At 44.3% G+C, this 144,179-nt stretch overlaps 1 protein-coding gene and 1 pseudogene across 1 annotated transcript; one reads left to right on the forward strand and one right to left on the reverse strand.

Moving 5' to 3' along the window:
• The first annotated feature begins 9,646 nt into the window (after positions 1–9,646).
• LOC147442381 (mediator of RNA polymerase II transcription subunit) lies at positions 9,647–115,581 on the forward strand. Its single transcript, XM_086528577.1, has 7 exons — positions 9,647–10,139; positions 86,551–86,722; positions 86,797–87,241; positions 87,319–87,378; positions 87,463–87,540; positions 115,062–115,105; positions 115,186–115,581. Exons 1-7 carry the CDS (start codon positions 9,746–9,748, stop codon positions 115,367–115,369), a joined length of 1,377 nt encoding a protein of 458 aa, XP_086384703.1. The 5' UTR covers positions 9,647–9,745; the 3' UTR covers positions 115,370–115,581.
• Positions 115,582–129,114: 13,533 nt separating this feature from the next.
• Positions 129,115–129,907, reverse strand: LOC147442382 (uncharacterized; annotated as a pseudogene).
• Positions 129,908–144,179: the final 14,272 nt, after the last annotated feature.

Raw genomic sequence — 144,179 nt, forward strand, 5'->3', positions numbered from 1 at the left:
CCATACACTCACTCAAGGCAAGCTCGGTACAAAGAAAGCAAAAGGGACACTTGTCAAGTTCCTCCTCATGTTGCCCTCATGGTGTGCCTAGAGCCTATTGGTTGGCCACCCAAGGGGTCCAATGATAATTTGTTACCATATACATGTGGAAGTGATGTGTGTGAACACACTAGGACTGTCGGGGCATTTTTTCCCTCTTTAGGAGGATTTTCCCCCCGAGCATTGTATATACATCCATCACTCTAGGGCTATCTATCTTTCCATTGCACATTAAGTAACACACTCTCTATTGTGTGCCTTGAGCTTCCTTCGTCTCCTCCAAGCTGTGTGCGTTTCTCTGCAACCCTAATTCCAACAATTGGTATCAGAGCAGGTTACCTCCTCCCGGGCTTAGTCGCCAGCTGCTCCAGCACATGCCTGCTCACTTTCTCCGATTACAGTGAGGTTTGGCAAGCGTTTGCAGGTCGACAAATATTTTGGGAAATCTCATAGAGCTAAGTCTGCTCAGATTTCTGATTCGGGCTCATTTCGGCCTCCGTTTCCACTACAGGCAGGTCTGCACAGGCAATTTTGTCATTTTGTGCAGAATTTCGGTCAGTGCCAATTTCTACATAACAGGTGCCTTACAATCTTCCACGGTTTGTGCTATATAGCACGTGTTGTTCCCGCTCCGTTTCTTGTATTTTCGGGCAGTTTTCACATCAGGTGCAGCATTTACCATGGCTGACAACAACACAGATGTGTTCAAGATGTTTGCTGCTGAGGACAGGTTGGATGGGGACAAATACCCTATGTGGGCTTATATGGTGCAACATGTTATTGTGTCAAAGGGCGTCTAGAACATTGTGTAGGGCATTGATGTACGACCTGGTTCTGAGGATGTAGGCGATGCTGAGGATGTTGCAGGTCTTGCTGCAAGGATTGCTGCTATTAGAGTTGTTTTTCCTACGGCAGAACAAGCTCGTTGGGATGTAAAGGATGCGCAGGCTCATGCATTGATTGCCTTGTCTGTGAAGCACACCATTGTTCCTCACATTCATTCAGCAAAATCTGCAAAACAAGCTTGGGATATTCTAGCAGGTCTTTATGCAAGTCGCAATGAGGCTAAAATTGCTTTGCTGCATAAAGAGCTAGAGTCGAAGATTATGCATGAGGAAGATGATATGGACACTTTCCTTGCTAGTGTCAAGGATATCAATGAGCAGCTTATTTCTGCAGGTGAAGTAATTTCAGACAGTTTCCTTGTGCATACTGTTCTTGATGCCTTACCAGATTCTTACCAGACTTTTGCTAGTACTTGGAGACTTATGACCCAAGGAAATCCGGAAGTTGTCAAGTTTGATGCATTATGCACATTGATGTTGCAAGAGTCACTTTCCAGAAAAAACAGGACTAGATAGCGTGTAGTTGAACAGGCTTCTATTGCTTCTCAAAGAAAGGGTGGTAAAAGCAATGCAGCCACTTCTTATGGTTCTGTTGCGAGTGGCAAAACTTCTGTTCCCAATGCTTCTGCTGACAGCACTTCGTCCGGCAATTCTAGTGATAAGGGCAAAAAGAAGATGCGTTGCCATTATTGTAAAGCTAATGATCACTTGATCAAGTCATGTCCTAAGTTGAAGGCCAAAGAGGCTAAGAAGAAAGAGGGTGGTTCCACAGCAAATGCTGGTTCCACTACAAATGCAGCCATTGTTGAGTCTTCTGTGAAAGGAGACAATGTTGCTGATGTTGATGCAGAATGTGCTTTTAGCGTAGAGTGCACTTACAATCCTGATGTCCATGATGCATGCTTGTCAGTTACTGCAGATTCACATGTGTGGTATTTCGATAGTGGTGCTACAAAGCACATTACCTCACATCGTGAATTGTTTACCTCTCTCGAGTCTGTCCCTCATGGGAATTCAGTCACTTGTGCCAACAATGCCGCTTATCCGGTTCAGGGAGTTGGAAAGATTGTGGCAGTTCCTTCACACTTGTTGATTCACTTTATGTACCTGGGATCAAGAAGAATCTTTTGTCTGTATCCGCACTTGCTAGACTTGGACTTGTAGTCAAATTTGTGGATGACAGATGTACAGTTCATGATCTCAGTTTTGGTGGTGAAATTGTTGCATCTGGCCTTTTGTGCCGTGAGCTGTATAAGATCATTTTGTATGACAAGTGTGGACAAAATTTTGCAAATGTTGTTGCAGATTCAAGGGCTATTTCAGATGCAAAACTTTGGCATGCACGTTTTGGTCATCTGAATTTTGCCAATTTGCTGTGTTTGCAAAAATCTGATATGGTTGCTTCTTTGCCGCCTCTTGAAGCACCTGTCAAACATATTGTGAAGGTTGTATTTTGGGTAAGATGTAGCGTTCTAAGTTTCCAAAGGATGGTTCAGTTCGGGCCACATGCAGGTTGCAGCTTGTGCATAGTGATGTTTGTGGGCCCATGCAAACTCCGTCCTTGGGCAATTACCTTTACTTCGTGACTTTTATTGATGATTACTCCAAGCATGCATGGGTATTTCCGCTTAAAGCGAAGTCCGAAGTTTTTATGTGCTTCAAACAATTTCTGGCTATGGCTGAAAATGTCTCGAACTGTACTATGGGCACCCGTTCCGATCGAGGGGGGGAGTATATGTCTCATGAATTTAATGCATTTCTGGCTAGTCGTGGAATAAAACACCAATGTACAATGCCTTATACACCTCAGCAAAATGGTGTTGCTGAGAGGAAAAACAGGTCACTGACGGAAAGGGCACGATGTATGGTCAAAATTCAAGCTTTGTCGCATTCTTTTTGGCTTGAGGCCATCATCTGTGCCATTTATGTACTTAACAGGTGTCCTACGAAAGCTTTGCAGTCTATTACTCCATTTGAAGCATGGCATGATAGAAAGCCTTCTATTGAGCACATACGTTTTTTTGGCTGTTTGGTTCTTTATGTCGATGATTTGTTGATCACTGGACCAAATGAGAGACATATTGCTGAATTTAAGGCTGATTTGAATGCTACTTTCAAGATGAAAGATTTGGGGGCTGTTGCATCATTACTTGGGTATACAGTTTAAGCAGTGTGATGGTGGCATTGCCTTGTGTCAGAAAAGTTAAATAGAGACATTGCTATGTAAGTTTGGACTTGAGGATTGCAAACCTATCGCCACTCCCATGGAAACAGGTTTGAAGTTGAGTCTACATGATGCTGGCGATCCTGCTGATGTCACTCTTTACCAAACTGCTGTTGGCTGCCTCATTTATGTATGCAACACGAGGCCGGATATTCAGTTTGCAGTCTCACAGGTCAGCAGATTTATGCATAGCCCAGGGTCTAAGCACTGGTAGGCTGTCAAGAGGATTTTCCGCTACCTTAGTGGCACTTTACATCTTGGCTTGTTTTATCCCAAGGGGGGATCATTGTCGCCAGACTTACATGCTTTTTCTTGGGCTGGTTGTTTTGACACGCGAGTGTCCACAAGTGGTTTTTGTTTCATGCTTGCCAATTCATGTATATCATGGTTGAGCAAGAAGCAACCTACTATGGCCACTTCGAGTTGTGAGGCTGAGTACAGGGCAGTCTTCATAGCTACGGTTGAGTGTGTATGGCTCAGATGCCTTATGGCTGATTTGGGTGTTGGACAAGACACTACCAACACCATCTACACTGATAGTCAGAGCGCATTGGCAGTTGCAAGGAACCCAGTTTTTCATGCTCGCACAAAACACATTGAGGTGCATTACCACTATGTCAGGGAGAGGCTCTCAACAGGAGAGATCAGCTTGGCTTATGTGCCAACACAGGACAACCTTGCAGATCTTTTCACAAAGGCATTGTCTCGTGAGAAAGCTTGAAGCTTTCCGCAAAGCTTTGGGCTTACTCCCCTTTGTGGACTGATCATGTCCTCAGGGCATGGCACTTTCCTTTACTCATGTGCCAGCTCTCGTTCACCGCATCACTCCAGGGGGGAATTTGTTACCATATACATGTGGTAGTGATGTGTGTGAACACACTAGGACCGCCGGGGCATTTTTTCCCTCTTTAGGAGGTTTTTCCCCCGGAGCATTGTATATACGCCCATCACTCTAGGGCTATCTATCTTTCCATTGCACACTAAGTAACACACTCTCTATTGTGTGCCTTGAGCTTCCTTCGTCTTCTCCAAGCTGTGTGTGTTTCTCTGCAACCCTAATTCCAACATAATTTAGAAGATTAATTGATTGTTTTTACATTTATCAAGTCCTCTCTCTCAAAGGGGAAAGGGGGACAATTGTCCCAAGGCTACCCTTGTTACTTGATTTACCTCCTGTTTGTGATTGGCTAGGCCTGGAGGGGTCCAATGAGCTTCAAGCATGAGCTACAAGGGGGGGTCGACCAAGGAAGCTAGGGGCATGCTTGGGCGCACACGCACACACACATTGTGTGAAATGCAAAGTGCAAGAGCTCCCTCTCCTTCTCCAAGCAAGTAGAGAGGTTGAGAGCCTACACCAACACTCTTGGTTATGGAATGCAAATCCAACTAAGAGCCATGCTTCAATGCTTAAGCTTGCCATCTTCTCTATCTTCATTACTATGCTATTATGTATGCTATCAAGAAGAGTGATGATAAGTGAGGAACTAGTTCTTTCTCCTATGAAATGGTTCTTCATCCTCTTCCCTACCCTCATTCCCTGCTAGCTCTCTCCACCTTTGAAGGTGTTTGATGTCTTGGGATAGTTAATGCTTTCCACAAAGTTTATGTTATGCTCGTGATGCATGAAGCTTTCCATCTTCATTGCATCACCTAGGTTACAAGGAACACAAAGATTGTATTGTCACAAGTCTTTGTTGATGGGAGAAATCATAATACAAATGCCTATTGGAGGGGGGACCGGCTCCACATAAATCAAGTCTTCAATGTTGTCATGTTCTCTAAATTCTCTCTCTTGCAAAGTATTGTTAATGCCAAGTTAACTAAATGCTATGTTTATGTTGCTACCATCAATTATGTTCACCCGCTATGCTCACAAAGTAATTTCATAAAAGTACTCTCTCTAATTTCCGCTACTATCAAGTTGATAGGCCAATTCCATTACAAGATCCCATGTCTCCCTCACATTTGGCTTCAAGGGGAATAAGCAAGGAGAGAGGATCCGAAGGAGCATTAAAGAGGAAAGTTGACAAAAGAGGACAATACGGAGGATCTAAGGTGGATTAAGCTTAGCATTAAAGGGGCATCAAGGGAGCATTAAGGAGGATCTTAAGGGCATTAAGAGCATCAAGGAGGATATTAAAGCAAGAAGGAAGGTGGCAGAAGGGCTAAACCTTGCTCTTATTCTCTCTCGGCATTGGAGGAGAATAAAGAAAGACATTATTTAGGGCAATAAGAAGGGGATCGAGGAAACAGGTTCAAGAACTGAGATGCAAGAGGAATGAAGAAGAAGAAGAAATGATTATGAAGGCTATGAAAAACCGTGTTTGGGAGGAGCTCATCAAATTTGGAATGTGAAGCCAACAACCAAGGGAAAGCTAAGGGTTGATGTACCCTGTTGCTCATGGTCAGCTGAATCAAGATTTTAGGAACTCTTTTGGAAGGTGAACAAGGTGAGAGGAGAAGAGAAGGCAGAAAATAATTTGGGTTTTGGGTTGGGTTCTTTTCTTCGTAACTCTATCCCTTTGGCTCTCATAACTTCAAGGAATGTATTCAAGAATACTACTGGCAAAACCGTGAAGCATAGAGGAAATCGGCTACTTTTCTCTCTTAAGGGTGATAAAGGCTACATGTTAAATGTTATGTGGTGATTACGAGGGTTGATCTCAACCATTACTTGTACATTTTTTTATATATTTAATGAAAGCGATGTGAAATTGGGTAATTTTGTTGTGTTTGTGCTCTCCTTTCTCTACCATCTCTCACAACTTGACGCCTTGCGCTTTCCCAATCAACTTTGGACAACCACACACTCCGACATCTTTGGTAAATGCAATGTGAAGTTGACCTGGGTGAGAGGTGCAGATGGAGAAGCCATGATAACTGATGAATTTAATCGAGAAGTTTAATTCCAAAGGGTTCGATGGGAACTTAGCACATCCAAATTTTTCAAAGATGCTCCAATTGGTTCAGGGATGTCTGCTCAAAGTGGTAGCCATGAAGACGAAAAAGAAAATTGATGATGCGGTGGAGATGGTACTTGATGTTGTATGCGACCAGTGTTGCATTTTCCAAGGGAATGACCCAAAGGGATTCCTTGCATGCCATGAGGCTGAGATGAAGAGTTGAGGGGTTCCAAAAGATCGGATACTTGTAGCTGTTGAAGAAGCTGTAAGCTTTGAGTTTTTGAGATCAGGTTCGAGAGCTGACATAAGCATATCCCACATAGTGGGATTATTTGCAAATGTATTTAAATATGAAAGCTCAAGGATTATGGACTTAGAAATGAAGCAGATTATTGAGCAAAATTAGATTATCTTTAGTAAAGGTGAAGGGGATCAGATGTAGTTCCTTAGCTATGATCAATTTTGGGAACAGATTTATGCAAGAAGAAAAGCTAAAGTAGATGTAGCTTTGGAAGTAGCAAATCTAGTCCCAAAGGACCATATTTTGGGCAAATTAATAGATAAATAATGAATTTGATGCTAAAACAAGAACTGGTGGAAATCTTTCAAAGATTGCTTGCATGGTAGCTACCTCCATCATTAAATCTAGTATAAGTTTAGACGAAGAAAGAAATTGTGTTGCTAGTGTTTCACAAGTTAGTAACCTCAACATGGATTGTTCTCAAGAAGTTCAAGATGAGCCTTTGCAAGAAACTATTGGATTTCACCACCATAGAAGCATGTGAAGCCAAACAGGACAACAAGTTCACTAAACATGATTGCATAGATAAAGTTATATATACGGCAATTGGCGAAGTGTAGGGAATTGTAGAGACAATATAGGATGTACATGAGAATGCAAATAAGTCTATGTTTATTTCTGACAACATGTCTACATGTGTTGATGTCAAGGAAGAGAAAGAAGATGCCATTATTAATGGTTTCTTGGTAGGATCTAATGGGGATAAACATAACACTATAGAATGGCTTTGTGATGTATGCACCCATTCAAAGAAAGTGCAAGAAGACCCTCCACAAGGTATGAATGGATTTTTGGGCCACATAGCAACATATGAAGTAGAAGAGAATGAAGAAACATATGAAGATTTCTTAGACGAACTTCCTTATCTACTTGAAATTTTTGAAAAGACTGAAGTGTAGGATATCTAGGGAGTTGTTCCTTGCAAAAGGAAACAATTCCTAATTCTTTGTTGATAGTAGATGATACAAATTTCCAAGGATCCACCAGTTCAAAGGATAGTGTTGTGGTTGAAGATTTACAAGTAGAAGTTGTTTCTTATGATCAAGTTGGAAAACCAATCAAGGATGACTCTAATATAGGTACAAATTGTGCAAGGATTTGTGATGACTATGCAGTCAGAGGGCGTGATGGTGCTAAACCATCATGGTTATTGTAGAGAGGGAATAGTTTCCTCTACATTGTTGAGAAATGTACCAGCTATGTTTGGATTAGGTTACTCTTTCTATTGATGTTTATGTTAGTGATGCTATTGATGCCAATTAAAGGGAGTCAATGCTCTCATATGCTAGTTGGTAATGAGCGCCAAAGTCGCAAAAATTCTATGGGACGAGGATGTTGCACTATGTTTTAGGTGAAGTTCTAGTATATGTTTCAAGATGTTGCACTATGCTTTAGGTGAAGTTCTAGTCTATTGTGGGGCTCATTGGTGCTTTGTGCTCTCAAATATGGTGTTTGACCCAGGAGATACCACAAGATCTTCCAAAACAGGTTGAATATGGAGGTTGCTTGCTGTTTGAACCAGGAGTAGCATACTTGCACCAGGGATGCTTAATGTTGGTTGAGATAGGCAATGTATGCTCATGTGGGTATTATGATGTTCTAGTATTTGGACAGTTTCTTCTTTTTCTGTTTGACCCAAGAGGGCCAAATGATGTCTATGGCTTTGGGCAGGGCATCTCTATGTGCCATGGCACAGGGGATTCTTTGAGTATAGGGTACTTATGCTCTAGTGGTTACATTTTCTTTTATTCTAGATGGGTATACACTCATGCAACCAAGGTTGGACTAATTTTCAAAGCATGCTTAAAGTGAGGCAATGTTTGAATGAAGTTATGTGTATGCTTGTTGTTTTGGATAACGGTTGGAACATGCTAGAGGATGTGCAGGTTAGAGGGGGTGGATGTTGTGTCGCTCCACTTCCACGATGGGAAATAGGAATGAAAGATGCAAATTGAAACACATTGAAGTGTACATGTTAATTAAGCAGTGAGCAGGGCATAATAACTTACTAACATATTGTTAAATGTATGCCAAATGAGGGATTGATTGATTGATTGATTGATTGATTGAGAGAGAGAGAGAGAGAGAGAGAGAGAGAGAGAGAGAGAGAGAGAGAGAGAGAGAGAGAGAGAGAGAGAGAGAGAAGGTGCCATGGTATCATTGAAAAAGAAGAGACTGTACGTGAGAAAGAGATCACCTAAAAAGCGACATGGTTGCTCAATGCGCTGACGACTGCAAGCACCTTTTCTTTCAAATTAATATTTAATCTCATTGCAAAAGTTGGAGCGCCACCCACTTGGCACTTCCCTTGCTTTTCAAAAAATGGCATCTCTCCATTATATATGTAGCTGAGAAGATGAGTCCCGCTCCTCTCTCTCTCTCTCTCTCTCTCTCTCTCTCTCCTGCATCTCTCGCCTCTTTTGCTTCTCTCTCTCATTCTTCTGCCGCTGCACTGGATCGAATCTCGCCATATATCGCTGACCCGTCACGCTTTCACCACGAATACCGGAAGCTATCTCCAAATTCAAGCTCACCACCTTGCGCCAGCACAACAGAACATCCAGCGTAAGCCAACCCACTTCGTGCAGGTCCGTGCAACATCTGCGAGAGGAGACATAAAAAAAAACTACACTCCCCTTCGCGCTTAGCCGCCATGTGCCGGACCTGTATCGCTTGCACTTGCTCCACATTACCCATGGCTTAACCCGACACGTGGCTCTCCTTCCATTTTGATTCAGTTCTTTTGTTTCATATTTCATACCAAGGGGGTATCTTAGTTAGATTCCACTTAAATGAATGGGCCCAAAACCGTTAGCACATACCTGTAAAACAAAAGTGCTCCTAATAGCTTCCAAAAAAGTAAAAGGTGTTCCTAACTCAAAGATTCCAAAACGATCCAAAGAACACTTTGTGTTCAATGGAGCATAACTAAAAACCCCCAAAAATAAAATTCCCTTCCCCCTCTCGATCGCTGCCAATCGAAGCCTGTGATTATCACTCTCACCATGTCCCTCGCCAACAACAGCTCACAACTAGCAATCTCAGCGTCCCTCTCGCACGACATCTAACGACAACACAAAGGCATCACATGCAACCATGCCTAGCCAACAGGGGCCTCATGAAGAAGAAGAGAGAGAGAGAGAGAGAGAGATTACAAACTATCCATCGCAAGCATTGTAGTCATCGACTCTCCATTTTCCAATTCCCAAACTACACACCTTCCAATTTCTCGACCGTATTGAGTACCAATTTAATTTTGCTTTGGAATCTCTGTCTGTATTGCGAAACATTTTCTTTTCTCTGAATTTGGGAAGGACTACGTTCACTCTTCTTCTTGTTTCTTTTTGTTTGCCAGCATCTCCTCCCTCCCCCTTCTTCCTTTTTTTTTGCCGCCGTGGACGTTACGACGGCGGGAGGGGAGAGAGGCAAAACAATGCAGCAGCCGAGTCCCGCGTTATCGTCCCCGAGCACGGGCTTTTTCGGCTCCCGGGCGTCGCCTCTCTTCACACAGACGGTGGATCAGCCGGACCTTTCTTTGGGCGACGTTTCCTCTTCTGCACTTTTACACCCCGTAGGCTCTTCCACTTCCGACGATGGGGGCCAGCAGGCACCCCCCAAGCAGCTTGCCCAGGCTATGGAGGCCCTTTCCCATGCGATCCGCGTCATTGCAGAGGTCCGCGTTGGCTCAGATAATATCCTTGAGGCCCTCCAGCGTTCCTCCTCCCTCAAGTCTGCCAACTCCTCTTCTTCTTCGGCTCTAGCTAGCGCTTTCATTTCTCGTGTTGCTGATGAGGTCTCCGCTTCTTTGGACGACCTTCGAGCTACAGGTTCTCTCTTTGTGACTCAACGGGTTTTTTTTTTGTGGAGAAAAATATCTGAATTTGTTTTTGAGAGAGACAAATGGGCCTAAGTCTGTGGTCCATCACAAGACGAAATTGCTCGTGTTGCTGATGAAATCTCCGCTTCTTTGGATGACCTTCGAGCTAGAGCGACAGGTTTCTCTCTTTGTGACCCATCATAATACTTTTGAGAGAGACAAAGGGGCCCCGAGTCTATGGCTCATTACAAGACATAAAGATTTGTATAAGTTGAGCAAGCATGCAAAAAGACTGCATATCGACTCCATGAAGTAAATTAGGAGGGACCAAGCGATTCTAAGTTTATCAAAAGACTAAAAGCCTATTTGTGAGCTTTTTTATTCCTTTATGTTGTTGAGAGGTACCCTCAAGCTATTAAGGAACCAATTCGAAGTGACTCAGTGGCAATGATTCTTTCCACATTAGTTGGGATTGAGAGAAGTACGTTTTGGACGTAGGATTGGCATTTTAGGCACGATCTCTTGTGTTGTAGTAACACATCTTGGACCCAGAAATGACATTTTAGGCATGTTTATTGCTTTTTAATTTGCGAACTTTCTGACCTGTGAACATATGCTATCTCTTGTTTTAGAGAGTTTCCAAAGTAGGTATGGTACATGGAGTTTTAGATGCAAGCCTGTGTACATGCATATGTACGCAGGCTTGTAGGTATGCATACAAGCATATGTTCACAATACATATACACACATATTGGAGGTCATATTCGTGTTTGTAGTGCCTAGGATTAGGGTTAGGTTTATGCATTCTAGAGGGCTTGGACATGCTAGCCTAAGTTGACTGTCTTTAAAATTATTTTTTAAAGGCCTTTTTTTGGCATTTTGTTTACTTGTCCAACTTCTCTTTTTTTGAGGTAGAAACTATCCTCTCTAAAAATTTTAATTACTTTTGATGGGCTGTGAGGGACTTGGTTTGCATGGCTTACACTGTAATCAATTCTCTATAGTTTGACACAGTGTTACTCTAATATACGTCTTGTTTCTTTTTTTTTCTACTTGCTTTTCGTGGATCTCTCTGGCTACATTAATGGTCTCTCTCTTTCTCCATTGTCCTCACTGTTTGCTTGCATAGGTTTCCTAGGGGTTTCAATTCTTTGTACCTCGACAAAAGTCTCGCCAAGGTTTAGCAAGGTGTGGCCTATCCTGATTGCCAGCTAGGGCATTAAAAAACATGGACGAGGCTGCACCTTGACGATCTTTTCTTGGGACAATATGTTTGCCCAATAGATTCTCTTGGATGATGTCACAAAGTGATGATGTGGCATGACCATCTGGACAGACTCCGGACTGTAGGAGGTCTAGCCCTTAGAGAAAGAGGCAAATGAAGTTTTATCAACTTGGAGAACCTTTCGAGGGGCCTAAATTAAAGAGTCTAAAGCTTATAAGTTGTACCCACCTATGGTATCCCATCCAAAAGGGCCCAAGGGACAAAACGATAATAAAATCGCGCAAGGATGTTGACGTGGCAGTGCTGTACGGACAACCCCCGTTTTTCGCTGATTGCTAACGTGGCGCTGGCTGCCTTGAGTGCTAGCTTTTGGGTCTCGAATGCTTTTAGAACTTGAAGCTTTTCATGTATTGGTTTGGCAGGCCATGGGCCTAGAAATTTGTAAGTAGGGTCTCTCCCTCTCTTAGATTGGCTTGGGAGCACTGAGCAGAGAGGACCCTCAGACATTGTACTTTGCTCAAGCATTAATATAAAAATAAATGCCGAAAGGGGCGCCAAACTTTGGGACCAATACCTTTGGGCACGGAACTACGCCGGGCCGTGTCGTCTCTTTCTATAACTGTGATAAGTGATTGTTAAGTATTTTCTCGTGTGTTGTGCCAGATTCTTGACTTGGGGTGTTCAAGTTCGTTACAGTGGTATCAAAGTACATTCGATTTTCCTTCTACGGAGAATCCGATCCCTTCTACCGCGACACACATGGATTCAATTGACGAACCCCGCAAGGAGCACGGAAGATTCAAATGGACGATGTGTCACAAAATGGTGACGTGGCAGCAGACCCCGAGGCACCCGCAATGACACGTGGCAGGCTGATGTGGCGACAGTACGGATTTTTGGATTTTACGACGGAAAGCCTGCTGATAGGCTGACGCGGTGTTCGTACGGATTTCTCGTAAATTAGGGAGCTGCTGTCGTGGCAAAGCGTACTGAATTATTGATTCTACGTTGGTTGATTTTTAGCAAAGCTTTTGGGCCAGTTGCTTTATTTTGAAGAAGCTTTTAAAACGGGGCTCTGCTTTTGGGCATCCCTTGTAACCAATAAATACGTGGCTAGGCCCTCACTTCTCAGAGTATCTGGACGTAGAGTCTAAGAGTGAGCACCTACCCACTCTCTTGTACTTTGAACACAGATTAATACAAAAAGAAATACCGAAAGGGGCGCTAGTCTTTGGGGCCATTATCTCTAGGCTCGGAACTACGATGGGCCTTCTTGACTCAAGTGTGAATTGTGAATCGCTTTGAAGTGAAGCTCTGTTGTGTTGCGGTAGAATCTTGACTTGGGGTGTCCAAGTTTGTTACAGTGGTATCAAAGCGTGGTCGATTTCTCTTCTACTGGGAAATCTGATCCTTTTCTTGCGACACTTATGGATTCCAACAGAGAAGAGGCGACTTCTTCTGCATCTGGGAATGCGGGAGGAGATCACAAAGAAGATTCGCATGAAGAGTACGGCCCACCTCGGCCTACTCAGGCAGAGATTGAAGAGATGGAACGTCGCTAATTGGTTGATGACGCAACAAAGATGATGAGCAACATTGCGAAGGATCCGAAATTTGCAAACTTTTTGACTCAGACATCCCTCGAGGCCACAGAGCCACTCATCAAACCGGCACTCAAGAAACCTCCTGCTCTGAGGATGTTTACAGAACAAGAATTAGAAGAGGTGGTTGATGCACGGATCAATCAGCTTTTGGATGTGAACAACAAAGCCAAAAAGCATGACAAAAAGCAGAAGAAAGGAATCGACTTTTCGGGTTATTTGGGTCGTCCATCTACTTTTGCATCGGTAAGAAAGCAGAAGAAGCTTGTACGATTTGAAGGAGTATCGAGTTCTTCTTCTTCTTCTGCTTCTTCTTCTTGTGACAGTTCTTTTAGCTCCTCTGACTCGAGCGAAGAAGACAGAAAAGTAAAAAGCGAAGCAAAAAGCAAAGCTTCGGAAAGGGCAAGAAAAAGGCAAAGAAGCCTAAGTTTGGCCTAGTTTCGGACAGTTTGTAAGGTGCAGCGGAATGAATGTCGTATTTTCTCAAGATTAGTGATCTTTACTGCTCAAGGTTCCTTTGAGTTATTAGGGAAAGAGAGAGCTTTCCGTCTTATAGAGAGTGCTGTGATCACGAACGAAGTGAGTGGATATTGTGCGTGCGAGTGAATGAGACTGAGAGAAGGAGAGAGAAAAGATACGACACCCGAGAGGTTCTAAAACCCTCCTCCGAAGGCCCCACTCTTGTCGGCAAGAGTGGTCTACTTGATTGCACAAAAGTGTCCAATGCGAATGCAATGGACTGATGCAACTTGGACTATGCCGATGATGACGATGATGATGACTTTAGGGCTGATCTGGATCTCCTGGTATCTGCTGTCCACAATGGCTTAAGGGCTGAGAATCGATGATCTTGGGGGCTGATATCGTGGCTGAAATTCCATGCTTCTGCTGATGCTTTAAGGCTGAAAGAAAACGCTGGTTTCTAGGGTTTTGCTGCGTTTTTGAAGTGCTAGTTGCCGGCTGAAAACGCTTAGGATCTGCAGCGTTTTTGAAGGGCTGGACTGATGACAATCGCTGGTCTAACTGCAGGTTTAAAGGCTGAATTCTTTGCGCGTTTTGGTGCTGAAAACGCCACTGATCTGCAAGAGAATGCTAGCGTTAGTGATTGCTTTGTGCTGCTGCCAGTGAAGAGTGGAAACGCTAGGCTAGCAGGGATATGGGATGACGACGGCAGGCTCTGGAAAACGCCAAGGGAGGGAACCTTATGGCGATGGCTGAAAACGTTGGTGGAAGGGGAGTGGCCTCGCCAAGGTTGGAGAGGGTCTTGCTGAGAGAGGGTTGGACACCTGTTGCTTGGGGAAGCCTGTTGTGCCTTTGCTCATCTGTCAATTTGTGCTAACTTGGGTTTGCTTATATATTAACTTACCCAATTTGCCCTACTGAGTACCCAACAAAAGTCACTTAATAAATAAGTGAAAAATGTCAAAAATAGGGAAAAATGGGATAAAGTCATCTGAAAAATCCCCAAACTGACTCTGATGGAATCTGATAGAAATGCTTATGCTTATGCAATGTGCAACCAGAGGATATGCATCTACATTGAGTGATTGGGCATGCACGGTCTACGAATAGACTCACAAAAATGCCAGATCACTTCTAATCTAACTTGACTGGACTTGACGGAAACCCTGCTATGGTGTAGCTTGTCCACGGACACATAGGGTCGGGATGTGTCACGTGACATCCCCTCCTTTTTAAAGTGAGGTACATGTACCGAGCTGCATGGCTTTCTTGTAGTTTGCCAACAACTCTGGATAATCCTTGAAGAACTCTTCGTCTACCCACACCGCTTCATGGGTTCCTCGATCTTTGAACTTAAAAAAATATTGTCGTACTTGTTTCTTCGAACCATGACGAAACCGATGCAACAAGACTTGCTCCGGCTCCATGACTTCTGCTTCATCGATGATCTCCGGTTCTTCTTCTTCCGAAACGTCCTTTTGAGGTGTTCCCTGAAACACTTTCAACCAAGAAACATGGAAAACGTTGTGCATTGACCATGAATTAGGCAACTTCAATTCCATTGATACCTCATTAATCTTTTTGATGACTAGAAATGGACCAATATACGAAAAGATAACTTAGGACATTTCTTTCTAACTTGCTTAAGACGCTGTTTCATAATTCGTAGATACACCCAATCTCCTTCCTTGATCGAGACCTCCTAACGATGCTTGTTAGCCTGTCGAGAATAAAATTCTTGAGCCTTGCTTAGCCGAAGCTTCACACTCTCAGAAATCTGAACCAATGGGAGATAGAGCTCCCATTGAGACTGCTGATCATGAACATAAGACTTCGACACATCAAAAGCCAACTGATTATAAATTTCCGTTTGACCATCTGACTGTGGATGAAAAGCGGATGAAAAATTCAACTTTGTGTCAAAATTTTCAAAGAGTGCACGCAAAAAGTTGGACGTAAACTTAACATCCCTATCTGAAACAATGGACTTTGGTAAACCACAGAGGGGGTACCAATGCTTTATGAACAATCGTGCAACATCATGTGCAGTAACTGTGGCCTTACAAGGAATCAACATGCAGAATTTGCTGGAACGATCAACAATAGTTAAACATTGAGTGTTCCTTGAATGCTGACTTAGTGGTAAGTTAGTCACAAAATCCATAGAGATATCCTGAAAAGGTCCCTCGGGAATAGGCAGCGGAAGCAAGAGGCCTTGCTGCTTACCCCGAGGAGCTTTTACTTTTTGATATATAGTGCAATGTGTAACATAACTAAACACATCTTTTCGCATTTTAGGCCAATAGAAAAATCGTTCAATCTTTTCCAATGTGGTGTTCATACCCCTGTGCCCACCCGTGAGAGAATCATGTGCATCATGCAATATGGCTGGCCTGAGAGAGGGCAACACACATAGACGCTGACGAAAAAATAACAATCCATCACGAATGACATAGTTGCTGGGCTCTTGCTTGGGAAGCAAGAGCCTGCAACCAATACTTACCAAACTCCGAATCTGTATACTGATTCTTCATGCTGTCAAAAGACTCACCCTGTATAGAAAATGTGGTTCTTGACTCAAGAGCCAAAATCTGTCCTTTGCGACTCAACGCATCTGCAACAGGGTTAGCTTTTCCCGACACATACTTAATCAAACCTCCAAATTGCTCAAAAAATTGTGACCACCGCGCTTGGCGATCACTCCAATGTGCACTAGGTATAGATTGTAGCCACTTGAGGGCTTGATGATCTGTGCGCACTGTGAACTCTCTACCATACAAAAAATGCTTCCAATGCTTAAGAGAGTGAATGATAGACAAAAGTTCTTTATCATAAACTGAATAATTCTTTTTCGCACTATTGAGCTTCCGGCTAAGGAAAGCTACAGGACGACCATGCTGCTGGAGCACAGCGTCTATGGCGACATTACTCGCATCCGTCCATAACTCGAAGGGATCATCCCAAGAAGCAAGGATAAGACACGGAGCTTCCGTCACCGCAACCTTGAGAGCTGCGAGAGCCTCAATGGCTGCAGCGAGCAAGTCTACGCGCTGACGGCGAGTCTTTACCCCTTTCAAAACATTAGTCATAGGTACAGCAATGCGTGCAAAATTCTCTATGTGCGAACTATATGCTTGACATAAATCAAGAAAAGAATGCACATCATATGCATTTTTGGGCAAATCCCAATTACGAACCTGTTCCACCTTCGCGGGGTCTAGCTTGACGCCTTTTGCAGAAATGATATAACCCAGATAAGTGACTTCAGTAAGAAAAAATTCAGACTTCTTAGCTGCAATGTACAACTGACACTCATCCAAACGAGTTAGTACCCTTTCAACATCTCTTTCATGTTGTTTCCATGATGCAGAAAAAATGAGAATATCATCTAAAAAGATGAACACACATATACCTACCATGTCGCCGAAACGACCTACCATGAGACGATTGAATGTACCTACGGCTCCTGTCAATCCAAAAGGCATAACAATATACTCCCATTGCCCTCGCTCGGTGCGAAAAGCGGTCTCGAAAATGTCGCCTTTGAATACCCGTACCTGATGGTATCCACTTTTGAGATCGACCTTGCTGAAAACCTTTGCCCCATTGAGCCTATCGAGGATATACTCAATGCGAGGCATCGGAAACTTGTTCTTGATGGTCATCTTGTTTAATGCCTTGTAATGAACACACAAACGAGACGAACCATTCTTCTTGTGAACGAACAAAATAGGGGCAGCAAAAGGACTTACACTAGGACGTAGAATCCTCTAGCCACCAACTCTGTGAGTTGTCGCTCTAACTCTTCCTCCTGTGACTTGTTCAAACGGTAGGGAGCCTTACTGACAGGCTGTGCTCCCTCCATAAGCTCGATGCGATGGTCCTCCGGCCGCTCCGGTGGGAGACGAGGTGGAAGATCATCCTGCAAAAAGAGATGTTTAAATTTCGTAAACAACTCGCTTGTGCTCCTCGTCGTAATTCACGCTTTACCTGTACATGCGAGATGAGAGGTAAAGAATGCAAGCCCTCCTCAGCACGAATGATGAGGGGGGAATCAGATTTGGCATGTAAAATGAGAGTGTTAGCTTCAAAATCAATGAGAGCGTTGAGTTCACGAAACCATTTAATGCCCAAAATCATATCACAGCCTGAGAGAGGAGACACAAGAAATTTCCTACGAAAAGAAGCTTGTTGAACGGTAAACATTACATCAAGGCACTCCTTCGTGATGAGAGAGTCCATACCAGGAGCGAAGCTAGAAACCTCGAGAGGAGATTTCTGACTAACCTCTAGGCGGGCTCTTTCAACAAGAGGGGAACTAATCACATCATGCATACTGCCTGGATCAAACAATATGATAAAATGCTGTCCTTTTACATGACCATAACACTTCAAGAGAGATTCATCAATGTGTTTGTCAGAGTCGGGAGAAGATGCAGGTTGTGTTGTGACAGAGTTTGTGCTAGTTGTGGGTGCCTTTGGTTCTTTAGGTGGGACTGTCTTAGGACAGGCCTTCTTAATGTGACCCTTGACATGACATTGAAAACATCTACCTTCTTTAGCATAAATCACTCGTTCTTCCGCCGTGATGTATCCTCCTATAATTCCTTGTGAAGCTTTTTCATCAAGGTGAGCTTAGGTTTTGCAGGTGCTTTATCCTTAGATTCATTGTTAAGAGTTCTTTTCCGAGGAATTAGAGGAAGAAGGGCTAGAAGAATTACCATTCTTACCATTCTTACCGTTCTTACCATTCTGTGTGTTCTGACAATTCTGAGATGTCCCTTGAGAAGACTTGTTCTCCTTAGGCTTTCCTTTGTTGTGCTTCATCTCTTGGGCGAGAGCGATTGCTACCGCCTTGTTGAGATCCGCGGGGTCAAAGACTTCAACATCAAACTTGATGTATTCGTCTAACCCAAAGAGAAGCCTCTTTGTGCTCATCATCCGACTTGCGTAATTGAGTGCCTAGCTGCAAAACACGGTTAGAAAAAGACATGACTGGCATACCACGTTGCTTGAGATTATGCCAATCCTCTTTCAAGCGTGCAAGGTACTGAGGTGGCATAAACCGCGCCTTGAGCTTGTCTTGGAAATCAGCCCAACTAAAAGAGAGGGCGTGAAATCGTCGGCTGCCTCTAGGTGCGCGGCTAGCTGTGCCTCTTGCCATGCATGGTACCAATTGATGGCATCACCAGCAAGGTACATAGCTGCCGTAAAAGCTTTGCTATTTCCTGTTTTCTTAGTTGTCGCAAAATAAGCATTAAATTGATGCAACCAAGAATAAATCACCGTAGCATCCATCTTACCATCATACTTACTGAAAGTCACTTTTTCGGTGACTGGGTTGTTGGAATCCGCATCGTGGCTTGCACCACGAGAGGAACTCCCATGATCTTTGGGTGGTTCGGTCTTCGAGGCTAGCAAGTGGGAAATAAATTCTTGATGGCGAATCTCCCGTAGAGCTTCTCGTTCATCGCGCTCGCGTTCAAAAGCAAGCCGATTTTCTTCTTGTTTTGCGGCAAGAGCAAGACGATTTGCTTCTTGTCTATCCATCATCTGCTTGACCACTGCCTCCATAGGGTTTGGCGTAGATGGCGAAGGGGGAGGATTGAAGAGATCATCTCTGGGTGGGAACGAGTCTTCATCGCCTCTCTCATGCCCATCACCTGTATGTGAAGTATCCATTCCGCTTCGGGTGACGACCATGCACTATATTCTTGCGGTCTTAAGCTCGCGAGGAACTTGGGTTCTTGAGGGTCTTGAGGTTCTTGAGGTCCTTGATTCGGGAGAATCTTGGGTTCTTGAGGTGTTCTTTCGCTTGCAAATCGCGTTGAGAAGGATCTTCTCTTCACCCGAGTTCTACCCTTTTCTGCGGACGCACCCCTTGGCGGCCTTGCGCTCACACCAAGGTTGCTTTTTCCCACCTCACGTCGATTGGCAGTGGAAACGCTAGGCTAGCAGGGATATGAGATGACGACGGCAGGCTCTGGAAAACGCCAAGGGAGGGAACCTTATGGCGATGGCTGAAAACGTTGGTGGAAGGGGAGTGGCTTCGCCAAGGTTGGAGAGGGTCTTGCTGAGAGAGGGTTGGACACCTGTTGCTTGGGGAAGCCTGCTGTGCCTTTGCTCATCTGCCAATTTGTGCTAACTTGGGTTTGCTTATATTAACTTACCCAATTTGCCCTATTGAGTACCCAACAAAAGTCACTTAATAAATAAGTGAAAAATGTCAAAAATAGGGAAAAATGGGATAAAGTCATTTGAAAAATCCTCAAACTGACTCTGATGGAATCTGATGGAAATGCTTATGCTTATGCAATGTGCAAACAAAGGATATGCATCTACACTGAGTGACTGGGCATGCACGGTCTACGAATAGACTCACAAAAGTGCCAGATCACTTCTAATCTAACTTGACTGGACTTGACGGAAACCCTGCTATGGTGTAGCTTGTCCACGGACACATAGGGTTGGGATGTGTCACGTGACACAGTTTTACAGAGGATTCGTCCTCAGATAGTTTTGACTCCGACGATCACAAATTTTATGCAAAGAAGAAGCATTTCTATAAAGCCAACCAGTATGACTTCCTCGAAGATAAAAGCAAGAAAGTTTGAGAATTTAAAGAAGGTGGACAATCTATTAAGTTTGACAAATTTTCTGGATTCCAAGATCCTTTGAGGGCTTTGGCCTTCATACAGCAGTTTGACATAGCTTTCTCTGGAGGGCATTACTCAGAGCACTGCAAGATTCGGAGGGCTACCTCTTTCTTCAAGGGAAATGCTCGAACATGGTGGTCCACCCTCCTATTGAACAAGGAAACTCCTATTGAACAAGGAAACTCCAGTTAAATGGTTGAAATTCAAAAGGCTTTTTATTTCTTCTTGGTTGACTCGCTCGTACAAACGAGATATACGAGCTGCTTGGAATTATCTTCGGATGACCAAGGGAGATTCTTTGGACGCATATTGTGAGAGATTTTGGAGCTCTTTTGTACTAGCTTCTTCATTTAAGAAGATCTCGTTTAAAGAACAGAATGAGCAATTTTGTTGCGGACTTCCTACAGAGATCCGAGATCACTGCTTAGAACAAAAGTCAAATTCTATTCAAGAATTGATGGGTCATGCGAAACGGGATTTTGCCATACATTCAGGCAATCTGACTGACCTCACTGATGAGATCTTGACTCAGAAAACCCAACAGACTTCTAATAATGAAAGTAGAAAGAAAAAGAGCCCTCAAGGAAAGAAAGATAAGGATTCACGACCCCAGCTCACTCTTCGAGAGATGGCCAATTACATCAAAGAGGGGAAGTGTTTTGGATGTGGGGAACATGGACACCGCTCTGCAAAAAGTGCCCTAAAAAGGCATAGCAAGAACAGAATGAAGACAGGCTAGGAGTTCGAGAGCAGCTGAGGAACGTGGACGAAAAGGCAAGATGAAAGAAGGATTGGTTCTAGATTGCATGGGTACTGACCCAAGCACGATTGATGAAAGTACTTTGCCAAGCTTGGGGCAAAGTGAAGATCAAGAAGCCCTGATTTTCTTTGATGGAGGAGCCAAGGCCAATTTCATTTCACTCGAATTGGCGGCGCGGCTCGAGATTACACCCGATCGGATGGGATTACAAGCAGAGGCAGTTATAGTGGCACCCGGCAGGGACGTGGCCATTACACCTGTCATTGGCAAACTTAGGTTGCATTGTAAAGGGTATTTGGGGCACGAGGGTTTCTACATAATGCCCTTGGAAGGCTGTGATGTCCTCCTGGGAGTCCCTTGGTACCATAACAACAACGCCGTGGTCGATTATCGAGCGAAGAAAGCGACATTGACTACTGAAAAGGGCCGAAATATTGTACTTGATGTGAAACTGAAAGGCGAGTCTGTCCCTATTGTATCGGCTTCGACCGTTTTGAAATTAATAAAATCCAGTCTGTTTGTTTACTCGATCTTTTTGAAAGAGTTGAATGATGAACATCGGACAAATATGGCTGAACTTGATAAAGAACGCCAAGATTTTCTCCACATTCATGCTGATTGCTTTTCTGAGGGCATGCTAGGCGAGTTGCCACCAGCTCGTCTTGAGGATCATACCATTGATCTGATACCTGGAAGCACACCACCGAACTAGCCGAGCCCAGAATGAAGAGATTATGAACCAAGTGAAAGACCTCTTGGAAAAGGGTCTTATCGAGCTGAGTACTCGACCTTACTGCTCTCCGGTGTTGTTGGATTTGAAGAAAGACGGATCTTGGAGAATGTGCATTGATTATAGAGCTCTCAATAAAATCACCATCACGAACGGATTTTCAATTCCGAGGATCGATGATATTCTTGACCGACTATAGGGATCCTCTTGTTTCAACAGGATCGATTTGAAGAGCGGATATTATCAGATTCGAATCGCGTCGAGAGATGTCTACAAGGCAGCTTTTCGGACGACCTTTGGTTTATTTGATTTTTTGGTGATGCCTTTTGGCCTTACCAATGCTCTAGTGACCTTTAACCAAATGATGGACATGATTTTTAGAGAGTACAGATCTTTTGTTGGCACTTTCTTTGATTATTGTCTTCTCCAAGGATGAGGCAGATGTCACATGACAGGCACCACGTGCCAATAGAAAAGAACAGACTGAATAGGCTTTTAGCACTTCAATAACAATTGAACTGAAAGAGAGAGACGACACGCGACACGGAGTGGCGGAATTCCACCCCAGAGAGTATTGGCCCCAAACCTTGGCGCCCCTTTCGGTATTTCTTTATATTGCATCAACACAGTACAAGCCGGTACTCCAGACTTTGCACCTTCTCCAAGAAGCATGCCAGAGAATGAGCCCTAACCTCATATTTAAAGGCGCTTGGCCTGAAAAGCAGTTACAGTGAAAAGCCTTCAAAACTGAAAGGCTTCTGGTCTCAAAAGCAATGCCAAAAGCTGCCAGCGTAATTTACGAAAATCCGTACAGCTGCCACGTTATTAGCTTTGTGTGAGTGTGTGTGTCATGCTTTATTTTAATCCCTTTATGTCACTAGGGCCCCATCGGACGGGGTCCCCATAAGTTGGTAGGACTTCTTCTTCTTAGGGTTTAGGCCCCCCGACCAACATCTGTAAGTTGGCTCCATTCTTTAGGCTTTGACACGTCAGCAGTTTGTGACATCAGAACATAGAGAACATCTGCTACAGGTCTTTCAGGCATTGCGAGATCACAAGTTGTTGATTGTGAGTTTTTCTTATCAGAGATACACTTTTTGGGACACATCCTCTGAGCAGGAGTGCAGATGGACCCGGCCAAGATTAAGACTACACGTGATTGGCCGGATTTGAAGAATGTCCATGAAGTTAGAAGCCTCTTAGGCTTATGTTCTTACTACCGGCAGTTCATTAGAAAGTTTGCAGAGGTTGCTTCCCCTTTGCATATCTTGACATAGAAAGGAGTCCCTTTCTTGTGTGGACCCACAGAGGTGACTGCCTTTCAGACATTGAAAGAGAAATTGACTATGGGACCAGTTTTGACTTTGCCGGATTTGCAAAAGTCTTTCGAAGTATATTGTGATGCTTGTGGTCGTAGTCTGGGTGCGGTCTTAATGCAAGAAGGCCATGTCATTGCCTATGAGAGCCGATTGTTTTCAAGGCCAAAATTGACAGCACAGTTATATGAGAAAGAGCTTTTGGCGGTAATCTATGCTCTTACTCAGTGGCAACATAACCTACTCGGAGCCGATTTTACAGTCTTCACAGATCATCACAATTTACACTACTTCTTGTCACAGAAGTAGCTATTGGAAAAGCAGATGTGGTGGCAGTTTCACTTCCAGATTGTCCATGTGCAGAGACAAAAGAACTTGGTGGTAGATGCTTTGTCCCGGAAGCCGTTGGTCTTGGCTATTTCCGCGATACATCATATAAGCTTCGAGGACATGGTTGATTAGTACGCCACAGATCGAGATTTTGCAGATGTATTCAGTTGAATACAGAATGGGGAGGTAGTAGGAGGATATTCTATTCGGGTTGGCTACTTGATGAAGAAAATGATGTTGTGCGTTACACAGCTGTTGAGGGAAAAGGTTCTAACCGAATGCCACTGTCCACCATTTACGGGTCTTGGTGGCATTGATACTGTAACAGACTTGGACACTCCAAGTCAAGAATCAATCACAACAGCACCAAATAACCACTTCAAAACAGTTCACAGTTCACAATAGATTTGCACAGGCCCGGCGGAGTTCCGTGCCTAGAGATATTGGTCCCAAAGACTGGCGCACCTTTCGGTATTTCTTTATGTATTAATCAGTTTAAAGTACAAGAGAGTGGTAAGGGTTTCACTCTCAGACTATGCATCCAGATCCTCTGCCGAGTGAGCCCAAACCACTTATTTAAAGTTTACAAGGGTTGCCAAAAGTAGAGCCCCAAAAGCTTTAGATCCAAAAGCCTAAATAAAAGCAAAGGCTATTTTCTCTCTCAAACTCACTTGAGTTTAAAATAAAATAAAGCATTCTCTTTCTCTCTCTTGCGTAGAGCAAACTGAAAAGCTGCCGTAAAATGCGTCGCAAAAGGCGGGCTCATCCGTACGGTGCCACGTCATCATGCTCCCCACAATTTCGGGGAATTTTTCCTTGCTGCCCTAGGATTAGGGTTAGGGTTTTTGCTGCTTTTAGGGTTTTTGGCAGATTTTAGGGTTTGCAAGTTTTATGGTTTCAGTAGATAGGGTTTCTGGCAGAAATTAGGGTTAGGGTTTCTGCTCTCGGGTAGCCACGTCATCACTTTGTGACATACCCCCCTCTTGAAAGCATTGTAATTGCCCTCCATTACGCCTGCAAATGAGATAGAGGCCATAAACTGTCTTAGCAGACATTGACTATTAGTACATATGTACTAGGAACACACATCTAGCTCATGTACCAATCGATAGTCACATCACACGACATCATAGGACATCATTAGACATCACAGGACATCACATGACACTCAACATTCATTCGGATCTTAGATCATGATTTATCGACAATGTAGCTAGTAATCGCATCTAGATCCAATTGGGACCTCATCGATGTCCGATTGACTAACCCCTATTGAAACCATGTCTATTCGAGATCCATCAGACCAAAATGTTGCAGTCATTTCGTCTATCAGTTCCTGCACTCAAAAAGAAGTCAAGAACAAATCAGTATCATGATCAGGAATTCCATTTCATAAAGTCATCCAGCAGAATACTGTCAGCTCTCAGTATCCCTGAAGCTCAAAGAGACATCAGTGACTTTAATATCAAAATCAAGGCATCTGTTTACAAAGGAGCGGAGTGACTCCCCTCTTGTGCATCCCACTGCACCAAATCTCCGGCCAAGTTGAATTCTGGGTTCCATTTGGAGTAGACTATGCTAAACCAAAAGCATCGAGGTAAAGTTTCACAATCCGAGGAGTATCTGCTAGGTCCTCCTCCTCCATCCACTTCGCATGAAATGCAGGATAGTTCTTGAACTTAACCAAGGACCGCATTCGGACTTTACCTTTCTTCGTATCCTTATGTGCCAAAATCTGTTCAGGAACAAGGATCTCCTCGTTTCTTCCACTTTGGGTTGCTCATTATGCTCCCCATCATCAGGCACATCACCTTTAAAAGGTTTCAAGAGACTCACATGAAATGCATTGTGAATCCTCCAAGTATCAGGTAGTTTCAGTGGGAAGGAGGCATCATTTATCTTTTCAGTGATCTGGAAAGGGCCGTAGTATCGCATACTAAGCTTTGGAAAAAGCCTCTCCTTTCCCTTTTTCTTTCTCAGGCGTGCCTTCTCAAAAGGTAAGAGCACCCAATCATCCTCCTTCAATTTCAAGTCGCGACGATGGCGATTTGCTGCCTTTTTCTGTCGTTCTTGAAATTTCTGCAAAGTCTCGCGAACCTTGGCAAAATCCGTATCTAAGTCTAGCATATATTCATCCGCTTTAAAAATCTTATCTTTCGTGCTTAGGAAGGGTGGAACCTTCGCAACACCTTCAACAATCTCAAATGGCGCCTTCCCCGTCGAAGAGTGTATCGTGTTATTGTAGGCAAATTCCACCAAAGGTAAGTACTTTTCCCATTGAGTCTTCTGATCCGAGATACAAGACTTCAATATATCTAAAACCACTGAATTGGCAATCTCAGATTGCCCGTCAGAGTCTGCGAGTGGAACGATGACGAGAACTGCAACCGCGTGCCAATGTTCTTCCAAATTGCCTTCCAAAACAAACTCGTAAATCTGGGGTCTCTATCAGAGACAATCGTCTCAGGCATGCCATGTAATCTGAAGATCTGGGCCACAAATAGTCTCGCCAAGTGATCCGGCTTGACTGTTTTCTTCATTGAAATGAAATGAGTGTGTTTGCTAAATCTGTCAATAATAGTCCAGATACCATCGTGACCACTCTGTGTTCTCGGGAGATCAAAAATGAAATCCATTGCACTACTTTCCCAGGGGCGGGTGAGTATGGGTAAAGGCTGTAACAATCCCTGTGCTTTATGCCTGTCAAACTTGACCTTCTGGCATACTAAGCAACTGCGCACAAACTCTTCCACATCCTTTTCGAGTCTTGGCCAAAAGAAGTATCTCTCTACCCCTTTCATGGTGGTAGCAATGCCTCGGTGACCCGTAAAAGGTGGACAGTGGAATTCAGTCATAACCTTTTCCCTCAACGGCTGTGTAACGCACAACATGGTTTTTCTCATCAAGTAGCCATCCCGAATGGAATATCCCGCAACTGTCTCCCCATCCCGTATCCGTGTGAAAACGTACCTTTTCCCTCAACGGCTGTGTAACGCACAACATGGTTTTTCTCATCAAGTAGCCATCCCGAATGGAATATCCCGCTATTGTCTCCCCATCCCGTATCCGTGCAAAATCTGTATCTGTGGCATACTTTTTTTTCCTTGAGAAAGAGATCCTTCTATTAGTTAATGAAAACTGCCCATAGGGCTACAACCACCTCTACAAGAGAGGGCTACAACAAGCATGATGGGGAGACTCTCCCAATGAAAAAACAGCATATATACAATGAGGCTAAATCAAGAGATGGGAGGAGGGAAGAGCCACACAGGTGGACAGTAGTGCCATCTGAGCACCCCCTGGACTATGGTGTAGAAAGGCCCAGGGCGCCAGAGTCGAAGGAAAGCCTCGCGGTGCTCCCGCATGCGGTCGGAGCTGCCCTGTAGTCCCTCAAGTTGTCCTCTGAGAGTATGGATCAGCTCTAGCCAAAAGTCACGAACAGTCTCTGTTGGTGGAATAGGGCGAGCCTCAAAGATGCTGAAACAACGGGCCCGCCAGATGAACCAAAGTGTCAGGCCACTGATGAGCTCCCAACACTCCTCTCTCTCACTGCACCACTCCTGTGGAGTAAGCTCTGTAGCAGGATGGAGTGTAGGTCGCCCCCCCTGAATCACTATCATCCTGCTCGTGGAAGATAGCTCAAACTGAAGTGCCGGGCCCGTGAGTGTGGACCAAGCCGCTGCCCCCCAAGTGTCCTGTCGAGCCGTGGACAGAGCAGGCATCAGCCGAAGAACTCGTAGCCACACCTGCTGGGCCGAGGGACAGTCCCAAAGACAGTGACGTTGACTCTCCACCAAATGGTCACAAGCTGCACATGTGGCCGAGAGACCACTATGCACTAGCTAGCTCCCTACTGCTGTGGCTCTGTGTGCGACCAGCCAATGAAACAAGGTGACTCGCCTCGGCTGTCTGGAGTCCCACAACTCTCCCAAAAGTCTGCCAAGAACTCGACTGAGACCCTCCTCCTGCCAATGACGTGCTGCAGCGGGGAGGGCCTCTCTCTGTGCTGCTAGTATATGACGTCCCAGTCGAACAATGTACTGAAAGAACGGGACTCCTGGGTGGTCTGCAGAAGAGAAGGGGTCCCTCCATAGCCACTCACCAGGATCCCATTGTACTCGTGCCAACGGACAACACTCCCAAGCCCATAGCCTCCAGTGTCCTGTCTCAAGAACTGCTGGGTCAGGGTCTATGACGCAGGTCCGCCCACTGATGCCCACTGCTCGGATCCTCTGAAAACAGCACTCTGCTACCTGCGGGGCCTCTACTGCAACTCGCTGTAGTCGTCCCCCACCCTGAAGCTCGAAGAACAGGGCTGAGAGAGACTCTGAGCAGGCCTTGACTGAAATGAGAACCTCCAGTCGTGTGAAGGCTCCCATCCACTGGGGTGCTACTGTCTCGAGAGGCGTGAGCCACTGAGCTGGAACTGACTATGAGATGTCCTGACACATGCTCTGCACCCCTCTCATGCCCTGTAGCTGGAAACCCTGCACCTCCTCTGACAAACCTGTGAACTCTAGCCAGTCACCTAGAGAACGCGCTGGACCTGCTGCCATGGGACCCCAAGAAACATGAGGCCGACTACCAACCAAGTGGCCTCTCTGAGTGCTAACCATGGGGTTCCAAACGAGGGGCTGCCGTAGGCGCTCCTCCGTACACGTCGGCTGTCTCTGCTCTAGGCCACGCCGTCAGAGCTCCCAAGATCGAAGCAAACTCACAGCGAAGCGGTCCTCCAGTCTCCTGCTCAAACCAACTCGGCGCATCTTTGTAAAGATCCATCTGGTCGAAGGTTGCCAAGGGCCTCCTGACTGAGGCACCCTGGCACGAAGCCTCTGTAGCAAGGACTCGTTCCAGGGCTCCTCTCCCGGAAGTCGTCCTCTGACTACGAACTTCCCAAGAAGGGCTCTGCTCTGCTGTGCTGGATCAATGATCCCAAGCCCTCCCTGAGAACAAGGAAGTGTGATGACCGACCAAGCCACCTTGGCTCGGGCAATCTGAGTGTCAGGTCCTGACCAAAGGAAGTTCCTGATCAGCCTCTCTACCTGGCTGATACAAGAACTCGAAAAGATCCAGCAAGAAGTGATGTACCACATAGTCGCCAACAACACCTGGTTGGCAACTACTACTCTACCAGCCAGCGAAAGTCGTGCTGAGCTCCAATGTAGCAGCTTTCTCCTGATGGACAGGAGAAGAGGAGCAATCTGCTGCTCGGGGGATAAGTCCAAACCAACCTGACAACCCAAGTACCGAACTGTAGTCCCTGGGGGAATCCACCTGAAACCCTCTCCTGGCATCCAATCTGGCACAGGAGCACTGCCAACTGAGAAAGCCACTGTCTTTCTCCAGTTGATCAGTGCGCCCGATGCACAATAGAAGGTCTCCAAAGCCTGCTCACATCTGTGTAGATTGGCCTCCTGGCCCTCTAAGTACAAGGCTGAGTCATCGGCAAACTCAGCGTCCAGTAGCTCATCTCCCCGAATAGGGAGTGCTAAGCCCCTCAGACCAACCTGCTGTGACACCAAAAATCTGCTCATTGCCTCCGCATAGAACAGAAAGAGAAAGGGGGCAAGAGGACAACCCTATCGGACTGAGCGTGTGAGCATGAAGCGCTCACCTCTACCTCCTGCCAAAAGCACCTGACTGTGAGCCTGTCTGTACAAAGCTGACACCCCTCTGATCCAAGCATCTGAGAAGCCTATCCTGCGTAGTGTGCCCTCTAGAAAGTCCCAGTCAACTCTGTCGTATGCCTTCTCAAAATCGAGAAGAAGAATCACAAGGTCCTCCCCACGGAGCCGTGCCAGGGCAGAAGCCTCCCAGAAAGTGAAGATGTTGTCAAGGATAGTGCGTTCCTTGACAAAACTTGTCTGAGTCCCATGTATAAGGCTCTCCAAAAGTGGCTGAATTCTCAAAGTCAGAGCCTTGGCAAGAATTTTGTAGGCTGAGTTGAGGATGGTGATGGGGCGCCATTGTCGAATCTCATCCAAGGAGTCACCCTCCTTTCGAATGAGGTATATCAGGCCCTCACTCATGCTATCATGCATCACTCCTCTGTGCAAAATGTACTGAAAGGCACTACACAGATCTGAGCCAAGCAGGTCCCAGTACTCCAAGAAAAAGCTGGGAGTAAGCCCATCCTCACCTGGACAGCTACCACGAGGGAGGGCCCTAAGAGCCGTTGTCAGGAGTTTTTTGGAGTAAGGGATTGTGCATATGTACATACACACGCATGGTGCATCGAATAAAGGATTGCCCATTTTCCAGAGCCAGGTGGTTACGTGGGGCCCACGTGTGTACAGGTAGGACAGGGTGTACATAGTGTATCGATTTTCATTATTACCAGTACCAGTGTGTTTTTTCTACAATAATGAGGAGTTGGTAGCACGTAAAACTTCTCGAGAAAGCTATCCGCGGGCCGACGACATGAGGTAAGCAGATGCATCAGATGGCATCTAGTGGCGTCAGGAGGCCGAACGGGGTCAATATTTGCACGTGGATGAGTACGGACACGACGTGGGTGTTTTCTTGTGATGCTTATGCAGAAAGGTCATCATGAGGACCACTTTTTGGGGCCACTTCACGTGGTTGCGGGATGCATTATTGAGAAAAGCTGAGTGCGAGGTGTGCGGATGATGCAAAATGGTGACAACTATGCACTGCGAGGTCAGTTTTTGGCCTGTTCGGGGTCTGTTTGAGGTCATCTAAAAGGTCAAGGGTGCCCAACTAATAAAGCTAAGTGTGGGAACTGAAAAAACAGAGAGAAGACCAGAAAAAAACGTAGAGAAGAGAGGAGGAACAGCCGCAAGTGTGTTTTTGCTGTTTTTGGAGCATTTTTTGGCCCTAAACTGCTCATCCGAGGTCGGATTTGAGAACTTTGACATTGTAGACTGGGGTTCTGGGCCGTTCCGGACGCGATGGCGCTGTCCATTTTGCCAAATTCCTCACTGTTTTTCTGCTGTTTTGGCTGTGTAAGTTTCTCCTATGAATGAAGCTTCTTCTCCGGTTTGTGATTGTATCTGGCTTATTTTACCCATATTGTGTGAGCTATTTGCTCCATTGGTGTTGGCCCAAGCTCATTTGTATCTAAACATCAGAAATTCTCCTCTTTTGAGCTGAGTTTTTTGGGTGTGTGTGTGTGTGTTTGTGTGGAGTGGGCAAGTGGATAGTCGCTCTCCTCTCACTCCAGAGGTGTGTTCCTTGTCTCGGCCAGGTGTGTTGTGTAAGCCGAGTGGTGCCCCATAGTGTGTGTGTATCTTCCCAAGAGTGTGTGTCGGGTCGTTATAGAGGCGTTCTGTGTGTTCCCATCCCGCTCACATTCTTTTGGTGCCCCCACGGAGGATCTTCTTCGAGTACCTTCTGCTTCGAGCTTCAAGCTTCGAGATTCAGGGCTACAGGTTACAGGTTACAGAGACAGGTACAGGTATAGGTGATTCACACAAGTACAGGTAGCTGGAGTACAATGATATACTAGCAGTGATGTCACTTGCAGTTGTTGTGGGTATGCATCACTTGGCGCCTATTTGAGCGCATTGTCTGCTGGATTGTACGTTACTTGTGGAAACTGCCATTGTACGCATTTGTGGAGCCATACTTGGTTGTATTTGGCAGTCCCAGCCATTTTTGAGACTTGGTCTGGAAGATAGTCATTTCTGAGACTTGACTATACGCGATTTGCATTAGCCTTTGTGTGAGGGTCGATAGCGTGAGGTTTTTATTGAGCTGGGGGATTCTCAAATGTGGAGATCCTTTCGGTGATACAGGTAGCTGGAGCATCCTTTTTGTGACCTCGCCATAGGCTATGTACTAGTGAGTCCTATTTGATGCTCGGGTTCTATTGTTGATAGTTTATGCATATATATACAGTCTATATTTTGGGTTCCTACTGCTCTACTTCTGGGGAAATGTAAGGATTCTAGTCGCTAATCCTTAATTAAGTACTTAAACTCATGATTAAGACTTAAGAAACTGAAACTGAACTTAAAACAAGACTTAGAAGACTCTGTGTTTGATTGATTGAAAGTGTGATACAAGGGTTTCTTTTATAGGAATTGAATAGTCATCAGTGAAGAGGCATGTCTCTTTGTGAAGAGACATGACTTTAGACGAAAAGACACATCCTTTCGGCGAAGAGCTGCAACCATTGGGTGAAGAGTCGCATCCGTAGGGTGAAGGGGTGTGACCAGTCGTCGAAGGAGTGTGGCTTTTGGCGAAGAGGTATGTCTTTTGGGCGAAGGGGTGTGACCATTCGAGAACAGGAGTCCTCCTGGGTTAGTCACACTTCGCATCTGCATCTGTAATGAATCAAGAAGAGTGTAACTAGTCACAATCGTGACATTCCCTTCCATTTACATTAAAACCCCGTGTTCAGATGAAAGTCTTCCGCTTTTCAAAGAATTCTTGAAGGAGGTTTGGGTACTGCTGCATATCTTCATCCGTCTGCCAAGTTGAGTCTGACTCATCAAGATCCATCCACTTGACAAGAAATTCTGTTGTGATCTTTCGTCTTGTTTCTTTTTGTCTTACATCAAGAATCTTTTCTGGAACAAGAATTATGTGTTCATCTTCAATTTCTGGCACATAAGAATATAAGTCTGGAATTGGCGAATCTCCTTGTATGTATTGTTTGAGCCAAGAAATGTGGAAAGTTGGATGAAGTTTTCCCCATGAGAGTGGAAGTTCCAACTTGTAACTGACAACTGAGTACTTCTTGATTATTTTGAAAGGTCCATAGAAGCGAGGGCGCAACTTTGGAAAGACCGATTTCACCGTTTTGTAGCGATGAGGTGCTACATATAATAAAACCAAATCTCCCTCTTGGAAATCTGCATGTCGTCGATGCTTATTGGCTTGTTTCTGGTACTTTTGTTGGACATGAACCAACTTGTCACGTACTTGAATAAGTACATCTTGCATTTCTTGAACCAACTGATCTGCTAGAGCTACTTTGTGTTGAAGAACAAAGTTTGTCGGTATAAGAGGAGTATGCCCATAAGCTGCTTGGAATGGAGTCATGCCAGTTACTGAATGGATAGAGTTATTGTATGCGAACTCTACAAGTGGCAAATACTCTTCCCATGATCCCAATCGAATTTGTATGTAATGTCGAAGCATTTCTTCCAAAATTTGATTCACTCTTTCTGTCTGTCCATCAGTTTGAGGATGGTATGCTGAGCTGAATAACAAATTTGTACCAAGGGATTTGAAAAGGGATGTCCAAAAATGCCCTGTGAATTTTGGATCTCTGTCTGAAACAATAGACTTTGGTAATCCATGTAATCTGAAAATGTGTTGCACAAATAATTGAGCAACGTCTGGTGCCGAGGTAGCTTTCTTGCAAGGAATAAAATGTGCCATCTTTGAAAACCGATCCACCACTACGACAATTTGTGCATTGCCTTTTTGAGAACGAGGCAATGTAGTGACAAAATCCATGCTGACACTTTCCCATCTTTCTTGAGGTACGGGCAAAGGATGAAGTAACCCTTGAGGAAGTTGTCGAGAGGCCTTTATTGTTTGACAGGAATGACAAGCTTTGACAAACTTGATAACATCTTGCTGCATTTGTGGCCAAAAATATGTTGCAGATAACAATCTGTATGTCTTGTTGATGCCTGGATGAGTAGCAAAAGGGACTTCATGATGTTCTTGGATCAAAATTTTCCGTAATGGTGTATTGTGTGGAACACAAATGCGATCAATGTAATACAGCAAGTCATTGACAATGGTGTAAGCTGCAAACATATTCATCTATGTAGGAGTCGGAGTAGAGGATTTAAGGGCTTGAAATGCATCCCCAAAATCTCGATCTGTCAAATACTCATGCTTGAAACAAGCAGGTATCTCCATCTGCACACCGGAAATGGCAAAGTTGATGGCTTGAGGAAGATGGCTTAAGGCATCTGCAACTGCATTTGCAAGGCCCGGCACGTATTGAATAATCATATGAAAATATGCCAAGAACTCAACCCATCGTCCTTGACGAGGATTCATCACCGGTTGAGTAAAAATGTATGTCAATGATTGATGATCTGTCTGCACCACGGAATCTGCGCCAAGAAGATAATGTTTCCAAGTGCGGTAAGCATGAACAATGGCTAAAAATTCCTTGTCATAAACTGGGTATCTCATTTGTATGGCTGAAAATTTGCGGCTGTCAAAAGCAATGACACGCTCATTCTGCATAAGAACACCTCCAGAAGCACGATCTGACGCATCGGTCATGACCTGAAAAGGTTGAGTAGGATCTGCAATAGCCAAAATTGGAGTTGTCGTCAAGGCATGTTTAAGGGCTTTGAACGACTGTTCTGCTTCTTCTGTCCATTGAAGTTTATCCTGCTTGGTAAGCTCAGTCAAAGGAGTTGCAATGTCGGAGAATTTGTGGACCTTGGTATGATAAAAGTTTGCAAGTCCCAAAAAGGAGCACACATCTGAGATGGTGAGCGGTAAAGGCCAATCCACTATGACCTGTATTTTCTTGGGACTGACTGCAACGCCACTGGCAGAAATAATGTGACCAAGGTATTCCACTTGATTCTTGAAGAAATCACTTTTCTTCTTATTGGTGTATAGCACATTGGTTCGCAAAACTTGGAAGACAAGCTTCAAATGTTCCTTGTGATCAGCCATCGTTCGACTGAAAACTAAAATGTCATCCAAATATACGATCACGAACTTGTCCAAGTATGGTCCGAATATTTCGTTCATCAGCGTCATGAAAGAGGCCGGGGCATTGGTTAACCCGAATGGTAATACCAGAAATTCAGAGTGACCATACTTTGTGCGAAAAGCTGTCTTGTACTCATCACCAATGCGAATGCGAATTTGGTGATACCCTGATTTTAGATCAATTTTGGAGTAGATTTTTGCTCCCAATAACTGATCAAATAACTCGTCAATGCGAGGCAGGGGAAACTTGTTTTTGATCGTCAACTTATTCAAAGCACGATAGTCGATGCAAAGATGCATAGACCCATCCTTCTTTTTGACCAACAGAACAGGAGCTCCAAAGGGACTTTTGCTTGGGCGAATATGACCTTTATCCAACAAATCTTCTAGCTGCCGCTGTATCTCTTAAGACTCTGAGTATGAAACTCGATAAGGGGCTCGAATTGGTGGAGGTTGGCCGGGGATCAAATCAATGGGATAATCCACGGGACGCCGAGGAGGCAAAGTTGTTGGTAGCTCGTCGGGAAACAAGTCCAAATGTGGTTGAAAGAAGGGTTGCTGCAAATAGGCAATATTTGAGGAGGATTTAACTTCTGCTTCTTCTGCACCGGGTTTAACATCTCTTAACATGATTAAGGCAGTAGCACAATCACGTTTTCGAACCAGCCGTTTGACTTGTAAAGCAGAAACCAATATAATGGGTTTGACACTGAAAAGACCACGAAGCTCTATTTCCTGTTGCTTGTGAAAGAGCCGAATTGAGTGATCTCTGAAACTGATTATTGGATCATACTGAAATAACCAAGATTGGCCAAGGATCAAGTCATAATGTGACAAGGGCATAACTGAAAAACCAAGCTGATCTTGGTAATCATGTATCTGAAAATCCAGCTTTTCAATCCTTTTGTTGCACTCGAGGAAGGAACCATCAGCAAGTTCTACTTGGTAAGCTGCCTCACTAGGTTGAGTTTGAAGGCGCAGTTTAATAATCAAAGATGTGCTGACGAAATCAGTAGAACATCCACTGTCCACAAGAACATTGATTGGCTGCTTGCCAACAAAGCCAAGGAGGTTGAGAACCTGATTCGAAAGATCCACTGGAGCAGTAACGTGATTCCGAGCATTCATCATTAAGGCACTTACAACCTTGGAAACTCGAACACAACGTGCTGCCTGTTTGCCTTTGTCTGGGACAGGAGGTTGGCTGTGGATAGGTTCTGCAATTGTGGTCTCCATGTGAGAATTCTGGCGAGGATTTGAAGGATTTGGCTTCTTGGGGCATTCATACCACCTTGGTCTCCATGACAAATTGTACATAATCCTGTACGGTTGGAGTTGGAGGTTGAAGGAGCTGATGAAGAGGATTGCTGTCCAGAGGACGTATTCGGCCGAAAATCACGACGACCATTCCTTCTATGATTGGGACGATTGTTTCGTCGATTCTGATTATTTGCCGAAGAGGAGGCTCTGGAAGTGGCTGCTTGTCCAGAAGATTGGGGTCGGAAAGAAGTTTGTCCAGCAGAGTATTGTCTCGAAGAGTGAGCTCCTGAGAAAGAACGTTGATTCTGACCACCTTGTCCTTGGTAATTACGTTGTGAAGAGCTTGCAGAATTGGAAACTCGATCACCAGGAAGGAAACTTCTGAGTGGTCGCTGATTGTCACCAAGACGCTCAACATAAGCGATTGCAGCATCCAATGTGGCAGGGTTAAATTTATGGACATCATCTCGCAGGGAAGGCTCAAGTCCGTCAACAAAACTGTGGAGTTTGTCGGAAGGACTGAGTGTCTCTATCTCAAGAGTTAATTTCTGAACCTCTGAGATGTACGCGGCTTAGGAGCCAGTTTGGCTCAGGCGGCGGAGAGAAGACCGGACGTGGAAATCGGCATTTGCAGGCTCAAAAGCCTTACAAAGAACGCGTCGGAATTTGTCCCAAGTAGCGGCGATTTTTCCATCTTTGATGCGGCGACGCCACCAAAGGAATGCAGTATCCTTCAGTAGAGAGCTAGCCAAAGCAACTTTCTTGCTTTCAATGAGATCAGTATTTGAAAAGTAAACCTCCATTTTGAAAAGCCAATGGTCCAGCACGCGCTTATCGCGGCGACCGTTGTATGGCTCGGGCAACTTTGCATCTATCTTCTTTTTTTGTGCTGTGTTTATTATCTTAAAAAGATATTTCAATTCAGGATTGTCTACCTCTGGTTCCGAAGCGTCGACTTGCTCAGGAACTGACTCTGCTACCGAAGAAACTGAATGGGTAGCTGGTTGCGTCCTCGAAGAAGGAAAGGCCTGCAGGACATCTAAATGTGCGGTCATCGATGCAAGACCGGTGGAGAGGGCCTCCTGGAAGACGGACATCTGTTCTCTGAGGATGGCTATCGGATCGTCTGGTGCAGCACTGCCTGTCTGTGACATTCTGACGGCTCAGAGGGAATATCTCGGAGAAGCTGGAGAGGTGTGGTTGCCGTAAAAGGGTGAAGCTGTTGCTGATGCTACGTCCCACTCCTCTAAGAAATCTGGTCGAAGATCCGAATCCTCGATATCTTCCACCTCGTCGATAGGAGGTGTGTCGTCTGGCGTCAAAGGTGTGTAGTCCGGAAGCTGTAACTCGCTGTGAACCCGAACTAAAGGCTGTTGGGAAATGATGTCGTTTACTGAATCCATGCGACACTCCGTTAGAGAATAGGCCAAGTGGGGGTACCGGCTCAGTATGTGCTCGTAGTGTGGCAAATGAAGAGGCTCGCACGTAACGATGATATGCCACACCACCCAGCCCTGTGAGCGCGAGGCATGCCGATGAGTGACATAAACCAGGTAATTTTGGGGCAACACTGCTCGCTGTAATGCAGGTACAGGAGCAGGCTCGGGTGCCGGAATGAAGTTGGGAACCTGTCTTTCCTCTGGAACTGGAACTGGAGATGGGGAATCCGAAATGAGAATGACTTCCAGTTCCAATGCGGGTTCCGGTTCGGGTACGGGTTCTGCTTCGAGGGTATCTAGTATAATTATCACTTCGGGAGCCAGAGGAGGATTTTCTGGCAATATTTCTTCGGGCACCTCGTCTATGTACGAGAGAAAATTGACGGGAACGTCGAGGGCATCGTCTTCCATGACTTTGAACAAGCCCGCATGCGCACCTGGCGATGGCCAGAATGGGTAGCGCTGAGAATTAGCAGAAGAGAGGGCGATGAATTTCCTTCACGCTGGCATTGCTTTGTCATTGCGCTGGCTGCCGTTGGCCTCTTGTTTTTTTTTTGTTTAATTATTCCCCAAAGGGGTGTCCAAGGGTGCCCACTTAAAATTAGGTTGGGCGGCCGGCCAAAAACCCTTTTAAGTAAAAGGTTGTCCTTTTTTTAAAATCCAGCGCTGGCCTTTTAATTCAATCCCAAATGCTGCGCAGCTGGTTATTAAATCGAACGCTGCTGCCTCCTGGAAAAACAGCCAGCGCTGCCAACATGGGGCTGCCGTGAGTGAGGTGCCGGGTGAAGGGGTGGCCTGGATGCACTGGGTCGCGTCACTTGCGTAAGAAGGAAAGAGTGCAACTCATCCTGTCCTCGCGAAGCGTCTGGAATTGCAACCGGTACGCTGCAACACCTACTCTGTCTGCCATCTTCTGCTTATCTTTATGTATGTGTCTGAGAAAAGATTACCTCATGCTGACATGGGTCCTGGCCATCTTTCTTCTGCTTCCATACAACTCCGGGAAGGGGGAGAGTAGCGGCGAGGGTGAGGCTCACAACCTTCGGGTCTCGGGAAAAATTTGCTCTGATACCACTATAAGGATTCTAGTCGCTAATCCTTAATTAAGTACTTAAACTCATGATTAAGACTTAAGAAACTGAAACTGAACTTAAAACAAGACTTAGAAGACTCTATGTTTGATTGATTGAAAGTGTGATACAAGGGTTCCTTTTATAGGAATTGAATAGTTATCAGTGAAGAGGCATGTCTCTTTGTGAAGAGACATGACTTTAGGCGAAAAGACATCCTTTCGGCGAAGAGCTGCAACCATTGGGTGAAGAGTCGCATCCGCAGGGTGAAGGGGTGTGACCAGTCGTCGAAGGAGTGTGGCTTTTGGCAAAGAGGTATGTCTTTTGGGCGAAGGGGTGTGACCATTCGAGAACAGGAGTCCTCCTGGGTTAGTCACACTTCGCATCTGCATCTGTAATGAATCAAGAAGAGTGTAACTAGTCACAATCGTGACAGGAAACTCTGTCAAAATTTTTCCAAGTTATGATGGTTGGTTTCTTGGTCTTTTGAGCCATTTATGCTGTTATGCTACTGAAATTTTGGCAAAATCAGAGGTTAAGTCAGGTGTGCCTTCTTGGGAGCTTCATGGTTGGCTTTAATGGATGATCAAAATGGCCCTCAATTCACTCCTTTTCATTTAACTCAGAGAATCCAGATAAATGTTCATGTGTCCAGGAAGATTTTTTTCCAGCAGCGCATAGTCTTTATGTTCGGGCCAAGAAGATTACGAGAGATCTTGGAATGTCCTTTGCCTGTTGTAATTCGGATGATCAACTATGAAAACTCATTTGATGTGCATGTGTTTGTCCTTATCTAAAGTTGAGCTCCATTGAAGTTTTTGGGAATTGAGTCAGTAAAAGTTTTGGGTTCTTGCACGTGTGTTCAAAGGGGTTCTCAAAGCATTGTAACTTGGGTAGCCATGGCTTTCTCTTATCCGGAGTTTCATGGAAGAAGTGATGAAGATGTGGAAGATTTTTTGGAAAAGATGGAGGTTGCCTGCATTAGCAACCAGATTTATGACCCTGCGCAGATGTTACGCCTTCTCCAAATTTGTTTGAAGAGTGATGCACGAGTTTGGTCTAAAGCATTTGAAGAGGAGTTGCGTGTGGTTGATCCACCTGTAAGGTTGAGTTGGGACAATCTATGACATGGGTTGGAAGTGGAGTTTGTGAAGATAGAAGATCCTGACAAAGTGTGGCAAGAAGTACAGGCTTTGGTGCAAAAGGAAGGTGAGCCAGTAGATGCGTACATACGTAAGTTTTCATTGGCATGGGAGCGAATGTGCAAGGCCTTAGCACCACAGGTACCCCCGCCTGACATGATGAAGAAGGGCAGGTTCTTGGCTGGTCTTGGCTAGTTGGAGAGTGGAGCTAAAGAAGCCTTGGACATATGAAGATGCACTAGAGGTTGCAAGGAACAAAGAGTGGAAGCTGAGGAAAATGAGCCAGCTAGGGATGGAGTCTTTGCCCATGAGGTCTGAATTTCAGCCTATGGACTCTTTGCAAGGTCGCATGCCAGGGATTTATCACGAACCAGTGGTTCTTGTTACTACTCAGGTTATGCCAGCAGTGGTCACTACAGCAGTGCAAGATGATGGGCTAAGGCAAGACATGAGGCAAATGGTAGATTTAATGAAGAATCTCAGCCTAAACATGCTAGGTCAAGTGGAAAATAATCGAGGTCGAGGGAGGTTTGCAAATCAGCCAGGAGGTGAAGAAAGGCCTAGGAATGGTGTTGGACAAAGCAATGGTAGGTTTTGGAGGCAGACGCCCACATGTTACAATTGTGGAGAGTTGGGTCACATCAGCCCGCAATGTGATAAGCCACCAAGGATGGGGGGAGACATGTATCCATTGCCAAGACAGGTGTTAACTAAGTCAAATGATTATGGCATCGAAATTAAGGGAGACGAAGGAACCAGTGGATTAACCCAAGAGGAAAAGGGAAAGACAAAAGTGCTAAGTGTAGTCACCTTGGAGAAGGCATCAAAGCTAGAGGATATATTAGTGATGCCTATTCGGAAGAGGACCACAGAAGATAAGGAAGGAAGAAGTGCCCCAGGTCCTAGTAAGAAGAAAGGAAAGAGCCATGAAGGCGAGGATGTCAAGGCCAAGAGGAAAAGGAGAGCTCATCGAAAGTTTCATGTTTCAGATTTTCCACTAGGAGATGGGCAATTAAGCTATGACTTGAAGGAGGATCTGACGAGCAGGAAGGTAGATGTTACTTTTGGGCAGCTTATAGAGATGGTGCCTAAGCTAAAGCGACAGTGGAAGAGGATGGTTAACCCAATGGAGAAAGAGCTAGAGAGAGGTTCAGTAAAGGTGTTGGCAATGGATGAGCTACCAGACATTTTTTCAATAGTAGATGTGTGGCATAAAAGGAAAAATTGGGACAAGGTTATGTGGATGGCGGAGCCCAAATATGCGTCATAACACACTCATGCATTGAGAAGATGGGTCTCACAGTGGCTGGGTGTCAAGGTTTCGGATCAAATTGGCAAACCATCAAAAAGTAAAATGCTTGGGTGTTGTAAAGAGCTTAGAAGTGGAGGCATATGATGCAAAGGCAGTGGTTGATTTTCATGTGATGCCAGCAGGGTTGGGAGCATATCCTATTATACTGGGCAGACCATGGTTACATGCAGTGGGAGATGTTCAAGATTGGCGACATGGTACGATTAGCCTCTATGGAAAGACACCTAGGTACCAAGAAGCTTTATAATATGGACACAAGGAAACGATTAGAGGAGCTTTATGAAGATGAGGATGAGTCTAGTGATGAAGACTCTTCCACGGTGACAGATGAGGACAATGATAGTACTACCAGCAGTGATGAGGATGTTGATGTTGCATTTCTTTTGATGGACAAAGAAATCCAGGAGTTTGGTTTAGTTGCATTTGCGAATGAGGTTGAAGATGAAAGTGAAGGGCCTTATGAAGTGATTGAAGGGCTGATGCAAACCAAGGTTGAGTTGTTAAAGAAGTAGTAATTGTTGACACAAATGATCAGTGGAGACCTCTCAGCTATGGAGAAGGATATATATTTGCACATGCTCGCTAGTTTTCCTGATTTGTTCATTACTTCATATGAAGAGATCAGAGGGTTCAAGGGCGAAGAGATGCATATAGAGCTGAAAGAAGGTGCTAAGCCAGTGCGGAGAAGGATGGGTCAAGAGCAAATGGAAGCCTTGCGGGTAGAGGTGGACAAGTTATTGAAGGCAGGGTTCATAGTTCCAGTAGAGACCACAGAATGGGTGAGTCCAGTAGTGGTCAGTCCAAAGAAGGATGGAAAGTGGAGAATTTGTGTAGATTTTAAACCCTTAAACGCAGCCACTAAGAAGAACCCATATCCTCTTCCATTCATCGATCAGATCTTGGATTCAGTGGCAGGTTATGAGAGGTACAGTGTGTGTGATGGTTTTTCAAGCTATTTTCAATTGAAGATTGCTCTTAAAGACCGCACAAAGATCACTTTTATTACGCCATGGGGCTGCTATTGCTACACAATATTGCCATTTGGGTTGTCAAATGGACCTTCCTTCTATCAAGAGAGAGCAAATTGGGTGTTGGAACCATTCATTGGTAGTTGTGTTAAAGCTTTTATGGATGACTTCTGCGTTTATAGCAGTAGGGTTGCACACCATGAGAAGCTGCAGATGGTATTGGCTCGATATGATGAATGTGGAGGACAACTAAATCCAAAGAAATGTCATCTAGCACAGCCAAGGGTGAAGTTATTGGGCCACATGGTGTCAGAAAATGGCATTGAGGCTGATCCAGACAAGGTTAAGTCTATTATTCTTCTTCCATCAACTACGAGTACGAAGCAATTGGCAACCTTTATACACAAAGTGAAGTACATGGCAAGGTTTATTCCATTGTCTTCTCAGATTCTTTATCCATTACAACAAGTGGCAAAGCATGATCCATTGCAATGGGATAACAAGTGTGAAGAAGTGTTTCAAGAGGTGAAAGAGTTGTTAGGGGGGTTGTCAGCCATGCAAGCTCCTGATTGGGAGAAAGTTTTTTATGTAAATCCCTCAGTAGGGGATGATGCCATTGGAGCCATGCTATTGCAAAAGAGGAAGGGCAGGCCAGTGTATTGTGCAAGCCGAGTGAAGTTGGTAGCGGAGAGAAAGTTCTTGGAAGTAGAGCTAGTGATGGCTAGTGTAATATTTGCTTGTCGACGATTTCGTCATTACTTGCTACCACGACCTTTTGTTTTCTTGATGAGTTATGCCTTTTTGCCACAGTTAATTAATGGCACTAACATGTCAAATGTGGTGAAGAAATGGGTAATTGAGTTGCAAGAGTTTGAGTTCTCATTTCTTGTGGAAGATAGTACAAGGGTACCCTAGCTGATTTGTTGACCTACAAGGAGAATCCCCTTATTGTTAAGGAAGAGGTGGTGAGAAAGGTAGTTGAAGAAGTGCCACAGATCAGCAATGCACATGTGTTGTTCTTTGATGGTTCATACAGAAAGAGCCATGATGCAGCTTCAGGGAGTATAGCACTTTATGATCCAGAGGGGAAGCTAGTATGCAAGAGAGGGTTCAAATTGGATGCTCATAGTAACAATGAGGCTGAATATGCTACTCTGGAAGCCGGATTACACATTTGTTTGAAGCATGGGGTTCGAAGGTTGAGCATAAAAGGTGATGCCTTGTTAGTGGTGAAGCAAGTGTTGGGTGTGTGGAAGAGCAAGAACACCTTATTGAAGGAAATGTGCTTCAGAATTAAAGGCTTGTTAAAAAAGTTCGAAGCATGGAGCATCAGACACATTGAACGTGCTCTAAATGGAGAGGCACATGAAGCAGCTCAAGGCATGATTGGGGAGCTATTTGTGTTGAGGACCACTTTACCTCTTTATCATGGCCGGGAAAGTTTGGTTCAAGAAGAGGAGTTTTTGCTAACAGGAATCATTCCAAAGGAGATTCAGAAGTCTAAGAAGTATGGTTTTGTGCGTAGAGCATACATGTACAAATTGGTTGGTGATGTCTTATACATGAAAGGGGCCGATCTCGTGTTGAGACGTGTACCTTGGCGGGAGGAGCTTTATAGAGTGTTGGAAGAGAATCATGAAGGCGCATGTGGTGGCCATTTTGCTCTAAAGATCACCTTGCATAAGATTTTGCAAGTGGGGTATGTATGGCCTAGTTTGCACAAGGATGTTCACCATTGGTGTAGGTCTTGCAATAGGTGTCAAGCATTTGGGAAGAGAGTGTTGAAGCCAGAGCTACGAAAAACTATTATGGCGTTTGATGTGTTTGAAAAGTGGGGGATTGATGCAATAGGTCCGTTACCTATCACAAGCAGGGGCAAAAGCTATATTTTGACTGCAGTGGACTATCTCTCTAGATGGGCAGAGGCTATAGCAGTAAAACAGATCACTGCAAAGTATGTGGCAAAATTTGTGTATGATGAAATATGTTGCAAGTTTGGGGTGCCACTGGAGCTACTTTCAGATAAGGGGCCTGGCTTTAGAGCTAAACTACTAGATTTTTTATGTACAAAGATGAAGATTAGGCACCAGCATACCACTCCTTATTACCCACAGTGTAATGGCTTAAATGAAAGATTCAATGGTGAGTTGGTACAGATTCTTTCGAAAGTGACAGAGCACCAAGGAAAGAATTGGGATTTGGAATTGCCTAGTGCATTATGGGCTTACCGTACTTCGGTGAAGACAGGTACAGGGTTTACTCCATTTCATTTGGTGTATGGAAAAGAAGCACTATTGGCTGTGGAAGTAGAGTTGCCTGCGGTCAAGATGTTAGAGAAGTTGCTTGGGCCGCCTAGTGATGCATTCGAAGAGAGGCTCTTACAGCTACAAGAGGTTCAGCTGGATAGGATGAGTGCATTGGAACATTATGGGCAGATGCAAGATAGGGCTTTGGCAAAGATAAATGAAAAGGTCAAAAGCAAGGGTATCAAGAAGCATGACTTGGTTTTGTGCTACAACAGTAAGCTGGACAACACCTTCCAAAAGAAGTTTCAAATTAAGTGGGAAGGCCCTTTCAAGGTAGTGGAGTGTTTCCCGAATGGTACATATCAGTTGGCTAACCTGGATGGGTTTCTACATAAGTCAAGGGTAAATAGATTGCGTCTTAAATTGTATAATGCCAGGTTGATGATGGTCGAGCAAGATGAGCTGTATGTGGATCAAGGAGTGTTGGTGAAGGATGAGGAGACTTGTGACACTGCGAGTCTCATATCGCTTTTTGCTGCTGCTGATCATGAATGATCTAGCAGGCTAGGGGATGGGCAAATTATGTCAGGAGTTTTTTGGAGTAAGGGATTGTGCATATGTACATACACACGCATGGTGCATCGAATAAAGGATTGCTCATTTTCTAGAGCCAGGTGGTTATGTGGGGCCCACGTGTGTACAGGTAGGACAGGGTGTACATAGTGTATCGATTTTCATTATTACTATAACCGGCCCGTACAACATAGAGGGCGGTACTATTTCAATTACCTGTTAACTTTACACAGAGCACTGAGAAGGGAAGAGAACACTGTTGCGTCCAGCGACTAGAATGTCACTGCGCACACGAGACCGACACCCTGTAGGCCCCAAAGACTGGCGCCCCTTTCGGTATTTCTTTATTCAAATTAAGGTAGACGATCCGACCACTTAGCACAAGCTTTCACAAAGCTGTCCAAACCTGGCGAGGGCTGAAAACGCAGGTTTTCGACCGGATTTCGACAGCATAACGGCGCAAAAACCCCTGTAGGTCAAAAACACCTGTCTAGGACGGATTCCCTCGATATTTGGAAGCTTTCTGGTGAGCTGTCACAGAAATTCAGCGGGCTGTAATTCTCTGTTTTTCACTGCCGGGAGCCCAAAAGCTTGTACACGCATCCCAAGGCTCTCACGAGGCTCCCCCGATGTTCCCTTGCAGTTTAGGTGCGAAACCCTAAACCTGCAGAAAAACACAGCAGGCTGTAATTCCCTGTTTCGGATCGTTTTTAGCGGAGCGAACACGCCTACGCGTGTCCCAATTTCGTGATGGAACTGTGCGTACCTGTGGGGGATTAGCAATGAGCTAATCCGGTTCCTGTTCAGAAGGCTCTTACCTTGGCAAACGCGCATAAACCCCCAGAACTGTACATATGTCAAATGAGAAGCCCACTAGTGGGGCATAACATACTGTACGTAGGGGAGAAAGAGAGCAGTATGTAGCGTGCGGGGCATCACTCCCGTCACCATACTGTGCATAGAGGGCAAGGTAAGCATTCCATAGCTTCTGTACCTGCTACAATCCACCTGAGGCTGAAAATGGCGTCCCCTTTGTTGATATACAGCTCGTTTTTGCCTCCTAGAGTGGCAGAATCGCTCATAGGCTGACACGTCGCCCAGTTTCCGAGTTTGGGCTTTCCTTGCTAAAAATATCTCAACTGGTGCGTCAGTTGACTTGGCAGCAGAGCAATAAAATATTCCCCTTGTCATTCCAGAGCTAATGACGCGAACACATTTTCCGGTCAAAAATAGCAGTGCCCTAAATTTTAGGAGATGCTTCCATGCGTCCCTATCGGTCTCCTGACCATCATTGAAGACTACCATTTGACCAACATCTACAATGTGGGTTAATTTACTGGCCCTTTTCAACTTATAAAGTTGCAGTGACTTGACGAGTGGCCCAAATTCCAGTTTGGCGCACACGAGCTTCCATACTCATTAGAATTCAGTGGAACTGGCTCGGGCAGTCCTTGTCTGACCGACCTAAATCCTCGATGTGAGAAACCCATTTGGCTGCAGCCGTTTCACATTGGCCATGCAATGTCCACTTGCACCTTTTCAAGGGTTTTGGGACAAACAAGTAAAAATAAAATAAATATATCTAATACTTATTTACGGAAGGCAACAGGAAAAATACACCTCCTGGTGACAATTACCAGTACCAGTGTGTTTTTTCTACAATAATGAGGAGTTGGTAGCACGTAAAACTTCTTGAGAAAGCTATCCGCGGGCCGACGACATGAGGTAAGCAGGTGCGTCAGATGGCATCTAGTGGCGTTAGGAGGCCGAACGGGGTCAATATTTGCACGTGGATGAGTACGAACACGACGTGGGTGTTTTCTTGTGATACTTATGCAGAAAGGTCATCATGAGGAGTACTTTTTGGGGCCACTTCACGTGGTTGCGGGATGCATTATTGAGAAAAGCTGAGTGCCAGGTGTGCGGATGATGCAAAAAGGTGACAACTATGCACTGCGAGGTCAGTTTTTGGCCTATTCGGGGTCCGTTTGAGGTCATCTAAAAGGCCAAGGGTGCCCAACTAATAAAGCTAAGTGTGGGAACTGAAAAAACAGAGAGAAGACCAGAAAAAAACGTGGAGAAGAGAGGAGGAACAACTGCAAGTTTGTTTTTGCTGTTTTTGGAGCATTTTTTGGCCCTAAACTGCTCATCCGAGGTCGGATTTGAGCACTTTGACATTGTAGACTGGGGTTTTGGGCCGTTCCGGACGTGATGGCGGTGTCCATTTTGCTAAATTCCTCACTGTTTTTCTGCTGTTTTGGCTGTGTAAGTTTCTCCTTTGAATGAAGCTTCTTCTCCGGTTTGTGATTGTATCTGGCTTATTTGACCCATTTTGTGTGAGCTATTTGCCCCATTGGTGTTGGCCCAAGCTCATTTGTATCTAAACATCAGAAATTCTCCTCTTTTGAGCTGAGTTTTTTGGGTGTGTGTGTGTGTGTTTGTGTGGAGTGGGCAAGTGGATAGTCTCTCTCCTCTCACTCCAGAGGTGTGTTCCTTGTCTCGGCCAGGTGTGTTGTGTAAGCCGAGTGGTGCCCCATATTGTGTGTGTGTATCTTCCCAAGAGTGTGTGTCGGGTCGTTATAGAGGCATTCTGTGTGTTTCCATCCCGCTCACACCGTGTGCAGCTCCTCAAGCTGAAGTGGCATCTCTAGCCTCTGCGCATCTCCTCAGTCACAAGACAAGGCATCTGTGCCCAAACCTGCTCCCTGCATGTATCCTGCCGCCGCTCTGACTGGGGCTCAGCCGACAGTAACTCATGGTAAAAGTAAGTAGCAACTGCACGCATCTCTTCGGCCTTACAAACAACTGACCCATCGGGTCTCCTCAATTGATTGACCTTGGCATGCGAGTGCTGAGGTCCCACTGTCTCAAAAAAAGCACCTGTCATTGTGTCACCCACCTGAGTCGACTGAGATGCCTGTCGGTGAAAGGCAAACTCATGATGCCTCTCCTCTGTGCTAGCAAGCTCCTGTCGAGCCTGCTGTAACTGCTCCTCCAACCATGGACTGTCTGGATGTTGCTCCTGCAGCCTCTGTAATGAAGCAATGCCTCGTCTGAGACGCTGCTCCTCCTCTCTCGCTGCAGCCCGGCGAGCCAGAGACTCCAGGAGAAAAAGTGGCTAAGCTGAGCTAGGCCTAAGGCCACTCTGTTTGCAGGTAGAACGTGGTTGTCCATGCCCTCTGTCCAGAGAACCTCTACCCTCTCTCTGAGTGCTGAGTCCAACAAGACCCGCTCTGGGATGCGAAGCATCGTGCTCCCACTCCTTTGCCTGTCTGCCACTGTGAGGATCACTGGTGCATGGTCCGAGAAGGATGTCCCTGCCAGGATGCCCACTGATCCCCCCAAGTCACTGAAGTGGTCACTAGTGTAGAAGCGATCTATTCTCGATAGATTCACTCCTCCCACTCTGCGGTCCGATCTAGAGAAGGCAAGACTAGCTGGGGGCCTCACAAAGCCAGAGTGTTGCCATGTATCCGAGACCCTCAAAGTCATACACAACCTCTCCCAAGCTGCTAACTTGACTCCATGCACAGTAGCATGGCTGCCTTCTATCTTGTCAGAAGGGTCCTCCAACATGTGGAAGTCCCCTCCTACACAACAATGGTCATCCTACGGCAAAGACTCAACAATCTATGACCAAAAATCTGCACGAGCACTCGCCACATTGGGCGCATAGATGTTCAGGAAGCCCACAATGCCACCCTGAACCTGCATAGTAATCCACTGAGCCCTGCCTGGCACAATAATCCCTCTGCCCACAATGGCCTGCTGCAATGAATCTGCAATAGTCATACATACCCCACCCTGGATGCCTCCAGGTCCAAAAGCAGCTGACCAAAAGGTATCATATCGTCCACGCAAAATCTGACCACATCGCAGAATGCGGCTCTCACACAGATGGTGCTCATGAAGCATAAGGAGATCAATCTCTCCTCCCACAAGGCAACGTTGAAGCTCCTGACGCAATCGGCCCCGCTGTCGTTGAAACTGGGCCCCACCCAGTCCCTGCACGTTCCACGAGACGATCCTCATGGGGAGCGAGAGAGAACAGATGCTGCTGCAGCAGCAAGACGGGCTATCTTCGAGGCTGGCTTGGATGGGGAGTAATCCGCATCCGAGCGTCCTCTAGATAGGCGAGACTACAGTGAGTGATTAGCCCAAGCCCAAGCTGAGCGAGCCGTGCATAAAGCAACCTCCTTTGTCCAGGAGTCCTGATGAATGTATACATAGCAAGGCAAACACTGCGTATCAGCAAAGAAGTACACCACAATGTGCCTACATCCTGCTGAGTCTGGGGGAGTCACCGCAAACTTGGCCAGTGGCCACAAAGTCCGTAGCAAATCTGTAACTCCAAGTTCTCCCATGTGATGAGAGAAATCGAGAACGTGTGTATGTAACCATCCCACAATTGAGTCGAGGGACCACTCTGTCTCGGCCCTACCACATAGGGGGAGGGAGAAACCAACTGCTGAGTCCAAGGCCTCTGTCCCCCTAGCGGCGAGGAACAAAGCATGGACCCTGAAGCAGACTGCCTCGTGGTCTGCTGCGGAATCGCCGAGAAAGCGAGTGAACCCGTAGTCGAAGAAGTCCCAGCGGTGTCGGAGGTCAATGCTCGTCAGACCACGAGGGATAGCTGCAAGGGAAGATGTTTCAATCTGCAGAGGGGGCCGCAAGAAGGGCTGACCCTCTCTCGCTAGGCGACTCGTGGCTAAGGCGTTGCCAAGAGATCTCTTGGCCGCCGGCGAGGGACCAGTCTCCTAAGCTGACTGTGGACCTGGAGCAGGAGGGGGGGGAGAAGGAGTTGGGGGGAGCGGGGGAGAAGAGGAGCGGGGTGGGGCGACAGAGGTAGAGGGGCGAGGTGGAGAGGCGACAGGAGCAGAGGGCGGGGGGGAGGATGATGAGGAGGAGGGGAACTCTGAAGGGGGAGCGGCTGCCGAGGGTGAAGGGGAGGTGGAGGCTGGCGTAGGGGACTCCTCCTGCTCAAGAGGACCAAAGCGGTTCCCTGTGGGAACCCACTGTTGTTGAGTAGGCACCTGAGGGCCACTCTGAGTACCAGGCTCTCGCTGTGGCTCCTGGCGTTGACGGCCACGGGCCTGCTGCCACCCCTCCTCCGCTGGAGCCCCAGGCTCGGGGGGTGGCTCTGAATCTGTGCGCTGTGCCGCTGACTGAGGTTGCGGCCCAGCCTTCGCAGGCTAGGGCTGAGACCGAGGTGTAGGTCGTGGCCTCCTCCGTGGACAGGCCTTCGCAAGGTGGCCCATCTGTCGGCAAATGAAGCATTGGTTCGGGAGGCCCGACTACTCCACACTCTGTCTAAACCAACCCCCACTCACCCGAGGTAGAAGGATGACCTTCGGGAGCGTGTGGGTATTTCTGATAAAAACTCGAACTCAGGGGATGTGAGCCGCCTTGGCAGCTAGTGATGCTGTTGTACGAGGTGACTCCAGGACAGTCCCGATGGCGGAGCCAATCCTGGAAAGAAGTGGTAGGTACTCCCTCCGTAAACTCGGAAAGCAGACTGAGATGGGGATGTCTCTGCCTCCTCTACTAGAACATCCGAAGTCGGGTCAAAACCATGTCGCCATTGTCGAAAGTGGGCGCGTGATGCTCGGATGGCCAATGGACTCATAGCTATGACCTTGGAAGCCATCTCGGAGGTCTCGAACTCAATCTGATAGTACCCCCGTCCGAGAATCTGGACATCCAAGATCTTGCCCACCTCTGCAAGAAGGCGGGCCTGGAGAAGGTATCGCAGCTCTCCTCTGCTAGGTCGGGTGCCGAGAACCTTGCAGATGACCGAAGTCGCCTGCAAATGCTTTACCTCTGCGGCAAGGCTCGCTTGCTCTGTCGGCGACAGAGCAAGTCGAATGGTGGGCTCAGCGGGGTCGGGCAAGGGGGCTTCGGGCGAGTCCCTCTGTGGCGAAGTTGGAGCCTCCATCTGTGTCTACTGCTGTGGCGTAAGAAGAGGACGGCGGACGGAATCTACAACTTGGCACGCAAAGCATTGCCCCAAAACGGACTCAATGCTGTAGGTACTGATTTGCAGGATGCAAATGGGAGGAAAAGAAAAACAGGCGGGCCGGGTGGGGGGGTGGGGGGGGGGGACGGGGGTGACGCGTGAGCGCTGGCAGCAAAAGGCGGGGGCGATTGCAACAAGGGGAGGGCAGCTGGCGGCAGAGGCGGCAATGGCGGGAGCGACTGCAACAAGGGGAGGGCAGCTGGCGGCAGGGGCGGAAAAGGCGGGCGGGGCTGCAGCAGGAGTAGCAGCGCGAGCTGCTACAGCAAGGGTGGGGCAGCGCGTGGACGAGCAGAGCAGTGAGGGGGTTAGATGAAACCTGCCTGTTCAATCCAAAAAGGGCGGTAGACTTTACTTCAAACCTTGATTTAGCTTTCACCCATTATTAGTCGTCTATTTTACCTGCGCTATAGTGACACAAGAGAGGGGAATGGGATACAGATGCTAGAATGCACCTGTATGAGGAGACCGACACCCGATTGGCCCCTAACTTAGGCGCCCCTTTCGGTATTTCTTTATTGTTCAAAAGAGGGAATAAACGCTGTGGATCCCTACAAGCTGCCCCGCACAAACTTGGCTGAATTTCAACTGTTGCGGCCTGATTTCGGCAGCATAACTGTACTAGGACCCTTCACAGTCAGTATTCCCACGCATTGACTGACCTTCCCGACGCATACGGGCACTTTGCAAAACATGGCGAGAATCTGCAGCACGCTGAATTCTCTGTTTTCAGCCCTGAAAATGCGCCAGATCACCTGTACAACGGTCCCCTTGCGTCCCCGAACCTCCTGAGGGTATTAGGGTCCGTTTAGGGCCAAAACCCTAAACCTGCAAAAATACACAGCAGGCTGTAATTCACTGTTTCGGGCTCCGTTTCGTGTGCCGGTCGCATCCGTAGCAAGTCCTCGAGCTCCCGCACCTGTAGGGCTACTTGCCCTTTGAATCGGACGAGATTTTTGGCGTGAAACCTCTCCGAATTCACCTGTACCTGCGGGGGGATTAGCCGCTAGCTAATCCAGTACCTGTGCAAGAGGCTCTTGCCTCGGCAATCGTGCATGAACCCACACAACTGTACATTGGTCAAATGAAGAGCCCACTAGAGGGGCATAACATACTGCCAAAGGGGAGAGAGAGGGCAGTGCGTAGCGTGCAGGGCATCACTCCTGGCACCGCACTGTGCATAAGAGGGAAAGCAAGCACTCCATAGCTCTTAACCTGTGACAAAATCTGAAAATGAGGCTCTCTCTCCTTCAAATTCAGCGCCACTTCTTGTTGCATGAGGCAAGTGCACCAGAAGGTGCCACTTGGCACATTTACAAGCATTTTCCCGTTTCGGGGTTGCCGCCTAAAAATCTCCCAACCGGTTGCCCAATTGACTTCACGGCAGAGCAAGAAAATGTTCCCTTTGTCATTCCGGAGGTAATGACGTCAACACATTTTCAGGTCCCAAAATAGCAGTTCCCTAAATTTTAGGAGATGCTGCCATTGTATCTTTCTAGGTCATCCGACCCTCTTTGTACACTACGGCCACATCCAGAACTGAATTGTAGCCTCTGTAGCAAAGGATTCCACTTTGGCTAGTCAATGACCCCACTTTGGCTAACCATAGTCCTTGTCCAACCTTAGTGCTCTCTTGCCCTCAGGCCTGGACTCCCTCTGGACAGTTCCACACTAGCTATGCAATGCAGGGCAGTTAGATTTCCCGAGGGGTGTTTCCAAAGAGTGAAAGTAAATAGATAATAAGAAAGAAATCAACAAAAAGGATAGATAGTAGTCACACGCTGGTGACAGTAGCGAGGGCTAGCGGGGGGGCAGGGAGGCAGCTCTGGGGGCGGGGAGGGGGGAGGGCGATGGTGTAGCGACGGGATTACAACAGCAGCGAGCAGGTTCGCGAGCTCTCGAAGGTGATTCCGTATTTGTGGCATACTGGTCGACCATATCCTCGAAGCTCTTATGATGTATCGCGGAATAGCCAGAACGAACGGCTTCTAAGAGACAAAGCATCTGCCACCACATTCTTCTGTCCCTGCACATGGACAATCTGGAAGTGAAACTGTGACAAGATGCTCGCCCACCGCATCTGCTTTTCCGAAAATGCATGGATAATCGCCAAAAGCTCTTTCTCATAAATATGTGCTGTCATCTCCGGCCTTGAGAACAATCGGCTCTCGTAAGCAATGACATTGCCTTCTTGCATTAAGACCGCACCCAGACTACGACCACAAGCATCACAATATACTTTAAATGACTTCTGTAAGTCCGGCAAAGTCAAAACTGGTCCGGTAGTCAATTTCTCTTTCAATGTCTGAAAGGCAGTCACCTTTGTGGATCCCCACAAGAAAGGGACTCCTTTCTGTGTCAAGATATGCAAAGGGGAGGAAACTTTCGAATGAACCGCCTGTAGTACGAACACAGTGCCAAGAAGCTTCTAACTTCATGGACATTCTTCAAATCGGGCCAATCATGGATAGTCTCTATCTTGGCCGGATCCATTTGCACTCCTGCTGCTGAGACAATGTGTCCCAAAAAGTGTATCTTTGAAGCAGATAATCTCTGTGTTCTGCCTCATTCTCGGAGAAAACAATGATATCGTCATAGAAAGTGCCAACAAATAGCTTGTACTCTCGAAAAATCTTGTCCATCATCAGGTTTAAATGTCGTAGGAGCATTGGTAAAGCCAAAAGGCATCACCAAAAACTCAAATAACCCAAAAGTCATCCGAAAAGCGGTCTTGTAGCGTCTCCCGACGCGATTCTGATTTGATGATATCCACTCTTCAAATCAATCCTGCTAAAGCACGAGGATCCTTGGGATCTGTAGACAATATGATCGATCCTAGGAATCGGAAATCTGTTCTTGATGGTGATTTTGTTGAGACTTCTATAATTGATGCACATTCTCCAAGATCCGTCTTTCTTCAAAACCAACAGCACTGGAGAGCAATACGGTGAAGTACTAGGCTGGACAAGTAATTCCAAATCGAGCCGCCATTTCCAAGTGAAAAGAAGTTGGCCTTGGCTCCTTCAAAAGAGCTTCCTGATCCTTCACTTTGCCCTAAATGCGGCAAAGTTTGTACTTTCATTTGATTCGGTTAAGGTCCCACGCCATGTGGTACCAGTTCTGCTTTTTATTTGCCTTTTCTTCCACGTTCCTCAGCTCTGCTCTCGAACTCTCAGTCCTGTCGTCGTCCTTATCATTCTGTTCTTTCTGTGCCTTTTTAGGGCACTTCGCGGAGAAATGTCCAAGTTCCCCGCATCCGAAGCACTTCCCCTCCCTGATGAAGCGAGCTCTCTCCTGAGGAGTAAGCTTGGGTCGTGCATCCTTCTTTTCTGGGTTGCTCTTTCTCTTTCTACTTCCATTCCCAGAAGTTTGTTCGGCTCGTTGTGTCATGACCTCATCGGTGGGGTAGGTCAGACTGCCTGAGTGAATGGCAAAGCCCCGCTTCGCATGACTCATCAACTCCTGAATAGAAGCTGACTTCTGTTCCAAGCAGTGATCTCGGATCTTTGTAGGTAGACCCAAGGTAAACCGCTCAATCTGTTCTCTGAACGAGATCTTTTTTAATGAAGAGGTGGGTAGAAAAGAGCTCCAGAATCTCTCACAGTAAGCATCCACTGTATCTCTCTTGATCATCCGAAGATGGTTCCCAGCAGCTCGTATATCGCGTTCATACTCTTGCGTCAACCAAGAAGAAATAAAAATCTTCTTAAATTTCAGCCATTTAACTGGCGCAGTCTTGTTTAAAAGAAGCGTGGACCACCAAGTTCGAGCATTCCCCTTAAAGTAAAAGGCAGCTCTCCAAATCTTGGAGTGCTCTGAGTAGCGTCCTCCTGCGAAAGCGATGTCAAACTGCTGTATAAAAGACAGCCTTTGAAGCATCTTTATATCCTGAAAAAGTGTCAAATTTGATCGACTGTCCACCTTCCTTAAACTCTTTCTTGCTTTTATCTTCCAGAAAGTCATATTGGTTGGCTTTATAAAAATTCTTCTTGCTCGCATAAAAGTTGCTGTCATCAAAGTTTGAACTGTTTGTAGACGAGTCCTCTGTAGAACTGTCACTCACTGGGCGAGATTTAGACTTCTTTGCCTTTTTCTTGCCCTTTCCGAGCGTTGTTTCTTGCTTCGCTTTTTACCTTTTCTGTCTTCTTCGCTCGAATCTGAAGAGCTAGAAGAACTGTTAGCAGAAGAAGAAGAAGAAGAAGAACTAGGTATTCCTTCAAATTGAACACGCTTCTTCTGTTTCTTTGCTTTATCAAATGTCGGCTGACGACCCAAATAGCTCGGGAAGTCAGTGCCTTTCTTCTGCTTTTTGCCGTGCTTTTTGGCTTTCTTCTGCGCGTCAAAAAGCTGAGCAATCCGTGCATGAACCACCTCTTCTAATTCCTTCTCTAAATATTGCTTGTGGTCAGAAGGTTTCTTGAGATCGGGTTTCGGGGGTGGTGTTGTGGTTTTTTGCCACTGCGCATGCACTTTCTGAAAAGAAGTCTCGCTCATATATTTTGCCAATTTCGGGTCCTTCGCAAAACTGAGCATCATCTTTGTTGCATCGCCAATCAATTGACGACGCTTCATCTCTCGTTGCTCTGCCTGAGTAGGCCGAGGCGGGCCATACTCTTTGCTGGAATCTTCGTTGTGATGCTTGCCCGCATCTCCGGATGCAGAGGTAGTGGATTGATCTTTGCGTGAAGCCATAGGTGCCGCGGAAAAAAAAAATTGGGGATCGGATTTCCCGTAAAAGAGAAATCGGCCATGCTCTGATACCACTGTAACAGACTTGGACACTCCAAGTCAAGAATCAATCACAACACCACCAAATAATCACTTCAAAACAGTTCACAATTTACAATAGATTTGCATTGGCCCGCCGGCGGAGTTCCGTGCCTAGAGATATTGGCCCCAAAGACTGGCGCCCCTTTCGGTATTTCTTTATGTACCAATCATTTCAAAGTACAAGAGAGTGGTTAGGGTTTTACTCTCAAACTCTGCGTCCAGATCCTCTGCCGAGTGAGCCCAAACCACTTATTTAAAGTTTACAAGGGTTGCCAAAAGCAGAGCCCCAAAAGCTTCAAATCCAAAAGCCTAAATAAAAGCAAAGGCTATTTTCTCTCTCAAACTCACTTGGGTTTAAAATAAAATAAAGCATTCTCTTTCTCTCTTGCGTAGAGCAAACTGAAAAGCTGCCGCAAACCGCGCCGCAAAAGGCGGGCTTATCCGTACGGTGCCACGTCATCATGCTCCCCGCAATTTCCAGGAATTTTTCCTTGCTGCCCTAGGGTTAGGGTTAGGGTTTCTGAAGGAGTACGAGCGGAAGTGCGATGCGAGAGAGAGTGCGAGAAGAAGAGCACGATGATATGGTGAACTCGCTCTACTGTAATGTGTAGAGCATAGTGAGTTCTTATTAGGTTTTTACAAAAGAATATGTGTACATACCTGGCGGCCCGCCCACTTACCTGGGCGACCACATTGGGCTTTATACCCCAACAACCTCCCACTTAAAGTCCAATGTGGTACTTTAAGTGTGAGAGAAGCTACTCTACAAGCTAATATACAAGAGATGTAGAGAAGTGATGTACCCTACACCTAACTGCTTGCGAAAATGCGCAAAGTTCTCTGAGGGAAGTCCTTTTGTAAGTAGATCAGCAGGATTTTCTGTGGTGTGAACAAGCTGAAGTTGAAGTTGAAGCTGAAGTTGAAGTTGCTTATCCTCGAGCATTTCCCTGATGAAATGATACTTCACATCCACATGCTTTGTCTTTGAGTGATAAACTGGATTGCGAGCCAATTGTATAGCACTTTGACTATCACAATATAACACAGGCATCTCTTCTTTGATTCCCAAATCTGTTACTAGTCGATTAAGCCAAATTGATTCTTTGCATGCCTCTGATGCTGCAACATATTCAGCCTTTGTAGTAGACTGAGTAACACAATCTTGTAATCTAGAACGCCATGATAGTGCTCCACCAGCCAATGTAAAGACATACCCTGACGTAGACCTTCGGTTGTCTAAGTCACCTGCATAATCTGAGTCTGTAAAACCCTTTACACTTAGCTCTTGACTCCCATAGCATATACGCATACTCTTTGTAGCTTTCAGGTATCTCAATATTCCTTTCACTGCCTCCCAATGTTTCTTTCCTGGGTTTGACATGTATCGACTTACTACTCCCACTGCAAATGCAATGTCTGGGCGAGTAGCAATCATTGCATACATCAAACTACCCACTGCAGACGCATATGGAATCTTATCCATTTCAGCCTGTTCTTCCTCAGACACAGGACAATCTTGTTTGCTAAGTTTCACATATGGTGGCAATGGAACACTCAGTGCCTTTCCCTTCTCCATATTGAAACGTTGCAAAACCTTGTCAATATACTCTGTTTGAGATAACCAAATCAACTTCTTTGATCTGTCTCTCTCAATGCGCATACCAAGTATATGACTTGCCTCACCCATGTCTTTCATGTCAAACGATTTTGCTATCTTTGACTTCAAAGCTGAAATTTCTTCCAAGTGCTTGCCAGCAATCAACATGTCATCCACATACAAAATAAGGATCAGCCAACTGCCATCCTTAGCCTTCTTTGTATATAGACAGTGATCGTACTCACTACGTTTGTAGCCTTGAGAAAGCATAAACTTGTGGAATTTATGGTACCATGCCCTCCGTGATTGTTTTAAGCCATAAAGACTCTTTAACAACTGGCATACCCAATCTTCCTTGCCTTTCTCAACAAACCCTTCTGGCTGCTGCATGTAAATTTCCACATCTAAATCACCATGCAAGAACGCTGTCTTGACATCCATTTGGTGCAACACCAAATCTAATATGGCAACCAATGCAAGAAAACATCTCAATGTAGTCATCTTGACCACCGGAGAGAAGACTTCATCAAAGTCAATGCCTTGTTCTTGCTTAAAGCCCTTGGCAACAAGCCTTGCTTTGTACTTTGGCTGACTATCATGAGCGGTGATCTTATACCTATAAACCCATTTACAAGGTAGAGCCTTTTTGCCCTGTGGTAATTTAACTAACTTCCATGTCTTGTTTTTATGCAGAGCTGTCATCTCTGACTGCATGGCCAATTGCCAATTCCCGGAGTTCTTCATTTGCACTGCTTCCTTGTAACATGAAGGCTCATTGCAATCAGTCAACATGACATAGTTCATAGATGGAACAAACCTATCAGGAGGTCGCGTGACACGTCCAGATCTACGCACAATAGGTGGCTCAGGCTCAGCCACAACTTGTGGTTCCACTCTATCCTGTCCTTGCTCCTCTTGAGCCCTGACATTTTGTCTTGCACGTGCAGGTCCATCTTCTTGGAAGACAACTCTTCTAATCTCCTCAACCCTCTCTGGTTTAGAATGATATTTGGATTCATTAAAGTGAACATCATTGCTGCGGACAACCTTTCTGGATTCGGGATCCCAAAGTCTGTACCCCATCTCACCAGAATCACCATAGCCTAGAAAGATGCACTTTCTACTCTTTGGCTCAAGTTTGTTCCTAAATTCCTTTGGAACGTGAGTATATGCCTCACAGCCAAAAACTCTGAGATGCTTGTATGAGGGCATTTTGCTTGACCATACCATCTCTAGCACTGAATCCTTCTGCAAAACCTTGCTAGGAGATCTATTTACAAGATGAACAGCTGTTGATACAACTTCAGCCCAAAACCCATTTGGCAGCTGTGCATTAGACAACATACTTCTGACCTTCTCTTGTATGGTCCTATTCATCCTCTCAGCAACACCATTTTGAGGAGGATTGTAAGGAGCAGTAAGTTCACGTTTTATACCTTTTGACTCACAAAAGTCCTGAAAGGCCTTTGAAACATACTCTCCACCATTGTCAGTGCGTAAGCATTTAAGCTTCTTGCCACTCTGATTCTCCACAAGTGTCACAAACGTTTTGAAAACACTAAACGCTTCATCCTTGTGCTTGAGAAAGTAAACCCATACTTTCCTCGAGTAATCATCTATAAATGTCATAGAGTAAGAAGCTCCCCCGAGAGATAGGTTAGGCATAGGTCCACACAAATCACTATGAACAAGTGCCAACTGTGTATCTCTTCTACTGCTTCTATGCTTATGTGGCTACTGTGTTTGCTTACCATACAGACAATGTTCATAGAATTCAAAATCATTAAATGAAAAGCCAGGTAAATAATCAGAACGAGACAAGATTTCCATTCCCTTCTTGGACATATGTCCTAACCGGCTATGCCACAAAGAAACGTTCGGCTGCTCGGTTACATTGATTACATTTTTAGAGACATTTGATACATAAATCATGTAAAGTCCTCTAGACTTTACTCCATGTGCTACTGTCATAGAACCCTTGGATATCTTCCACATGTTCTGTCCAAAAGTGGTGACGTAGCCAGCATCATCAAGTAAACCTGTGCTGATCAAGCTCTTTGTAATTGCGGGAACATGTCTCACATTCTTCAGCGTGACATTCTTCAGCGTGAAAGAAGAGCCATTCTGAAACTTCAATTGAACATCTCCAACACCTAAGATCTCACATGTCTGCCCATTGCTTAGGCGAACATGATCTTTAGTGGTCACATAAGAGGTAAACCACTCCTTGTTTGGAGACACATGAAGTGATGCCCCTGAGTCTATAATCCAATCACTCAGTGCATTTCCATCAGATGCTGTAAGAAGAGCTGAGTCCATTGTGTTCTTCAAGAAGTAGATGTCTCCTGACACTAGACTGTCATCCTCTGCAACAGTGTTTGTCACATTTATTTCTTGAATCTTCACTGAGGACTTGTTCTTCTCAGCATGGTCTTCAGCTTTCTCTTTGCCTTTTTCTGCTTTCCATTCTCTGCAGTCTCTTTTCATGTGACCCTTCTTGCCACAATGGTAGCATTCTATGTCACTCTTGCCTTTAGCACTGCGGGACTTGCTACGAGACTGATTCCTCTTTCCACCTTTGTACTTTTCTTTGGTCCTTCCCCTGACAACTAAGGCTGTTCCTTTGCCTTTGTCCATTGTCTTTCTATTGGTTTCTTCAGTAAGCAGACTTCCTTCTACACCTGCTATGTTCAAACCATCTGGAGGTGCAGAATTACTCAAAGCTGTGCGAAAAGTGTCCCAACTTTCCGGCAATGTGATCAACAGGAACATAGCTCTAACAAGTTCATCAAACTTGACACCTTGAGCTGACAACTGACTATAGATTGTGTTGAATTCATTCAGATGATTGGACATAGGTGTCCCTTCTTTCATCTTCAAGTCAACAAGCTTCTTAAGCCAGTATACCTGTGAAGCTGCACTCTGCTTCTCATAAAGATCACTCAGCTTTAACCATGCTTGATAAGCCGACATCTCGTCTGCTACATTGAAGTAAACGCTTTCTGCCAAAGTCAACATAATGGTAGAAAGTGCCAATTCATCCATTTCGCTCCATTTATCTTCGTCCATATCTTCTGGTTTTATCCCCTTGAGCTTTATAGGTTTTATCTGCTTCTTTTGTACCAACACGTGCCAAATCTGCTGCTTCCACAATGGGAAATTGGTTCCATCCAGCTTCTTGATATTGTAAAGAGCAGTGTCCTGTGATCCAGCCATAGCTACGCTTCACAGTAGTTTACTTTCTTGGGAAAAATTCGGCAGAGTTTCCCCTGTAAACTGACCTCTGAACCAATATCAACCTGTCAAATGAACCAAGAAAGCTTCAGATTCTGCATAAATTTTGGCAGAGTCTCCTTTGTAAAATGGCTTTGGTGTACTAAAAAACAGACCAAAAACAACTCAAAAAACCACTGTCTCTCTAACACTGTAAGCTGTGGGTAAACCTGTCCTGCACCTGTACTGTCTCTGACTGTCCTGTCACTGTCCTGTAAGCATAGACTGCGACAATGCCTCAACGGTAGTAAAGCAAAGATGCAATCCCAACTGTCTAACTCACAGTCAATACATCCTAGCTGCCTATCTAAGGGTGCTCGAGAGATCGCTCCAAGACCTGTATCACCGAAAGGATCTCAACATTCGAGAATCCCCCAGCTCAATAAAACCTCACTCGACCCTCAACAAAGGATGCAGTAAATCTGACAGTACATAGACTTCCCACAAAGTCATACATCCACAAATTTCCCACTGTATGCTGTAACCGCTGCGGCGGTTGTTTGCTGCGTGACTCATAGCCAACAAACCCTCAACAGACATACATCATCTCTGACAATACATCCCATGTGGAAGTACCTGCAATGTCAGGATGAAATCTGGAATATCAAGCAACAAACACAAGCTACCTGATGAACTAGTGGATGTCGCCTACAGTCTGTGTGTAGATGCGCCCGTGTCATATGTGACACGCCTCCAAGAACTGTGAGCTGTCCTTCGATGTGTAGACAGCCACAAATCAACACTCTGGGAGTGTTGATATCCTCAGCACCTGCAGTCGTATGCCGAAAACCCCAAATTTGCAGAGTCGGATCTGCACCCGTCGAGACCACGTAGTCGAAAATGGCCTGTGCAGAACTTTGTCGAAGCCGAACGGTGGCCGAGATGACCTCAGAATGAAATTCTGACAACACCCAGTCCTTCGGGTTCTCCCACGAGATTTGGGGCCGTGTCTTCGCGTGTCGAATTTCACTCCAATCTGAGCTGGTGACTCTAGCCTCCTGCAGTGCTGCCCCGAGCCTCGATCTGAGCTCTGATACCAGTTGAAGGAGTACGAGCGGAAGTGCGACGCGAGAGAGAGTGCGAGAAGAAGAGCACGATGATATGGTGAACTCGCTCTACTGTAATGTGTAGAGCATAGTGAGTTCTTATTAGGTTTTTACAAAAGAATATGTGTACATACTTGGCGGCCCGCCCACTTACCTGGGTGACCACATTGGGCTTTATACCCCAACAGTTTCTGGCAGATTTTAGGGTTTGCAGGTTTTAGAGTTAGGGTTTCCAAAAATTAAGGTTTCAGCAGTTAGGGTTTCTGGAAGAAATTAGGGTTATGGTTTTTGCTCTTGGGTAGCCATGTCATCACTTTGTGACAGATACCACCTTGAAAGGTGTGGAGCGATACTTCTTTTGGCCAAGACTCAAGAAGGACGTGGACGATTTTGTATACAGTTGCTTGGTATGCCAGAAGGTTAAGTTTGACAGGCATAAAGCACAGGGATTGTTACGGCCTTTACCCATTCCCACCGCCCCTGCAAAAGTAGTGCTATGGATTTCATTTTTGATCTCCCGTAGACACAGCGTGGGCACGATGTTATTTGGATTGTTATTGACAGATTTAGCAAGCAAGCTCATTTCATTCCAGTGAAGAAAACAGTCAAGCCGGATCACTTAGCAAGACTGTTCATTGCCCAGATATTCAGATTACGTGGCATGCCTGAGACAATTGTCTCTTACAGAGATCCCTGATTCACGAGTTTGTTTTGGAAGGCTATTTGGGAGAACATTGGCACACGGTTGCAGTTCTTGTCATCTTTCCACCCGCAGAGACAGATGAGCAATCTGAGATTGCAAATTCCGTCGTACTGGATTTATTGAAGTCTTACATTTCGGATCAGAAGACTCAATGGAAAAGTTTTTGCCTTTGGTGGAATTTGCCTATAATAACACGATTCACTCTTCGACGGGGAAGGCGCCATTTGAGATTATTGAAGGTGCTCCGAAGGTTCCACCCTTCCTAAGCAAGAAAGATAAGATTTTTAAAGCCGACCAGTACACGAGGGACTTGGACATTGCTTTTGCCAAGGTTTGGGAGGCTTTAAAGAAATCTCAGGAAAGACACAAGAAGACAGCAGATTGACACCGTCGCGATTTGAAATTAAAGGAAGACGATTGGGTGCTCTTATGTTTTGAGAAGGCACGCCTGAGAAAGAAAAAGGGAAAGGAGCGGCTTTTTTCCAAAGCTTAGCATGCGATACTATGGACCTTTCCAGATAAAAGAAAAGATAAATGATGTCTCCTTTAGATTGAAGCTGCCCAATACTTGGAGAATTCACAATGCTTTTCATGTGAGTCTCTTGAAGCCTTTTAAAGGCGATGCGTCCGATGATGGGGAGCCAGATGAGCAACCGGAAGTGGAGGAAAGCGAGGAGATACTTGTTCCATAACAGATACTGACACATAAAAATAGAAAGATTAAAGGTAAAGTGATGAGGCGGTTCTTGGTTAAATTCAAGAACTATCCCGCATTGGATGCGAAGTGGATGGAGGAGGAGGACCTAGTAGATACTCCTCAGATTGTGAAACTTCACCTTGAAGCATCCGATTTAGCATAGTCTACATCGATAGAAACCCGATTTCAGCATGGGCGAATCTGGTGCAGCGGGTATGCACAAGAGGGGAGTCACTCCTATCACGTGCACATCTAACCCTATGTGTACGTGGACAAGCTACTTCATGACAAGGGTTCAATCCAGTTCAGTTAGCTTAGCTTAGGAAGCGTTCTGACACTTTTTTGAGTCTATTTGCAGACCGTGCATGTCCAGACACTTAGAGTAGATGCATTGTCACGTGCGCATCTAACCCTATGTGTACGTGGGCCAGCTACTTCATGACATGGGTTCAATTCAGTTAGATTAGGAAGTGATCTGGCTCTTTTGTGAGTTTGTTCGCAAACCGTGCATGTCCAGATACTTAGAATAGATGCATATCCTTTGGTTGCACACAGCATGATCATCAAGTTTCCATCAAAACCCATCAGGAGCATTTTTACAGTGCATAGACCTATTTCCCTATTCTTGACATTTTTCACTTATTATTTTTAAGTGACTTTTGTTGGGAACAGGGTAGGGCAAATTCAGTAAGGAAATATATAAGAAACCTAGCGCTAGCATTCCAGAGCAGAAGAAGCAGCATGGACTTCGCGTTCAACATGCACCTTCTCAACAAGACCCCCCACCGGCAGTTTACCTAGCGTTTTCTGCATCAAGACCCAAGATCAAGCCTAGCGTTTTTTGACAAGATTAGCCCTTGGCATTTTTGCATTGCAGATCAGCCCGACAGCAGGCAGAAGACAGATCAGCCTAGCTTAGCAGTTTGCACTAGCAGATCAGCCCTAGCGTTAGCAGATTTCCACCGCAAGATCAGTTTTCAGCCCTAGCGTTTTTGCATCAGCCTAGCATTTCAATGTTTTGCAGATTTACCGCGACGGAACCAACACAAGCACCAGGGTTTTTCAGTTTCAAGCGCTTAGCCACAGCAGAACAAGTCCCAAACCTCGCAGATCTCACCATCCCGCAGCAGATCCTCGCCGCACGGTCAGATCCAGCGTAGATTCAGCCCGGAAAACACAGATTTCAGCATCTGCATTTCAGCGTGTCGTCGTCGCATCGTCGTCATCGACATAGAGTCAGAATTCAATAGATAAAGATTTGCAGATTTCAGCCATTAGCGTTTTCAGATTTCAGCCCGCCGTCTCGTCGTCGTCCTCATCGTCGGCAAGTCCAAGCATTGTAGAGATTTGTGCAATCAATAGTAGACTGCTCTCGCCATAGAGAGTGGGGCCTTCGGAGGAGGGTTTGACAACATTCTGGTGTCGTATTCTTCTCTCTATCTCTCAGTCTCAGCACCTTCATTCAGAGTGTTAATCCTGTGTCCATTGTACTCTCTCACTAAAGGAACGGAAGGCTCTCCCTTCCGTAAGTAAAAGGAACCCTTGAGCACAGTTCAGAGCACTCATCTTTAGCAAAGTTCAACATTCACTTCCATTGCACCTTACATTGGTATCAGAGTTTTGGCAATGTTCTGTATCACTCAAGGAAAGAACCACAAGAACCACAATAAATTTTTTTTGCTCGTTGCGGTCGCATGTAACCCAAGACCTCTTGGGCGTGTCGATTCCTAATCGTGTTTTTGAAGAGTGACAGGAAACCCAAGAAAGAAGGGCTTGTCCAGCCTCCCCTTGTGTCTTCTTTCACTCATTGAAAGCGGACTGTGCACTTCATGGGAAAAAGCAACCTTGGTGTGAGCGCAAGGCCGCCAAGGGGTGCGCCCGCGGAAAAGAGAAGAGCTCGGGTGAAGAGAAGATCCTTCTCTAACACAGATTGCAAGCTAAAGAAGAACCTCAAGACCCTCAAGCACTCAAGAACCTCAAGAACTCAAGAACCCCAAGAACCCAAGACCCGCAAGAACCCGAGTTCCTCGTGAATTTAAGAACCCACGACTTCAGTGGATGGTCATTACCCGAAGCGGAATGGATACTTCGCATGGAGGTGGTGAGCATGGGAGTGGCGAAGAAGAGTTTTCCCCACCAGGAGGTTTTTTCGATCCTCCCCCTTCCCCATCTACGCCAAGGATTGCACTAACTCATTAGGAGGTTTTTCCGACCCTCCCCCTTCCCCATCTTCGCCAAGGATTGCACTAACTTCTATGGAGGCTTTCGATAAGATGATGATGGACATGAAGTTAGAACGCGAAGCAAGAAAAGCAGAAAGAAAGGCAGAACACAAAGAAAGAATGGCAACCATAGATCGTAAATACCAAGAAAGAAAAGCAAAACGGGATCGCGAGTGCGAAGAAAGCCGTTTAGCCTTGGAGCGTGAGCATGAGCAAGCGCGCTTGACATCCGAACAGAGAAACCGCCACATGCAAGATTTGTTGCGACTCTTTTCTAATGTGTAGGCACATATTGAACAGAATCATGAGAAGGAGACTCTCTCAATCTCTTCTTCTCCAAAGCACGACACACAAGAATTACATGATTTGCATGGTAATGATAAGCATGAGGAATTGCCTGATAATGACAAGCATGATGAATTGCATGACAATGACCAACATGATGATGAGATTTGCATGATCAAGATGTGATTTCTCACGAGCATGATGATTTGTATGATCACGATGTGATTGTTCACAAGGATGACGGGTTAGTTGATGCTTGTAACCTCATTGCAGACTCGATCAATCACGAAGGACCGATTTTGGCTCTCGAGTCGAGGTCTACAGAACCCCCTTAGAAAGAACTGATCTTGGCTCTCGAGCCTAGGTTGAGAGAACCCCCACAGGAAGTATTATGTGTTCGAATGATTAGTCAGCAGGCATTGTATGAGAGTTTCATTCGTGATGCTTTCCTGTATTTTAGTCACCGTCCTTATGTGATCCCTTTTTATAGGCATGACATATTGTATGATGAGCACGATTCACTCGTGAATGAGCACGGATGTATACGGAACTCTCATGACAAGATGAAATGTTTGCACCCAAGGAATTCACACTCCATGTTTCTTCCTTGGCATGACGCAGTATCAGAAAGAGCACAAGAAGGATTGAGCATCAAGCATCGGCATTTCCATTGTGTTTTGCAACACTCGATTGATTTAGATCCGAAAGTCAAGATTCGATCCCATTGTTTGCGTGTGTTCCGTCACTTTGTTGATCTGCATTGCATGCACAGTCTTTGAAGAAGACGAGAATTTTTCCAGTCACTTTACATGGAATGGGTATGCTCATGGTTTTGTGCTGGAAGTGGTTTCATGAATTTTCCTCCTCGCAGATTCTTGAAGAAGGTGGACCTATGTCCATATAAGAAGTGGAAGCATTGAAGGAGACTCAGATGACTTTGTGTCGCTTTCAACGCGGCCCAAAGAAGCAAGCATTGCAGACCTTTATAAAGTTCAAGTATTGCATGACCCACAGAGTGGGCCGGCAAAGAGTCCTTCCTAGGATTCTAGACCCTGTTTTGTTTGCGATCTCCCTTGACGCCATACAGTTCGGTACCAGTACCTCACTTTGAAAAGGAGGGGATGTCACGTGCACATCTAACCCTATGTGTACGCGGACAAGCTACTTCATGACATGGGTTGAGTTCAGTTAGATTAGGAAGTGATCTGGCACTTTTGTGAGTCTGCTCGCAGACCGCGCATGTCCAGACACTTAGAATAGATGCATATCCTCTGGTTGCACATAGCATGATCATCAGACTTCCATCAGAACCCATCAGGAGCATTTTTACAGTGCATAGACCTATTTTTGACATTTTTCTCTTATTATTTTTAAGTGACTTTTGTTGGGAACTGAGTAGGGCAAATTCAATAAGGAAATATATAAGAAACCTAGCGCTAGCATTCCGCAGTAGAAGAGGCAGCAGGGACTTCGCGTTCAACATGCACCTTCTCAACGAGACCCCCCACCAGTAGTCTACCTAGTGTTTTCTGCATCAAGACCCTAGATCCAGCCTAGCGTGGGCAAGATCAGCCCCTGGCGTTTTTGCATTGCAGATCAGCCCGCCAGCAGTAGCAGAAGACAGACCAGCCTAGCGTAGCAGTTTGCGCCAGCAGATCAGCCCTAGCGTTAGCAGATTTCCACTGCAAGATCAGTTGTCAGCCCTAGTGTTTTTGCATCAGCCTGGCATTTCAGCGTTTTGCAGATTTACCGCGACGGAACCAACACAAGCACCGGCATTTTCAGTTTTCAGCACTTAGCCAGCCACAGTAGAACAAGTCCGAAACCTCGCAAATCTCACCATCCCGCAGCAGATCCTCGCTGCACGGTCAGATCCAGCGTAGTTTGCAGATTCAGCCCGGAAAACGCAGATTTCAGCATCTGCGTTTTCAGCGTGTCGTCGTCGCATCGTCATCATCGACATAGAGTCAGAATCCAGCAGATAAAGATTTGCAGATTTCAGCCATTAGCGTTTTCAGATTTCAGCCCGTCTCGTCGTCCTCATTGTCGTCGACATCGTCAGCAAGTCCAAGCATTGTAGAGATTTGTGTGATCAATAGTAGACCGCTCTCGCCATAGAGAGTGGGGCCTTCAGAGGAGGGTTTCACAACATTCTAGTGTCGTATTCTTCTCTCTTAGTCTCAGCACCTTCATTCACAGTGTTTATCCACTTTGTTTGTGTCCATTGCACTCTCTCACTAAAGGAACGGAAGGCTCTCTCTTCCGTAAGTAAAAGGAACCCCTGAGCACAATTCGGAACACTCATCTTGAGCAAAGTTCAACATTCACTTACGCTGCTCCTTACATGCATATCCTCTGGTTGCACACAGCATGATCATCAGATTACCATTAGAACCCATCAGGAGCATTTTTACAGTGCATAGACCTATTTTCCCTATTTTAGCCATTTTTCACTTAATATTAATAAGTGACTTTGTTGGGAAACGGGGTAGGACAAATTGGCTAAGGATATATATAAGAAAACCTAGCGCTAGCACTTTGTAGCAGAAGAGGCATCAGGGACCAGGCGTCCAACAGTGCACCTTCTCAGCAAGACTCCCCCGGTAGGCAACCTAGCGTTAGCGTTTTCTTCATCAGCCTCAGCGTTTTACAGTTGCAGATCAGCCTGGCGATAGCAGACCACAGCAGATCCCTTAGTGTTTTTGCAGCAGGACATCAATTCAGCCTAGCGTTTTTGCAGTTTCCGGCGACAATTCAGTTTTCTGCATCACCGTTTTCAGTTTTCAGCACATAGACTCCATACCACAGCCCCCAAATCTCGCAGATCTCACCTTCCCACAGCAGATCCTCGCCGCACGGTTAGATCAGCCAACGTTTGCAGATTCAGCCCGTTATTCGCAGATTTCAGCATCTGCGTTTTCAGCGCATCGTCGTCGTGTCATCATCATCGCCATCGTCACCGGGATAGAGTAAGAATTCAGCAAATACAAGATTTGCAGATTTCAGCACTTAGCGTTTTCAGATTTCAGCCCGTCTCATCGTCGTCGACATCGTCGGCAAGTCCATTGCAGTGTAGAGATTTGTGCAATCAATAGTAGACCGCTCTCGCCATAGAGAGTGGGGCCTTCGGAGGAGGGTTTGACAACATTCTGGTGTCGTATTCTTCTCTCTGTATCTCTCAGTCTCAGCACCTTCATTCACAGTGTTTATCCACTTGTTTGTGATCATTTGCACTCTCTTACTAAAGGAACGGAAGGCTCTCCCTTTTTGTAAGTAAAAAAGAACCCTTGAGTACAGTTCAGAGCACTCATCTTGAGCAAAATTCAACATTCACTTCCGCTGCACCTTACAACTCCGCTCCTTTGTCGACAGATTGTCTCGATATCTTGATATAGAGTCACTAATGTCCCTTTGGTTTTCAGGTATACTGTTGAGCTGACAGTATTCTGCTGTATGACTTTATGAACTGGAATTCCGGATAATGAAAATGATATTGATTGATTTGTACTTGACTAGTTTGAGTGCAGGAACTGATAGACAAAATGACTGCAGCATTTTGGTCTTATAAATCTCTATAGACATGATTGCAATATGGATTAGTTAATCGGGCATCTGTGAAGTCCCGACTGGATCTAGATGCGATTGCTTAATACGTTGGTCTGAAATTTTGAATGTGATTTTTCATGTGATGTCCTGTGATGTCAAGTGATGTCCTTGATGTGACTGTCGATTGGTACATGTGCTAGATGCGTTGTTCCTAGTGCGTCGGTACTAACAGCCAGTGTCTGCTAAGACAGTTTATGGCCTTTGTCTGTTTTGCAAGCGTAATCGAGGGCGATTACAATGCTTTCAAGAGGGGGGTATGTCACAAAATGGTACGTGGCAGCAGACCCTGGGACACCCGCAATGACACGTGGCAGGCTGACGTGGCCACAATACGGATTTTCGGATTTTACGGCAGAAAACCCGTTGACTGGCTGACGTGACGTCCGTACGGATTTCCTGCAAATCACGGAGTTGCTGACGTGGCAAAGCTTACGGAATTGCTGATTTTACGTTGGCTGATTTTTAGCAAAGATTTTGGGTCAATTGCTTTATTTTAAGAAGCTTTTAAAATTGACAGCTTTTGGGGATCTGCTTTTGGGCATCCCTTGTAACCAATAAATACCTGGTTAGGCCCTCACTTCTCAGAGCACGTGGACGCAGAGTCTGAGAGTGAGCACGTACCTACTCTCTTGTACTTTGAACATAGATTAATACAAAAAGAAATACTGAAAGGGGTGCCAGTCTTTGGGGCCAATATCTCTAGGCACGGAACTACGCCGGGCCGTGTCGACTCAAGTGTGAATTGTGAATTGTTTTGAAGTGAATCTCTGCTATGTCGCGGTAGAATCTTGACTTGGTGTGTCCAAGTTTGTTACACAATGCCCACCTTTTGTTGACTCGAGAGAAGAATATGGGCCATTACCACCTACGGAATATGAACGAATGGAGATGCAACATCAAGAGCAGGTTGACGCTTGTGCTCGGCAGATGCTCCAGTATTCAAAAGATCCCTAGTATACAAAATATTTGACCAAGCATCCGATCGACAAAATGCATTCTCGGTGGCGTATAATCATCGACTTGTTAAAGTTTTGGCATCTCAAGTGAACTGCCCAATGTGATTTTATTATTTAGTTTGTCTTTTGGGTATTTATTTTACTTATTTGTCAAAGTCTTGGGTAGGGCAATTTACTGGATTGCTATTGTCACAAGACGGGCACATGTGCCAATAGAAAAGAGCAGACTGAACAGACTTTTAACACTTCAATGACAACTTCAATAACAACTGAACTGAAAGAGAGAGACGACACGCGACACGGAGTGGTGGAATTCCACCCCAGAGAGTATTGGCCCTAAACCTTGGCGTCCCTTTCGGTATTTCTTTATATTCCATCAACACAGTACAAGCCGGTACTCTAGACTCTGCACCTTCTCTAGGAAGCATGCCAGAGAATGAGCCCTAACCTCATATTTAAAGACCCTTGGTAGCCTGCCTTGTCATCAGCCAGCGCAAAACGCGGAAATCCGTACAGCCTGTCACGTCATCATGTCAACGCAATTTTCAAAAATCTGCCACGTCATCAATTTTTGCGTGTGTGCAGGTCCTGCTTTATTTGAATCCTTTATGTCACTTGGGGCCCTATCGGATGGGGTCCCCATAAGTTGGTAGGGCTTCTTCTGTTACTTGTTCTTCTTAGGGTTTAGGCCCTCGGCCGGCATATGTAAGTTGGCCCCATTCTTTAGGCTTTGACACGTCAGCAGTTTGTGACATCTTCCCTTCTTGAAAGAGAGTAATTGTCCGCGATTACAACATATCTGCAAAACAACTCAAGTTAGCTCAAAAATTTCCGAGGGACAATCAGTTTGCTCTTTTTATTAAGGAGTTAGCTTCTCCTTTCTGCTCTTTTGATCAAGGAGTTAGCTTCTCCTTTTGGCTGTTTTAATCAAGGAGTTAGCTTCTCCTTTCTACTCTTTTGATCTTCTCCTTTCTACTCTTTTGATCAAGGAGTTAGCTTCTCCTTTCGTCCAGATCGGAACTCTTGATATTCCGGCGTAGTAAAATTAGCCATAACACCCAGACCGTACAGATCTTCCACGGGTGTCTTGATGCACTAAAATTACATACCCAGGCAATCTCATCCAATTAGGAATATTCAGTAGTTGGCACATCACAATGCAATACAAATGCTCACATATGCATGTTATAAGACATAGAAACATAAAGCCGCCGATGAACACTCCTCCTGCATAACCTAACAAGGTCCGGGCCGGGAGATATTCAACGACTCCCTCATCACTCCTCTCGCATAACCTAAAAAGGTCCGGGCCGGGAGATATAGAGGCCTTTTACAACCAAACGCCCCCCAGACCGCAGCTTGTGTCGTTTGGAGGTGGTGAGAGTAACCAATGCTCAGACTTCTTAATACTCCTCCGGCATAACCATCCAGGTCCGGGCCGAGAGTCACAACAACAATTATTTTACAAGCATACAAGCAAACGCTCGCCAGGCATCGACCTGCGTCGTTCGGAGGTTTTCCAGCATACAATGGAACGCTCCCCAGGCATCGGCCTCCGTCGTTCCGAGGTTCAAACAATACCAAAAGAGTATTTCTCACTTCTCCACTGGGGAGCAAAATTACCAATCAATGAAAGTAGTATTAAAGCTAGAGTCAAACATTTTAAATCAGCACCAAGACAGGTTTAAAACAGATACCATCCATTTCAAACAAACTTTCAAGCAATACTTTCTCAAACAAAGTTCAAAAGCATCTAACTATAAAACAACTAGAGAATTCATTCAGGATTTTGTTCGGACAACCGAACTTTGAGGACGACTGGCTTGCCCTTCTGCATCATGGTGATGGTTCGGTTCCGGACCTGGAGAGTTGCATCATTCTTGTCATGCCAAGGCATGCCTAATAGACCGTCACAATTGCCCAACTTCATGATGTGGAACTCAGCTTTTCCATGATAATCTTTTTTTTTTTCCAAGAAAAAGATCCTTCTATTAGTTAATGAAAACTGCCCATAGGGCTACATCCACCTCTGCAAGAGAGGGCTACAACAAGCATGATGGGGAGACTCTCCCAATGAAAAAACAGCATATATACAATGGGGCTAAATCAAGAAATGGGAGGAGGGAAGAGCCACACAGGTGGACAATAGTGCCATCTGAGCACCCCCTGGACCATGGTGTAGAAAGGCCCAGGGCGCCAGAGTCGAAGGAAAGCATCGCGGCGCTCTCGCATGCGGTCGGAGCTGCCGTGTAGTCCCTCAAGATGTCCTCTGAGAGTATGGATCAGCTCTAGCCAAAAGTCACGAACAGTCTCTGTTGGTGGCACAGGGCGAGCCTCAAGGATGCGGAAACAACGGGCCTGCCAGATGAACCAAAGAGCTAGGCCGCTGATGAGCTCCCAGCACTCCTCTCTCTCACTGCACCACTCCTGTGGAGTAAGGTCTGTAGCAGGCTGGAGTGCAGGTCGCCCCCCTTGTATCACTATCATCCTGTTGGTGGAAGATAGCTCAAACTGTAGTGCCAGGCCCGTGAGGGTGGACCAAGCCGTTGCCCCCCAAGTGTACTGTCGAGCTGCGGAGAGGGCAGGCATCAGCCGAAGAACTCGTAGCCACACCTGTTGGGCCGAAGGACAATCCCAAAGACAGTGTCGCTGACTCTCCACCAACTGGTCACAGGCTGTACATGCGGCCGAGAGACCACTATGCACAAGCCAGCTCCCTAGTGCTGTGGCTATGTGTGCAACCAACCACCGGAACAAAGTGACGCGCCTCGGCTGTCTGGAGTCCCACAGCCTCGGCCAAAAAGCTGCCAAGAACTCAACTGTGAGACCCTCCTCCTGCCAATGACGTGCTGCAGCGGGGCGGGCCTCTCTCTGCGCTGCAAGTATATGACGTCCAAGCCGAACAGTGTACTGAAAGAAAGGGACTCATGGGCGGTCTGCAGAAGAGGAGGGGTCCCTCCATAGCCACTCACCAGGATCCCACTGTACTCGTGCCAGTGGACAACACTCCCAAGCCCATAGCCTCCAGTGTCCTACCTCGAGAGCTGCTGGGTCAGGGTCTATGACGCAAGTCCTCCCACAGATGCCCACAACTCGGATCCTCTGGAAACAGCACTCTGCTACCTGCGGGGCCTCTACTGTAACTCGCTGTAATCGTCCCCCACCCTGAAGCTCAAAGAATAGGGCTGGGACAGTCTCTGAACAAGCCCTGACTGAGATGAGAACCTCCAGTCGTGTGAAGGCTCCCATCCATCAGGGTGCTACAGCCTCGAGAGGCGTGAGCCAGTCAGCTGGAACTGACTCTGAGATGTCCTGATACATGCTCTGAACCCCTCTCATGCCCTGTTGCTGGACACCTTGCACCTCCTCTGACAAACCTGTGAACTCTAGCCAGTCACCTAGAGAGCGCGCTGGACCTGCTGCCATGGGACCCCATGAAACATGAGGCCTACTCCCAACCAGGTGGCCTCTCTGAGTGCTAACCATGGGGTACTAGACGAGGGGCTGTCATAGGCGCTCCTCCGTGCATGTCGGTTGTCTCTGCTCTAGGCCACGCCGTAAAAGCTCCCAAGAGCGAAGCAAACTCACAGCGAATCGGTCCTCCAGTCTCCTGATCAAACCAACTCGGCGCAACTCTGTAAAGATCCATCTGGTCGAAGGTTGCCAAGGGCCTCCTGACTGAGGCACCCTGGCATGAAACCTCTGCAGCAAGAACTCTTTCCAGGGCTCCTCGCCTGGAAGAAGTCCTCTGACGACGAACTTCCCAAGAAGGGCTTTGCTCTGCTGTGCTGGATCAATGATCCCAAGCCCTCCCTGAGAACAAGGAAGTGTGATGACCGACCAAGCCACCTTGGCTCGGGCAACCTGAGTGTCACGACCTGACCCAAGGAAGTTCCTGATCAGCCTCTCTACCTGGCTGATACAAGAACTCGAGAAGATCCAACGAGAAGTGATGTACCACATAGTTGCCAACAACACCTGGTTGGCAACTACTACTCTACCAGCCAGCGAAAGTCGTGCCGAGCTCCAGTGGAAGAGCTTTCTCCTGATGGACAGAAGAAGAGGAGCAATCTGCTGCTCCGGGGACAAATCCAAACCAACCTGACAACCCAAGTATCGAACTGCAGTCCCTGGGGGAATCCACCTGAAACCCTCTCCTGGCATCCACTCTGGCACAGGAGCACTGCCAACCGAGAAAGCCACTGTCTTTCTCCAGTTGATCAATGCGCCCGATGCACAGCAGAAGGTCTCAAGAGCCTGCCCACACCTGTGTAAATTGGCCTCCTGGCCCTCTAAGTACAAGGCTGAGTCGTCGGCAAACTCAGCGTCCAGAAGCTCATCTCCCCGTATCGGGAGTGCTAAGCCCCTCAAACCAACCTGCTGTGACACCAAAAATCTGCTCATCACCTCCGCATAGAACAGAAAGAGAAAGGGGGCAAGAGGACAACCTTGTCTGACCGATCGTGTGAGCATGAAGCGCTCACCTCTACCTCCTGCCAAAAGCACCTGACTGTGAGCCTGTTTGTACAAAGCCGACACCCCTCTGATCCAAGCATCTGAAAAGCCCATCCTGCGAAGCGTGCCCTCTAGAAAGTCCCAGTCAACTCTGTCGTATGCCTTCTCAAAATCGAGAAGAAGAATCACAAGGTCCTCCCCACGGAGACGTGCCAAGGCAGAAGCCTCCCAGAAAGTGAAGATGTTGTCAAGGATACTGCGTTCCTTGACAAAACCTGTCTGAGTCCCATGTATAAGGCTCTCCAAAAGTGGCTGAATCCTCAAACTCAGAGCCTTGGCAAGAATTTTGTAGGCTGAGTTGAGGATGGTGATGGGGCGCCATTGTCGAATCTCATCCAAGGAGCCACCCTCCTTTGGAATGAGGTAAATCAGGCCCTCACTCATGCTATCCGGCATCACTCCTGTGTGCAGAATGTACTGAAAGGCACTACAAAGATCTGGGCCAAGCAAGTCCCAGTACTCCAAGAAGAAGCTGGGAGTCAGCCCATCCTCACCTGGACAACTAACAGGAGGAAGGGCCCTAAGAGCCGTGTGCAGCTCCTCAAGCTGAAGAGGTATCTCCTGCCTCTGGCGCATCTCCTCAGTCACAAGACAAGGCATGTGCGCCCAAACCTGCTCCCTGCATGCATCCTGTCTCTCTGACTGGGGCTCAGCCGTCAGTAGCTCACGGTAAACGTCAGTAGCAACTGCACGCATATCCTCAGGCTCACAAGCAACTGACCCATTGGGTCTCCTCAGCTTAGTGACCTTGGCATGCGAGTGCCGAGCTCCTACTGTCTCAAAAAAGGCACCTGTCACTCTGTCACCTACCTGAGTCCACTTAGATGCCTGTCGGTGAAAGGCAAACTCATGGCGCCTCTCCTCTGTGCAAGCAAGCTCCTGTCGAGCGTGCTGTAGCTCCTCCTCCAACCATGGACTGTTTGGATGCTGCTCCTGCATCCTCTATAGTGAAGCAATGCCTCGTCTGAGACGCTGCTTCTCCTGTCTCGCTGCGGCCCGTCGAGCCAAAGAATCCTGGAGAAAAAAGTGGCTAAGCTGAGCTAGGCCTAAGGCCACTCTGTCTGTCGGTAGAGCTTGGCTGTCCATGCCCTCTGTCCAAAGAGCCTCTACCCTCTCTCTGAGTGCTGTGTCCAACAAGACCCGCTCTGGGATGCGAAGCATCGTGCTCCCACTTCTCAACCTGTCTGCCACTGTGAGGATCACTGGTGCATGGTCCGAGAAGGATATCCCTGCCAGGATGCCCACTGATCCCCCCAAGTCACTGAAGTGGTCACTAGTGTAGAAGCGATCTATCCGCGATAGATTCACTCCTCCCACTCTACGGTCTGATCTAGAGAAGGCAAGACTCTCTGGAGGCCTCACAAAGCCAGAATGCTGCCATGTATCCGAGACCCTCAAGGTCATACACAACCTCTCCCAAGCTGCTAACTCGACTCCATGCACAGTAGCATGGCTGCCTCCGATCCTGTCAGAAGGGTCCTCCAACATGTTGAAGTCCCCTCCTACACACCAATGGTCAACCTGTGGCAAAGACTCAACAATCTGTGACTAAAACTCTGCACGAGCACTCGCCACATTGGGCGCATAGATGTTCAGGAAGCCCACAAGGCCACCCTGAACCTGCAAAGTAATCCACTGAGCCCTGCCTGGCACAATAATCCCTCTGCCCACAATGGCCTGCTGCAATGAGTCCGCAATAGTCATACATACCCCACCCTGGATGCCTCCAGGTCCAAAAGCAGCTGACCAAAAGGTATCATAACGTCCACACAAAATCTGACCACAGCGTCGGATGCGGCTCTCAGACAAATGGTGCTCCTGAAGCATAAGGATATCAATCTCTCCTCCCACAAGGCAACGTTGAAGCTACTGCCGCAATCGGCCCCGCTGTCGTTGAAACTGGGGCCCACCTAATCCTTGCACGTTCCATGAGACGATCCTCATGGGGAGTGAGAGAGAATAGATGCTGCAGCAGCAGCAAGACGGGCTATCTTCGAGGCAGGCTTGGATGGGGAGTAATCCGCATCCGAGCGTCCTCTAGATAGGCGAGCCTGTAGTGAGTGGCTGGCCCAAGCCCAAGTAGAGCAAGCCGAGTGTAAAGCAACCTCCTCTGTCCAAGAGTCCTCATGTATGTATACATAGCAAGGCAAACACTGTGTATCAGCAAAAAAGTACACCACAATGTGCCTACATCCTGCTGAGTCTGGGGATGTTACCGCAAACTTGGCCTGTGGCCACAAAGTCTGCAGCAAATCTGTAACTCCAAGTTCTCCCATGTGGTGAGAGAACTTGAGAACCTGTGTATGCAACCATCCCACCACTGAGTCGAGGGACCACTCTGTCTCTGTCCTACCGCAGAGAGGAAAGGAGAAACCAACTGCTGAGTCCAAGGCCTCTGTCCCCCTAGCGGCGAGGAACAGAGCGTGGACCCTGAAGCAAGCTGCCTCGTGGTCTGCTGCGGAATCGCCGAGAAAGCGAGTGAATCCGTAATCGAAGAAGTCCCAGCGGCGTCGGAGGTCAATGCTCGTCAGACCACAAGGGATAGCTGCAAGGGAAGATGTCTGAATCTGCAAAGGGGGCCGCAAGAAGGGCTGACCCTCTCTCGCTAGGCGACTCGTGGCAAAAGCGCTGCCAAGAGATCTCCTAGCCGCCGGCGAGGGACCAGTCTCCTGAGTCGGCTGTGGTACTGAAGCAGGAGGAGGGGGAGAAGGAGCTGGGGGGGGGGGGGGGGGGGGGGGGGGGGGGCGGAGGAGAAGAGAAATGGGGCGGGACGACAGAGACAAGGGGGCGAGGTGGGGGGTGGGCGGGAGCAAAGGGCGGGGGAGGGGATGAGGAGGAAGAGGGGAAATCTGAAGGTGGAGGGGCTGGCGAGGGTGAAACGGAAGAGAAGGCTGGCGTAGGAGGCTCCTCCTGCTCAAGAGGACCAAAGCGGTTCCCCGTGGGAACCCACTGCTGCTGAGTAGGCACCTGAGGGCCACTCTGAGGGCCAGGCTGTCGCTGTGGCCCGTGGCGTCGACGGCCACGGGCTTGCTGCCACCCCTCCTCCGCTGGAGCCCTAGGCTCGGAGGGTGGCTCAGAATCTGTGCGCTGTGTCGCTGGCTGCGGCCCAGCCTTGGCAGGCTGGGGCTGAGGTTGAGGCTGAGGCTGAGGCTGAGGCTGAGGCTGAGGCTGAGGCTGAGGTCTCCTCCGTGGACAGGCCTTCGCTAGGTGGCCCATCTGTCTGCAAATGAAGCACTAGTTCGGGAGACCCGAGTACTCCACACTCTGCCTAAACCAACCCCCACTCACCCGAGGCAAAAGGATGACCTTCGGGAGCGTGTGGGTATCTCTGACCAAAACTCGAACTGAAGGGATGCCGGCCGCCTTGGCAGCTACTGATGCTGCCGTACGAGGTGTCTCCAGAACAGTCCCGATGGCGGAGCCAATCCTGGAGAGCAGTGGAAGGTACTCCCTCCGTAAACCCGGAAAGCAGACTGAGATGGGGATGTTTGCCTCCTCTATGAGCACATCCGAAGTCGGGTCAAAACAGTGTCGCCACTGTCGAAAGTGGGCGCGTGATGCTCGGATAGCCAGTGGACTCATAGCTATGACCTTGGAGGCCATCTCCGAAGTCTCGAACTCGATCTGGTAGTACCCTCGTCCGAGGATCTGGACATCCAAAATCTTGCCCACCTCTGCGAGAAGGCGGGCCTGGAGAAGGTCACGCAGCTCTCCTCTGCTGAGTCGGGTGCCGAGAATCTTGCAGATGACCGAGGTCGCCTGCAGACGCTCTACCTCATCGGCTAGGCTCGCTTGCTCTGTCAGTGAAAGAGCAAGTCGAATGGTGGGCTCAGCGGTGTCGGGCGAGGGGGCTTCGGAGGAGTTCCTCTGAGGTGGAGCATGAGCCTCCATTAGTGTCTGCTGCTCTGAAGGAAAAGGGCGGGCGAGAAGGCCAACGCTTGAGAGCTCGGCAAGGAGAAACCAACTGAGAATCCACTGCCAGGCAATTCAAACGAGGCCTTCGGAGGAGGGGGGGGGGGGCGTGGGGCGTGGGGATAAGGGGCTGGAGCGGCGAGGCAGCGGGCAGCGAACAAAAAGGGGGGACAGCGGGCGGGGCTGCACTCTGGCTGGGCTGCCCGTAGGCTGGGTGTAAGCTCAGCACGCGCGTGGACAGACAGCGCGCAGGCAGGGGCAGCGCGAGGGCGAGGGCGAGGGCGAAGGGGGGGCTATGGCGCAGGGGAGCAGGAGCAGGCGGGGGGGGGGAGGGGAACACGCAGGAGCAGCAGCGAGCGTCCGTTTTTTCTTCCGATGATAATTTTTCCATGATAATCTTGAATAGTCATTGGAAGAGCACCAATTAGCGGTACTACTTTCTGAGTTTTCCCTGTGGCTAGCTCAGCTTCAAATTCTCCACCCTCTGCATCATAATCAAAGTGCATCTGCTTTAAGAATTCTGGATGGATGAAGTTCTCTGTAGCTCCGGGGTCAAAGGAAATAAGGGCTTTGAAGCCATTGACTTTGCCATATGCTCGACACAATTCATTTGTACTCTCAAGGCATATGCCATAAATATCAGGAACTAGTCCAATAGCGGGTCTAGCTCTCTTAGTACGAGGTGGCGTTGGGGTTCTGTCGACCGTTGGTGCGGGCGTCGGCTCCTCTAGTCTATCAGTGCGTTTGGGACACTTAGAATAATTATGCCCTGCTTGAAAGCATCCAAAGCATCGGCCTTCTTGTAGTAAGTGTCTCGTTGTTGAGGCTTCAAACGAGGCCTTTGCGGTTGATTTTCACGAGACTCTTGAGAATTTGTTCGTTGTTGCCGAGAGTTGTGGTTAGTGGCTGGAGTTCTTCTGTGGTAAGCTCTAGCTTTCCCTTCATCAGTTTGTAGCTGACTGCGGCATGGTCCATAAGTTCTTGCATGGTAGAGACTTGCTTGGATAGACAATATTCCTGCAAGGGTGATGGTAGTCCAATGGTGTATCGCTCGCATTGGGCCTCCGAGGGTACAGATCTAAAGAAGGACACCGGAAGGTACACGTCGAGAAACCTTTGGTTATATTCCTCCATGGTTTCAGTGGCAAGCATTTTCAAGTTGCCCCACTCTGCCAAAATCCGGGCTTCAAACATAGAAGTCATGTAACTAAAACTGTCTTGAAAGCTTGCCAGGTCCTTGGAGCATGCGGTTGTCTCGCGATTGAACTCCACCATTGCATAGCATTATCTTTAAGAAATCTTGCTGCTCGAGAAATCTTGGATTCTTTTGTATAGTTCCCTAAAGCATAGATGTTGTCGAATTGCTGTAGAAACTGCAATGCTTTCTTGCGATCTTTCACTCCCGAAAAAGTGAAAAATTTGACTGTCGTGCCACCATCTTTGAAATCTTTGGGTTGGTTAGGCGCATATCCCGGGTATGGATAATAAGGGTATCCATACGGGCTCCAACCATTGTAGCCTGGTGGCAGTGGTGGTGGAGGTGGGGGCAATGGCGGTTGCATTGGATCAGGGTCAGATGGCTGCACCATATTCCTAAAGACTCCCTTGATCGAGACAGACGTATGAGAAGGTGCCGGTTGGAAGCTCTCGTACTTTCTGGTGCCGGAGGAGGAGGTACCACCTGGGGCATCAGAGGGGGTAACATGTAGTTCAAAAATTGTTGAAAACTTTGCAATATCGGAAGATTCTACTGAGGATGCCGCGAAAGAATGCCGTGAAGCTCGTTGAGTAGAAACTGCAAATATTCTGCTGAATCCATGAATTCCAAGTATTGGGTTCTTTATGGCTTATGCCCTGTGAGACACTGCGATGAAGATTGGAGCGAGCTCGATGCGCGATGAAGTAAGGGTGGGAGTGGCTAATAAGTCCGGGTTAGAGGGCAAAGATAGCTCAAATAAAATTCCAATAGCTCTGTCTACTCTTTTGTAGGACCAGTATGCTTTCAGAAAAGCACACGTCTGATGCTCTGACACCACTGTCACAAGACGTGCACCACCGCCAATAGAAAAGAGCAGATTGAACAGACTTTTAACACTTCAATAACAACTGAGCTGAAAGAGAGAGATGACACGCAACACGGAGTGGCGGAATTCCACTCCAGAGAGTATTGGCCCCAAACCTTGGCGCCCCTTTTGGTATTTCTTTATATTGCATCAACACAGTACAAGCCGGTACTCCAGACTCTGCACCTTCTCCAGGAAGCATGCCAGAGAATGAGCCCTAACCTCATATTTAAAGGCCCTTGGCAGCCTGCCACGTCATCAGCCAATGCAAAACGCAGAAATCCGTACAGCCTACCACGTCATCATGTCAGCGCAATTTTCGGAAATCTGCTCGTATTAATAGCACGTGGTACTGAAGTCTTGGCCCTAATGAGCCGGGAATGATAATGTCACCATCTCTAGAGAACTCCCATATGTCATCATCCAAAATAGAAAGGGGGGACTGTCGTCTGGGTGATGCATAGACCGACGTACTCGGGGGAAAGTAGCAAATAGCAATGTAGAGATATCTGCCTGTCTGCTTTCAATCTCACCCACATGTACCTAGCCTGCTCATCCCTGCGGGCTATATGTATCAATGGCTGCAAATCCTCTCTAAATAACTCTACCACTCCCCTCGGGCCCCGTCCTTTGTGCTCTGAGCGTGTCTCCCTTTTGTAAGCTGTCTCCCATTTGTATCCACTGATGTGAGGCATGGATTGCCCGGGGGCCTGGTGTGTCTTAAGAGTAAAAGATGATGTCTCTTCTAGTAAAGCTATCCTCAAAAGCACCCACATCAAGACGCATGGATCCATTACAGTTCCAGGCCGCCACTTTGAGTGTGGTCCCATAAGTCTCGCACCATCATGTGGAGCGTCACTCCAATATTACTACTCTTCCATCTCGGTAAAAGGCAATCTTGCCTTTTCCCCTTGCCGCTCTAATCTCCAGCATTACTTCTTGCATATGAGCAATCTGCGAGAGGGTAAGATCATCCCCAAGAAAAATGCCCCTCTCTTTAAGAGTTGGCCTTTTCTTCAAGAAGGACTTCTTCGCTTCCATGGAGGGAAAACGGAGGATGAGTGCCCTTTCTTTTGAGCTTTCCCCAATACTTACATTTTTCTTTATGTTGCCCACTCTCCAGGCTCTTGTGTGCGTCGGCTCATGAATCCCCATCAAGGCCATGAGTTCTTTTACCTCTTCGTCCACATTGCCTTTGTCTTTAAGACCGCAAATTCTCACATGTAAAGCGCGCACACGTCTTCTTTGCTCCTCCTCTAGTGTCTGATTAGTGATAGTGAGTGTGGACGTGGACGTTATCTCCTCGCCTTTTCCTTTCTTGGCCACCTTGATCCATTTCTCGGCTTCATCCACCTTCTGCTGAGTTTTTGTAAGAACATCCACCCAAGAAGTCGTCATCTCTTTGTGTTGCTCTTCTCCCTCTTTGATGGCCCGTACTTACTCCTTGATCGTGTTGATTTCTTCGATTACTGAGGGTTGCAATTCGCCCTCTTCTAGTGTGTTTCTTGATCGTGCTTCGGTGAGATCTTTCTTGAGTGACGCAATCTCTTCGTCTTGAGTCGTCACTCGGTCTTCTAGCGTTTGCTTTAGGCGGTGGAGGCCACGGGCAAGGGCAATGGGAAGAGGGCGAGGGCGAGGGCGAGGAGATAGGGGAGGGTGAGAGGCGAGGGCGAGGGTAGGTTCAAGGGTGAGGGGCGAGGGGAGGGGCAAGGGCAAGGGCGAGGGCGAGGAGATAGGGGGAGGGGCGAGGGCTTGGGGCTAGGGGCAAGAGAGAGAGAGAGAGAGAGAGAGAGAGAGAGAGAGAGAGAGAGAGAGAGAGAGAGAGAGAGAGAGAGAGAGAGAGAGAGAGAGAGAGAGAGAGAGAGATGGGAAAGGCTCTCCAAGCTGCTCATACAAGTGACCAAGGGTGGTCTGTCTTAGAACTGACATGCCCAATAGAAAAACCCGAGGTACACACAATTGCGACTACTACTGACACTGCCAACTCCTCCTGCACATGAGACCACTGACACGGTCTCCACATGGGCAGCCAACCCTAAAGTGCTCCTTTTCGTGACGCCAATCGAGATCTGGAGAAAGAGATCTCCATGCCTCAAGACGAGCCATTCACCATCGTCGAGATGCTCTACCAAAGCCTTAGAACGTGCACACAAGGATGTCCAAAGGAGGAAACGCAGAGCTGACGTGTTGCCCACATTGCATGCCAAAAACGCTGCGTTGTTGCTTGCCAACGACACTATGGGAGGGGCTTCAGAAACACAGGTCTGCACCCCCCCCCCTACACAGTCTACTGCGAATGGCAAAGGGCAGCCCATAGAGGGCGCCCTGATAGGCACGATACTGCATGCCCCAACAATATAGGAAAAAATGTTGGAGGGGGCCATAAGGCACCTGGGAGGTGGGGGGAGAAATTCTTTGTACCAAGAAAGAACCAAAACTTAGGGACTAAAGATGGCTAAACACACCCCGGCATGAGAAAGTAACCTCACACTAGCCGGGCACAACCTCAAAACAACCCACTCCCTGACACCTATCATTGGGAATAACTGTGTTCGACTGGACGGATTCAAAGAGATGCTTGAACTCTAATATGCCAATGGTTTTGGAATACCTTTTTGCCAGTTGCTTCTGTTCGGAAGATTCATAGCAGATGGAAGAGTTTTGTTGCGGGTTACCAAAAGAGATCCGGTGGTATTGTTTGAAGCAAATGTCCTAGAGTTCAAAAGCTCATGGCACACTCAAAGGACAGATTTTCCATACATTCAGGCTCCTTGACTTAACTGACAGACAGTGTCTAAGTCAATAGGAAACGAGTCTTCTAAGGAGAACAGGAAGGGCAAGAAGCAGCAGAAAAAATCCATAGGGCCCAAATTGACAAAAGAGCAGCGTGCTGAGTACTTCAAAGAGGGCAAGTGTAAAGGCTGTGGTGAAAAGGGGTATGTCTTCTCAAAGTGTCCAAAGAAAGAACCAAAGGAAACAATTGATGGCTCGTCAAATAGCTTCGAAGATTCAGAATGATGTGCCGGTGGACAAGGAGCACAAGAAAGAGAACAGAAGGGTAAGCTAGGTCTGTCGATAATTTGGTTAAGGGTAGGAACTTTCTAGCTCTCGATGCAAAGTGGATGGAGGAGGAGGATGTCACAAACTGGTGACGTGGCAACCCTAGAAGTTGTCCCAACTTATGGCCAAGTGACGAGGGGACCTCGGGGACACATTAAAATAAAGCAAAGGAACATGCTGATGTGGCTGCCGTACGGATATCCGCGAATCACACTGGTTGTATAGACTTCCGCGTGTACGGACAGCCACAAAACGCGCTACAATCTCCGCAAATTACGCTGGCAGCTTTTGCAGGTTCTTGCTTTTTTGGGGGCTCTGCTTTTAGCAACCCCATGTAATCTTTATAAGTGGCCTTCTTTGGGACTCATTACTCTGAGCATGTGGACGCAAAGTTTGAGAGTGAGCACCCTTGGGCCCTCTTTTTACTTTGAACACAGATTAATATAAAAAAAGAAATAAGTGAAAGGGGCGCCAGTCTTTGGGGCCAATACCTCTGGGCACGGAACTACGCTGGGCCGTGTTGTCTTTTGTAAACTGTTTTGAAGTGAATCTCTGTTGTGTCGTGGTAGAATCTTGACTTGGGGTGTCCAAGTTTGTTACAGTGGTATCAAAGTGCGGCCGATTTCTCTTCTACCGGGAAATATGATCCTTTTCTCGCGACACTTATGGATTCCAACAAGAACCAGTTGACTTCTTCTGCATCTGCTAATGCGAGAGGAGATCACGAAGAAGATTTTAATGATCAAACAGAGGAAGAGTACGGGCCACCTCAGCCTACTCAGTATGAACTTGAAGAGATGGAACGTCGACAGCAGGTTGACGAGTGCACAAAGCAGATGATTAAAATTTTGAAGGATCCGAAATTTGCAAAAATTTTGTCTCATCAATCCATCGTAGAAGTGCACACCCAGTGGTAGAAAGCCACAGAACCACCCGTCAAACTGGCAATCAAGAAACCTCCTTCTTCGAGGATGTTAACTACAAGAGGTGGTTCAGACACAGATCAGTCGGCCTTTGGACGCAAAAAACAAATCCAAAAAGCACAAGAAAGGGACTGACTTCCTAGGTTATTTGGGTCGTCAATCTTCTTTTGCATCGGCAAGAAAGCAGAAGAAGCGTCTACAATTTGAAGGACTACCCAATTCTTCTTCTTCTTCAGTTCTTCTAGCTCTTCCGACTCGAGCGAGGAGGATAGAAAAGGCAAAAAACAAAGCAAAAAGCAAAGCTTCGGAAAGGGCAAGAAAAAGGCAAAGAAACCCAGATTTCGCCCAGCTTCTGACAATTTTACAGAGGAGTCATCCTCTAACAGTTCAGACTCCGACAACCACATGTTTTATGCAAAGAAGAAGCATTTTTACAGAGCCAACCAATATGACTTTCTCGAAGACAAAAGCAAGAAAGTAAAAGAATTCAAAGAAGGTGGACAATCGATTAAGTTTGAATCCTTTTCTGGGTTCCGAGATGCTCCGAGGGCTTTGGCCCTCATTCAGCAATTTGACATAGCCTTCTGTGGAGGGCATTACTTAGAGCACTCCAAGATTAGGATTCTATTGCTTCTGCTTCTTAGGGTTTAGTTCCCTCGGCCGGTGGTCTGCACAGTGGCTCTGTTCTTCAGTGGCTTGACACATCAGCAGTTTGTGACATGAACAATCATAGGCTTGGTTAACACATGAACAGAAACTGCAACACCTGAACTTGGAAGGAGAGAGAGAGAAGAGGAGAGTTGACATGAAGCGGCAGAGTTCTACTTCCAGATGCATTGGCCCCCCCTTCATTCTTTCTTGATTGCCAACCACAAAGGTACAACACGCGAGGGTCCTGCCAGAGAGTGGCCCCCCAAGGATCCTTATAAACAGTACAAGGGATGCTAAATGCAAAGCCCCAAATGCATCAAATCAAAAGCACTTTCCTCAAAACATCTAAGTCCAAAAACTCACGTCGTCAAAAATCTACCATCCGTACGTTGCTGCCACATTAGCAAGATTCCGTAATTTGCGGGTCTATCGTACCAATGCCACGTTAGTAGTATTTTTCACAATTTGTGGGCTAGGCAGTTTACGCAAATTTGGGGTCTCTTAAGTGTTTAGGGTTGCCCCTACGCCATACTTCTCAAGTTGGTCAAGGTTAGTTTTTTTTTAAATGAAGAAAACCCTAGTCCCCTTTTATCTTCAGTGTATGCCACGTCACCCCTCTTGAAAGAATTGTAATCGCCCTTGATTACGCGTGCAAAATAGACACAAGACAAAAACTTGCTGAGTAGACGGTGACTCTATGTACCCATGCACCAGACTGCACACATCTAGCACTTGCACAAGGACGATAGCCACTGAACATTTAGATCACATTTCCATCGAGGGTTCTATATACAAATCATGATCATTGTAACATATTAAGCAATTGCATCCAATTCTTTCATGGATGTCTTGATCCACTAGATCTTGTCACTATTGATTCATATCTTTTCTCATGTTTCAAACATGCCAACGACTATCCCAACCTAGACATTATATTTACAAAGTATGCATTTCACAAATCAAACAGTTAGTTCACATTGAATGCAGAGGTGCAAACATTCAATCTAGTCATTTCATCTAGTCCAGAATTCTTGATGCACCTAGATCTCTGTGTAGCCATCTAATTCTTTCGTCGAAACTCTTGATGCACTAGCAGCAGTATCCAGTCATCTCATCGAGATAGACGGATGCGGGGCCTCTTTTCCGTGCACTTACGAAAGTGTTGACTAATGAGGGCTTTGGGTCGCTAGTTTTTGATGGTTGTTCCTTTTCAGGGTGACTTGTAAAAGCTAGGTCACAATGACTTTAAATATGTCGCATTGTTGAGCTATTGTGCGCTGAGAGTTTGCAAATACCCAAACGCTCTCTGTGGTAGTTGTATATGTGAAGATAAATCAATAAAGGAGTATTGCAAGGCTCTCCTACCTTAGGGGCAACTGTAGAGAATGCTAGTGATGAACCAATGAAATCAGACACATGTGAGGTCACCTTGAGGAGGTGAGCGTGGGTGGTTGTTCTTACAAGTGTGTGGCCAGGTCCCTAGATGTTGGCCCCATCCAGGGGCTGTTGTCGGATGGTGGCTATGGTGGGGTGGTTAGCCCGAGCCCAAGGCTAACACCACCGTGAAACGCTCAAGGCCGAAATATTTCCCCTCAAAACGTGCTGTTTTGTTGTGAAATGTTTCAATCTAATGAGTTGTGGGGCTGAAACATTCGTATATGGATTTTGGAGTGCAATGAAACGTTGGGCAGAAACATTCATAGATGGATTTTGAAAGGCCCCAAAACCTTACATATGGTTACTTGTCGGTAGCGAAACGGCACATGCTTCACTCAATCATCGAAATTTTTTAAGGCTCAAAACATTTCTCTTGTTCGGACTTGCTGAAACATGCTCCATGGTCACCATGCGCCCGACACGTGTTCAAAGGGATTTTAAGAGTGGATTTCTTATGAATTTACACCACTTCAGCTCAAGGATCGTGCAAGAGAATTGTCTCAAGTCAGAGAAGCAGGAAGAATGGAAAGTAGGCAGTCTATGGATGAGGAACAGCTACCATTAGAGATTTCAGTAGTCCAAAACCCACTTCAAAGACATGACCCCTTTCTCATTGTAGTCACATTATGCACATGGTTTATATTCCAGATCATATGGCGTAAACACAAGTACTTCTTAATGAAGTCCTTAGATGATGTCTTGAGGCTCTCAAGGAGGCTTTAAAATGGTTAGATATGAGTCTGCTATTGCTGTTTATATATTACACTTGGCAATTATCTGTAGGGAAGAAATGCATGCAATTCTTTTTGGAAAAGGTTTCGTTTGTCTGTGCAAACTTGTGCTGTGGTTTGTTTGTGTGCGTTGAGGTGGCATAATTGGAAATGCATGATTCTGTATGAGAAATCATCATTCTAAGTGGGGTTTTCTTTTGTGACATCAGGAAAAAAATTGGAAGCACTAGGGGTTATGAATGGTGCCCAGCAACGCTTTGAAGAGAAACATCCTTGGGGTTTGCAGGTTCCATTGATTTGCTCAGATGGTGCCATTGTAGCATATTCATGGAAGAGACAAATCGCTGGTCAAGCAGCAGCCTCAGCAGTCGAAAGAACAAGGTATTTGTACAGTAGCTGCAATGTTTTTGTGGTTGCGTGTGTGAGAATCCCTGATAGTTATTGGTACTTGAAAGGCTGGCATTGAAGGCCTTCACAGATAAAAAAAGGAGGTTCTTTCAGCGCTACGGTGGTCCTGGTGCTGAAGAAGGGAATATTATGGGCCATGCTGATAAGAGAGCCAAATGTTGGGGTGGAGAAAATGATAGTAGCTCACAAAGCTCTCCTCTTCTGGATCTTCTAAAGCTATGGCAGGCTGCTGAAGGATCAGGAATGATAATCTCAGCATTTAGCCGATTAGAATGGGCCAAACACAAGTCAGCATCTGCGCTTCAGAAGAGGAAGCTCCACACGGTGTATAGTCCATCAGACTCTGGTGCTAAGCCTGGTTTGGATGCATCCTCAATAGAGAATGTTGCCATTCTGGAAGTGACTGTGCCTGCGGTATTTAAAGCTGTTGTCTTGTTGTTTCCTTCGGGTAGTGTAACACCAGATGCTGTCTCATTATTTTCTGCCGATGAGGTAATTAATTTTGCTCACAAAACCGGATGTATCTGAAAAAGCTTCTGAGATGATTGTAAAGCATTTCTGGCTAGCAGGTTTGCAACAATGCTCACATGGGAAGCTCATCGACTCATGCTGTATTCCGGCGAGTTTCTGTAAGTAGCTACCCAGACAGCAAGAAGTTTATGTAAGGCTAATTGTACAGACTAATTACCTAGTTTTCCGCTTTGTACATGCAGGAATGTGCCACAAGTGCATTGCATTTCTTTACTCAGGCTGCTGCTTCATCAAGGGCATCCCCATTATACTTCCTTCTGGTACAATCCTTGAAATTGAGTAGTCGGGTGTAATCTGTCTTTTCATTTGTGTCTGTAACTTGTCTGTTGTACCTTGACCAACTATAGCATGTCTAATATTCTTTCATCCAAAGTATCACAGAAGAGTGTCGTGGTAGTAGCCAGCCCACCGTGAAGACCAACCTGAGCAGGAGCAGAGTCCAGAGACAGCATGTGGGACTGCTGCCCAGAAAACGGGGTATGCTGATGTGGCATCCGTATGATTCTGACAAGGCAGCTATACGGTGTGTTGACATGGCAATTTTGCCTATGCAAGGTTCTGTTAGCGTCGAGCGTGAGTTTTGGGCCAGAGTTGCTTTTAGAGGCCATGTTGTAAGAAGCAGATTGCTCTAGTTGCTTTTGGGCCGCAAGGCTTTTACATAAGAAGCTGGGGCGCCAAGTTTTGATTGATTATTTTCGAGTGGGCTCACAGAACAATTGTAACCGTGACTTTTAGCTAATCTAAAAAGGAATATCATGGGGATGTTATAATTGGGGCATGTCTTAAAACACAAGAGCATGGATGCTGTTGAAGTCGACTTGGTAGATCACTAGAAGCGGACCGGCATGGTCCATAAGCTCTTGCATGGTGGTTACTTGTTAGGAAAGACAATACTCTTGTAACAGGGAAGGCATTACAATAGTGTATCTCGCACCCTAATACTCCTAGGTTAATTTTTTGAAGAAAGAAACTGGTAGATAGACATCCCAGAATCTTTGATTGTAGTCGTCTAAAGTCACGGTGGAAATCATCTTTAAACTACCCCACTTTACTATACGTTGCACCTCAAAGAGAGTTGTGAGTAGGTACGAGCAAAAGTATTTTTGAAAGCTTTTCATGTCCTTGGAGCGTGAGGCTTTGTGAACAAAGAAATCCACCATTGCATACTGTTGTCCTTGAGGAAAGGGGTTGCATGAAAAATCTTGAATTCTTCCATATAATTCCAAACAAATAAATGCTCTCAAATTGTCACGTGCACATCTATGATCTAAAACTATGTGGATGTGGACAAGCTAACTCCTACTTGTAGGGAATCCGATTGACGCAGGGAATGGCTCGTTGGATTCCTCTATTCTAAAACTACATGCATGTCATGCCAGATCCCCACCGTAGTGTAATAACATCCGTCAAAACGCGTGTACAAACCATTTATGCAAGAGGGTTCCAAAACTGGAAAATTGGCTCTTAAAGTCGATGAAGCATGTCCACATGGCACATAGGGCCATTCTCTTCCAATTGGACATGCCATCACTTTGTGACTTTCCCCCCTCTTGAAAGAATTGTAATATCCCTTGATTACACCTGCAAAAATAGCCAAAGGACATAAACTTTCTTCAATAGACATTGACTCTATGTACTCATGCACCAGACTCTACTAATCCAACACTTCTACAAAGACATCAGTCATTGAACAATCACATTTTTGTCAAGGGTCTCTGATCATTGTAACCATTTAGCAATCACATTTAGATCGTGTTGATCTTTTAACGGATGTCTTGATCTACTAAATCTTGTTACTATCAGATTCGTATCTTTTCTTGTGGAGATGGTTATGGGTAAAGGTCACGTGCACGCTGCAGTTGAGCCACGTGTACAAGCTTTTTCTACAGTCTAGCGCCAGTCTTAGTTTAGCTTAGTACCTACCCTGGCACTTTGTGAGCCTCTAGCAGGATGTGCATGTTCAGGCAAGTCATAGTTGCATACCCTCTCTTGCACAATACATCATATCAGCATATAGGTGTGAACAGTTTCTTAAGTCATTAATAATAAGTGACATTTTCAAGCATTGATTTATCAAGGTCGTGGGGCTGAAGGAGAGATACTGCTCGACCCAGCATGATGGGGGTATATGAGTGGCATGGGGGGTTACCTCCTAAGAAAAGAACAAGGACCAGCAGTGGTACTGCAACACAAGTACCAGCTATACCTGGCGTTTTCAGCCAGCCCTTCAGCATTTTCACCCTCAGGCATCACAAGTAGCAGATCAGCCCTTCAGTGTTTTTGCTTCTTTGTCAGCGTTTCCACCATTCAGCCAGCGTTTGCAGCCCTACAGGACCAGCATTTTTCAGCATCTGTACCATTGATTTCAGCCATCACTTTTCATCTTTCATTGCCAGCGTTTCCACCATTCAACCAGCATTTTCAGCCCTACAGGACCAACGTTTTTCAGCATCAGTACCATCGATTTCAGCCATCACTTTTCAGCTTTTATTGCCATTAGTTTGCAGATCTCAGTTAGCACTAGAATGGTAACAGGACACTTTTATGTCCTTGGACACTTTTGTGTCATGTTAAGTGACCATTTTGCTTGAATTATTTGAAGAGTATGAAAATGAATTTCTAGGTGCTATATATCCACAAAGTTGCCTTATGAGCTGAAAAAAACTTAGCATTTTTTTTTTGAGTATCGATCTCACCATTAACCTTACTCTTGCACAACATTTTTGAACCTAAACAGTGTGAAAAAACGGGTCCTGTTTTTGGCTTTTTTTCAATTTTTGGCAACTATACCACTCTAAACTTCATGTTTGTGAGGTTTAGATGGCTAGAGGTTAGGCCTTCATAGTTCTCAACATGTTTTGATGCTTGTAGGGAGAGCTAAGTGTTAAAATTGAAAGTTATGACCAATTTACAAGAATTGCATAATCCTGTTTTTTGGCCAAAATTAGCACTTTTATGATTTTTTAGGTGGCTTTCTTGATATCCAAATTCAATTTTGATTGTGTAAGTGTAATGTATAACATAAAGCTAATCTTCCTTGAGTTTTGGGGGACCTAATATGCTATATAGCATAGTGTATGATGATGGTTGAGTTTTTTGATTGTTGAAGAATACGATACATTTTAGAGTAGAAAGTATAACTTTCTCAATATTGCTAGTTTCTTAGGCCAATTGTGTGTATTTTGTAGGTAGTAACCATATCTAATCATAGACTACAAACTTGGATAGATATTATGTAGTTTCTATGGGTTTCTAGAGGTCATAATGTTAAACCCAGTTTTTTCATGTTTGTTGTATTTAGCACTTTATCATTGCCCCTAAGGTTCCAATTGTAAGAGATCCATTATCCTTTTGACATGCTCCATGGCTCCTTTTGAATCCAAAGGCCCAAAGGGAATTAAGAAAACATGTATATAGTATCTGTATTGAGCGTGACTATAGAAACTTTGATGATAGGTCCGTAGAATGGCAAAAATGCAACTTTTTTGTACCTATTTTTTTTGCCCAAAAAAAAATTAGTGAGGTAAAAACAACCATATGTTTTGGTCACCAACCCATTGAAGTTAACGAGGCATTTTATCTCATGTCCTACAAAAATCCCCACTCTTATTTATATGCAATCAAATGCACTGATCCATCAACTTTGGAGGCTTGTAGTGACCAAGGGATGAGAAAAATTACAAGTTTCTCATTTTTTCCATATGTAGTAGTTATTGAACTATAAGCTCATGAAAGGATTTTTCAAAATGAGTGGATCTACTATGGTTTTGGAATTTTTTCCCAAAACCCTGAAAGGACACTTTTATGTCCTGTTAGGTTACCATTCTAGTGTTAGAGAATCATTAGAGTCTCAGCATCCAGTCTTTAGTCTCATAGTACCAAGCATCCACAACAAGTACCCATCGGCATCTTAGCATCTCAGCATTTAGGACCATTGTATCAACGTTGTGCAAGTAATAAAAGCAAGTACTTGCTCTGGCAACAGAGCAAGGGGGCCCTTGAGGGTGGTTGGGACCCGACATGCTGTGTCGTCTCTCTTTTCTACCCAAGCGAAGCCAAATGAGCTACAAGAGCGCCCAAGTGCCTTGCCTCCGCGGGTGTACTTGTTTTCCGTGCATTTGCAAAAGTAGACTTGTGACCCAAATAGCAAGGGTAGTCTGCTGATCTTTAGAATAATAAAGCATCTGCCGAGCACACGCATCAACCTACTATTGACGTTGCATCTCCATTCGATCATACGTCTTGGGTCAGGGTGGCCTGTACTCTTCTTCTAAATCAACAGAAGGTGGCCGTTGTTATTTGAATCTTCTGTGTTCTGATGTGACTTTGAGTTGTCAGGTCGGTTGTTCTGATCCTTGCAGGATTCGTCGACTTAATCCATGTATGTCGCGATAGAAGGGATTGGATTCTTCGTAGAAGGAGAATCGATTGAGCTCTAATACAACTCTAACAAACTTGGACACCAAGCCCGAAATCTGGCACGACACACGAGAAATCACTTAAATTCACTTCACAAACTTTATCACGCTTTAATAGAGACGACACGGCCCGGTGTAGTTCTGTGCCTAGAGGTATTGGCCCCAAAGTCTAGCGCCCCTTTCGGTATTTATTTTTCTATTAATATTAATACTTGAGCAAAGTACAAAGTGAGGTTCTTCTTTGCTCAGTGCTCCCAACAAAACTTAGGGAAGAGAGCCCCTAAGTACATATTTATAGGCTCTAGGCCTTCTCAAAAGCAATTACATGAAAAGCTTTAGTCTCAAAAGCATTTGGCCCAAAAGCTAGCGCTCCAATGTTGCCGGCGCAAATTGCGGATTTCTGTATAGCTTGCCATGTTAGCCAGCTAGCGCGTTTTGCGGGCGTGCGTACAACGAGCAACGTCGGCAGTCGCAGGCGATTTAGTTACTTTGTAGTTTCTAGTGTCCTAAAGGGTCCCATCGGACAGATACCCTATAGGTTGGAACAACTCAAAGTCTATTAGCTTCCGGGCGGACGGCCACATCATCATTATGTGACATGATGATTCCGCTCTATTGCATCTCTCCCCCCTTTTGAATATATGATTGTAATGTCCAGCTCAAGGGCTTCTCATTTGTATGTACAGTTGTGGGGATTCTATACTCGTTTGCCGAGGCAAGAGCCTCTTGCATAGGTACGGAATTAGCTAACTGCTAATTCAAAGCAGGTACGCACGCTTACAGTGTAATTAGGATGATTTCTCTCGTCTAAATTATGGAGCAAGTACCTCTGGAAGTGTGGGAGCTCGAGAGCTACCCACAGGAGCGATCGGCACGCGAATCCGAGCGCATAAAAGAGAATTACAGCTTGCTGTAATTTTGTTCCAGGTTTAGGGTTTTGGTCAATTTTGACGCCTAAATGAGGAGCTTCGGGGAAGCTAGGGAACTATGAAACATGTGTTTTGGTGCATTTTAGAGGCCAAAAACAGAGAACTCAGCGTGCTGTAATTTCTCGCCAGGTCTCAGCATGTAAGTGCATGGGAAATCGCCGTTTACTTTGGTTTTTATCTGTGGAGACTTCTACTGCCATTATGTCACTGAAATTGGGCTAGAGTAGGGAAATTTCAGCCCCATAAAAATGGGACAGCGTGCAATAAGAATAAAGAAATTCCGAAAGGGATGCTGGGTGTCATTGTCTACTTGGGAGCACTCTAGCTACCAATTCGCGAATTGTTTTGAAGTGGTGACTTTTGGTTACAGGTAAGTTACTTTGTGTTGTATAGTGGAAAGTGTACGGGTGAAAGCTAAAGAAGCCTTATTATAGTCGACCGTTCTGGCCCCGTTCCCATTCTGGCCCCCTCCTCCCAGTTCCCACCGTTCCCGTTCCCCGTTCCTGTTCCGAGTAACTACAATTTGTTTCCAATTAATCAAAATGTAGGTTGCAACTCCCGAGTGCTCTTTTCCTTTGAGAACCTCACAGGCTCCAAAGTACATCTTTGTGATAACTAGCACAGAGTTGAGATTCTTATAAAGGCCCTTGTGCTTTAAAAGCACGGCCCAAAAGCATTACAAAGTCAACTCTCATCCAAACGCAGTACGGTTTTGCTTTGAAAAGGTTTAAAAACCATGCTTTTTGCCTTTTTTTTTTTTTGGTGTTTCAAAGAACTCTAAAAATCTCTTCAACCATTGAGAATTCGACAATGCTGTAGAAATCAAAGTAGAATCTTTGGACGAGCCCTTTGCATTGTTGTGAACGGAATTCAATTTCAACAATCTTGAAAATTCAGGGCTTGCAGCAACAAATTAGGGTTTTGACCAATTTAGGGCTTTTGTAGGTTTATAGTTTCATGGATGTTAGTTTCTAAGCAAAAACCCTAATTTTGTGACAAGAACCATGGCATGTAGAATAATGTCTACATGCAACCCATAAGGAAAAGTCCAAGACTTCATGGTAGTCTTGAATGCGAAGGTTGACTGGCATGACCCTTGGGTAAGACTTTTTGCATATCGGACGATTTGTGGAAGGGGTCTTGAGCTTAAGATCCTGTACCACATGAGAAGAAATAAAATTATAAGGAGAGCTATTCTCAAATCAAACCTTTATGGCTTGGTCATTGACTTGTTCTTTATTTCATACCAATGAAGAAGACAGTGAAGGCTATCATGTATGCCTTAGTCTATTGTTTTAGATAGAGACCCGGGTTTACCAACTTGTTTTGGAGAGCAATGTGTGAGAATGTGAGTACTATGCTCAAATTCTCTTCGTCGTTTCATCCACAGACCGAGGGACAATAAGAGAGATTACCAACTCGGTGGTATAATAGTTGTTGAAATGCTATATCTATGAAAGTAAGTCTCAGTGGAAGAAGTATTTGTCATTGGTGGAGTTTTCTTTACAACAACACTGCTCACATTTTGACGGGGAAGGCACCATTTAAGATCCTAGAGGGTGGTAAAAAGGATCCTACTATTTTGAGCACCATAGACAACATATTTTACGCAGGTCACTTTGTATAGCTGTGCCTAGATTAAAGAGGCTTTGCAATGTCTCAACAACAGAATGAGAAGGCGGCAGACAAGCATCGTCACGACTGATCGTTGAAGTAAGATGATCGGGTGCTTCTGACATTTGAGAAGGTACCCCGTAGAAAGAAGGTTGACAGGCTTTTCCTTAAGCTAAGTATGCAATACTATGGGCCCATTCAGAATTGTGAAAAGGTCAGTGATGTGTCCTTGAGACTAACGTTGCCAGATACTTGAAAGATGGACAATGCTTTTCATGTGAATCTATTGAGACCTTCCAAGGGTGAAGTGCTAGAGGAGCAACCGAAGGTAGAAGAAGCTGAGGAGATTATTATACTTGAGCGGATCCTAGCACCCAAAGAAGGAAAGTGGGGGGTAAGCTGGTCGATAGATATTTCGCCAAGCTCAAGAATTATCCAACTTTAAAGTGTGTGTGTGGGGGGGGTGAGGAGAGCGGCCGGGAGTAAGATGATCGGGTGCTTCTGACATTTGAGAAGGTACCCCGTAGAAAGAAGGTTGACAGGCTTTTCCTTAAGCTAAGTATGCAATACTATGGGCCCATTCAGAATTGTGAAAAGGTCAGTGATGTGTCCTTGAGACTAACGTTGCCAGATACTTGAAAGATGGACAATGCTTTTCATGTGAATCTATTGAGACCTTCCAAGCGTGAAGTGCTAGAGGAGCAACCGAAGGTAGAAGAAGCTGAGGAGATTATTATACTTGAGCGGATCCTAGCACCCAAAGAAGGAAAGTGGGGGGTAAGCTGGTCGATAGATATTTCGCCAAGCTCAAGAATTATCCAACTTTAAAGTGTGTGTGTGTGGGGGGTGAGGGGAGCGGCCAGGAGTACCCAACTTGACTCCTAAAACAAAACAAAACAAAAAATGCACATCTAACCCCCACATGCAAATAGGGTTAGATGTGCACTTGACATCCCCCCCTTTTTATGGTGAGGTATTGGTATCGAACTGCATGACTTCCTTGTAGTCGGCCAACAACTTTGGGTAATTTGTAAAGAAATCGTCGCTCCACTTTGCCTCGTGGGTTCCTCAATCCTTGAAGTTCAAAAATTGCTGTCGTGCTTGTTTCTTTGAGCCATGGTGAAAACGATACAACAAAATCTGCTCCGTCTCCATGAATTCAGCTTCGTCTACAATCTTGATTTCGTTCTCTTTAGAAATCTCCTTTGGGGGATATTTTGTTAACCCGCTTATAGGAGAGGGGATCTAGCCCAGACGCCGTCGGGATGGGCGTCCAGTGTCCGGGCAAACGTAGTGAGAACCTGGTCAGTGTGGTGGGCCATTATTATAAAAGGGAGGCCAAGGCCTCATTTGCAGTTATCGACCCCCACTGGCAGAGTGCCAGTAGTTAGCCCGTGAGGCTAGGAGTGCGCAAGGTCACCTCGAGGAGGTGAGGCGGGGTGGTATGGGACGCTCGGTCTTACAGGTGTACGCCTACGTCCTCGGACGTTGGTCCCAGCACGGGGGAGCTATCGGATCATGAACGGAACGCAGAGAGTGGATCTCCCGCTACACGGACTGTCTACAGACACACGTCGGATGAACCACCTGGGAGATCCACTCTTTGCGTTTGTTTCATGGTATCAGAGCTGGCTTGGCTACAGAATGGACTGTGTGCACACCTATGGACTGGTTCAGTCGGATAATATCTGTTTCATGCAAGTTTTGATGAAATAACTGCTTAATTGATTATTTTTGTCACGTGACACATCCAACCCTATGTGTCCGTGGACAAGCTACAACATGATCAGGGTTCAGTTCAGTCAAGCCAGTCTAGATTTAGAAGTGATCTGGCACTTTTGTGAGTCTGTTCGTAGACCGTGCATGTCCAAACACTTAGTGTAGATGCATATTCTCTGGTTGCACAGAGCATGATCATAAGCATTCCCATCAGAATCCATCAGAATCCTTCAGGGGAATTTTCGAGTGCATTTAACCTATTTTCCCTATTTTTGACATTTTTCACTTATTAATTTAAGTGACTTTTGTTGGAAAGTAGGTAGGGCAAATTGAGTAAGTTTGTATAGAAGCAAATCTAGGCTAGCACTAATTGGCAGAAGAGGCAGCAGGAGCACCTTGCTCAACAGACAACTTCTCAGCAAGACCAACCCCCGCGACAACTCTGGCGTTTTCTCTCAACAGAAGGCCTAGCGTTTTTGCACCAGATCAGCCAGCGTTTTTGCAGTTGCAGATTCCCGACGACAGTAGACAACAGATCAGCCCTAGCGTTAGCAGATTCCCACAACAACACAACGGATTCCTAGCGTTAGCAGATTTCCCCGCAAGGTCAGTTTGCAGCCCTAGCGTTTCTGGTTTGCAGATCAACCTCAGCGTTTTTGTAGATCATTGCGACAGAATCAGCCATAGGACCAGTGTTTTCAGTTTTCAGGCCTTAGACACAGCAGAACAACCCCCAAACCTCATAGATCTCACCTTCCCGCAACAGATCCTCGCGGCATGGTCAGATTCCGCAAGGTTTACAGATTCAGCCCAGAAAACGCAGATTGCAGCATCTGCGTTTTCAGTGCGTCGTCATTGCATCGTCGTCATCGCCGTCGTCACCGACATAGAGTCAGAATTCAGCATATAAAGATTTGCAGATTTCAGCCCTTAGCATTTTCAGATTTCAGCCCATCTCGTCGTCGTCCTTACCGTCGTCGACATCGTCGGCTAGTCCAAAGCATTGTAGAGATTTGTGCAATCATAAGGAGACCGCTCTCGCCATAGAGAGTGGGGCCTTCGAAGGAGGGTTTTACAACGTCTCTGCTGTCGTATTCTTCTTTCTCTATCTCTCTGTCTCATACATTTCCATTCACAGTGTCCATTCACTTTATTTGTGTCCATTGCACTCTCTCACTAAAGGAACGGAAGGCTCTCCCTTCTATAAGAAGAAGCCTATGATATGGGTTGACTTTTGTGTGAAAGTTAAGAAGGATTTCGCCAAAATGGATTCTTTGAAAGATTACGCCAAATTGCAGAGTCTTTGGATGAAGGCTCTGTCTTTTGATAAGTATACGGCAACTTTCAAAGAAGCGCTCACCTTCTACAAGGTGGATTCCATGCACGCTGTGCACATGTACCTGCTAGGATTACATGAAGATTACCATTGGGTCTTAATCAAGGACAAAGCCTCGATTGACGTCGAGGATGCAGTGGCAAAGGCTAGGACGTTCCATTTGATAAATGGAGCGAACTATGAGAAGAAAAGAACTTCAGACCATCAATTCGGCGAGGGCGCTTCGAGGAAGCGCCCCCGATTCCAGCAAAAGTTCAAATCACCGTCGAGATCTTCCTAGGAGAAGAAGAAAGCCAAAAGTGCTTCAATTGTTGATGCAGTGTAGAATGGGGACTTGCTTCGGATGTGGCCAGACATTTCACCAAATCAAGGATTGCCCCAAGAAGAAGACAAAGAAACTGCAAGGTCGTCCTTCAGTTCAGCTTCACGAGATCTCAGGTAACTCTGATGTCATTCAAGTTGAAATCCATCATTTAGCGCACAGTTCATGCACAAATTGTACGTTTATCACCAAAGTGTTTGATAAGCACGATCTTCTCCGTTTCCCTGGGAAGATCAATGGTCATGACGTGACCGTACTCCTTGATAATGGAAGCTCACACAATTTTGTGGATGCAAATTGGTGTATAAACTGAGCGTGCAGACGCGGGACAGTGACCATGAGTATCGCGTGAAGATGGCTCGTGCTGAGGATACAGATGTATGGAATCGGATGGTTCCAGATTTGTTGCTCGAGCTAGTTGATTACAAAGAGAACCTGGATTTCCACATCATGCGCCTGGATAGAGCACATGTTATTTTAGGAATTCCATGGTTTTATGATAAACAAGACTAATAGACTAGGTACATCACTCTCTTGTTTTTGTTAAGCAGGACATGCCTCATGTATCTGTGTCGCTTTGTAATCAGATTTTTGTGAATAATGGTTTTGCAATACCAGTTGTGACTGCCTTGGAAATGTATAAAGATACAAAGTCTTCTGATGTTGACTTATATCAATGTGTACCATCTGCTTGGTTTGATTCATTAGTGCTTGGTACTTCCGTCACTGAATTTCGTAAAAATGTTTCATGTTCTTCTGTTGAACTTGGGGATTTTGACGAAGCCAACCGAATCCGAGAAATCATGACTGATTTCAAGGATGTTTTCCTTGATGATCTACCTCCTGGCTTGCCGCCTTCAAGAGGAGTAGATCATGGCATTGAGTCGGTGGCTGGTAGTCAGCCCTTCTCAAAGCAACCCTATTGGTTTAGTTAAACCGAGGAGGGCGAGATTTAACAGGAGCTGAAAGATTATCTCGATAGAGGTTTTGTTCGACCAAGTAAATCCCCTTGGGGAGTGCTAGTGTTACTTTCTCGAAAGAAGGATAACACTATGCGCTCCCGCGTAGATTACAAGGGGTTGAATAAGGTTACTGTCAAGAACAAGTATCCGCTTCCGCGTATGGACGATCTGATAGATTGGCTCCATGGAGCGTTGTATTTTACGAAGATAGACCTGCGATCAGGCTATCATCAGATACGGATCAAACTAGAAGATGTTTCCAAGACGGGTTTCCATACGCGTACGGTCAGTATGAGTTTTTGGTCTTGCCTTTTGGTTTGACCTATGCTCCAGCTACGTTTCAGCAGATGATGAATGATCTACTGAGACCATTTTTAGGAAACTTCGTTGTTGTATTTCTCGATGACATCTTGATCTACAGCCGAAGTTTGTCTGAGCACTTAGCGCATATACGCGCTGTTCTCGAGGTACTGAGAACTGAGAAGCTTTATGCTAAGGATTCTAAGTGTGAATTCTTTAAGAAAGAGCTTTTGTACTTGGGTCACATCATTACTCACGATGGAATTCGCATCGACCCTGAAAAGTTGGATAAAGTGCGAAATTGGCCCATTCTGAAGAATGTGCGTCTAGTCCTTCTTAGGTTTTACAGGATTCTTTTGCAGATTTATCAAGGATTACTCTAGAGTTGCTGCTTCGCTTACGTAACTTTTAAAAGAGGGGTGAAAGGGCCGAAGACTTCGGGTCCTCACCGTAAAGGTAACCCCCTTGTTGTGTGGAATGAGCATCTCGACGAGAGCTTTCAGACACTTGGTGACTACTGCGCCAATATTGCATATTGTGGATCCTAGCAAACTGTTTGTAGTTGAATCGGATGCTAGTGATTATGCCGTTGGTGCGGTGTTATACCAGGATGGACGTCTTGTTGCGTTTGAAAGTAAGAAACTTTTTGACGCTGAGATGCTTTATCCAACGTATGAGAAGAAGCTTTACACCGCAGTCCACGCCTTGAGGAAATGGCGACACTACTTGTATGGCTCTACATTTGTTGCATGGACAGATCATCATTCTTTGCGCTATGTCTGTGATCAAGGTGATTTCAGAGGTCGAAAGGCTAGATGGATTGAGCTTATGCAAGAGTTTGACTTTGAGATCCGTTATAGAAAAGGATCCAGCAATCGAGTTGTCGATGCACTCAGCAGGATTCCTGAGGTTAATGCCTTGTCTATGGCTAAAATCTCGACGGATTTCTGTCTCTCCGTGTCGTTCCGATAGCCATTTTGACAAGATATGGAACGAGGTTGAAGCGGGGCATGACTTGTGTACAGGCTTGGGTGGTCCGGAGACCCAAGTGAGTCGTGCCGGAGAGGCGAGATAGTGACAATATTCGATTAGAGGTGGACTATTGTTCAGAAATGGAAAAGTCTGCGTGTCGGAAATCGATGAGGTTAGACAAAGGATTTTGTTCAAATGCCACGATGTTCCTAGCCCTGGGCACCCAGGAATCCAGAGAACTTTAGCTTTGGTCAAGCGATATTTCTATTGGCCAAGGATGCGCTCTTACATAGAGAGCTATGTGAAGAGATGCGCTCAGTGTCAGGTCAATAAGGCAGAGCACCTTAAGAAAGGTGGCCTACTACATCCATTGGAAATCCAAGATGCCAAGTGGCAGAGTATTTCCATGGACTTCATCGTTGGTTTGCCAAATACTAGTCGGAGCAATGACGCCATTTGGGTTGTGGTCTATAGACTCACAAAAATGGCGAAGTTTATACCAACAAAGTCGATAGTAAAAAGCCACGAGTTGGCGGTCTTATTTGTCGACCAGCTTCACAAGTTGTATGGTCTGCCAGAGGATATCGTCAGTGATCGAGATACTAAGTTCATTGGCCGATTTTGGCGAGATGTGTTTGCTCATCCTCAGACGAAGTTGAGTATGTCGTCTTCTGACCATCTTGAGTCCCGACGGACAAATTGAGAGGATGAATCAGACGTTAGAGGACATATCGAGAGCCTTTGCCTCTCACCGACAGTCTGATTGGGAAAGATATCTTCCACAATTAGAGTTTGCCTACAATAGTAGCAAGCATTCTGCTACTGGATTTAGCCCATTCATGCTGATGTATGGATTTGAAGTGCTCGAACTGGCTAAGGATAGTATAAGGACGGCTCGAGATCGAGTCACTACTTATGCTAATCAAAAGAGATCTCCCAGGACTCTAGAGGTGGGACAATGGGTCTATACCCAAGGATTCCAAGACTACGCTAACGAGAAAGCATTATAAGCTTTCAACTAGATATTGTGGTCCATTCTTGGTCACAAAGAAGATTGGCCAAGTTGCCTGTAAATTGGCTCTTCCTTCGGATGTTAAGTGTACATCCAGTGATCCATGTTAGCCACCTTGGAGTAAAATCGGGAAAGCCGACATTGTTGTGCCTATCGAGGAAAATGTATGGCAAGATATGCAAATTGAGTATATTCCTCGAGAACCAGAGGCAGTTTTAGATCATCGTACCCCGTCATTTGCGCCAAAAGGCTTATGACGAGTTCTTAATTAAATGGAAGGGTCAATCTGAAAGGTTTTCTACTTGGGAACCAGCTAGAGCTTTGAAAGCTCAGTATCCCCACTTCATTGATTAGGACATCAATGGTTCTTAATGGGGGAAGTATGTCATGTCCCGCTCATAGGAGAGGGGATCTAGCCTAGACGTTGTCGGGATGGGTGTCCAATGTTGTCCGGACGGACGTAGTGTGAACCCGGCCAGTGTGGCCGGCCATTATTATAAAAGGGAGGCCAAGGCCTCATTTGCAATTATCGACCCCCACTGGCAGAGTGCGAGTGGTTAGCCCATGAGGCTAGGAGTGCGTGAGGTCACCTCGAGGAGGTGAGGCCGGGTGATATGGGATGCTCGGTCTTACAGGTGCATGCCTACGTCCTCGGACACTGGCCCCAGCATGAGGGAGCTGCCGGATGGTGGCTATGGTCGCCGGGTGGTTCGTCCGACGTGTGTTTGTAGACAGTCCATGTAGCCGGGAGATCCACTCTTTGCGTTCGTTTCAGATATCCTTGAAACAACTTCAACCAAGAAATATGGAAAACGTGTTGTGTTAAAGGCCTAAATAACCCCTTTTTGTACATTTTCTTAATATGAACCTGGACACATTTTTTAAAGGTCACTTATAATAAAAGTGGGAAAACCCAAAACTCACTTATTGAGTTTCCCCCAAAAACGTGAGCTCTCTCTCTCTCCCTCTTCGTTCTACTAGCGCTTCCCTTCTGTAGCACAGTGCCTCCACTTCAAGCCTCAAGGCCTGCACATCTTCGCGTGCTCTATCACTTGCACACACCGCCGCGCGCTCATCAACTGGTATCAGAGCCAGATTAGGGTTTCAGAAGCTTTGCGCAGGTGACTGGACAGCAGGCAAAAGGCTTCTCTCGCGTCAAATTTCCGCTTTCATCGCGAAGCCCCTTGCTTCCGGTGTCACCTAGGGTGATTAGGGTTCCCAAAACTGCCTGAAACAGGTTGAAATTAGGTCAAAACAGGTAAAAACCGGAAAACTACAGGTCAAAACAGCAAAATGTAGGTGTTCTAAATCGATTCCCGTGAATGCCCCTTGATTTTCCCACTCAAAACAGGTCCATTTTTTATGCAAATTGATGCGCCAAAACAGTAAATTTGCAGAAAATTCAGAATTGGACTGTTTTCATGTACACAAATTGAGGTTTATGTACGCCTTTTGTGGGTTTATGCAAGTACGCATTGGGGATACTTGTTAATTGCTGAAATTTTCAGCACATTGTATGCAATGTGCGGTACATTGTGATCACTGGAAATTTTCAGATTTTGTGTAGACGCTTTCTGCTGCATTTTTATCCTTTCAAATGGCCTCTACTTCCTCGTCGTCTGATGCCAAGAGCTTGATGGAAATCAAGCGATTTGACGATACAGGTTTCGACCTATGGTAGGACAGGATGCAGGGGATTTTGTTCCTCAAGGATTGTGAGGACGTCCTTTTGGCTGTTAAGCCTGAGGATATGCCGGATGAGGATTGGGCCAAGCTCAACAAGAGGGCAAAGGCCTACATCAAAATGGCTGTGACCGATGACATTCTGGTGGACATAAAGGGCTTGGACAGTGCACATGCAATTTGGCATAAGTTGAAAGCCACTTATGAGAATGCCACCCCTGTGAATCAGGTGCATTTGATGCGCAAACTGGTGAACATGATGCTTGACGAAGCCAAGTCGGCTTCTGAGCACTTAAGTGCTTTCACCAGTGTTATGAGTGAGCTGCAGGATACTGGGCTTCAACCTTTTGATGACAAGTTGAAAGCCATATTTTTGTTGATGACTTTGCCAGACTCTTGGGAAACGCTTGTGGTTTCTTTGAGTAATAGCCCCAACTTCACATACGATGGAGTGCGAGGCTCCATCTTAAATGAGGAAATTAGAGGCAAGTCTAGTGGTGGGGAAGGTGGCAGTTCTGCTTACAATGCGAGAGGCAGAAGTCAAAAGCAAAATACAGGTACCAAGACTCAAAACAGGAGCAAAAGCAAGTCTAGGGATAAGGATGTGACTTGTTATTAGTGTGGCAGAAAAGGCCATAAGAAGCCAGATTGCAGGTATTTCAAGAAAGAGCAAGAAAGAAAGAAGGAATCACAGGAGAAGAAGAAGACAGAGGATAAGAAAGGGGAAAAATCAGCAGGTACCTCCTCCAAGGATTCGGAGACCGTCAATGTATCCTCTAGTGTGGTTATCACAGAGTTATCCGACAGTGAAGAGATATTGGTTGCAGCTTCATGCCCCTCAGATTTTGTTGTAGTAAATGCAGAAGACATGCTTATCTCATGTAGAGATGTCATTGATGCATTGCTAAGTGCAAATGATGGCCTTACACAGTCTTGGATAGTAGACTCGGGTGCCTCATTTCATGTGACTCCATCTGTGGAGTGTTTTGCTTCTTATCATGCAAGCAAGTATGGCAAGGTTTACCTTGGGGATAACCATGCTTGTGACATTGAAGGAATGGGCACTGTGCGCTTGGCATTAAACAATGGCCAAGAGTGTATGCTTAAAGATGTCAGGTATGTACCTCGCGTCAAGAAGAGGTCTATTGTTTGTTGGCCAGATGGATGCACAGGGTTATACAACCATTTTTGCTGGAAGTTCATGGAAGTTTCTTAAGGGATCAATGCTCATTGTCAAGGGATGCAAGAGTGGTACATTGTACTATTTACATGGCAAAGCTTTGCCTGGAAAGTTTCTTGCAGTGGCTGAAGTTGCTTCTCATTTGGAGTTGTGGCACAAAAGACTTGGCCATATGAGCCAGAAGGGACTTGATGTGCTCTCCTCTTTGAAGAGGGTTGATGTAAAGGGCACCAAGTTAGATTTTTGTACTGACTGTTTGTATGGTAAACAAAAGAAGTCTTCTTATTATTCTGGTGTCTCGTACAAAGCTAATGCTCTTGATTTAATTCACTCCGATGTATGTACAATGTCTGTTAAGTCTTTTGGTGGTGCATTATATGTTGTACATTCATTGATGATTGCACTAGGAAAGGCTCGGCATATTTGTTAAAGAATAAGAGTGAGACATTTAATGCATTTAAGAGGTTGCATGCTTTTGTGACCACGCAAAAGGGTAGTAAGCTTAAATGTATGAGATTTGGCAATGGGGGGGAGTACACGTTTGCTGAATTTCAGTGTTATTGCGAAGAATATGGGATTAAAGGGGAGTTGACAGCCCCTTATTATCCATCTTCTAATGGTGTGGCTGAGAGGTATAACCGTACTTTATGTGAGAGAGTGCGTTGCATGTTGTCCACGGCTAATCTCGCTCATGGGTTTTGGGGAGAGGCTTTGAAAACTGTAGCTCATGTATGCAATCGCTCTCCTAACAGTACGTTGAAAAATGACATTCCAGAGGAGGTTTGGTCTGGCAAACCTGCCTCTTATGATCATTTGAGAGTGTTTGGCTGCGAGGCTTTTGTCCATGTTCGTAATGACTTAAGGACAAAGCTAGATGCCAAGTCCATCCAAGGACTCTTCCTAGGTTATGGGGAAGAGGGTGAAATGGGCTACAGGATATGGTTGCCTCAGTTTAAGAGGGTAGTACGCAGCCGAGATGTAGTGTTCAATGAGGCTAAATTACTGAAAAATGCTACATCTTCTGAAATTGACAAGAAATCGGTCAAATTTCAGCCTCTCTTGCCGCCTATTGATGTTGAAAAAGAGCCTCAGGATGCATTACCGCAAGCTGAAAGGATAATCAGCCGGTTAACCTTGAGCCAGAAGAGGTAGGACATGATTTAGATGCTCCAAATGAGGATGGACAGCCACCTGTCATGGCTGAAAATGATTTTCAGCAGCATGAGTATGCTGAAAATGAGTTGCTTCCTGATGTAGAACTTGTGCTTGAGAATGTAGATCATTGGGTACGCAGGTCTACTCGTGTCAGAAGGTTGATACAGCGCTTTGAGCCCTCTTTGCATCATGTTATGTTGACAGATGAGGGAGAGCCTCTTACGTATAAAGAGGCAAAGACATGTGAGTCAAGCAGTAAGTGGGAGCTTGCAATGCAAGAGGAAATGAAATCCTTGTATGCAAATGATACTTGGGATCTTGTGCCATTGCCTAAAGGGAGAAAGGCTCTTCCTAACAAATGGGTATACAAGATTAAGATTGTGGATGAAAAACCCAAGTACAAAGGCAAGATTGGTTGCAAAAGGATATGCACGGAAAGAAGGAATTGATTTTCAAGAAATCTTTTCTCTCGTTGTAAAGCTTACAACTTTACGTGTCCTTTTTGCTCTCGTTGCGGTGCTTGATTTGGAATTGAATCAAATGGATGTAAAGACAGCGTTTTTGACGGTGACATTGAAGAGGACATATACATGAAACAACCTGAAGGTTTTGTAGTTCCTACACGTGAGGAACGTGTATGCAAACTGAAAAGGACTCTGTATGGTTTGAGACAATCATCACGGCAGTGGTATGAGAATTTTGACACTTTTATGCTGTCTCAATGCTTTAAACGCAGCCATGCAGATCATTGTTTGTATACGAAAAGGGATGAAGATGGTAGTCCCATCATACTCGTTCTCTATGTTGATGACATGCTACTTGCCGGGAAACATAAGACTAGTCTTGATGCTCTGAAACGTAAGCTAAATTCAACATTTGCTATGAAGGATTTGGGTGATGCAGAGCATATTTTGGGCATGCGTATTAAAAGAGATAGAAAGCTGAAATTGCTGTTTTTATCTCAAGAAAGGTACATTGCAAAAGTACTTGATAGGTTTAATATGGCTGATGCTAAGCCTCTTGGAGTACCTTTACCTCCATACACTAAGCTTAGCAAAGCAGATTGCCCAAAGGATGAGGTAACATTGAAAGCAATGAAGGGAATCTCTTATGCATCAGCTTATGGTTCTCTTATGTATGCTATGGTTGCCACTCGTCCCGACATTGCTTATGCAATGGGAGTTGTTAGTCGATACATGTCGAATCTTGGCAAAGCGCATTGGGAAGCTGTCAAATGCATTCTTAGATATTTGAAAGGTACACAATCAAAGTGTATCTGTTATAGCAAAAGTGACTTAAAGTTGCAGGGATATTGTGATGCAGACATGGCAGGTGACATGGATACCAGGAAATCTACCAGTGGATATGTATTTGCCATTGCTGGTGGTGCAGTCTCTTGGTGTTCTAGGTTACAGAAAATTGTGGCATTGAGTACTACTGAGGCTGAATATATTTCAGCCACAGAGGCTTCAAAAGAGGCCATTTGGTTGGGCAGACTTGCAAAAGAACTTGGCATGCCTGCTCATACACCCGTGTTGGGTTGTGATAGCCAAAGTACCACTTCATACGACAGGTATTGGAGGATGGTCTAGTCAGCTTGACTAAGATCCATACACGGGATAACCCTGCAGATGTTCTCACCAAGAGTCTTGCTAAGGCTCAACATGAGCATTGCATACAGCTGGTGGGAGTTGGTTAACTTAAAGGTGTCATTTATGCCTTTAAATGGGAGGTTGTTGGGTTAAAGGCCTAAATAATCCCTTTTTGTACATTTTTATACTTTGTCCAGGTTCACATTTTTTAAAGGTCAGTTATAATAAAAGTGGGAAAACCCAAAACTCACTTATTGAGTTTTCCCCAAAAACGTGAGCTCGCTCTCTCTCTCTCTCCCTCTTCGTTCTGCTAGCGCTTTCCTTCTGCAGCACAGTGCCTCCGCTTCAAGCCTCAAGGCCTGCACATTTTCGCGTGCTCTATCACTTGCACACACCGCCGCACGCTCATCAAAACGTTGTGCATTGAGTTAGGCAACCACAATTTCATAGACACATTTTATCTTTTTGATGATTGGAAATGGACCATACATCCTAAAAGACAACTTTTGGACACTTCTTTCCTACTTGCTTAAGACATTGCTTCATGATTCTAAGATAGAAATCCCTTCCTTGATAGTAACATCCTGATGATGCTTATAAGCCGGCCTTGAATAAGATTCCTGAGCCTTGTTTAACGGAAGCTTCACTCTCTTAGTAATTTCGTCCAAGGATTGGATCTCAGCATTGGCATTAGGCAACTCACTGAGCGATCTAGTCAATGAAGACTGGAACAAATGGCCAAATGCTGCCTCATACGGTGTTCTACCAATGGCACTAAAATAGGAGTCATTCATAATAGCTTGTACTAACGGGAGATAATATTCCCATTGAGACTGTTGATCATGCACATATGAGCTTAAGACATCGAAGGCTAGTTGATTGTAAATTTCAGTTTGACCATCAGACTGCGGATGAAATGCAAATGATTAATTCAATTTAGTGCCAAAATTTTCAAAGGGTGCTTGCCAAAAATGTGATGTAAACTAAAACTTAGCGGAATAAGCTCGCTGTTGGCCTCGCCCCCCTCCCCTGCGCACGCACCTGCATCCCCCCTCTCGCCGTCGCTCTCTCCCCCCATCCTCCCTCGTGTTGCCTTGCCTAGCCCGCTGTCTACTCTGTCCGTTGCTAGCTCAGCGTGCAACCTACCCGCCTGGCTCAGCCTCGCGCTCCTGCTTACATCCCCCCCCCTCCCTTCCATCCCACTTCTCAGCTCGCAGGAAGTTGTTTTTACAGTCTACTAGGAGTTTCGCGTCACCATCGCCCTTCTCGATTCAGCAGCAAACACAGAATGGCGGCTTGTGCTCCACCTCAGAGGGACTCTACCGAAGTCCCCTCGCCCACCGCGGAGCCGACCCTTCGACTTGCTCTCTCGCCAGAAGAGCAAGCGAGCTTGATGGCAGAAGTAGAACGCTTGTAAGCCACTTCGGCTGTGTGCAAGATCATAGGCACTCGGCCCAGTCGGAGCGAGGTTCGAGATCTACTTCAGGCCCGCTTCTCTCCGATGTGGGCAAGATCATCGATGTCCAGATCCTTGGGAGAGGGTACTATCGGATAGATTTCGAGTCTCCAGAGATGACGGCCAAGGTGATTTCAATGAGCCCGCTCGGCATCCGAGCAGCTCGAGCCTACTTCAGACGATGGCATCATGGTTTTGACCCTACTACAGATGTGCTTGAGGAGGAGGCTAACTTGTCGATCTCGGTCTGTTTCCCAGGCCTGAGGCGAGAGTACCTCTCTCTCCTCCCTAGGATTGGTTCCATGTTTGAGTCAGTTATGGAGTCTCCGTGCACTGTAGCTTCAGTTGTGGCCAAGGCCGCAAGTTCACCTATTGTGCGAGTTCTTGTTCGAGAGACACACTCCCTCCCCAAGGTGGTACTGTTGCCTCGGGTGAGTGGGGGGATGGATCAGACAAAGTGTGGAGTATTCGGGTCTCATGAATCAGTGTTTCATTTGCAGACAGATGGGCCATTTAGCAAAGGCCTCTCCTCGTAGGAGACCTCGATCTAGCGCATGCGCAGCCTCCCGAGGCTGAGCATGCCCAACACCCAGATACACAGGACGCACAGGCTGGTACCTCGACTGAGACCAACGACCAGACAGCTGACGGTTGGCTGCAGATGCTTGGCCGTCGTCGACAGGGGCGGGCTCGCCCCACTGCTCCCTTTGGTGACCGACCTTCTGGAGCTCAACAGCAATGGGTTCCGATTGGGAACCGTTTTGACCCCCTTCAGCAGGACCCGCCCGAGGAGGTCCCGTCCACTTCAGTTCCTCTGCCTCCACTCCTCCTCGCTCAGACGCTGTCGCTCTGCCTCCCTTGCCTCCCGTCTGTCCTCTCTCCTCGGTGGGGCCCACAGCCTCATCTTTCGACCCCTCCTCCACTCCTCCTCAGACGCAGGGGATTGGACACGGGTCTGTCATGAGGCGACTTCTTGGTAGTGCTTTCGCTACGAGCCGTGTGGTTCGAGAGGACAACCCCGTATGAGGCTGCCTTTTTTCGTGCAGACTTCTCCTTTTGCAGCAGTCCCTAGAGGTTTGACTAGCTTTGATATTCGTAGACGTTGGGACTTCTTTGACTACAGCTTCATACGGTTCTTGGGTGACTCTTCTCCTGACTTAAAGGAGGTTTGCTTTCGAGTCCACGTCCTCTTTCTTGTAGCTAGAGGCATTGAGGCTTTGGACACAGCGGTGTATTTCTCCTTCCCGTTGTGCGGTAGGGATCCCACAGAGTGGACCTTGCACACAGTTCTTGACTGGCTCCAGCTTTAGGCTACTGAGTTCTCACACCACACAGTGGACTTAGGGGTGACAGATCTGGTACAGACACTTTGGCCTCTTGCCAAGCTTAGCGTGACGCCTTCGGATGTAGCGGGTTGCAGACACATTGTGGTACATTTGTTTGCTGACACTCAGAGCCCTCCTTGCTATGTCTTTGTACATGAGGATTCTCGAACAAAGGATGTAGCCCTTCCGGATGCACGCTCGGCTTGGGCCTAGGTGGGACAATGACTCCATTCGCGCTTGTATAGAGAATGCGGATTACTCCCCATCCAAAGATAGCGAGGTTGGCTGCTGTTGCAGCATCTGTTTTCTATCACTGACTCCATGAGTATCATCTCATGGAATGTGCAGGGATTAGGAGGGCCCCAATTTCAGCGTCAGAGAGGTCGGCTGTGTCAGGAGCTTCAGAGATGCCTTGCGGGTGGTGAGATTGACATTCTTATGTTACAGGAGCATCATCTTTGTGAGAGCCGCATTAGACGGTGTGGTCAGATTTTATGTGGTCGCTATGAGACGTTTTGGTCAGCTGCATTTGGACCTGGAGGCATCCAGTAAAGGGTATGTATGACTATTGCCGATTCTTTGCAGCAGGCCATTGTGGGTAGAGGTATTATTGTATTGGGCAGAGCTCAGTTGATTACTATGCGAGTTCAGGGTTGCCTTATGGGTTTCGTGAACATTTATGCGCCCAATGTGGCAAGTGCATGGGTAGAGTTTTGGTCTCAGGTTGTGAAGTCTTTGCCGCATGCAGAGTAGTGGTGTGTTGGGGGGGAATTCAACATGTTGGAGGACCCCTCTGATCGGATTGGAGGTGGCCATGTCACGGTACACGGGGCTGAGCTGGCAGCTTGGGAGCGGTTTTGTATGACTATGAGGGTTTCTGATGTTTGGCAGCACTCAGGTTTGTACGACCCCCTGACAGCCTGGTTTTCTCCCGTTCTGATCGCAAAGTTGGAGGAGTGAATCTATCTAGGATAGATCGCTTCTATGCTAGTGACCACATTTGTGACTGGGTGGGTCAGTTTGCATCTTGGCTGGGACATCCTTTTTGGACCAGGCACTTGTGATCCTCACGGCGACAGATAGACAAAGGAGGGCAGCACGATGCTACCCATCCTTGAGAGCTTCTTGATGGACTCTGAGCTCAGCAAGAGAGCGGTGGCCCTTTGGCCAAAGGGCTTCAAGAAAACATGCTGACGGTAGTGCCTGACACGAACTTGAAAAAGAACGCACTTCATATGCTGTTTTGGGCAACTCCCAATTACGAATCTGTTCTACCTTTGCGGGGTCTAGCTTGACACTATCTGGAGAGATGATATAGCCTAGATAAGTAATCCCAATCAGAAAAAATTCTGACTTCTTAGCTGCAATATGCATCTGACACTCATCTAAACGAGCTAAAACCTTCTCTACATCCTGTTCATGCTGGTCCCATGATGTAGAAAAAATGAGAATGTCATCTAGAAAAATAAACACACATGCCAATCATGTCATCAAAACGACCTACCGTCAGACAGTTGAAAGTACCCACGACTCACCATATGAGCTGCACCTTCAAGAGCGACCGCGGCTACATCATTCATTCAATTCATGTTGAGTCTTGCATACGTATTGCATTGTGTACATTCCATTTACACAATCTAAATATTGGTTACGGTGGGGGCCCCTTGAGAGGGTTGGTTGGAAACCCATGGATGCATCTCTCTCTCTCTCTCTCTCTCTCTCTCTCTCTCTCTCTCTCTCTCTCTCTCTCTCTCTCTCTCTCTCTCTCTCTTCTGTCGGTACTCCACTGTATTTCCCAGTCTCGATCCACAGCTGGTGTGAAGATGTGCGTATCTGGCCAAAAGCACATCGTATCCCATGAGACAAGTGGGTGTCCATGTATCTGGGCCTCATCACAAAACTGTCCTCCGTAAGCTAGAGAAGATGCTCTCTGTAGAAAGCCATCTTCGTGCCCAACTCCTGTGCTGGCTGTATCCATGTCCTCCTGGTGTCTAGCTGAGTCAGGTCTTGGCAGATGAGCCTGGTGATCTCGGACTGTGTAAGAGTCAGAGAGGGTGCATCCAGTGAGTACTGGAAGGGGGGCAATATGTATACTGAACCCATGCGCATGAAACCATGATGTCATCTCCCCGTACCAGCATGATGTATCTCCCTGCATGGATAATTGGCGAGAGGACTCAAGTGCAAGGCGGGCATATCTGTCTCTGGGAAGTTCCCACATGCGGTGTATGAAGGAGATAGATCTGTTGAGCGCCTCTACCACTAGTGGGGGGGGGGCAGCTAGCTCTGCCCGGATAATGGCCCGTGGTACTGAAGCCTTGGCTCTAATGAGCCGTGAGATCATAGAGACTAGTGGCTTCTCCATGTCCCCCCATTCATCAGTGCGACTTGTCCTCCCGTGATGGTCCAATGAAGGTCCCCAAATCTCAGCTCCATAGAGCAATGCAGAAGCCACCAAAGTGTCAAAGAGCCAGAGCTTCGTCCGAGGCTCCTGAAACCGAACATGTGAACACATTCTCTTCAATCTACCCAATGTTGCGTGGGCTCTGGTCAGTGTAGTCTCTGCTGCTCTCCTCAATGAAAATGCTGGTCCACTGAAAACCACTCCAAGGTAAGTGTAAGCATCTGTATACTCCACCGTCTCTAGAGTCATGCGATACGAGGATCAGAGATGCTTGGGTCTGTTTTTGCTCGAGCTGCGCAGACACAGAGAGAGCTTGATGAGGAGAGAGGCTAGCCAGTCTCAAAGACGGATCACAGACTTCTTTAGAGCAGACACTGGACCCCCCGAGGAGCTACTACCACAGGAGAGCTCGTCGCCTGACACCAGAGGCACACTGATTGACGGAGCGATTGAGTTAGGGAGATCCAGACGCCCGCGACTACGGAGGACTACACAGCATCGACAGAGGCTGCATCAGAGGATTCGGATCACTTTGGCCCAACATGCACGACACCTGGTCGGGCTATTGACCATGGAGGAGATTGATGAGATCTACCATTGACCGATGCTGGATCTTTTGTGATTTAGCTATCCCACCTAGCTGCTTAGCTCACACCTAGCAGTTTAGGATTCCATAGTATTTTATTTTGTCATTTTTGTTACTTTGACCTTGTATCAGATCCACCACATTGTAACTTTCTGGTCTCATAGGTCACTTTGGCCTTTTGAAGACGTTAATATAACATTTCATTTCTCTCTCTCTCTCTCTCTCTCTCTCTCTCTCTCTCTCTCTCTCTCTCTCTGGGGGGTTCATACAGAGACCACGCTACATGGACACATATATGCCACATAGCTCACGGGTGGCGATTGGTCAGCTGAGAGTGGCTTCACACAGGTTAGAGATTGAGATCGGGAGACATACTGGTGTTCCCAGGGAGGAGCGAGTCTACAGAGCCTGCACAGAGGAGGTGGAGAGTGAGGAGCACTTTGTATGTAGATGCAGAGCATACACTGAGATCAGAGGCAGGTATGAGGCCTTATTCAGAGGACAGCCCACTCTCCGAGAGATCATGGACTCTCGAGATCAGAGACAGCTCGGACGTTTCTTACTAGAGATACAGAGCCATCGGGACACACTACTACAGCCACACACAGCTACACAGACAGAGGGGAGACAGTCGCAGCTCACAGACTTCTTTCAGAGGATTGCCGCCCCTCCCTCACCAGACACTCAGAGGGGAGTGACACTCCCACAGGCGGAGGTGAGCCGAGCTAGACGACGACCACGAGTCACAGGCTACAGGGGCGCGAGCTCCCACCACCGACAGATCGAGGAGATCCGAGCCTTGGAGCGCCGTGCCACTGAGGAGCGAGTGGCTCAGATGAGGGCCGACCCGACGGCTTTCATCCGGGTAGCCTTGGCACCAGACCCGCCCATGTACCACATCTTACATCCCCCCATTAGTACAGGATGGAGCTAGATAGCTTGATGCATTCTCATGATTGTACTACCTTGAGCATATAGACATGCATATACCCCTAGAGATAGAGCTCCATCCCTCCTCAGATACTCCACTACCTACATTCAGTTCAGTTTTGTATCAGTTTCGTTTCATTTGTCTTTCCGATAGACGGATGACATACACACCATGTACATTTGATTTGTCTCATAGGCCGATTTCGGCCTGACATAGACGTTAAAAATCTTTCTTTCTTTCTTTCTTTTCTCTCTCTCAAGTATCTAAAAGGAACTATCATTAACGCAAAGTTGCATCCATTAAGGCAAGGAAAGAACAAAGACTGTGGAAGTGTGGAAGCTCGATTCTACCTATTCTCTCAATTCTGTTGCATTCGACACATTTTGAAGGTATTGATGTGTTGACAGTACCCTGCCTGGTGTCTGCTATATGATAACATAGATTGTTTACCATAAGGTGTGAGGCTATGGCTGGAATTCGAATAATGTGTGATTGAAGTGTTTGAATAAATGTTGTGTACTTTATCTAGTTGTCTGTTTGTTTGAGCATGTGAAATGGAATGTCAAACAGCATTTTGACTCTAATCATCGGTAGGGGTAACACTAATGATTCACATGATGAATTTAGCACATTGAGACATTTGTGGGCGGTCGACAAGGCCTGCATGTGATAGCTAAATGATTCGTTGATATCATAGTTTTGCGTCTAGTCTCGACGTGGACTAGACGTGGATGTGGTTGTTATTTATTATGTGTTCTTTGTCTCGATTACGCCTTCAAAACAGACAGCAAACTAGGACTCAATAGACACTGACTCCATGCAGGCATGCATTTGACCATCAGTCACAAGACAGGAGAGACTGAAAGCATGCACAAGCAGGGTGATTACTCTCTTTAAAAGGGGGAGATGTATGTCACGAAGCGGTGATGGGGCATGCTGTACCGGATCGATGAGAGGAGCTAAAGATTGGACCAAACAGTCGACCCAAGTCTGAGTCCATTTACGTATGAAACGGCGTCGGATATCCTGGCAAGATTTGTGGCACGAATTTCGGGACTAATGACATGGCATCCGTATGACGAGCATGGGCGTGTGCTGCTTTTTGGCCAGCTATAAAAGCCTTGATTTTTGCAGGGTTTTTGGGCGGTTGCTTTTAGGTCACAATGCCTTTAAATACGTTTCTCTGCAGATTAGTGCATAGTGGCAGATTGCAGAGCGACTTCCGGCAGTCGTATATGTTCAAGATTAAGTAATAACGAATACAGAAAGCGGTGGCAGGTGCCTACCTTAGCAGCCACCGCATGTGAGTGGGGAACTGAGCCCCACTGTCTCGTCTCCGGTTTTTTTCTCTCTTTCAAGTGAGGCTGAAGGGGTAGCAGCCAAAGTGACCCTTGGCTAAAATGTGTACATTACTCTATATGGTACATGATCAAGTTGCTTATGCATGTGAGTGGGGAACTGAGCCCCACGGTCTCGTCTCCAGTTTTTTATCTCTCTTTCAAGTGAGGTTGAAGGGGTAGCAGCCAAAGTGACCCTTGGCTAAAATGTGTACATTACTCTATATGGTACATGATCAAGTTGCTTATGTAAAAGAGCTAAAAGAAAGAAGATTGGGGCAAAGGGATCAGGAGCTGACCCAACCCCTAAGCTGTGCAATGCTCTGCCTCACAGTGATTGATAGCCAATCCACAATCAAGGGCCACAGCATTCGTGAGCAACTCTTCGAAAACTGTTTTGCAGGCGTAGAGAAGGTTTGTTCTAGTAGGTTGTGTTGTTTTTAGTAACTCTGAGACGTGTCATTAAGAGTTATCTGCTATAATCATCAAGTAGAAAGCTTGCATCTTCTGTGTGCACACTCTTGATGTGTTTTATTCTTTTTACGCAGTATTGGCTATACACATATCGGTCTCTTTTTTCAAAGCCTTGCAGGTACAGTTGTCATAACCTCAGTCATGTAATTGAATTGATAAAAACTCCTACTCGCCTAATAAAGTATGGTTTTGTGGCAGCCAATGTAAGCGGTTTTTGGCACTCGATGGTCCCTCGGACGTACTTTTACCACCCCTAGTGAGGCCAGCTTGGCAAATACTTAGGGTCCCGGCTGCTGCTTCTGCGTTGAAACTTGAGGATTTGAATGATGAAAAACTGCTTGCGTATCACTTATTGTGCATACCTAAAGAGGAATCTCATTAGTCACTACATGGCCTTGGAATTTCAACCCCCCACTTCCTGCTTAAAAAAATGATTGGCATGACACTAACCCCCACACCCATGTTCCTTCAAAGGAAAGAAGAGACACTATCTACATTTTATCTGTATGTGCTTTATACTTGGCTCCTGGGGAGAGCAAACTTTGTAACATTTTTGAGATAAGTCTTTAGAATCCATGTGGTTAGTTGTTCTAATGGATAATGTGAGTGACGCACGATTGTCTCAGTGTGCTCTACTTGAAGTCTGTTAGGTGTACACTCACTTGGAACTGGCAAGAACAATGCTGGTACATATCCTTCAAACGGTTGAGCAAGTAATGAAGGCTGTTCTTCAGCTTGGAAGTGTTAAAAGCCATGACTTCGATGATCGTCCCGGAAATGGCCAGCTAATTTCATATTTTGTATTCAATTTGTTCGTTGTTTGGTTATCTAGCTTTAGTTGAGGTGTCGCCAATCAATCGAGCTTGTCCCCGCACCCAGTTTAAACTTGCATTTTTATTTCATTTTTTTTCTCCCTAGCTCGGGTCACATGCAGTGATGTCTCCATGGATTATAGGGTTAAAAGTTCCTTCTTCGTGCAGTTCTTCAAGCACCTCATGTCTACATGGTTTGGATGTTTGATGTACTTAATGTTTTGTTTTACAGTAGTTTGATGAAGTTCTTAATTGCATACTTGTTGAGTCATAGTTCAACTGTTTCTTTATGTTAGGTTTCACTCTGCACGTGTCTTGTAGAGTGAAAGTGTTGAAACAATTGTGTTTCAAGTAAGAGGTAGCCTTGGAGCTGCCATGTGCATGTGTCTTACTACCGGGTACTGCCCTAGAAGGACACGAAGCTTTGGACATAAGGCTTCACAGTTCCAACTTCATGAAGAGTCCTCTTGGCATGTACACCTTATCTATGTGCCGTAATAGAATTTCTAGATAAAATTCAACCATTCAATCCCTAATAGGATGGGAGGCTAATGGAACAAGAGCTGACAGAAAGGGGCAAGATGTACAAATGAATAACCTTTGTCTCACATGCATTGGCAAGATGTGGGAAAGTGTTAAGTTTCAATTTGAAGTTTGTAACATCTGCAACAATTTGGAGGTCAGTAAGTGTACCTAAGTGGTGCTTGGTGGGGGTTTTGAATGATACTAATTTGTACCCAACAATGCTTATTTGTCAGTGCTTACTAGTCATATACGACGAATGGCTAGTTTGAGAACTCGGTGCGACGACGATATATTTTGCCCTCTTTGTAAGATTAAGGAGAGCATGGTCCATGAGAGGGAATGTATACAAGTGAAGAAAATTAAGAGGATTTTATGCATTGCTGGCGTATTGGACAAGCACTTCTTGGAATGAAGGATGTAGTCCAAAGAAAGCTTGGTTTGCTGAAAAAGTCAAGATATCTCTCATAAGAGCTGATATTTATGTTCCATATCTACTGCTCAGATTTGCATGCCATAACAATGGGTCCCTAAATCTTTTAGTGTTTCACAATCCTTGATGCTAATCACATTTTCCTTTCCCCCCCCCCCCCCCCCCCCCCTTTTGGTTGTAGCCGTTTCTCCTTTGGCTTTCAACTAGTTGTTCATGATTTGATGCTTTGGCACTTAGTGCTCAAGTCGTAGCACGTTTTGTACTTGCACACCCTCTTCATATAAATACATAATAAATGAATAAATAAATAGATAGAAAAATAAATAAATAAATAAAAATAAATAGATAGATAAATAAATATAGAGAGCATAAGATTACATCCTTGTCATATGATCCGAGTGTCAACAATAGATAAAAGACTTAACACTCATGTCCTCTCTCTATCAATCTATGTGAGATCGTGTATGGTGAATCTTGCTAATCTTTGAATGTGTGAATGCAAGTTATTGTGTATCCAAGGAGTATTGAAACTTTAGCAATTAGTCCATATAAAGCCATGCAACTCAAATCAAGGTGATATCTATGCATACCAACATATAGAGTCTCCTCTCATGGCTAGTTATTGAGATGACACGAGAACCAATCTAGCATAGAAGCTTCCAGAAAGACATGCTTGTAAGATACTAAGTTAGTAATTTCCTCAATCACCATCAATTTAGCTCCCAATTTTGTGTTGACGACCTCATTTGACACTATGGTTTTACATTGGAGCATCCTTGAAATGATGGTGACTAGTGGTTGCATATCTCTCCATTCTAGAGATAATGGTGGACTAGTGGTCATTGCATATCTCTCCATCCATCATATGATTGATGAGATCACTTTGATGGTTTACATTAGGTCCCCAAACTTGTACCTCATATAATAATGTGGATGGGACCATTGTATCAAACAACCATAGCTTAGTATGACATTCTTGAAATTGTATCAATGAGCACATCCAATCGAACTATGCAAGGGCTGCTTGTCTTCATGTTAATCTCGAAGTTGCTACCTCTCTCATAGAGAAAGAGGATCATGCAAAAAATGACTCATAGATATTTGTATAAATCTACATACTCCTCAACTTCCTAACCATAAGTAAATATTGGTGTTGATGCCCTCACCCACTATGCTACAATGTTAAATATCATCACCTTGGTCTTGCCAAGGTTCACATATAAATCTCTATTTTGTGCATTGCTTTGTAATGTAGTTTTTCTATAGCCCTTCTATGGGAGTAAAAAATGAGAACAATATTATCTGCATGTAGTTGTAAAAGTATCCAATGCTTGATAATTGTGCACCTCTATCACCCAAAAAACAGACAATTATGTCTAAAAATAATGAAGCAATTTATCTCCAAAACCTACATAACCAGTTCAAATTCTACTTTTAGAATCTTGTATTCATAGAAGCTACAATTTTTTTAATCTTTGGATACATTTACTCTCACAACCAGGGGTATTTTGGGAATTTTGGAATATTTAAAGGGCATTTTGGGAATTTATGACAAAATATGAGGGGTATTTTGGGAAATTTTGAAATTTGGAGGGTATTTTGGGAATTTCCACAAATTAGAGGGGTATTTTTGTAATTTCCCCAAAAAACAAAAAACTCACTAATATATATATATATATATATATATATATAGAGAGAGAGAGAGAGAGAGAGAGAGAGAGAGAGAGAGAAGCAGGAGACCGGCAGGATGATGCCTCAGATTACCCTTGTTGCTTGGACGAATGCTTGCACGTCTTCTTCTTGGGGTCCCAAATTTCTGACACCCATTTTCCCCAGCTTCGCTTCCTCACGTCTCTGTACCAGTTCTAGTGCTGTTGCTGCTTTTGCTGTCTATATCACTATGCTGCTCCAAGTTACGCTCTTGATCTTCCGCGCAGTAGCGCGCGCGAGGACCTGGAGATTTATTGTTGGTGCTCCGGCATGCATCTGTCTCTGGGGCTCCGTTGCCGTTACCAATTCCTGGCTGTAGCAGGCCAGAAGGGTGCAGGGACCCGTGTTGATCGCCATCGACGCTTGATGCAGGAGAAGGTCCTGCAAGTTCGTAGTGGGTAGAGACTCCACGGTCGTCACGCGGCATCATGCAATTCCGAAGGCAATCTGCGTCGCAATTTGGTGATAGCTGGTGGAGCGCAGGCCAAGCCCATATATGAGCTGATCAATCCCTCCATGACTGCTCTGCAGATTCCTCATGGAAGATGGAAACTCACATGAAGAGGCCTGCATTGGTGGACTGATGATATTAAACTTGGAGCAGCTTTAGTTTTTAATGTAGAGGAATGAGGACTGCCCCTGTCACAAGAGAACATTGCCGATTTCCCAAGTATTATTCCCAAATGGAATTTGTTTTTCCCTCTTTTTTCATAAGTGGAAATCTAGTTTCCCATGAGGAAATTGATTATTCCTTGTGGTACTTATACAAACCCAAGTGGGACAATGAATTCTAATATGGGAAAATAGACGCCACTTGGGAGTAGTTGCAATGTGGAAATAAACATTCCCTTGTATAAAGTGGGATTCATGATATCTGGAAAAATTCATGGGATTCCCAATTTTCCCACTATGCTCACCAATGAGAATGCTTTCATTTGAACGTCTTCAACATGACCTTCTCTTGATCCAATGGCTCATTTACCTCCAAAATAGTGTCGTTGACCCTAAAAAGAATTTGCAAAACACTTCGTTGACAACTTATCTACGATCCTTTAAGATAAAAAGAGCATATCACGAACCGATAGAGCCTATAAAATTGTCGTCATAGATTGGAAATATACTCAATATGGATCTTTTACATTGTTCTCACCATTTTGTCCCAAGTTGACTTAATTAAACACTCAATAAAAATTTAATGTAAGCTTATCCTTTTTTTTTTGTGCCAATCTCACATTATATGAGAGATTATATTAATAGAAAGCAACCAATACACCTGCATCATGCCCAAATCAAGCCATGGCCAAAAGAATATACCACAAGAGACAAATGTGTAGGCTTTTACAAGGAGCCTCAACCTTACAAGCATCATTACAAATCCTCAACATTACAAGCATCATAACTAAAAACAACCCTTATTGCCGATACAATAGACAAAACGCCAAGCGAATTCCACCATGGTGGGCAATCTATCACCCCAACCCACCAAGTCCTCCAAATCCACAAGAAAAACAAATAAAATCAGCATACCGTATATATCGCCGAAAGGGCGTGTGCCCCATCATCCCCATCACTAATATGCTGACTGGGTGCCACCATGTCGACGACCCTGCCACACTGCCACTACATGGCCCAGTAGAGTTGCAACCAGGTGGAGACAGAAATAGACATCAAGCTTGAAGTCTTGAGAAAGCAAAGGTGTTTCTCATAGTTCGAACCAAGAAGACACAAGAACAACAGTTCACCCCAGAATAGAAGACTACTCCTAGTGGAATCGAGCTGCCACAAGGACTTGTACAAGCTCACACATTCCCAAAACCCACCCCGCTTTCACCAGGACTGCATAATACGCAAAGCTTCCAAAGGCTGTATCAACACAAATGCCAGTAGATCCGAGACCCCATAACCAAGCCTCCCCAATAGTGGGCACCCCCGTTACACCAAGATCCGCACCCAATATGGCGGGCTGCTTCACTCCAAGCAAGAACAGGGTCGTCGCAAGACCCTCCAAGGGAAAAATAAGGCCTCTAGCTAAAGTGGCAAGTGATCTCCAAGACTAGCAAGGGCAGCCAGACAGTATGTACCCATGATCTCCCCTGCCCACTGACGTAGACTCCCGCAAACCCAAGGAGATCAAGGCAGTGTGCAACCCACCAACCACTAAGCCTGCGAAAGGATAGAGCTCCAAGACATTCCACCGCCCTCTCCTGACGACCTACCTTGCCTTCCCCTGCTCTCAGCACATAGAGCAAGGCAATTCTTCTTAATGTAAGTTTCTTCTAATCTTTCTAGCATTTTGCTACACACAAAATTTGATATTTTGTTCCACACTAAAATCCTTAGAAACCCAATAAAGCCAAACTAATTTGTGGAACATTTGACATGAAATCACCAAACTTGATGCAAGTGAACGACTTGTTGGGATTCTTATTTGTCAAATATGAAATATCAAACATTATATAATATCTCTCCCCACACCACTTTAATCACGATACAAAATAATTCACTAGCAAGAGTGTGAAATGATACATATTTTGTGAGATGCTTGCAACATAAACAATAAAACGACTCATTACCTTACCAAATATAATCACGAGTTGCATGAGACACATCCTTAATTTGAGCTCTATTGCACCAATTTTTAACTCAATTACTCCTCTCAGTGTATGTACAAGGACACCAAAGAGGAGAATGTACTTTAAGATTGCATTCCTTAAACTTTGGTAGACAAAGACTAAAAATTACACCATGACATGTTAAGGGAATACTAGTCTATACAGCAAGACCCATTTGAAACTATAACCATGTAATTTAAAAATCAAGATTGTCCACCATCACATGTCTTGGTCAAACTAATGTGCCAAGGCCCATTCAAAACTTCATGCAATAAGAATTTTTTCCACACAATATACACCTATGAGAAAACAATACTTTTCATGTAATAGAAGTGTATCCTAGAAACACATTTATTTTACATGTTGATAACTAACTTTGATAGAATCATACTTTACATTGAAAAGAAGACATATCCAATGAGAAATAAATTGTTAAGGGAATGAAAAATTACACCATGACATGTTAAGGGAATACTAGTCTATACATCAAGACCCATTTGAAACCATAACCATGTAATTTGAAAATCACGATTGTCCACCATCACATGTCTTGGTCAAATTAATGTGCCAAGGCCCATTCAAAACTTCATGCAATAAGATTTTTTTCCACACAATATACACCTATGAGAAAACAATACTTTTCATGTAATAGAAGTGTATCCTAGAAACACATCTATTTTATAGGTTGATAACTAACTTTGATAGAATCATACTTTACATTGAAAAGAAGACATATCAAATGAGAAATAAATTGCCTTAAGCTTTTTCGAAGACATGATGCAAAAACTAAATACCAAGAGGAGAAGAACACTAAAGAACTTGACTTGTGTAGCAACATTACTAGCACCTAGAGGGATGATTCCTTAGTCTATACTGTCCATGAGTGATAAAATAACTCATTCGTGGACTACTTACACCACAAAACTTGAACAATAAGATGAGGTGTCTTTATGTAGCTACATTACATTGCATTAAGTGTTTGCAATGACCATTCCAAGTTTAGTGCACCAAACAAAATCCTTCTAGTTCAGAATTCATAAGAACATCCATGACTAATGCTGCCTTGCTAGTCGAGCAAGATAAAAATTCCTTAAAACCATACATTTTGACCATATCCCCCATTTATTTGAGTCATCATTGTAGAGTAGCTCTTTCTGTCCTGCATACCACATAAATTTCTTGAAGTAAATATACATATGATCCGTACAACATCTTTCATATACATTTTCTGACCTACATACCACATAAATTTCTTGAAGTAAATATACATGTGATCTATATAGCATCTTTCATATACACTTTTCCAAGAGAACATAGTGCAAAGCACCTCATATTTTGAACATTGTTCAGAGGATATTGAATACACATGCATAAACACGTGGACAACTAAATAATCACACAATAGTTATTAACCAATCCTTGGATCAACTTATCATGATTTAAAGATAAATGATGACCATTAATTTGTTACTACATTTTCCTTCTCATTCATTGGCCAATAATGCATACATAAACAAATGATATGATCAAGTTAAGTATTCCTATGTATGAGCATTTGAGCTCTTTTCCAAACACTTGATATGGTCCTCAAGTTCTAAAAAGATTATTTGTTAAATGGAAATACATCATATTGTCAAAGGAAAAATTTGTCTCTAAATGCTTTTATTCCAAAGCAACACTACCCTAGTTATCAATATAGATATGATAATCACTATGTATATAAACATGTGAGCTCTTTGTCAGACACTTGATATGTTTCTCAAGTTCAAAAAAAATTCATTGTTTGATGGAAAAACACCATATTTTGAAAGGAAAAAATTGTCTCTAAATGCATCTATTCATATCAAAAAGTTATAATGCAGCACTATCCTAGTTATCAATATAGATACATTGCAAAACTTTTTCTTAACATTCTACATGCATAATAGCAATAAGCACATGGAAAATAAGACACCTAGTTGTAAGATGTAATTGGAAGTAGAGTTGAGATGTCATTCCAATCCACCCATGAAGGCTCATCTGTGGAATGCAACCAAAAAAGAAGCGCCTTCTTGCCATGAATGTAAACCCTCATAACCTTAGCCTCTTTTCTGTCGGATCCTTGAATAACCAACACATGATCTTCCTCTATTGGCCATGGAGGGATGCACCCTGGTTGTCCTGGATGCAACAATCTCAATCGAACATTGCGGCCTGAAACTTCATAAGCAATCTGCATTTCTACTGATGAAGCTTGGAGCCAAAAGAAATTTTGGCCAAGGCTAGCAAGTGGTATCATAGTATCTACCAAATTTTCCCTATCACTTTTGGGGATAAGAGGCATACCTGTTATAGAGTCCAAGTTCTGAAAGCTATTTTGTATACAACTAAGCACAACAAAAACCTCAATTTCTCCTCTTTGCTCATGTGCAAATATTTTCTTAATGCATCCTCTATGGTGTGAATCCTTAAGAATCACATAATCACCGACGTGGTACTTCTTCTTATGCACAAAAACTTTAGAATAACAAAATGCAGTACCTCGAACATCCTTGTACTCTAGGGCATTGACCCTAGACCTGTTATAAAAGTTTCTTAGATACTCCTTCTCGAGGTCACCTAATTTGAATGTTTTCCTAGTCTTCCCCCCCACAAGAATGCCTTTTCTCATTGCCAAATCTTGCAACCACATTGGGAAAGTTGAGCGCTTGCATTCCACACTTTAAGTGCATCCGGTTTAGATTTCACCTGCAGAATGCATCTCTCATGCCACTCATAGCATACTGGAGAAAAGCAGTGACCCACATTTCCTTCTGGCAATATCAAGCAAGAATGGATGAAACGCTTGTTTCTTTCACATGCACGAATACCATCTAGCTCGAGATGTAATTGTTGCCATAGACGAGTGAATAAAAGGTGACTATGAAAACGAGTGTAAGAAATTTCATTTGCCTTGTTGTTGGTTGGTATCCTCAAATATCCTGAAACACTTCTTTCAAAGGAGAAGCACCAAAAGCAATCATGTGGGCCATGACAGGAAATGTCATCGAGTATCTCTCCACTACCTGATAAAGCATCAAAACATATTACAAACAAATGGATAATGTAAACATAAGATTTTAAGATACATTCTACAAGTAGAATGCTAACCTGCAACATGATCTAGGGGCGAGATATTCGGACCATCATATTCTTCGGATAAAATACGCCAAGATATCAATAAGGAACGACAAACTTGTATATCATTTGCACTCCAACCACAATCTCTTGTTTGATCAAAGAACATGTGTGCAATATCAATGAGCAAAAGTCCCAATTGAGTGTGTTTTGTGCTAATACTAGGTACCATGTTTAAAATATAGGGAAGGCACCATTGAACAAACTTCTGACACTCCTCAGCTTTGAACATCTTATAGTGCTTTGAGGGATTATATGGCCACCGCCCAAAATTTATAATATCCTTGGGTATGGCTTTTGAGACGTCTCTTATTGCTTCATCAATTTTCTTCTTTGTGGTCGTAGAAGCATCCTCCATTAGCTTTTGAATATACTTTTGAAACAAATTCAAGGAAAAAATATGCATCACATCATAGACAAGATCTTTTGAGATGTCAAAGCCATACAAATGGTACAATCTCCATAAGATGGATTCGCCTGATAACCCAGCTTCTCGAAGAATCTCCTATTTTCTCTCCTTTGTTGTACACCGACGTGAATGTCGAATTGGATCCCACATCTCTTTAACATGTCTTTCCATTGGAGGAAATCTGGCTTGTTTTCTATTATCATCATAAACATAACGCCTCCCATGGGAATCTTCTGTTATGGTTGCCTTAGCTTTATCTCTTCACAAAAGCTTGACCCACCATCTTTCACTTGACCTAGCTTGCACTAAGCAGGATGATCTCCGGTGCATAACATAAGCAAAGTTCTTAGGTGAATTGAGTTAGAATTAAGCTCCTCACTAATATCATTGGATGGGTAGTTATAATCTACCTCAAAGCCATCAATAAATGAGCTTTCTAACTCTAAAATAAAGGGATATAAGAAAAATGAAAGAATATACCCTTGCTTTTTCTCTAGGTCTTTGTGTGACGAAGGCAAAAAAAGGACAGGTATAGAGCCTATAGTAGACTTCTTGCCACCATTCAAAACAACAACTTCGACCACGGCACTATCCTTTATTGTGGTTGTAGCTGCTTGGAAGCCATCCCAATGCAACATTAATGCAAAATTTCTAGGATCACCCTATCAAAACAATCAATCCTTTTAAAAAGATAAAAAATGTGTGTTTAGTTGTTTGTGTTTATGTATATAACACACATGCTCAAATTTATACTATGTGTAACAAAAAATATATATACATGCATTCATAACATATTTAAAAGTTCACGGTCATATACATGATCACACATGGACATGCTCTAATTACATATATATAAACATACGTTCATATAAACATCATATGTCTATGTGTGTCTACATGATCACACATGTACATGCTCTAATTACATGTATATAGACACAAGTACATATAAACATGCATATGTCTATGTAAATGTGTGTATTATTTGTATACATACTTATGTTGAGGTAGTCAAATGTGTGCAAATGCATAAAGCTAGGCCAATATATACTTGGTAAGAAAATACCTGAATCTCCTTCTTTTCTTGATCAATTACTTGTTTACAATAGGTGCAATTGAACAAGTATTTGTCCAAATCCTGATTCCAACCTCGTTGAAGCTCTTGACATTTTAGCTTTTCTAGGAACACCTTGTAAGTCATCTTACAAGACTGGTTGGGACAAACAACCGGTGCTTCCCATTTTCCAAAAGGGTCCCAAAACTGTTGACATAATCTTGTCTTCTCACCATCCCAAAATTCATGGATATGCTCAGGAGCCTCAGATAGATCCTTGTTTAGCCAGTTACTTCTTGAGCGCCACATACCAAGAAAATCATGGCAAAAATCTTCACTTCGACATAACTCCTTTAATTGATCGATCAAAGAGATGTAATGAAAAGACATAATTTGTTTCCTTGGCTTCTGACATATGGGACATTTTTCACAACACATTTTGCAATCACGTTGTAAGGCCCTTGGACGAGTTCCATGATCGCACGTACATTTGAGAAAACTATCTTCACCATCTTCAAGACTTGGAAAAAGCAAGTGTGGTGTATGAGAGGAAGCCTCATCACCCATGCAAAGATTCCACTCTTGTGGTTTCACCATGCCTTTACTTTTATAAATTCTCATTAGTTGAGAGAAACTTGATGGTACAAAATTTCCATGGATCTTTCCATCCCAGCTAGTTGACTTTTCTACCAAAAGTTCGGCCAGACACTTCTCTTTGTCATCACCTAACGAAGATCTTTTATGCTTTGTGCTTCCCACACCATGAAACAGAACTTTGAAAAGATCATCTTGTAGTTTTATTGATGCTTGATGGTGATCTAAAGTTGCTTGAATTCGCACTATGCAATCCAGCAATTCGTTATCCCAATTGTTTTCACTAGTCACATCCATATGACCCTGAACGTTGACACTCAATTGTATTAGGTATATTATGAGCACAATATAAGAAAGCTATATTTCCTTGATACCCATACTAAATTTTGCATCATGATCATAATTTGACGGCCAATGTAGTAACAAATTGATTCTCTATATAATTGTGCACTACTTATAGATTTAAAATGTGTAAAATGCTCAAATTTGATTAAGAAACCTTTAATTTTATGAAACAAAATGTTTAAGGTATAAGTGTCTTTCTACAATTTCAACTTCGCTTAGTAACTACATAAACAACTTATACACACTAGGTAAAAACTAACTTTTTTACTCACAATTTGTGAGTAACTGTGAAATATATTAAAGAAAAACAATTTACAACCATGCCCAAACAGGGCCGTGGCATCCATTGGCATCAACCACGACCATAAGAGATTGGCTCAATTGTTGTACACCCCCGTCTCCACTACTCCCTTGCACATTCTTGCACATCTGCCTACTGGCTTCCCATCCTGATGGACATGGTGTGGTTCCATATGTGTCCTTATTTGTAGAGAAACAAGATCGATAAAGATGGGGATAGGATACATTGTGGGACATCGCCTTGATACTAGAGCAAGACAAAGAGAGCGACATGACATGCGCCTGCACCCCGGAGCTCCCCTCCATACGAATGCCCACATCAAAACAATCTACACTCACTCACACACACTCTCTCTCTCTCTCTCTCTCCGCACCGCGTGTCCTATCCAATTTTCCTCTTTCATTCACTTTTTCTCTTAAAAGAACAAAGTAGCTCTGCAAATACCATCTAATCTATGTTAATTTATTAGATATCTATATGTGCACAAGAAGATAGCCCACTATACGCAAAGTCAATGCATGCATAGTGACATAAAAACGCGTTTAGGCCCTCCGAAACCTTGAAACGGTGAAACAGCCGAAACGTTTCGCCGAAACAGACGAAACAAGTTGATTTGTTTTTTTGGCCCTCTTTTGACCGCCCAAACCACCCGTTTGGGGATTTTTTAAGCCATGTACAAAGGTTGCCTCACGAACATCGAATTCTCTCTCTCTCTCTCTCTCTCTCTCTCTCTCTCTCTCTCTCTCAACCTTGCACGTCAACCTGGCCCCCTCATCTATACATGTACATTGCTCCAGCTGGCTGCCGACTTACCTTGTTCACTCGTGACTCAAGTTTCACATCAAGATTTTGGTATTTCACATGTTTTGACATGTGAATTTGCATATATATTCAATGTATAATTATAAGTACATACATGTAAAACGAAACCTGTGTTTCGCTTTCTTTGAGCTCCTAAAAGAAACGTTTCAGAAACCTCAAAACCTCGAAACGCACGAAACCTCGAAGCATTTCATGTCACACTGAGTCAATGCACGTGCAAGACACACAATTGGCCTTGTAGAACTACATGTTCTATATCAATGGACCTATCTCTCTATTTCTATTAATAAAATGTTAATTTATAAAGCTATAATAATTGTCTTTCTACGACAATATACGAGTGTGACTCTATCCATACATCTTTTTCTTGATGTAGGTCACACAATTGGCCTTGCAGAACTACATGTTCTATATCAATGGACCTATCTCTCTATTTCTATTAATAAAATGTTAATTTATAAAGCTATAATAATTGTCTTTCTACGACAATATATACGAGTGTGACTCTATCCATACATCTTTTTCTTGATGTAGGTCACTCTCGTGGTACACTAAAAATTTATAGACAGGCTACCTCTTTTAAATACCTTATTTAGCTATATGAGAATTGATTACACAAGTAATTGGGCTTCTTGAACCACATTTTGTGTCCATGGACTAATTTTTTGTTGCTTTTCAGTAAACTATGATACCTTAAACATTTTCTTCAGTTGTTTTGTTAATGTGCTCATATAATGATTAAATTGGTGTCTTTTCGAAAGGACAATCTATATGTATGAATGGCCAAGACTATATGTGGCCTTCCGCATATATATCCATATATATATTTTTATAGGACCCTCTCAAGTATGTCATGCCGATGACACGCAAAATATTTTTATATATAACATTGCTTCTAAATACTTCCTTTTAGGCTTAGATGTTTTGTCTATAATCCACTTTCACCTAGCATATATGTAGAGACCGTATAAGTGCATGAGAAAATTATAACAAGCAATGATCTTCTTAAACTACACTTTACATATCATTCCTCTAATATCTCAATTTAGTTTATATAAATGCTAGCTATATCGTGCTTTAAAAATTGTCTTTCACTAATTCATATTCAATATATCCATGTATGTGCACACTAGAGCACTCAATATGTAAAATTGTCCCTGTGACACATAATGTACAAAATTAAACATAGGAAAGTGCTTAAGAAAAGAATAATCACAACTTTTGAAGTTGAGTTGAATTAACAATCAAAATACACATCATATAAAGAAATTATACTGAGAGAAGTGCTTTAAAAAATAACCACAACTTTTAAAGGTGTTAAATTAACAATGAAAATAACAACATTGTCGCAAATGACTCAGAAAAAAATGATATAGGGCAATGTTTGCCAAATGATATAGGGCAATGTTTGCCAATTAGAAAAACAATCCTTGGGATACACCAATAATCCTAAGAAGCATGAAAACAACATCTCATAAGTAGCCCTGGGGTACATGAAAGTATCTATGAGTGTGATTTCTCTGGTAGCATGCTGCACAAATAGGATATATCATAAATTCATATGCATAAGATCTATGGCGCTTCCCACAACTTGATATTTTGGATGGATCATGCTCTGGGTCTTCACATGGTGTATCACCTCGAGGCTGTTTTCCAAAAGTCACTTTCGGCTTTGGACGTTGAATCTTTCGACCACCTGGCTTGCGTCCTCTTTTTTTACCCACATTTTGAGGACTGTTAGTAGATTTGGAGCACTCGTCAAGCTTGAAACTAACCATTTTCAATAAATAATCCAAATCACCTGTAGAAAAATTGAAAATGCTTGTGATGTGCTCTTTAACATCTTTGAAGAGTGGAAGCTTCTCTTCCGAATATATTGACAAAGACCAATCCCATCGATGTGAAATGTTGTGCAAACTCTCCATAGTAAATAAAGAGCCACAAAGTCCAATTGAGCGTTGACTTGTGTGGACAGCATGAGCCCATCCAGGAGGTATGAATACTAGAGAACCTGCTTCGGCAACAAACCTTATATGCGGTTGTGGTAAAGGACAATTGGACTTTGTCATGCACTCTTTCCAAGAATGCATTGTAGCTTCATCATTCAGATCCCAAAAGAACCATGTCTTTTTCCCTTCGACTAGAGCCATCCATCCCGAAGTACACAAGGGATCTATATGTGATGCACTGAAAAAACCTTTATCTGTTTAGTGTATGCCAATTTTTGAGAATCCCTCCCCCCGATTTAGAATATTTAATAATTCTAAATACTTATCATCACAAATTTGTGGAAAACCATTGAAAGCTTCTAGAAGTGGATTTCCTAATGGTATACATTCATCAATGATAGCAACGCATGCACCTTTTTTATGCCTAAATACTTTATTATAAGTAGACATCTTTCTACCCTCGTGCTTATCAATAATGGATACTTTTTTTCTCCCTAAGTGCTGTCTAACATTTGCTATAAAGGTTTTTGGAGACAAAAGAGCACTAGGGATGAAGGCATCTAGACAATTAGGGATAAGACATGGTTTCATGAGAGGGCGTTGAAAAAGGCCCTCCAAATTGTCAGGGATAGACATCTCCATATGATAGTCTACAAAATAAAAGACTATAATTTTAGAAAAACATACAATTGTACACCCCCTTTTAGTCTATCCAAAATAATCAACGTATGCATAGACAAGCTATGCACCAAAGTAGCCAAAAGCTACAAAAACACCTTCAATTTCTTTTAAGAGTGCATTCAAAGAGATGAGTAGCTAGCTAATTAAGAAATGTATATAAATATCAATTCATTAATGTAAAAGTCTCTAAAGCTTGCTAAAGATAAACAATACTAGTTTAATAACCCTTATACAAAACAATCAACACTAAACGATATCAAGATTTAAAATAGCGATGTGAAAAAACATTATCATGTCTCAGTAGATTTTCAAGCCACTTCACTAGTTTTTGCATTTAATTATTGAAACTAGCAACAAATTAGCTGGTGTCCCTTGATGATAAATTTTTGGGCATGAGCTCCAAGAGATCATCAACGTTTAAAAATTAAAATATGTTCCCTAGTGATAATATTTTGGTCACGAGTTCCAAGCAATCCAGAACGTTTATGAATTAGCTAGTTCTTTCTCCTATTCTCTCATTCATGTTTTTTTGAGAGTGTGGATTTTATACCCTATGTGGTGGCACAATTAGTCATATGCTTAGCAATCTTAGAAGTACGTCTCTTATGATCTTTAAGGATTCACTTTCACATTGGTTCATAAAAGCCTTGCTTAAGCTTTAATCAAATTTCAAATAACAAGAAAATTTATCGCAATATCCATATAGTCCTGAGCAATCTCGCTTAGAGCAGGACATAGACCAAATCAAGGATGGATAGAAACACCATCACACCAATAGTCGACAGAACAGTAGGATAGAAAGACGAGCCATATCTCAACAAGGAGATCCACTCAAATCACTTTGACTATGAGTTGGGATTTCATTTGGTGGGGCAGGGCACAAATCACATTCCTAAGCCCAAATCGTTTTAATGAAAATATATATTTCCCATATATTGTTGGTATGAAGTGATGGGATAGAAAAACTTTGACTATGAGCTGGGATTTCATTTGGTTATTAAACTAAACAAACATGGAGTAGGTTTGCCAAAGTTTGCCAAAGTACGTCTTCAGTTCTAAAATCCCAAAAATACCCTTTATCTATTTTGGTTGGATTTGTTCAAGATTTTCTAATCTTTATTCTTTTTTTGACAATTGAGATCCGTTTTTGCTTGCTTAGCATGTAACTTGTGACAAAATACTTCGCACTAAAGGCAATTAGGTCTAAAGATAATGAACCATCTTGTATTAATAGACAACCAGTATTCTCATGAAAAGCTGTAATTTTTTATCTGTGGGAATTTTGGGAAATTTGAAGGGCATTTTGGGAAAGGCAACATGCGCAGTATGTGGTGCCTAGGGGTAGCGGACGTAGGTAGGCTATGGGCTGTTGATGGGCTGTACTCAGCACATCCAAAATCTGTTGGTTAAATATCACTAGCGTTTAACTCCTTACACATAAGGATCAATCCTCCACAATAGCAATAACCAAATTAGAGATATAGAAATTTCTTGCTTTGCAAGTTTGTAAGAGGGAACTTCAAAGCTGGCTGCTTTTGTTTGAGTAGAATCTACCAAGATCTCTTTTGGAAGGCAGAAGTTCAGTTTTGTTTTGTGAAGGTAAAGTTAAGTCCATACTAGAAAATGAAATGGCTAGGGTTGTGTGAAACAAAGGCCATAATGAAATGGACAGACGACGACGAACGCAAGCCTTGTAGGTGGTGATTGGCTGCATAGTTCCAAGTGGCGAAGGTGAGGAATGTGAGTGTGTGTGAGGCAATTGAGCAACAACCTTGTTTTTTTTTAATGCCTGTGTGTGACGTAGAAAGAAGGGATGCTGTCCCGACATGCTAACTGGGTTTACTTGTTTGATGCCTAAATTCATGGGTTCAAGCATGGGATACCATTTTTCACTAGGAACCTTAGTCAACGCTTAAAGAGAGGTGTAATCTCAAAAGATTCCACCATATAACATCCCAAGCCATGGGCATATAATCTGATTGGAATCACACATATCACTACATGATTTTCGATTATCACAAGCACCATTGATTCCATTAAACCAGCAACCCAATGTTGTATAGGTTAGATAGAAACTCTTCTGTTGTTGAAATTTTCTTAATAGCAAGCATGCCTACCAGCTTGGGACATAAGAAGCAATAAATTATTTTAACATCCTATACCTACACCGTTTTGGCAAAATTCCTCATGAGAACATTTGAAAGCATTAAATTATTTTAGCATGCATAGTAATCCCAAACCATTAACCAAAAACACTAACCTGGCACTTAAGTGAGTTGATTTCGTTGGTCGTTGAAGCAAACTCCGGCAAACTTTAGTTGTTTGTTGCTTGACACACTCTCGAGCAAATACAAGATTCTTCTACAAAACCCAAACCAATGATGAGGGGTAAGCAGTAGATACACTAAGAATTGATAAGCATGATCAATTGAAGAGGATTACCAGATGGCCGTTGTAGCAAGAAGAAGAGGCCCTGAAGTGTCTCTCTCTCTTTTTCTGTCTATCTCTCTCTCTCTCTCTCTCTCTCTCTCTCTCTCTCTCTCTCTCTCTCTCTCTCTCTCTCTCTCTCTGCTTGATTTGTTGGTGCAGAAATCGATACCAAGGCCAATATCTCTCTCTCTCTCTCTCTCTCTCTCTCTCTCTCTCTCTCTCTCTCTCTCTCTCTCTCTCCAATTATCTCTCTCTCTAGTCTAGCAAACGAACACTCTGCAGCAGCATCTCTCTCTCTCTCTCTCTCTCTCTCCAATTATCTCTCTCTCTAGTCTAGCAAACGAACACTCTGCAGCAACGTCTCTCTCTCTCTCTCTCTCTCTCTCTCTCTCTCTCTCTCTCTCTCACACACACACACACACACACACACACACACACACACACACACACACACACACACACACACACACACACACACACTCAGCCGGAGTCCTCAACTGCATGCGCACACTCCAAGAGTCTCCAATGACTGCACACGTCATCCACGACAAACTGCAGCCGCCGCAGAGACCTATCGTCGCTGGAGAGAGAGAGAGAGAGAGAGAGAGAGAGAGAGAGAGAGAGAGAGAGAGAGAGAGAGAGAGAGAGAGAGAGAGTCTAGTCTCATTAACGGCTAATGGACGCGATCATGGGCTCGGGTCCACTTTCCATTAAGAGATAGCAAGCGATACGGCTCAATGCTAATTCTCGTAGAAAGAGAGCCCTGCAAAACTGCAAATGAAAGAGAGAAAGCAAGAGAGAAAGAGCCCGCGCGAAAATTAGGCGGGACTCGGTGGAGCTGCAAAATCCAGCCTTGGCTCATTAATGCCAACTCACGCGCATATAAAGGACTTATACGTCTATGGCTGCCACCCTCCATCTTTAAGTGCCACCAATTATGGACAAAGCTCACTAATGGAGAGAGAGAGAGAGAGAGAGAGAGAGAGAGAGAGAGAGAGAGAGAGAGAGAGAGAGAGAATTTCAGTGTGCACCAAACACTTTTTTGGCAACCAATAGAAAAAGGGGATTTGTTGGAAATCTCCTAATTTGTCATGAAAACTTTAGGGGTTTTTTTACCGGTCTTTACACTCAAATGCTCCAAGTTTAGTCAATTTTCATCAAGGTGGCCTTCCAAATCAATCGGGAATTTTCAACTTTTGTCCTTTAAAAATACTTAAGGGCCGGTTTTTTGTGAACATTAGGATTCCGAGTATGTTCCGGAAAAACCATCCCATCCCAAACATAGATCAGGGCCTTCTTGTAGCTCTTCTGGAGCCCTCCGAAAGAGCCTCTAAAGAAACCCCCAAATTGAAAAGGCATGCCCGAAGGCTTGCTGCAGGAGCCACCGAAACAAAAAGAGCCCCTGGCTTGTGGGTGGTTCCACCACCCTCCAAACAAGCCTCCCGCCTATGAGACAATATCTTTTTTGTGAGGTTAATTGGATTCTTCAAGATTTTCTAATCTTTATTCCTTTTGACAGTTGAGATCCGCTTGGGAATTACCATTGTATCTACTTTTATTGGATTCTTCAAGATTTTCTAATATTTATTTCTTTTTGACAATTGAGATCCGTTTTTTAGTGCTTAGCATGTAATTTGAGGGATATTTTGAGAAATTCCACAAATTAGAGGAGTGTTTTTGTAATTTTCACATTTATTAATGGTTTGGGTTATTTGATTTTCAATAACGTTGCGGATAAAAATGCTTCCAAGCTTTTTAAGTAAGGACTTGGGCATTGGAAAAGTATGTCGCATGTTAGCCTTAAGCCGGCGGTTAGACATTTTCAGATAGCTGGTTGTACGTTGAGAGGATCGGATTTATTGAGAAAGAAAACATTCAGCTAGTTTTGCAAGAAAATAGTGTAAATGGAGCATAGGTATGGTTCTCATATAATGGTCTAGGAAGTTATTCATAAGTAGTGCCTCATATTATGGATCGTGAGGGCCATCATTTTTATTAAAAAAACAATTTAATTATAAAAAGATGAGAAAAGTACAAATATTCCTATGGAAGGATATGGGTTACCCTTTCCAACTTGACTGAAGTGTACAAAGTAAAAAAGAGGGACAAAGAGCACTCCTAGAGTAAATGCTGAACCCGATAAGTCTAGAAGGCTCATAGAAAGAAAGGGTAACATTTGTCCACTTCTAACAACAAATGGACTTCTGAATATCTCTAATGCTCCTTCATTACATCCAGAGACTAGGCCTGAGTTGGATTGGGTTTGCAGTGTGGACTCTACTAAAGCAAGACTTTCCATTAAAGGAGGATCAAATCTGCATTGCACTTCCTTGAAGTTGTAGATGTCTCTACAAACCTTGGATAGAGAGAATACACTCCCCTTGAAGCACTACTTATGATTAACTTCCATATTTATGTATGTTTTATTACAAGTTATCTGAAATAAATTATAGCTTAGTCACTCTCTATGTTTGCTATGATTATATACTGCCATGATTATATCATAATGGGGTGTATGAAACATAATTATAGTTTGGTGAAATACTATTTTTAACTAACATTTACGATCCAAAATATGAGGCACTACTTATAATTAGTTTCCTAGTCCATTAGATGAGTACCATCCCTATGTAAACATGATGAATTGTATTCTCATTAGATTCCACCTTCTTATATACTACCATGATTATATCATAATATGAAAAATGAAACATGATTACAACCTTTATTTATATCTTATTATTTGAGATACTATATTTAACTAAGATTTGTGATCCATAATATGAGACACTACTTATGATTAACTTCCTAGTCCATTATATGAGTACCATCCCTATGTACACATGATGAATTAAATTCTCATCAAATTCCACCTTCTTATATCATAACAGGGAAAATGAAACATGATTACAAACCTTATTTATATCTTATTATTTGAGATACTATATTTAACTAAGATTTGTGATCCATAATATGAGGCACTACTTATGATTAACTTCCTAGTCCATTATATGAGTACCATCCCTATGTACACATGATGAATTGTAATCTCATTAGATTCCACCCTCTTATATACTACCATGATTATATCATAATATGGAATATGAGACATGATTACAAGCTTTATTTATATCTAGCAGTTCGAGATACTATATGTAACTAGCAATTTTATATTTAGGAATTCCTATATGGGAACATATGAGAAGCCCCAATATACATCACATCTAAGTAAATGACTCGCCACATTTACGTTTATTCAAGATTTTCCCCAAGTGAGTTAGGATTCGTTTATCATGATCCATTATTGTTTTTTCATAGACATGTCCATGATAAATATCCCCACATACATCATATCAGAACGCTAGTGACACTGTTGTTACTCAATCCATCAAAGTAATGGCCATTCTTATTATCTTGGATTCCATATTTACGTCTTACGCTGGCCATGTTTATGTATTGAGTCCACATCATTAATAAATCTTGTATTCCATATTTTATGTACGTCTTGTTACAAGCCATCTTTAATAGATTATAGCTTAGTCACTCTCTATGTTTGCTATGAGTATATATTGCTATGATTATATCATAATGGGGCAAATGAAACATGACAATGGGCCTTATTTATATCTTACTTATGATTAGCTTCATAGTCCATTAGATGAGTACCATCCCTATGTACACATTATGAATTGTAATCTCATTAGATTCCACCTTCTTATATACTACCATGATTATATCATAATATGGAATATGAGAGGAAGCTAGTGACACTCATGGTGTGCCTGAAGCCTATTGGTTGGCCACCCAAGGGGTCCAATAATAATTTAGGAGATTTAATTAATTGATTTTGCATTTATCAAGTCCTCTCTCTCAAAGGGGAAAGGGGGACACTTGTCTCAAGGCTACCCTTGCTGCTTGTAATGCCTGCTGCTTGTGATTGGCTAGGCCTGGAGGGGTCCAATGAGCTTCAAGCATGAGCTACAAGGGGGGGTCGACCCAAGCAAGCTAGGGGGTTTCTTAGGGGGTATAGTCACCCACACACACTCACAAAAACTCTCATTGTGTGCTATGCAAAGTGCAAGAGCTCCCTCTCCTTCTCCAAGCAAGTAGAGGTTGAATAGGCCAATTCCATATCAGAACTCTAGTGACACTGTTGTTGCTTAATCCATCAGAGTAATGGCCATTTGTTTTATCTTAGATTCCATATTTATGTCTTGTGTAGGCCATGTCTATCTATTGAGGCCACATCATTAATAAATCTTGTATTCCATAGTTATGTACGTCTTGTTACAAACCATCTTCAATAATTTACAGCTTAGTTACTCTCTATGTTTTCTATGATTATATACTACCATCATTTTATCATAATGGGGCAAATGAAACATGATTACAATCCTTTTTTATATCTTACTTATGATTAATTGTGACGAATTAACTTCTCATCAAATTCCACCTTATACATTGCAGGGATTATATCATAGCAGGGCAAATGAAACATTATTACAACCCATATTTATATTTTATTATTTGAGATACTATATTTAAGTAAGATTGTGATCCATAATATGAGGCACTACTTATGATTAACTTCCTAGTCCATTATATGAGTACCATCCCTATGTACACATGATGAATTAAATTCTCATCAGATTCCACCTTCTTATATACTCCCATGATTATATCATAACAGGGCAAATGAAACATGATTACAACCCTTATTTATATCTTATTATTTGAGATACTATATTTAACTAAGATTTATGATCCATAATATGAGGCACTACTTATGATTAACTTCCTAGTCCAGTATATGAGTACCATCCCTATGTACACATGATGAATTCAATTCTCATCAGATTCCACCTTCTTATATACTCTCATGATTATATCATAATAGGGCATATGAAACATGATTACAACTCTTATTTATATCTTATTATTTGAGATACTACATTTAACTAAGATTTGCGATTCATAATATGAGGCACTACTTATGATTAACTTCCTAGTCCATTATATGAGTACCATCCCTATGTACACATGATGAATTAAATTCTCATCAGATTCCACCTTCTTATATGCTGCCATGATTATATCATAATAGGGCATATGAAACATAATTACAAACCTTATTTATATCTTATTATTTGAGATACTATTTATAACTAACATTTATGATCCATAATATGAGGCAATACTTATGATCAGCTTCCTAGTCCATTATATGAGTACCATCCCTATGTACACATGATGAAGTGTATTCGCATCAGATTCCACCTTCTTATGTACTACCCTATTATGATTATATCATAGTAGGGAAAATGAAACATGATTACAATCGTTATTTATATCTTACAATTTGAGATACTATATTTAACTGAGATTTACGATCCATAATGTGAGGCACTACCTATGAATAACTTCTCCAATATGCGACACACTTTTCCAATGTCCGAGTCCTTACTTAAAAAGCTTGGAAGCATTTTTATCCGCAACGTTATTGAAAATCAAATAACCCAAACTATTAATAAATATGAAAATTACCAAAATACCCCTCTAATTTGTGGAGTTCCCCAAAATATCCCTCAAATTATTGGCTAAGCACTAAAAAACGGATCTCAATTGTCAAAAAGGAATAAAGATTAAAAAATCTTGAAGAATCCATTATATGAGTACCATCCCTATGTACACATGATAAACTGTATTCTCATTAGATTCCACTTTCTCATAAATTTCCATGATTATATCATAATGGGACAAATGAAACATAATGACAAGCTTTTTTTGTATGTTGTAGTTTAAGATACTGGTTTTAACTAACATTTACGATCCATAATATGAGGCACTACTTATGATCAACTTCCTAGTCCATTACTATGAGTACCATCCCTATTATGTACATATGATGAAGTGTATTCGCATCAAATTCCACCTTCTTATATAGTGCCATGATTATATCATAATAGGGAAAATGCAACATGATTACAATCCTTATTTATATCTTACAGAGATACTATATTTAACTAAGATTTACGATCCATAGTATGAGGCACTACTTATGAATAACTTCCTAGTCCATAATATAAGGACCATACCTATGCTCCATTTACATTATTCTCTTGCAAAACAAGTTGACCGTTTTCTTTCTCAGTAAATCCTCTCAACCGGCTATCTGAAAATGTCTAACCGGTTTAAGGCTAACATGCGACACACTTTTATGATGCCCGAGTCCTTACTAAAAAATCTTGGAAGCATTTTTATCTGCAACGTTATTGAAAATTAAATAACCCAAACTATTAATAAATGTAAAAATTACCAAAATACCCCTCTAATTTGTGGAATTTCCCAAAATATCCCTCAAATTACATGCTAACCACTCAAAAATGGATCTCAATTGTCAAAAAGGACTAAAGATTAGAAAATCTTGAATAATCCAACAAAAATAGTTACAAGGGTAATTCCCAAGCACCAAAAAATGGGATTTCAATTGTCAAAAAGGAATAAAGATTAGAAAATCTTGAAGAACCCAATTAACCTCAGTAAAAAAGGGCAATTATGTTAAAAAAAAATGAAGCGCTTCATCTTTAGTTTTAGCATCAAACTTAAATAATCTTTACTTGGAGAAATTTAATCTCAAAACCAGGGTTTTTTTGGGAATTTGGAAAATTAGAAAGGCATTTTGAAAATTCATGACAAAATATGGGGTGATACAGCATAAACGGTGCCTGCTAGCCTCTTCAGTACCAAACCGGCTAGGACCCACATTCTCTAGCTTCTTCCGCCTTGTTGGAGCCATCGCTCTCTCTCTCTCTCTCTCTCTCCCTCTCTCTCTCTCTCGCCCCCCCCACTGAGCGCATTCTCCAGCTTCTTCCCCAATGCTTCATATCGCCTTGCTGGAGCCATCTCTCTCTCTCTCTCTCTCTCTCTCTCTCTCTCTCTCTCTCTCTCTCTCTCTCTCTCCCCAGTACACTAAGCGCAATATTCTGTGTTGCGTCCTCTAACGCTACCCTACCTACCCTGGCCATTACTCCTCCATGACGCCAGCGATACAGACTGTCCTGCCACTTAAGCCTTGCAGCCATAAAGACGGCCCTGCCGCTTAAACTGGTGCTGTGATTTTATTGAAGCTCTTCTGTACCCTCTGCTTGGAGTCGACTCGCTCTTCTGGTGGAGCTCTGGCAGAACGCGAAGCTGGTGGCTAGGCATAGCTGTGGTAGTGCTAAGGGCAGCCCAACAAAGTACCGCAGAGAGGGGCATTGCAATGTGGGCACAGAACGCTTGTGGGATTAACGAGAGCTACGTCTCGTGCTGCTTTTGTAATCTTTCAGCATACAAGCAAAAGATGCCTCGTAGTAACGTGGCTCATCCAAGGTATACTCTACCCACTTTGAGACTTTTTTTGTATGCTTGATCCCTATTGATTCAGGCGTAAAGATAGATACATATGTCTCCAACACCTCTTAGAGAATTTAATGTAGCTAATATATTGCCATTTACCCTTCCAAATCTTCTCAATTTTTCATATTCCAACTTCTACGGTGAAACATACACTTGCCCTTTCAAATTAATGAACCTACCCTTCTTGCAACAAATCTTTAGATTTTCAATACGGATGGCTGATTGTTATGAAATTGATTGCTTAAGCATGGTAATATCTTGAATTGTCAAATTGTGGTCTTCTTAGATCTAATTTAATCTTACCATTTAACAGACCACGTGCTATTGGCTCAAACATTGGTCCAATCCATCCGGATGCATTACCCTTGACTCATGAACGAATCTTCCGTCCCAAAGAAGTTTCTCACTTATTTGAGCTAAGGGGAAAGGACTTCTTACAAAAATTTTACCCTGAGCAACTTCGCATGTTTAATGATGGTATGAAGAAAATGAGGGCATGGTTTAAAAAAGGGTTTAATGACACAACTTTGAAGGAGTTTGCTAGTGTCAACCTGCGAACTCATAGGGACCAAGCTCAACATATTCGTAATTTTATCGAAGCCAACATTCACATGCTAGATGAAATCGATTTTGGAGAAGGTCAATCTTTCCCATGGGATGTTGATGACGTTTATGCGAAAGTGTTAGAATGGCGACATTATAATAGGAAGGGAAGGGGTGCTTGTAATGGTAATAATGATGCTAATCTAAAGTCCAATGGAGTGCCAACAAAAACCATAGAGGAAATGAGGCCAAGTGTACTTCCCTCACACAACATATCCTCATTCAAAGAGGACATCTATTCGAACACGTGGCAAGATCCAAGGCGTAGGAGGTGCTATCCGGCACCTAAGCTTGTTTGCTCAATGTGCAATAAAGGAGAAATAGATTGGCATGTGGAGTTATATGGTTGCAGGCAAGATATGCCATTGCTAGTCATAGCATGGCGTTATGACATGCAACGAAACACAAGTGAGGAGTATATAGAAACTCCTAGCCTAGACAGGGATATCATCATGTTTGGTATGGGTACATTTCAATTGGCTAGAAGTACTCAACACTACTTGGCATGGGAGGTGGAGCTCTCCAAAAAAATGGAGAACTTGCAACTATGTGGCCCTATCTACATTCCTGGAGGTGGAGGAAAGCTAATTGATGACTTCAAAATAGTACGTATTCTTCCTGTTATCTTTTTGTGTAATTACCTTTTTGAAAATTGTTATGTATCATGACACCCAATATGCTATATGGTAGGGAGATCGCATTGCCATACCCTTGATTTACACAAAACGTCAAATGTGCACTAAGGTGCAAGGATATATGGTAGGTAGAAAACTATAGGACATCATTATTATCTGCTAGACATGACTCATGTATACATTATATGTACTTAACCTTTCTTTAGAAGGATACTCATAATACTCAAAGGACTACCATGCTGGATAACGAAGGATTTTCGGACAAGGGCGATTTAGGCATGGGTTCAAGGACCTTTTCCGAATTCATGAATGAGACGATTGAGATAAGTGATGTATGTAAGGTGTATTCTTTTGTAGCATAAAAAATGTATTTTAAATAGTGAAGTGTCGAGAAAGACTTTTGATTATCTTGCGTTATTTGTAATTTCTGTGTAATTACTAGTCTTGTCTATTCAACTACACAACAATGGAGTTGCCAAATTCATCATACCCAAGTAATCAATGTGGCGAGGGGATTGTGAACCATCAAAAATGGAACCGGTACACAGTGAGCTCCACATCAAGGTCAAGTTCTAAAGCCACTGACATTAGTAGTAACCAAATTAAACAATGTGCAAACCAAGTTTACTACAAGCCATTCAAGGTATGTGACATCCATCAAAATTTTCAAAGAAAATGGTTAATTGTTTACATGTGCTAATATTGTGTACTGTTTATGGTTTTTTTTATTAGTTGGATTCTGAAAATCAAGCTCCACTTAGAACTGAATATCAAGAAGAGCCTTTCTTCGATGGAGATCTTGGGTACCATGTGAGCAATAACTGCTATGTAAGTAAACCATTGTTTTGAATGACTAATAATTGAACTCTATCTCATCTTTGATAGATGTTATCATAATGAAATGAAATACCTTTGTGGATTGGTCAAAATGAGTGAGGTTAATATCTATAAGTCTACTTTTATTTTTGTTGTTATCTTTTTCTTTCAAACGTTGTTAAGGGAGTGGAGCATATCTAAAGTGAATGTTATGTGAATGCCATTCCTCAAAGAATTTGGCATCTCTATACTAGCTCAAAATCCCATGGAATGCTTGGATTTAGTATATTCAAGTTTTATATTAGCAAAACAACCTTGGCATTAGAAACAAGATCTACACAGCTTATTTGCTTATTTGTGTAGGGGTACTATATAACAGAGCTATGTTATTTTTATAGCATAGCTTATAGATGTAGCAAAACTAATCTTTTTCCTTTTCACATAGTGAAATTAAATTTTTGAGCCACAAAATGTGCCCTATGTTCTGGTAAAATTTGTCTATTGGCTACTATGACGGTGCTTGCATCGGACAAATAAGATTACATCATCGATTCTTTATCATTTATTGATTATTAAATTAATCATTTTGTTTTACACTATCTTCAAGGACAATGAAAGCGCCTTTGAGAGATTTGAGATAATGGAAGAGGACAACCATATTACACATGAAGTCGATTTCGAAAAGGTAAGTCCTTGGGGATGTGAGTTTCCTCAGTTCATTTTGCTTTACTCTTTAATTGAAAATGTTTGAAAGAAATCTATTACAGTCAAGTGATGTATTTGTGAGACTAAATAAGCCACAGACCTAGTGAAACTATTTTTCTTGGCTTTTATACCATAGTCACAGGGGACGCCCTTTTTCGGGCTTCCCGTCCCCACTTGCCATCTCACCCTCTTTTTTACACTAAAAATCCATTTGAGCCCCGCACTCGTCCCCCGTTCCCCGTTTCGGAAAGCGTCCCTTGTGAATATGCTTTATACTTAAACTTTAAACTAGCCTTTTGGCTCAAGATAATACGTGCCAGCAAGAAGTATTATAGTTTTTTTTAATGAGGCACTATTTATTTTGTTTTTTTAAACCAAAACTCACAACTACGAGTGGATCATATTAGCAAAACCAAAAATTTGCAATTTTTTACCATGCTCGTGATGAACCATGATAGCTTCAAATGGTCATAACTACATCGCATGACAAGGGAGCCACCTCATGGATAGCAATAGGAGTATTATAGTTTTCCGAACAAGATTGTTATAGCTTAGAGTCCATAAGAACGACGAGAATTTTTTTAAATACTCATTTGAGCTAGATTTAGATTAAGAGAAAAGAGATTTTATTCTTAGTCATGCTTCATATGATGATAATTAATCTAATGAATTTGTGGATACACGATTTCTACCTAACTGCTCATATACTCAAAGGACAAAGGACGTGGCATTGAGACCAACGATGTTACGCAACAAGAAGAAGTTATGGAATGTCAACAGAATGTCGAGAGAGTAAGTTGATTTAGATAATAGTTGTTAATCGTTTCTCACACCTATTGAATCCTTGTATTTCATATATGTTATTTCTATAGTGCAAGAATTGAAAATCTATATTTGAAATGCATGATATTTTTCTTATTGTGGAGTAGGAAAATTAGATAAGTATACTCTAAAAGAGAAAGTCATTTGCATGATAACTCTTATTAATTTTTGGCTATCTTTAATAGCAATCCCCTCGTGTACGTGACCAAATTTGGAAAGGTGAATCTCCAACAAGTGGCAGCTCAATTGAGACTTCAAAAGACAATGGGGAAGAAGGAAATGAGAGTAAGGTACATATACATTTATACAACCTTTCATATGTTTTTGATCAACTATGTATAGTGTTTTAGAATCTTGAAATTGTGTTGACATTCCTTTGCATT

This window comes from Adiantum capillus-veneris, chromosome 14 (assembly GCF_014529385.1).
Source record: "Adiantum capillus-veneris isolate H3 chromosome 14, ASM1452938v2, whole genome shotgun sequence".
NCBI lineage: Eukaryota > Viridiplantae > Streptophyta > Polypodiopsida > Polypodiales > Pteridaceae > Adiantum > Adiantum capillus-veneris.

Excerpts from the sequence above, each read along its gene's own strand:
- LOC147442381 (XM_086528577.1), top strand. The coding sequence starts at position 9,746 with ATGCAGCAGCCGAGTCCCGCGTTATCGTCCCCGAGCACGGGCTTTTTC. Across the intron at positions 86,723-86,796 it reads TCAGCAGTCGAAAGAACAAG|GCTGGCATTGAAGGCCTTCA; the intron begins GTATTTGTACAG and ends GGTACTTGAAAG. Across the intron at positions 115,106-115,185 it reads CTTTTTTCAAAGCCTTGCAG|CCAATGTAAGCGGTTTTTGG; the intron begins GTACAGTTGTCA and ends GTTTTGTGGCAG.